Source organism: Budorcas taxicolor, chromosome 8 (genome assembly GCF_023091745.1).
Source record: "Budorcas taxicolor isolate Tak-1 chromosome 8, Takin1.1, whole genome shotgun sequence".
NCBI lineage: Eukaryota > Metazoa > Chordata > Mammalia > Artiodactyla > Bovidae > Budorcas > Budorcas taxicolor.
In genome coordinates, this window is record NC_068917.1 from 48,946,471 (window position 1) to 49,090,649 (window position 144,179).

The 144,179-nt window shown below is 39.3% G+C and overlaps 1 protein-coding gene across 1 annotated transcript; it reads left to right on the forward strand.

Annotated features, from left to right (window-relative positions):
- Positions 1–2,958: 2,958 nt before the first annotated feature.
- CFAP95 (cilia and flagella associated protein 95) lies at positions 2,959–91,968 on the forward strand. Its single transcript, XM_052645354.1, has 6 exons — positions 2,959–3,110; positions 30,122–30,230; positions 44,471–44,589; positions 45,153–45,221; positions 69,330–69,387; positions 91,783–91,968. The coding sequence occupies exons 1-6, from the start codon at positions 2,959–2,961 to the stop codon at positions 91,966–91,968; spliced, it is 693 nt and encodes a 230-aa protein (XP_052501314.1).
- Positions 91,969–144,179: the final 52,211 nt, after the last annotated feature.

The following is a 144,179-nucleotide window of genomic DNA, read 5'->3' on the forward strand; positions in this document are numbered from 1 at the left end:
CGGACACGACTGAGCAACTTCACTTTCACTTTTCACTTTCATGCATTGGAGAAGGAAACGGCAACCCACTCCAGTGTTGTTGCCTGGAGAATCCCAGGGACGGGGGAGCCTGGTGGGCTGCCGTCTATGGGGTCGCAAAGAGTCGGACACGACTGAAACGACTTCAGCAGCAGCAGCAGCATGAAGATAGTATAAACTAATGTTCTTATGTAATTAAAATTTTTTTCTCTCAAATAATTGCATGACACTTGGTAGAAGAATTTTAATGATAGGAGAGGATAAGTTGATCGTGACTTTGGAAGGTCCTGAGCAGGGGCTTTTCCAAGAATAGAGCAGACTGTTAAGAGAGGAAAGGAGATGGTAAGGAGGTTAACCACCATGGTTATTTACATCTGGCTGGATTACATCTGTTTTAGGTTTGCTGTCCTGATTGGGTCTCCTTGGGAACCTCTTTATTGATCTGATAAAGCTAATAAAGAAATACACTGGAGTAGGCTCAGATGAAGGGATTCCCACTTCGCAAGTTGGTCTGCCTGTACGTATCTTACAGAGAAGTACTGATTCAGCCACCTGAGCTGTAATTGTCTCACTCCAAGGATATTATGTTGAAAAGAGATTACTATATGAGAAGGCCTTCCATTAAGCCCTACACATCATTGGTTTGATGAAGACTGAGGAAAACAAGAATAACTCAAGTATGTTGAATATCAGTGATTTCATAGTTATAAAAAATAAAGCTTATTAATGATCTTGAAAAGATTCCATATGAACACAAACATATACATTGGTAACAATATATAAAAATATCTGCCAACATTCTTCTGACTCAGGCTATTAAATTTCATATTAAAATATGATAAAAAGATATTTATTAAATAGACCTTATAGACAAAGCTTGAAAAATGGTGAAGTATACTTAGGAAACTGTACACAAAGAACAAGCAGTTTAGAGTATTTTTTCTAAAATGATAAGAACAAAGTTAGTATGTAGTTATAACATTAGTAATTTGAAATTTAGTTGAGGACTGAGCATGTGTTAGGCACCATTCCTTCTGCTTTCAATATATTTACCATCTTATGTAATTCACACAAAACCCCTCTGCAATAAATACTGTTCTGTTACTGTAACTATTATTCTGTTTTGTAAGGATGGAATTACCAACAGAAAATTCTATGGAATGTACTGCTGTATACAAAGAGAATAGATTATGCCTGAACTTGAGGGTATCAGAGAGTTAATCTCATACATCTCAACTTGGGATATTGAAAAGTATTTAGTAGACACAAGACAATAAGGTTTATAAAGTTGGTATAAAGGGAAAGAGTATAACAAAAAAGCAAATTCTTAGGCTTCAAAATGCTGTCTGTTTGGCTTAAATAACTCTAAAATAATGAATTATATTTGTTTTGTTTGTTTTTGTAATATATTGCTAGTTGGTGTGTTAAAGAGCTTTTAAATCTCAGCAGCACAAGAAAAACGGCTTGGCTCTGGGCAGCTTCCATCTCTCAGTCGAATTGGCTAGAGAGACCTGACATCTTGGATATACTTATATTATGTTGCCACCACTTGAAACAAATACACTTTAAACATAAGTAAAATAAAATAAACCAAATGATAATATGAATAGTATTTTTGGAGCAACAGCAATGTGCTGTGCTTTGATTGGACAGAATTGAGCTTAGCATGGATCTTGTTTACACTTCTGATTTTCTTTTCATTCCTTCAAGAAGTAAAGAGCTAAAATACCAATCAATGCTCTACTAGCACTAGGCAGGTGACAGTGGGCTATTTATTTGGTTCTAAGAAATGTGGTTTAACTGTAACTGTCAGTAAAATAGGGGCCTACACATACCACAGGTGCCCACACTGGGCACTGCAGGCCACAGAAAAGCACTTAGTAGTTGTGTGTATTCAAATTTGTGAAATCTAATTCAGAACACTATTAGGCATACCATGATAAATCTTTTAAGAACTAGAGAATCTATTTGTAATGTGAAATATCTCTTGTGTTTTTAAGCCTGTGTAATGTGGTCTTACACAAGAAACTTCTGGAATGTATTGAAGCCTAAGGTTCTTTCTCAGAAAAGTTGTACGGAAAAGACATATTTTATGGTTTGAGGGGTGTTCTCTAGCTCCTTTTAGTCAAATTTATGTAACTTGTAAGCAGAAGGTGTGGTGGCAACAGATGATGAATGGTAAAGAGAAACTTCCCCAAGGACAGTCAGAACAGACCGGCCTGGGGCTCAGGTCCACTTAGGCCTTAACTGACCCAGCGCTCTTGCTTAACTCCGTGCACTCAAAGGCGTAGGCTGTTAGGCGGGTGAAACTACATATCCCAGGATGCAGTTGTCCCTCCCAAGCTGTGGGTAGCCTGCTCACTCCTCTCACTGCACTCTGGGGAGTGCAGTTTATTCCTAATCAGTAATTGCGTACACTGTCTAGGAAACCAGGGCTGTTAAGTTACAGGGATAGGCCTCTCGCGAAGAGTCGGACACGACTGAGCGACTTTCTTTTTGAGTGGAGAAGGCAATGGCACCCCACTCCAGTACTCTTGCCTGGAAAATCCCATGGACAGAGGAGCCTGGTGGGCTGCAGGCTGCAGTCCATGGGGTCGCGAAGAGTCGGACACGACTGAGCGACTTCACTTTCACTTTTCACTTTCACGCATTGGAGAAGGAAACGGCAACCCACTCCAGTGTTGTTGCCTGGAGAATCCCAGGGACGGGGGAGCCTGGTGGGCTGCCGTCTATGGGGTCGCACAGACTCGGACACGACTGACGCGACTTAGCAGCTGCAGCAGCCTCTCTATTGGCCCCGCCCTTCCATTGACCCCGCCCCTCCATTGACCCCGCTCCAGGTTGCTTAGGAGATGAGAGACGCGGAATCTTGGACTGTGTCAGCACAGGGAACAGGATAGGTACAGAGAGAAATCCTTCGAGGTCTGTATCAGGGCCGCCATGGATAGCTCTGACAGTTCCTGCCAGGAATGGTGCAGCCATGGACAATACTTGTTGGAACTCGGACCCACGGACTTAATGGAGCGCAAGGGCTCCCTAACCCTCCGCTCCCATCACAAGAAATACTCGAAGCCAGTATTGGTGCATTCCTGGTGAGCGAGCTCTCTTCGGGTTCCTAGGTGCTGGGAGATGGAGAAGAAGGGAAGGGATGGGGGACGGAGGAGGAAAGGAGAGTAAGAGACAGAGGACGAGGGTGAAGAGCATGAAATAAACAGAAAAGAATAAGAAAAGAGGAAAAGAAGAGCAGATAAAGAAAAACATCATTCAAGAGAGAGAAATCAGAAGAGAGAAAAGAAAGGGAAACAGATTTTCAAAGGAGAAATGGAGAGTGTAGGATTGAGAGTTTGGGCAGGGCAGACGAGAGGTAGAAGAGGCCTCCCAGAGCAGCTCCCTAGCACACACGGAGACCTGCTGCCACCAGACCCTGTCTGCCAGAGGTCACAGATCACCCACACAGAGAGTGGAGGTGGAGGATATCTGCAGAGGCCAGGGAATCATGACAGAGTCTGTTAGGAGACCAAGACACAGGAGGAGATGTCTGTTCAGAGGATGGCCTCAGGACTGCCATTTCTTGGGGGCAGTGAAACACAATGAATGATTTGAAAGAGGTCCCTAAAATATTCCCTGTGTCCCCCACTGGGTAAACCAGCAAACATACTTTATTTGACATGCATTGTGTTTACATTTTTTCTTTTAAATTAATTCACCACATTTAAAACCAGAAGATTTCACATGGAAATAGAGGATTGTGTCTTCTTTTGAAAAGATGAAAGCCTAGGCAACAAAGAATTTTTTTCTTTCTGGCAACTATGAATGTACTGGGGAGTTGAACACTGGCTACTGTTTAAGATGAGTCTACTCCTTTCTTTGGTAATTTTGACTTCTTGCCTGACCTCAGGAAACATTTACTTCCCTGCATTAAGTTTTGGGCTTGGAATTCACTTAGAGATTCTGCTGTTTATTAACTATGACAGTGCCCAGTAGAAAAACATGACACATATAATTGGAAGGAAAAAATGAGGCCTTTTAGAGCATTTAGAATTCTGTCCTTTGGGTCAATTTTCCTGGCTGTATTGTTGAGAATTATTGTTTCTGGATTATTTGGAATATTCTGGTAAAGAGGAAGATCTGAAGTGAAATTTCATATCTTGTCCTCTTTATACTTTCACTTTTGAAAGAAAATAATTTTGACTCTAGCCCAGGGCTAAACTTTCCTTGATCCCTTCATTCATGTAATGTATGTGACTCCTGTTGTTTCTGTTTTGCAAATTTTTATAGCCTACTCCCTTTCCCATGAGCTTTCTCCCTTACTTTTACTTCTTATCCCTAAAACCAACTGTTTGAACTCACTATGACAGGTTATATTAATTTGAAATCAAAACCTACACTGGGAAGTAGAAAAATCCTCTTTAGCCTCATAGAAGTGTTACACCACAGGCCTCAGGCAAAACACTTAACTCTTCCATGATTTTGTTACTCCATAAGGATTTAGGTCATAAAGTAAATCACTGCCAGAAATTGTTGTTAAGGAGAAAGGCATTTTTCAAGTGGACAGTGCTTCTGCTCCCTTCTGTATCTCTTTTGCTTTGAAGATTTTGCTTGTGGTCATCACAGACATCAGTAACAAAACACAGAAAAATATGTATGAGAAAGAGGATGAGGATCTTGGTGGGAGAAAAGGGTGGTGTAACTGAAAGTCATTCTGATCACTGCTGGAACTGTAGAGAGTTCTCATGTTGTTGGTTTTAGAAAGAAGGTTTGGGAGCAGGAAGAAATAAATTCAACCCAACAAATATTTTTATGTCATGGACTTTGCTATGTGTTGGAGATACAGAGATGGATAAAGTGGTTCAATGAGATAATTTATATAAAGCATTTAATACCATGCCTGTGCATATAAGGAGTCAATCATACATAGTAACTAATATTTATTTAGCATAATATAATGATTAAAAGCTTGGATTTTAGGTTTCAATACCAGTTCTGCACCTTGTGATATGGTAAGTGACATGACTGTTCCAGGCCTCTGTAAAATGGGGTTGATAGTATTATTACAAGATTAAACAAGGTATTATATGTGAAGCATCTTTTGACAGATAGCCTAGCAGGTAAACACAGTAAAGATTATATACATGTATTAGGACATGATCATTGACCTCAATGAATTTCATTGGCCAATAAAGTAGAATGTCAATAAATTCAGTATAATTAGATTTGTGCAAAATAGAGATGAGTGTAAGAGGCAAATGTAATAGGAGGGGGTGGTTAGTGTGCATATGGTTTTCTGAGCAAGGTTTAGAAGGAAGAATAGGGGTTCTATAGGTACACAAAAGAGAATAGACTAGCGCAATGTAATAGGAAGAAGCAGTGTCAGAGGGAAATAGAAGAGGTTCTCTCTAGTTGGTAAATACAGTTGATCTCATTCCTTGTAGATTCTGTATTTGCAAATTCCTTGCAAAAATTTATATGTAACCCCAGTCATTACTTGCAGTGCTTTCATGGTCATTTATGGACATGTGCTGAGAGGCAAAAAATTTGAATCATCCCACACACATAGTCTCAGTTGATGTCAGATACTCTGCCTTCTTGTTTTAGCTCCTCTTCCTGTAAACAAGTATTTTTTTCACAGTCTACTTAGTGCCATGTTTTTTGCATTTTTGTAAATTTTGTTGGTGATATTATTGTTCAGGTGGCCCCCAAACATAGTGCTGAAGTGCTGTCTAATGTTCCTAAGTGCAAGAAGGCCGTTATGTGCCTCATGAAGAAAGTATGTGTGTTATATAAACTTCATTCGGACTTGAGTTACAATGCTATTGGCTGTAATTTCAATGTTAGTGAGTCAACAATATATATTAAACAAGATGTGTTTAAACCAGGGACACACATAAAACTGGGTCATGTATTGATTAGTTGATGAAAATGTGACCTGAGGCTCATGGGAACCTAATCCTCTATTTCCCCTAGGAACAATGATTCAGTATATTCTAATTGTTTGTGACTCTTTAGAACATAACAGCCTCAAATAATGAGAATCAGTTGTCAAATCTGAGAAACATTCGCATTTCTCTGAGCTGGCTGTGCTGCTGGCATCCTTGTTTTCCTTCCATATCCATTCACCAAGATCTTTCCTAAAAAAAAACTATATAAAGTTCAAATTGTATAAATTTCTAGATGAATAAGTGTCATTGACCATTTTGTTTTTGTGTATTCTGGTCATCACTGTTTGCTTTCTTTTGACTTATTTTGTTATATATTAAAACTTTTATTGAATTTTTAAAAGACTTTTATTGAATTTTAACCTTATGTTAGTGATTAATTGATGAACAGCTACTATCTAAAATATACCATTTGAGGGTACGTCAATAGTGGTTCAGTGGTTAAGACTCCATGCTTCCACTGCAGGGGCCACAGGTTTAATCCCTGGTCAGGGAACTAAGATTCTGCATGTTTCATGGTGTGGCATAAAATAAAACATAAAATAAAATAATCATTTGGTGGCCTCTCAGTTGAGTAGTTGATCAACTAAGGGACTGTGCCTATAGGTTTGCAAAATATAATCCAACTGGGAGAAATTCTGAGGTACCTCTCAATAAACATTTAAGTGATTCCTGTGTTCCTTTTTATGCAGAATGTAATGCAAGTCTGTTTGACTTCACTACACATTAAAAACAGTTGTGTATAATAGACATGATAAGCTGAAATACCCAGAATGGTTGTTAAAAGTGTTTCTGGTCCATTACTGGATAAGAAATTGTATAGGAGCCTTGTCTTCTTGCAGTTGGAGTGGTGAATAGAGAGGCATATCACTTGCATTATACCTTGATGCTTCTGAAGAGAAAGATTTTTTCTAGAAATTATCTTTCTCTATTCATTCCTGTAACATTTATGGACCTATATCATCAGATGTTTCCATTGGAAATTATGAGTTGAGGGGAAGTTTCCTCTTGGGATATCTTCCCACTCATTGGAATAATTAAATACTAAGAACCAGGACAATTAGATTTGCCCTTAATAAATTCTCTAGTGTGAGGCTATTTCTTATTTATTTATTTATTATACTTATCTCTTTTTCCTTGGCCAAATTGACATATGGTAATAAGTGATGGGAGAAGGCAATGGCAACCCACTCCAGTACTCTTGCCTGGGGAATCCCATGGCCAGAGGAGCCTGGTGGGCTACATTCCATGGGGTCCTGAAGAGTCAGTCGTGACTGAGTGACTTCGCTTTCACTTTTCACTTTCATGCATTGGAGAAGGAAATGGCAACCCACTCCAGTGTTCTTGCCTGGAGAATCCCGGGGACGGAGGAGCCTGGTGGGCTGCCATCTATGGGGTCGCATGGAGTTGGACAGGACTGACGCAATTTAGCAGCAGCAGCAGCAGTAAGTGATGAGCCAAAAAAATTCACTCAAGTCTCCATGGAGACAGTTCATGCTCTGGTCTCCATGGTGACATTTAAAGAGTTTTAAGGACTCACTCAGGTTAATTTTATATATTTGTAATTTCAATTACTTCTCTCTCCTGCCTGAGTCCTAAATTAAAGGGTATTTTACTCTCCTGCCCCACCACCCCCATTATAGGAAGAAAACAGAAAGAGAAAGGGGAGAAAGGAAGAAAAATTAAAATGTGGTGATAATTGTAGGGTAGGGAATTTTATAGTTTTAAAATTTTTTACAGAAAATCATTTGGGCAGGGGAAAGAAATTAAAGAACTTTCTATGATGCTCTTCAGACTTATATTCTATTGTGCTGTTTGAACAAGGAGTTCATATGAATTCAAGGTACTTCACATTGAGAGGAGAATCCAGTTTCAAGGCACTAGGATATCATTAGTATGATAATTAGAAAATAGAGATAAATTTTCTAATGTGCTGTATGTTCTTCTTACATTTAATCAGCAGTTTTCTCGTGGACTAACTTGGAAGTCTTTAGAGTCCTTTGCACTGCTAAGGACCAAGCTAGAGTTAAACAGATCTTCTCTATCCATCAATCCCATCTTCTCACATCTCTGGTACACACTCAGGATAAAAAGGCAAAGAAAATAAAGAAAGTTCTTTAGTAACCACATATTGCAGCCTGCCTCTGTTGAAATCCATAAATGCTTCCTCTTCCAGCAAGCCTCCGTTCTTTTACTTTAACAACTTAGACCCTCAGTCAAAAGCTTTTAACTCTTCTTTTGTGCATTTTAAATGTTTGGTTATATGGAGAGGAAAGAGAAGTGAATTTAAAGAGCTTTTTTGGTCAGTAATGAGAAGTGAGAAGAGCAAGCCTCAGGGTAAATTATAAGAACACAGTTGGTGCTCAAATAATGTTTATCAAAGAAGTGAACAAATGAGCAGATAGAAAGGACACACACACAAACACAAAAGGCATTGCAGGCTGGGGGCCTCTATTTTATATTTTAAAAAGGCCCTAAGGTAAAGGACCATAGGAAAATGCAAATCCATAATAAATCCAGAGCTGATTTTCACAGTCCTGACCCTTAAAATTTTTTTTAATTAAATTATACATAGTTGATTTACAATATTGTGTTAATTTCTGCTGTACAGAAAAGTGACTCAGTTTTACATATATATTTTTTTCAAATTCTTTTCCATTATGATTTATTACATGATATTGAATATAGTTCCCTGTGCTATACAGTAGGACCTTGTTGGTTGTCTATCTTGTATATAATAGTTTGTATTTAGCTAATCCCAAATTCCCAATCCTTCTTTCCCCCCAGCGCCCTCCCCCTTGGCAACCACAAGTCTGTACTCTGTGAATCTGTTTCATAGAAATGTTCATTTGTGTCCTATTTTAGATTCCATATATAAGTGATAGTATGTGGTTTTAATCTTTGTCTTCCTGACTTAATTGGTTTGGCATAATAAATCTCTAAGTCCATCTGTGTTTCTGCACGTGCACAGCCGTGATCCTGATACAGCAGGATGACATTGAAGCGTGTTTGGTCACTTCCGTAGAGGTAAGATTAGAGGATTATAAAACATTAGGCTTTCATTAGAATGGTAAAGAATTTAAAAATGGGAGCTAAACATGTACTCTTCCTAGATGTAGTACACGAATTACCAGGAGTGTACTGTTAATGACAGGTACATGAATAATGGGTACTTAGGAAATTTTTAGTTAGTATAGGGACAAATGATAATCACATTTTAAAGAGGCATTCTAATTTCTTAACTCATACTTAAAAAAAAAATTTGACTGCGCTGGGTCTTCATTGCAGGGTGCAGGCCTTCTCTTGTGGTGGTGCAAGGACATCTCTAGTTGCAATACATGGGCTTCTCTTGTAGGGCACAGATTCTAGAGTGCACAAGCTCAGTAGTTGTGCCTTAACTCGGGCTTTAAAAAACATTTCAAGTTATAATAGTGTGTGACTGTTTAAGATGATGTGATAGTATAGATGGGGAAACAGTGGAAACAGTGTCAGACTTTATTTTGGGGGGCTCCAAAATCACTGCAGATGGTGACTGCAGCCATGAAATTAAAAGACACTTACTCCTTGGAAGGAAAGTTATGACCAACCTAGATAGCATATTCAAAAGCAGAGATATTACTTTGCCAACAAAGGTCCAGCTAGTCAAGGCTACGGTTTTTCCTGTGGTCACGTATGGATGTGAGAGTTGGACTGTGAAGAAAGCCGAGCGCCGAAGAATTGATGCTTTTGAACTGTGGTGTTGGAGGAGCCTCTTGAGAGTCCCTTGGACTGCAAGGAGAGCCAACCAGTCCATTCTTAAGGAGACCAGTCCTGGGTGTTCTTTGGAAGGAATGATGCTAAAGCTGAAACTCCAATACTCTGGCCAACTCATGCAAAGAGTTAACTCATTGGAAAAGACTGATGCTGGGAGGGATTGGGGGCAGGAGGAGAAGGGGATGACAGAGGATGAGATGGCTGGATGGCATCACTGACTCGATGGACGTGAGTCTGGGTGAACTCCGGGAGTTGGTGATGGACAGGGAGGCCTGGCATGCTGCGATTCATGGTGTCGCAAAGAGTCGGACACGACTGAACGACTGAACTGAACTGAACTGATAGTAGATCAATGACGTGGAAATATATTTACTATCTAGTTGGTAGCAGAATTAGAAATTTTCATGTAAACAGATACATATATAAAATTTGTTTTCTTAAACTGATCCTCAAGGTTTTTCAACTGTTGGTTACTAGAGAAAAATTCAAACATGCCAATTAAAGGATTTCTCTATCTCTGAGTTTAAACAAACAGTTTGTTTTAGATTAAAATAGTCTCTTTCAGAACAGTGCCCAATCTTCTGAGTCCTACCTCCTCCACCCTCTCCTTTTCCTGGTGTGATCTGTGTGTGCATGAGGGACTGAAGTTATATGGTATTTTGGTGATGGGGTAGTGAGTCTCCCAGATCTACATGTGGGTCCTTGTTCTTGCTCACTTCATCCTTTATCCAACTTCTGTCCTAGCTATTGGTGAATTTTTGACTAATCCACTCGGTTCGTTGAAGACCTGAAGGGTCTGCTTACAGACTCATTTCCATTTTGGCTCTCCTTAGCACTATAGATCCCCATGTCAGCTCATCCTCCCCTGTCCCCTGACTTAGGTTGGCAGTAGCACTGTGGTAGGGGTACCTCATCCCAGAACATAGTGGTCCTGTAGCTGGCCCACTGACTTTCAAAGTTTAAGAAATTTAGCCCTTTTATTTCTTAACAGCTCCTCACTTTCAATAAAACCATCTGACCCAGGACTAAAGAGGGCTTCCCAGGTGGCTCAGTGGTAAAGAATCTGCCTGCCAAACAGGAGATGCAGGTTCGATCCCTGGGTTTGGAAAATCCTCTGGAGAAGGGAATGGCAACCCACTCCAGTGTTCTTGCCTGGGAAAACCCATGTACAGAGGAGCCTGGCGGGCTATAGTCCATGGAATCAAAAAGAGCTGGACACAATTTTGCGACTAAACAGCAGCAGCAGCAGGACTAAAGGAATTTATTGTTATTCAGAAGTTAATCATCAACACTTTATTTTTCTTAATATCCGGAACAGTCGTAGATCTTCCCAGTGCAAATGTGGATGCCTCTGATTTACTAGAATGAAGACTAAAGAGTTAAGCAAAGAAAAATGTAAAGGGTAATATTTGAAAATATAATCTCATTTCAAGTAAAAAAAAGAAACAGCATGTAATAAATTCTTTTGTTAAAAATATATGTCTATATGCATTGGAAAGAGGCTGAAAGATATTTATTATGCAACACAAGATATTTTATTACTGGATGGTGGATTTATGGATTATTTGTCCTTTTCTTTTTTCCTATTTGCCACTTTTACATTTTCCATAATGAATGTGTATTATTTTCATAGTAAGAATAAAGTAAAAGTTTTGATATCGCTTTCTACAGCTTTTCCCTTGGAGCAAACATTCTCTAAATGATCAGAATTTAAACACAATACTTCATCTCTTTCATAGTCTGAGTCATTCTTCATGGTTTATTATGGATCTTTTTAAAATATCTTTTTAATTGCCAGTTTATGTTGGATAAAAAGGATGATGCTATTCACATTCATTTAGTTTAACCACCCTTTCATTCTTCTCTGTGTTCTATAATGGTCGGTCCTACACGATGGTTATTTTTAATCTTAGTGCTACATTCTTATTCCTCAACATACGCACATGCCCACAAATGCTTTTGAATGTAGTAGTTCTGGGGAGGGAAACATCTTATTTTCTATTTTTCAGAATGATGCAGGACATTGTGCATCTTTTTGTCCTGACTGTATTTTTCTTTCAGTGCTATTCTCTCTTTGTGAAATCCCAACCAAATTTATTTTCTGAAAACCAGTGGTTATAAAATTGTACCTTGACCTTTGTGTGAGGTTTTGCTTAATTTATCTGATGGCCAAAATAAAACAGTTTTACTTGCAAGATGAACCCTTGACCTGTAGGGCAGATATTATAGGACAGGCATTTCCTCATATGGGTGTACTTGGATTAGAAAAGATCATTGCTGTATACAAGTACCTCTGCCAGAGCCAACTCCCTCCTGTTCTTGGGACCATCTCTCTCCTGGGCTACAGGAGTCACCAGAGCCTTGTCATAATGCTACTGCACTCTTCCTCACAGAGAGTCACATGTGCTTTTTCACCAGCTTTCTTTCCCTTAATGATGGTCCTTTTCTAGGTAAGGATGTATAGGGTGTGAAGGAGGAGGTAAGAAGAAGGTGGGGCTTAGTGATATTTTGATAAGGAGAGGTTCAATCTTATGGACCCCAAGATACCCAGGCTCAGGGCTCAAGGTTTTCAATAGGACTAGAATGAGCACTGTTTGATAAACTTCTCTAAGTTGGCCTGAGAAGCCACCTCATCAGTACTATTTTCCGTGTGTACTGATCAGACTGCAGTTCACAAATACTCAGCTTGCACTAGCATAAGGAAGGAAAGAAATGAATTAGGTCATGATATTCATAGAATGATTGATCACTAGATAAGAAGAAGTGCAGGGATGCAGCTCAACCTCAGGAAAAACAGGTGTAAGGGATGCTACTGCCTCCAGGTCTTGCTTCACTTCTCCTCTCTCCTCCTCTTTGTTTACCCTCATTTTATCACTGAAGACTATGGGAAACATGGCCGCTATGGTTCTGTAACTTATAACTTAGATATTCAACCAACGAAAAAGTTGGTTTTAAGATAGTTTAAGCTCTGAATTTTAAAATTTCAGGTCAGATGTCCATTACTGGGCCAAGTATCTGTTTGGGGTCATCTGACTGGTCAAGGTTAGGTAGAAAATGGCAGCTCACCAATAGCCATAGGGCACAATGGACATTCCCAGGAGAAAGAAGGAGTGCTAGGCTGACCCCATGGACTGTGGCCTACCAAGCTCCTCCGTCCCTGGTTTTCTCCAGAGAAAAATACTGTAGTAGGTAGCCATTCCCCTCTCCAGAGGATCTTCCCCCACAGATCTGAGTCAAACCTGAGTCTCCTGCATTGCAAGCAGATTCTCTACTATCTGAGCCACCAGGGAAGCCCAATAATCCCATAGATATCTGCTGTGTCCCATCCTATTTTGTAGATATTTATATGATATAATACTATATCCTATAGAAAGTTACTGCAGTGGAGAATGAATTCTAAATCCCAAATACCCAAATTTATAACACAAGTTTAAAATATAATCCATTAATATATTGATGTTAATGGAAGTGATGGGATTTCAGTTGAGCTATTTCAAATCCTAAAAAATGATGCTGTGGAAGTGCTGCACTCAATATGCCAACAACTTTGGAAAACTCAGCAGTGGCCACAGGACTGAAAAAGGTCAGTTTTCATTCAAATCCCAAAGAAAGGCAATGCCAAAGAATGCTCAAACTACCACACAGTTGCACTCATCTCACACTCTAGCAAAGAAACGCTCAAAAATTCTCCAAGCCAGGCTTCAACAGTACATGAATCATGAACTTCCAGATGTTCAAGCTGGATTTAGAGATGGCAGAGGAACCAGAGATCAAATTGCCAACATCCACTGGATCATCAAAATAGCAAGAAAGTCCCAGAACAGCATCTACTTCTGCTTTATTGACTATGCCAAAGCCTTTGACTGTGTGGATCACAACAAACTCTGGAAAATTCTTCAAGAGATGGGAATGTCAGACCACCTGACCTTCCTCCTGAGAAATCTGTATGCAGGTCAAGAAGCATCAGTTAGAACTGGACATGGAACAACGGACTGGTTCCAAATTGGGAAAGGAATACAACAAGGCTGTATATTGTCACCCTGCTTATTTAACTTACATGCAGAATACATCATGTGAAATGCTGGGCTGGATGAAGCACAAGCTGGAATCAAGATTGCCGGGAGAAATATCAATAACCTCAAATACACAGATGACACCACCCTTATGGCATAAAGTGAAGAGGAACTAAAGAGCCTCTTGATGCAAGTGAAAGAGGAGAGTGAAAAAGTTGGCTGAAAGCTCAGCATTCAGAAAACTAAGAGCATGGCATCTGGTCCTGTCACTTCGTGGCAAATAGATGGAGAAACAATGGAAACAGTGACAGACTGTTTTCAGGGGCTGCAAAATCACTGCTGATGGTGACTGCAGCCATGAAATTAAAAGTGATTAATTAGTCAAAGCTATAGTTTTTCCAGTAGTCATGTATGGATGTGAGAGTTGGACAATAAAGCTGAGCGCTGAAGAATTGATGCTTTTGAACTATGGTGTTGGAGAAGACTCTTGAGAGCCTCTTGAAATACAAGGAGATCCAACCAGTCCATCCTAAAGGAAATCAGTCCTGAACATTCATTGGAAGGACTGATGCTGAAGCTGAAACTCCAATACTTTGGCCACGTGATCCGAAGAACTGACTCATTTGAAAAGACCCTGATGCTGGAAAATATTGAAGGCAGGAGGAGAAGGGGATGACAGAGAACGAGATGGTTGGCTGGCATCACCGACTCAGTGGACATGAGTGAGCAAGCTCTGAGTGTCGGTAATGGACAGGGAAGCCTGGCGTGCTGCAGTCTATGGGGTCGCAGAGTTGGACACAACTGAGCAACTGAAATTAACTGATATACAAATGTACACATATTTTCAAACACTGTAGGGGAAGGACAAGTAATTCCTTCACTTTGAAAACTAAAACTAATGGGCTATCTTTAGTTATCCATGTGAATCCTAGGAGTTAGGACAACCTGCTCTAGAAAACTTTCCCTGGTCCAATAGGCCTAAGTGCTCCTCTTAGATGTCTCCAGATCACTCTGCTTACTCCAGTCCTAGCAAGTATTACAGTACGTAGTAATTGCCCAGCAAGACTGCTCTGAGGGTAATGTGATTTATTATAAGTCTTATTACTGTCTCACAGTAATCTTGACCTCCTAAGGGCAGGGAGAATGTCTTATTCACTGTCAGATCTGAAACCCAGTTGATGCCATTCATAAGAGATCTCTTTATTTGCTGCTAAGTCACTTAAATTGTGTCTGACTCTGTGCGACCCCCTAGACGGCAGCCCACCAGGCTCCCCGGTCCCTGGGATTCTCCAGGCAAGAACACTGGAGTGGGTTGCCATTTCCTTCTCCAATGCACGAAAGTGAAAAGTGAAAGTGAAGTCGCTCAGTCGTGTCCGACCCTCAGCGACCCCATGGAGCCCATCAGGCTCCTCCATCCATCGGATTTTCCAGGCAAGAGTACTGGAGTGGGGTGCCATTGCTTTATTTAGAAAAAAACTTTTTTTTTTGAGGGGGTAAGGGTTATTTGGTATTTTGCTTTTTGTTTTCAAAAGCTCATTTCATGCTTCTGGGTCCTGGCTGAACAGCTCAGTGTTTTCCTAAGTGTTCTAAAAATTGTGACAAATGATTCATAAATTTTAAATTCAAAATATTGTTCCTACCACTTTCTATAAAAGGAAGATAAATTCTTTGCAATAAATAAATGAAATTATATTAATTCTTCCATTTGGTTGAACCTGGAACTATCTGATTGAGGATTTAACGTCTCAACAAATAAACATAATTTTTCTATGAATAATTACCTTTGTTAATGCATCAAAACTTAGTGTGATCAAAATAAAATACTTAGTGTGACTAATATCACTTAAAATGTAATTGTATTTCAAAATTAAATATTATAAACAGTAATAGAAGATGTGTCTATTAAAAGCAGCAATACCCAAATTTATTCAGAAATTTTTCAAAACACCACAAAATCTTTTGTTCACCAAATCTCTACACAAGATTTTTATCTTCTGTCTGTGATACCTAAGGTCAATTTTTTTAAAATTATTTTTTAAAGATTCAGTTTTTAAAAAATTTATCTTTGGCTCTGCTGGGTCTTTATTGCTTTATTGCTATGTGCAGGCTTACTCTAGTTGTGAGGAGCAGGGGCTACTCTTTGTTGAGATTCTCAAGCTTCTCATTGTACTGGTTCCTCTTGTTGTGAAGCATGGGCTTTAGGCACATGGGCTTCAGTAGTTGCAGCTCCTGGGCTCTAGTGAGATGGCTCAGTAGTAGTGGCACACTGGCTTAGTTGCTTCACAGTGTGTGTGATCTTCCTGGACTACGGATCAAACCCATGTCACTTGCATCGGCAGGCAGATTCTTAACCACTGGACCACCAGGGAAGTCCCTAAGGTTAATTTTTGAAAACTGCATGTGTGGGTGCCAGTTGGGTGGGTGAGTGGGGAAGTTTAAAGTCAAAATAATAGCTAATGTAGGAAATCATCAATATATTCAGTTCTCTTCAGTTGCTCAGTCATGTCAGACTCTTTGCGACCCCATGGACTGCAGCACGCCAGGCCTCCCTGTCCATCACCAACTCCCGAGGCTTCCCCAAACTCATGTGGATTGAGTCGGTGATGCCATCCAACCATCTCATCCTCTCTCATTCCCTTCTCCTCCTACCCTCAATCTTTCCCAGCATCAGGGTCTTTTCAAATGAGTCAGCCGTTCACATCAGGTGGGTAAAGTACTGGAGTTTCAGCTTCAGCATCAGTCCTTCCAATGAATGTTCAGGACTGATTTCCTTTAGGATGGACTGGTTGGATCTCCTTGTATTTCAAGAGGCTCTCAAGAGTCTTCTCCAACACCATAGTTCAAAAGCATCAATTCTTCAGCGCTCAGCTTTATTGTCCAACTCTCACATCCATACATGACTACTGGAAAAACCATAGCTTTGACTAATTAATCACTTTTAATTTCATGGCTGCAGTCACCATCAGCAGTGATTTTGCAGCCCCTGAAAACAGTCTGTCACTGTTTCCATTGTTTCTCCATCTATTTGCCATGAAGAGACAGGACCAGATGCCATGCTCTTAGTTTTCTGAATGCTGAGCTTTCAGCCAACTTTTTCACTCTCCTCTTTCACTTGCATCAAGAGGCTCTTTAGTTCCTCTTCACTTTATGCCATAAGGGTGGTATCATCTGTGTATTTGAGGTTATTGATATTTCTCCCGGCAATCTTGATTCCAGCTTGTGCTTCATCCAGCCCAGCATTTCACATGATGTATTCTGCATATAAGTTAAATAAGCAGGGTGACAATATACAGCCTTGTTGTATTCCTTTCCCAATTTGGAACCAGTCTGTTGTTCCATGTCCAGTTCTAACTGATGCTTCTTGACCTGCATACAGATTTCTCAGGAGGAAGGTCAGGTGGTCTGACATTCCCATCTCTTGAAGAATTTTCCAGAGTTTGTTGTGATCCACACAGTCAAAGGCTTTGGCATAGTCAATAAAGCAGAAGTAGATGCTGTTCTGGGACTCTCTTGCTTTTTTGATGATCCAGTGGATGTTGGCAATTTGATCTCTGGTTCCTCTGCCATCTCTAAATCCAGCTTGAACATCTGGAAGTTCATGATTCATGTACTGTTGAAGCCTGGCTTGGAGAATTTTTGAGCGTTTCTTTGCTAGAGTGTGAGATGAGTGCAACTGTATGGTAGTTTGAGCATTCTTTGGCATTGCCTTTCTTTGTGATTTGAATGAAAACTGACCTTTTTCAGTCCTGTGGCCACTGCTGAGTTTTCCAAAGTTGTTGGCATATTGACTGCAACACTTTAACATCATTATCTTTCAGGATTTGAAGCAGTTTAATTGGAATTCCATCATCTCCACTAGCTGTGTTTGTAGCGATGCATCCTCAGGCCTGCTTGGCTTTGCATTCCAGCATGTGTGGATCTAGATGAGTGACCACACCTTCATGGTTATCTGGGTCATGAAGATCTTTTTTGTACAGTTCTTCTGTGTATTCTTGCCACCTCTTCTTAATATCTTCTGCTTCTGTTAGGTCCATACCATTTCTGTCCTTTATTGAGCCCATCTTTGCATGAAATGTTCCCTTGGTATCTCTAATTTTCTTGAAGAGATCTCTAGTCTTTCCCATTCTGTTGTTTTCCTCTGTTTCTTTGCATTGGTCACCGAGGAAGGCTTTCTTATTTCTCCTTGCTATTCTTTGGACCTCTTCATTCAAATGGGTATATCTTTCCTTTTCTCCTTTGCTTTTCATGTCCCTTCTTTTCACAGCTATTTGTAAGGCCTCCTCAGACAGCTATTTTGCCTTTTGCATTTCTTTTTCTTGGGGATGGTCTTAATCCCTGCCTCCTGTAAAATGTCAGGAACCTCTGTCCATAGTTCTTCAGGCACTCTATCAAATCTAATCCTTTAAATCTATTTGTCACTTCCACTATATAATCATAAGGGATTTGATTTAGGTCATATGTGAATGGTCTAGTGATTTTATCTACTTTCTTCATTTTAAGTCTGAACTTGACAACAAGGAGTTCATGATCTGCACCACAGTCAGCTCCCGGTCTTGTTTTTGCTGACTGTATAGAGCTTCTCCATCTTTGGCTGCAAAGAATATAATCAGTCTGATTTCAGCATTGACCATCTGGTGATGTCCATGGCTAGAGTCTTCTCTTGTGTTGTTGGAAGAGGGTGTTTGCTATGACCAGTGTGTTCTCTTGGCAAATCTCTTTTAGCCTTTGCCCTGCTTCATTCTGTACTCCAAGTCCAAATTTGCCTGTTACTCCAGGTGTTTCTTGACTTCCTAGTTTTGCATTCCAGTGATAACATACAGCTCCTAAAATCTCAGTGGTTTGACACATAAAGGTGTATTTCCTACTCACACAAAAGTTTCTTTAGGTTTCTGGCGTAGTTTCGGCATTCCTCCACAGAGATCCTCTGGGATTCAGGCTGATTGAGGTGCCATCATCTAGAAAGTCTTTTGCTTTGGCAGGGAAAAAAAGATTTGACAATTCTATGGGAGAAATTAAATGTATCATTTCTGCTCTTTTTTTTTATTGGCCAGAGCTAGTCAAATGAACCTCACTAACTGCAAAGGAGCTGGGAATTTTAATCGCTTATACTTACAGTAAAAAGGAGAAATTGTATTGGCAGGCATAATATCTGTCACATATGGAAGACTTCCTTGTAAAACTCCCATCCTAGATGGGCTCCAGGGCTAGACTTTAGTACCTCCAGCCCTGAAGCCATTGCCCCTGTGCATATTAGCAAATGTCCCAAGGGCATCAGCAGGTTTGGTGTTTTAAAATTCTATTTATCCCTTTGGTTACAGGCTTTCATCCAAAAATTGGCCTTTAAATTCCCCACTGGATTATCAGCTCTTACATACTTTCAATGTGTTGGAATTTAAAATACACACACACACACACATACACACACACACACATATGTGTATATATATATTGATCTAGCATTTTCCATTGTTTTTGGTGAAAGAGTTTATCTGCAAAACTATGAGAATGTAGTCTGGCTGGTGATCTGAGAGTTCTTGCTTCTCTGCAGTCTCTCTACTGAGATTATCAGCTCTATCTCTGCTTCTTCCACTTGTCTTCAACTGGATCTTGGCTGCTTAAAGTAGCCCTTATACATGATGTAATCTAGGGATTATAACTTTGCCATAAATTAGTTTTCTTTTAAGTTTTCCATTTCCTTTGCTGCTTTTGAATGATTTTTAGGAAGAAATGGAAAAAATGTTCATTTGTGTAGCTAATGATGCTGTGAAAGTGCTGCAGTCAATATGTCAGCAATTCTGGAAAACTCATCAGTGGCCACAGGACGGGAAAATGTCAGTTTTCATTCCAATCCCTAAGAAAGGCAATGCCAAAGAATGCTCAAACTACCGCACAATTGCACTCATCTCACATGCTAGTAAAGTAATGCTCAAAATTCTCCAAGCCAGGCTTCAGCAATACGTGAACTGTGAACTTCCAGATGTTCCAGCTTGTTTTAGAAAAGGCAGAAGAATCAGAGATCAAATTGCCAACATTTGCTGGACCATTGAAAATGCAAGAGTTCCAGAAAAACATCTACTTCTGCTTTATTGACTATGCCAAAGCCTTTGACTGTGTGGATCATAATAAACTGTGGAAAATTCTTCAAGAGATGGGAATACCAGACCACCTGACCTGCCTCTTGAGTAACCTGTATACAGGTCAAGAAGCAACAGTTAGAACTGGACATGGAACAACAGACTGGTTCCAAAATAGAAAAAGGATTACGTCAAGACTGTATATTGTCACCCTGCTTATTTAACTTCTATGCAGAGTACATCATGAGAAACGCTGGGCTGGAGGAAGCACAAGCTGGAATCAGGATTGCAGGGAGAAAGATCAATAACCTCAGATATGCAGATGACACCACCCTTATGGCAGAAAGTGAAGAAGAACTAAAGAGCCTCTTGATGCAAGTGAAAGAGGAGAGTGAAAAAGTTGGCTGAAAGCTCAACATTCAGAAAACTAAGATCATGGCATCCGGTCCCATCATTTCATGGCAAATAGATGGGGAAACAGTGGAAACAGTGGCTGACTTTATTTTTCTGGGCTCCAAAATCACTGCAGATGGTGATTGCAGCCATGAAATTAATAGACGCTTACTTCTTGGAAGGAAAGTCATGATCAACCTAGACAGCATATTAAAAAGCAGAAACATTACTTTGCCAACAAAGGTCTGTCTAGTCAAAGCTATGGTTTTTCCAGTAGTCATGTATGAATGTGAGAATTGGGCTATAAAGAAAGCTGAGTGCCAAAGAATTGATGCTTTTGAACTGTGGTGTTGGAGAAGACTCTTGAGAGTCCCTTGGACTGCAAGGAGATCCAACCAGTCCATTCTAAATAAGATCAGTCCTGGTGTTCATTGGAGGGACTGATGTTGAAGCTGAAACTCCAATACTTTGGCCACCTGATGCAGAGAGCTGACTCATTTGAAAAGACCTTGATGCTGGGAAAGATTGAGGGTAGGAGGAGAAGGGGACGACAGAAGATGACATGGTTGGATGGCATCATCGACTCAATGGACATGGGTTTGAGTGGACTCCAGGAGTTGTTGATGGACAGGGAGGCCTGGAGTGCTGCGGTTCATGGTGTTGCAAAGAGTTGGACACGACTAAGTGACTGAACTGAACTGAACTGTGTAGCTATGTTCATAATGAAAGACTGTTTTAGCTGCAGATACTGTTTATGAAGAAAGGCTTTTTCATTTGTTTAAATATTAATAGAATGAACTGCTTTGAAATGAAAGAACCTTGTATTATCTACTCAATATACTTTGCTCATGGATTCGTAGAAATGTGCATTAAAATGGTCCTTAAGCTCACATAATATAATCATTTCATGTTGCATGTTCATGCTCAGTCACTTCAGTTGTGTCAGACTCTGTGACCTTATGGACTGTAGCCCGCCAGTCTCCTCTATCCAAGGGATTCTCCCTGCCAGAATTATGGAGAGGGTTTCACGCTTGCCTCCATGGGCTCTTCCAAACCCAGATATTGAGCCGTGTCTCTTGTGTCTCCTGCACTGGCGGGCAGATTCTTTACCATCAGCGTCATCTGGGAAACTCCATTTTATGCTACTATACAGTAATTAATTCAAGTTATCTAAGCCAGTAATATTAAGACTGTAGGGATAGGAGTTTATGCAGGTAATCAAGCATTTGTTTCTAGTTTGCAGGGGCCAAATTAGTCTTCATGCCATTCATGCCAGTATACTATCAAAGTGTTCTTTGGATAACAGTAATTACCAATATATAACACACCTTAAAGACTCCGTCTCTTTTTAGTCTTACTATTCTACCACCCTAAGTGTCTTTGGCCAGACAACATAAGCTGTTTCTGGAGGGGAGATCAAAGGAACCGTAAGAAGTATCTTTGAATCTGAAGATAATTGAGATTCAGTAGTCAAAAAACATTGGTTAACAAAATGTCCCAATCCTAATTGACCAGGACAATGCTGGTTTTCACCACTCTCAGTGTACTTAGTACCTGATTTCCCTCTAACAGTGTCCCAGGTGGGATAATCAATTATAGTGTCACTCCATTTAATCCATGTTCCTCCAGCTCTTTTCAAAGTCATATTGAAGGAGGAAACAGAACAAGCTCCATCTTGAAAGCAGGACTCCATCTTGGGCTGGACTGTGGACTTTGAGCTATATGCTCAGGATCCATGGAAACAACATACCTACTGGAAAACCAGACCCCCTGAATGGAGGAGCTCTAGGGCTTGTACCTAGACTCTCCCTCGCCTAAAAGAATACCCTAATTATCTGTGTAACTGAATAGAATCATGAATTCTATTATGCTTGTTGGGGTATGACCACAGGCCTATTGATAATTGTCCACTGTTAACTACCTAGGCTTAAGACATATGAATCACAGGTTTAAGGCATACGAATCATAAGTTAACTTTGATTGTATCTTTCTTTTCCTTTGTTTAGACTAGTTTCAGAGAATTTGGGGAGGTGATTTTGAGCACGTACACTTAGGGTATATAAGGTTTTCACAAAAACTGTTTGGGATCCTTGGCTAAGTGGAGACTCTGTCTTGGGCCTGTCAGTGTAATAAACTTCACTCCACTATCTGCATTGTCCTTCTGAGTGAGTTTGTTTCCCAGAACGCGTGGCTACAACAATATGTTTGGCAGTTAATTATACTGACAACATTTAACATTTCAACTGTTAAGATAGACAGTCTCCCATGCTGTATTCCTTTTGTTTACTTCCTATATTCTCCATGGGGCTTCCTGTTTCTAAAATTTCTTATTAAAAATTTCACAATAATGATGGGTCTTATTTACATGCCATTCAATATATGCTGAGTGAGGAAAATGACCTCACTTATCTGTCTCCATCAAATATTTTTCTTTTTAGTGCAGTTTTTAGGTTTCAAATTCTGTGGCTTCATAGTTATAAATACACAAATCACACAGAGTATGAGACACATTGAAAAACAAAGTCTCTCTTCATAAGTCCTAAATGTCACCATTTCTCCCAAGGACATAAAATTTTCTTTATGACTCTTGCAAATATGTCTAAAAGTCTTCATTTGTCAGTTTGAGAAATGTGTCACAAAATAGCACTACCTTGGCATATAAATCACTTGCCTCTGAAATCTTTGAAGAGGATTGGCAAACATTTCTTTGTAGTCTGTGATTCTACTAGTTTTAATGCTTCTAATGTGCCAGGAAATATAGCTGAGTCTCTAGGGTAATTTTCTTGTAAAGTCCTAGATAGCAGTTGATTATAAAACCTAATAGAAAAGCTTGGCTCAGATTTACATCAGAAATACAATAGCTGACAGAGTAGTTGTGAACTACATTAATAGTTCTAAAATGTAAAATTAATATATTCTCCCATCTGGAGTCAACATTTTTAACATCTTTGAAATTCACGAAGAAAATGTGTTTCTTGTCAAGTAACCAGAAACCAGAATTCAGCTCGGATTTTCATTGTCAGATATTGTTCAGGTTCACACGCCCTTTGCAATCAGTGTTATGCATATGTATGCTGAGACTTTTCCCATTCAGCATGCAGATTTATAATTCCTCTGGAGACAAGTTTTTGTTGACAAGAACTAGCATCTCTATATGCATAATCACTCCTTTTTTATGTGCATTTTTGTTGAGTGAGCTGGGATGCTCTTTATTTTTATGGACATGTTTGAAAGCCTTTGCATTCAGCGTTTATATTAAGGTGACAGGAACAAAATGTAAGAAATTCAATTAATCAATCATTTAAGATTTAATGAGCATTTACAACATGTAAGTCTTTAGGCACTGAGATCACAAAAATGAGTAAAAAAAAAAAAAGATCCCTGTGTCTAAGATGTTCTTAGTCTAATGAAAAGGAAGATTCATTAATGGATAATTGTTTCAAAACGTGAAAGGTGGAGAAGTGATAAAGATAATGGTCTGTTTGAAAAACCCCATTGCACTTCCTCAGTTAGTCTTGAGACCACAGAAAGAAACCTTAGGGAGTAACTTGGTCTCCTCTCCTGCAAGAAGAATCCTGTGATCTAACCCAACCTTGTCCTTTTGTGACAGCTGGACTACTATGGCTTAGGGCAGCCTGAGAGAATCTTCAGATCCTTGCCCCAAGTATGTTCTGGAGTTGAGTTTGTTTAGTCCTGTAACTCAGTTGGGAATTTATATGTGTTCAGTCGACTGGGGCTTACAGATTTGATTTGATGTGAAATCATCCAGCTCTTATGGTAGGAAATCCAAGCTCCCAAAGGACCCCAGAAACAAATCCAGAAAGTGTTTTTCTCGAAGTTTTACTTGGGACTATGTTAGACTGGAGGAGACAGGAAATACAGGATCTAGAGCATTCAGGTAATTGCAGAAGTGGTAGTGGAATATTTTCTACAATGGAACCTACTTGTGCTATCTTTGCCTTACTAGATTCAATTGACCTTAATCCTCTCTGAATCAGTCCAAGTGGCATTTTTGACATTAAGGTCATCATTCCAAGCAAGCTCCTTTTTATACAGTTGGCAGCTCTGATCCTGTCTTGTCAGCCCTTTCCTCATTTGTGATTCTGTTCATATTCATACTGTTTCTCCCACAGTAGGGTAGAGAAAGCAAATTTCCTTTTCGGTAAATAAGGATGTCTTACATAAAGATTTCTCATATAAAAAAATAGCCACAGCTTAGCTTTGGGCTTGACAGAGCAGAAGCAAGGCTGACTGTCAAAGAATATTCTGGCCCTGCTGGCAGGAGGTCAGGAGGTCCTAGAAGTGCTCCTCCCAGCAAGAATGTTAGTTTGTATCTGCACACCTGACATCAAAAACGCAGCTCTTCCTTCAGTGAACAACACAGAATACCTGTATCAAGCTGCTTTAGTCTTGAACTGACTTCTGCTGTCAAATTCATGTCTGGAGAAAACTAACATCTGCAGATCCAGTCTGTAGACTATACCAGGGCTGGTCAATAATGACCTTTATACTAATCCAAGGTGATGTGCAAACTATAAAGACAATGTAGCAAGTTTTTCACATAGCTAAATTTATTCAATTTAAAGGATTTTAAGATTGATTTTATTTATCTTTGCTGTTGGAAGCCTTCTTATTAAAGGTGATGGATAGTTATTTTATTTTTAATGTTCCTGTTAAGAGAAAGTGTTGGCAATTTTTTGTTGGTTTTACAAATTTGGGGGTAAAGTTTTTCTGCTCCATGAAATGCTGAGGTTTGGGGACCACTGACCTTATGGCAGAAAGTGAAGAAGAACTAAAGAGCCTCTTGACTTAAAACTCAACATTCAGAAAACTAAGATCATGGCATCTGGTCCCATCACTTCATGGCAAATAGATGGGGAAACAGTGGAAACAGTGACAGACTTTATTTTGGGAAGAGGGGGGCTCCAAAATCACTGCAGTTAGTGACTGCAGCCATGAAATTAAAAGATGCTTGCTCCTTGGAAGAAAAGCTATGACCAACATAGACAGCATATTAAAAAGCAGAGACATTACTTTGCCCACAAAGGTCTGTCTAGTCAAGGCTATGGTTTTTCCAGTAGTCATGTATGGATGTAAGAGTTGGATTATAAAGAAGGCTGTGTACCAGAGAATTGTTGCTTTTGAACTGTGGTGTTAGAAAAGACTCTTGAGAGTCCCTTGGACTGCAAGGAGATCCAACCAGTCCATCCTGAAGGAGATCAGTCCTGGGTGTTCATTGGAAGGACTGATGTTGAAGCTGAAACTCCAATTAGCCACCTGATGTGAAGAGCTGACTCATTTGAAAAGATCCTAATGCTGGGAAAGATTGAGGGCAGGAGGAGAAGGGGATGACAGAGGATGAAATGGTTGGATGGCATCACCAACTCAATGGACATGAGTTTGAGTAAACTCTAGGAGTTGACTCCAGATAGGGAGACCTGGCATTCTGCAGTCCATGGGGTTGCAAAGAGTTGGACATGACTGAGCAACTGAACTGACTGACCTAAGAATCTGGTATACAGTCATTCTCTAGTTCTTTCTCAACCTTGGTACTTTTGACACTTTGGATCAGATAGTACTTTATTGTGTGTGCTGTCCTCTGCACCATAGGATATTTAGCGGAGCATTGCTAGCCTCTTTCCACTAAATGCCAATAGCAAACCACTCCACCCAGATGCAACAATTAAAAATGTCTCAGGTAGGTTTTAATGGTATAGGTGGGGACTATGATCAAAAAGTTTGAAAGTAACTGCTCTACAGACATTGTAAATTTTATTTCACTATATTCATTATTTTCTCATAAAGAATTTTTATTGCAATAAATGAGAAGTCATGGCAACCATAAATAAATTCAGGTAGCGGGTGAAATAAGGCTATATAAAATACATGTATATGTATAGACATATATATGTCTATGTATTTAATACTTTGATTATGCATATTTATATATATTACAAAGATGCTAAAAAGCTTAATTGATATTGACAAAGTATTTAAAAATCCCCAACAAAGCATATTGTAGATAGATATAATATTATTACCCATAATAACATTTGCATTTTTATGTCACTTTTCACTTGAGACTCTCATTCAATTGATTTGTGTCCTTAATGTATGATTCCCAGTTCATCTTGGGGAAACTGAGGTGCAAGTCAATGTTCAACTGACATGATAAAATCAGGAATAATTAGGCCTCCCTTATCCTTCATAATACCCTAATCATTTTTACTGTTATTATATGTGGCAAATAAGCCCCAAGTATACATTTAGTATTATCATAAATTTATTTTTATTGTTAATTTTACATTTTGTGTATTTTATATTTTACATTTTTGAACACATATGTTTATTTTTGCTGGGTTGGCAGCATCTAGGAAATAGGGGCAGGTCTTCAGCTGTGCATCTCTCAGAACCTGCTGGCTCTGGGCACATCATTTGTGGACAGCCAGAAGACTTTATGGAATGCCAATTGCATTTGCTTAGTTCTCCAAAGTTTCACTATAGATTGATGTTTTAATGCTGGGCTTTTGATTGTTGTCTGAGATTGTGGTAAGAAAAGGAGTGTTTCTGTATTTTTGGTAATAATCAAGTTATAGTACAACTTAAAATACATGGTGGGATAATCAAGGCTGCATTCTGACTTTCATGGACACTATCTTTGCCTTCATGGGTCCCTTCCTCCATTAAAAAAGTTTTAAATGATAATTTATGATTGCTTTGGTATAAAGATGTATATTGTTCAAGCTTGATTATAATCTTTTTTTACTGATTTAAAAGTGATTAAAACACTTTCCTCGGCCCCTAAAAGTTTCCCAGGCCCTGGACACTGGCCTGTGTGTGTGTGCTCAGTCACTCATTCATGTCCAACTCTCTGCAGCCCCATGGATTGTAGCCTGCCAGGCTTCTCTTTCTGTGGGGTTTTCCAGGCAAGAATACTGGAGTGGGTGGCCATACCATACTCCAGAGGATCTTCCCAACCCAGGGATCCAATATTGCCTAAGATAGAGATGGACCCTGGAAATAATACATTGAAATATTACTTGGTGTTTTGGCCTTTCATTCCTGTGTTCCTAGGGAGGTATTCTGGTTTTATTGCCTCAGGGAAGAATGACCCAACAGGCAACAAAAGAGCCAAATTCTTGGCTTTGAGGTTCAAAACCTTAGGTCTTGGGATGGCACTGTAGATTTGGAAGAATAAATGAAGAGCTGGGCTATTCTGTCCCTTAGTAGATGAAGAGTTCATGCACCGAAGATGAAACAGGCCAGAGAAATTGAGAATATGTGGATTTGTCTGGGATCCCAAACTTGGATTAAAACTTTGGAAATCCTAGAGTAGATGGGACCTATCACTACCTAATATTTTACTCCCAGAGTAATGTTTCCAGAGCTGTTGATGTGTGGGGCTCTGATGTGTCTCCCAAGCCCATTGTGGTGGAGACATTAAACAAGCGCCTTCTTGGTGGGCCAGGCAAACAACTCAGGGATGGCATCTGGGTTTCTAGGAACCCTAGTTGGAGAAGGACACAAAAAGGTTTTTGGTGGTTTGGATAGTGGCAGGCTTCCCTGGTGGCTCAGATGGGAAACGTCTGCTTGCAATGCAGGAGACCAGAGTTCGATCCGTGGGTTGGGAAGATCCCCTGGAGTAGGAAATGGCAACCCACTCCAGTACTCTTGCCTGGAAAATCCCATGTACAGAGGAGCCTGGTAGGCTACATTCCATGGGGTCGCAAAGGGTTGGACACGACTGAGCTACTTCACTTTGACCCTTCTGGCAAAGTGCCAGTCTGTGTAGACTGTGTGGCAGGATGAGGTAGGCAGAGTAGAGCTCTGCATGGATCCATAATGGAAGAACACTGGAGAATGAGGATGTTTCCATGGGTTCCAACGATGCCAACAAAGATGGATTCTTGGTATTGTGGTACCACACGAACTCTTTAGAGTTGGACGAGAACCAGAATTGACTGAGATTAGGTTTTTTTCACCTGAAATTATGAGCACTTGGAAAAGAAATTAAGTACAATAATGGAAAAATTAAGTTACAAATTTTGTACCTTAAAATGTTTTGAAGCCAGATTAGTATTCACTATATGTAGGTTTATATGGGTTCTTTACATTATTTGCAGGACCTTCCACCTTTATTTTTTTTCCTTTTAACTCTTCTAAAAATCTTAAAATGTATTGGTATAATTTCTGTCCTCATATTACACATAGGAAAAAAGGGCACGGAAAAGTTACGTGACTTCCCCAAAGTCACACAGCTAGCATTTTGCTGAGCAGTGACTCAAGCCCATGATCCCATTCACTCTACCATTCCTGTTTTGTGGGGTTTTTTTTGGGAGGGGGGATTAATTATTTTTGTCTATGCTGGGTCTTCACTGCTGTGTGCGGACTTTCTCTAGTTGCTAGGACTACTCTCCAACTGTGGTGCACAAGCTTCTCATTACATGGGCTTCTCTTGTGCAGCATGAGCTCTAGAGTGCTCGGGCTTCAATAGTTACGGTGCACAGGCTCAGCTGCCCTGCAGCATGTGGTATCCTAGTTCCTAGACCTGGGATCGAACCCATGTCCCCTGTATTGGCAGGCAGATTCTTAACCACTGGACCACCAGGGAAGCCCCCTACTCCTGGTTCCTAATGTCCGAAATTCACCTAAAGAACTTCAGTGAGAGCTTTCTCTCAGGCTCTCAAAAAATGGTATTGGTACCAAAATGCTGTTAGTGTTTTGCAGTTAATGCTGAGATGTGAGGAGGGCTGAGGGCTCATCTGCTGGAGCTCTGCTAACATGCCCTGGGCTCCCTCTCTGCTGTGTTCTGTGCAGAGCTCTGCTTCCATGAGTGGTGGTGGGGAGGTAAGGGTACAATCTGAATACAGTACAGGGCCCCAGCACCAATGCAGTGGGATGAGATGGGGTGGTCAGGTCCTAGGCTGGGTGCCCCACCCAGGTTAGTCAATGCTGTTCTGCTTCTACAGTCCTGTGCTCACACTAAACAACATTGTAGATTTTTTCTTGTTTAATTGCCCACCCCCTTCCAGACTATGAGCAACTGAAGGCAGTAATTACACCACATTTTCTCCCCATTTGTATCTCCTGCACCTAACAGAATGCCTGGCATGTAATAGGTATTTAAAATATTTGCTGAATGAATGAGCAGATTAGGTGGACGGATGGATAATAAGTTCCTGGGTACCTCAGTGTCCCTCACATAGTCCTAGTTCCATATCTCTCGATAAAAAACCAAGCCTCTTTTGATGGGTGTTTGGGTTCAGTTTCCTTTATCTCACTTGAGAAAGCTTTGTGAAAACAGCTCCTTCTGTTGTGGGCCACTTCACTTCCTCTTTCCTTCCTTATTCCCAAACCTTTCCTTTATTATTATTTTCCACACTGTTTTAGTCAAAATGTTCAGAATACTTTTCCTCTTTCATCTACATGTTTTAAGAACTGTTATGTTTAACTGTTAACTTCCTTTAAACCCTCTTTAGAAGCAGAGACCACATGTTATAAATCCAGATGAGTAAATATTTTACTGTCTCTTGTTTTGAGAAGAATTGTAATTAAATTTCATGGTAGAACAATTTCTAAAGTGGTAAGCTGCCTTTCTAAGATATTACCTTGTCTTGTTTTAATTCTTACTTTCAGTAACTAATTTACATTATTAAATAAGATTCACTTCACTGGAGTCACTGAATAATCACTGTGTTGGATAAGTGTTGTTTTATGACATTAGTTTTATCACATATGCTAAATTGTTTTTAGGAAGTAGTCTCAGTATTACCTGAAAAGAGATGGGCAATATATGTCCCAAGTCCAGTAAATTTATCATTAGAACAATATCACAAATATAGTAAACTTTCACTGCATTATTTTTAAAATATTTAATTGCAATACATGATAAATAAGCTTTGTCCTTTAACAGATTCTATTTTTTTTTCTTAAGGCACCGTGACAGAGAAACTTATCCCAAAGATTATGATATAGAGGGTCCTGAAGAAGTGAAAAAACTATGTAATTCAACATATCGTCGACTTGGAACCAGTGAACCCCTAGTAAGTAGTAACCACTAATTTCTCTAAGTCCAAATCTTCCTCCTAGTGAAACATGAAAAAGTAGAGGGAGGAACACTTTCTCAGGGCTCCTCTTAGTTGTGTTAGTTACTTAGGCATGTGGCTTAGCCACTGTTTGCCTCAGTGACCTTACCTATAAGATGGGAACTCTTCATAAGTCTCCTGGGTAAATAAAGCAAATAAAGTGCTTAACTCAGTGCCTGGCACATAGCAAGTGCTCAAGAAATTATTACTGCTATTGTGATACCTTGCTAGATGTCTCTTCTAACCTTCATCATCACCCTATGAAGTAGGTATTATTATCTCTATTTTATAAATGCAGAGAAACTCCTAGACATTAAATGACTTACTCAAAGTCACCCAGCCAGGGACTGAAAGAGTGAGTTTGAACCCATTTCTTTGATTTTATATCTTTTGTAATTAAGATGACAGAGTTGTAAGTAATTTAAACATGCTATTATTTCTTATAACATCTGTACGATCAAGTTACTAACGGAGGATTCATTGCATAAGTACTTCCTGTTTGAATTGTGGATGGATTACTCCATTGTTATTTAGGTGTTTTTTTTTTGTTTGTTTCTTTCTTTAAAAGATAATTTTGTTTATTTATTTATTAGCTGTATTGGGTATTTTTTTCCTATTTTATTTTATTTTTAATTTATTTTTTTATTGAAGGTTAATTGCTTTATAGAATTTTGCTGTTTTCTGTTAAACCTCAACATGAATCAGCCATAGGTATACATATATCCCCTCACTTTTGAGCCTCCCTCCCACCTGGCTCCCCATCCCATCCCTCTAGGTTGATACAGAGCCCTGTTTGAGTTTCCTGAGCCATACAGCAAATTTCCGTTGGCTATTTATTTTACATGTGGTAATGTAAGTTTTCATGTTACTCTTTCCATACATCTCACCCTCTCTTCCCCTCTCCCCATGTCCATAAGTCTATTCTCTATGTCTGTTTCTCCATTCCTGCCCTGTAAATAAATTCTTCAGAATCACTTTTCTAGATTCCATAAATGTGTGTTAGAATATGATATTTATCTTTCTTTTTCTGACTCAGTTCTCTCTGTATAATAGGTTCTAGGTTCATCGACCTCATCAGAACTGACTCAAATGAGTTCCTTTTTATGGCTGAGTAATATTCCATTGTGTATATGTACAACAATTTTTTTATCCATTCATCTGTTGATGGGCATCTAGGTTGCTTCCAAGGTCTAGCTATTGTAAATAGTGCTGCAATGAACAGTGGCATACATGTGTCTTTTACAACCCTGGTTTCCTCAAGTATATGCCTAGGAGTGGGATTGCTAGGTCATATGATGGTTTTATTCCTAGTTTTTTAAGGAATCACCATACTGTCTTCCATAGTGGCTGTATCAATTTACATTCCCACCAACAAACAGTGCAAGAGCATTCCCTTTTCTCCACCCCCTCTCCAGCATTTATTGTTTGTAGACTTTTTGATGATGGCCATTCTGACTGGTGTGAGGTAATATCTCATTGTGGTCTTGATTTGCATTTCTCTAGTAATGAGTGATGTTGAGCATCTTTTCATGTGTTTGTTAGCCATCTGTATGTCTTCTTTGGAGAAATGTCTGTTTAGGTCTTTTTCCCACTTTTTGACTGGATTGTTTGTTTTTCTGGTATTGAGTTGTATGAGCTGCTGTGTATTTTGGAAATTAATCCTTTGTCAGTTTTTTCATTTGCCATTATTTTCTCCCATTCCAAGGGTTGTCTTTTCACCTTGATTATAGTTTCCTCTGCTGTGCAAAAGCTTTTAAGTTTAATCAGGTCTCACTGTTTACTTTTGTTTTTATTTACATTATTCTAAGAAGTGGGTCATAGAGGATCTTGCTTTGATTTATGTCATTGAGTGTTCTGCCTATGTTTTCCTCTTAGAGTTTTATAGTTTCTGGTCTTACATTTAGGTCCTTAATCTATTTTGAGTTTATCTTTGTGTATGGTGTTAGGAAGTGTTCTAATTTCATTCTTTTACATGTAGCTGTCCAGTTTCCCCAGCACCATTTATTAAAGAGGCTGTCTTTGCCCCATTGTATATTTGTGCCTCCTTTGTCAAAAATAAGGTACCCATAAGTGCATGGGTTTATTTCTGGGCTTTCTATTTTATTCCATTGGTCTATATTTCTGTTTTTGTGCCAGTACCATTCTGTCTTGATGACTGTAGCTTTGCAGTATAATCTGAAGTGAGGAAGTTTGATTCCTCCAGCTCCATTCTTCTTTCTCAAACTATTTAGGTGTTTGCTCAATCAGTGTGAGGCAGAAGCCTCCCAAATCCTGTCCTACAGTGTCAAGAGATTTGGGACTAGCTGACGGCTCAGTTCAACTTCTTAGTTTGGCCTTGGGGCCTGAAGAGTTGGTAATTTCACAGACAGATATGAATGTGCTTAGAAATCTGGGTTTGGATCACATTCTTCCCCTCAAAGGCTGGGCTACTTTAAAAAAGGGTAAGCCTAGAAAGATCCATAATTCTACCATTGGGAATGGCTCTAGAAAATTCTCTGTTCTGCAAGATGATGGGAATAAATTAGCTTAGCAGAACCTATGCTGTTCCCCATTCCTTTTATAGTTATCATAGGCAGAGAATAATAAACATACCCTGAAAATAGGAATTTATTATAAAGATGCAGCTGCCTGCATATGGAACAAGGACACTTACTGGAACCAAGACAGCTCTAAAGTAAGTCATCTCTCTCTCTCCCTCTCTCTTCCTCTCCCCCTCTCTGTTTTCTCTCTATCTGATACACACACACTCTCAGTGTCTCTATTTCTCTCTGCTTTGTCCTCCTTTAGTCCCACAGCTTAAATCTCAGGGGCATTCTGTCAGTTTCCCCAGTTTCTACCCTGCCCTCTTGCCTTTGCATAAGGCTGCCTAATTGGTCGTTACCCAGCACATGGATGGATCTCTTGAGTATAATGCCCAACTCAGAAAATAACCATCCCTTCCCACTTCTCCAAACCCAGGTTACCCTAGCTTTCTTAAGCATGGTGAGGATGAAAGCCAGGTGGACAATGCAGGCATTGTCTGGCATGCACTTAGAATCTTTGACCCTTAAAAGCATTTATTTTTGATTCCTAAATGAAAATGCTCTTGGTCTTATATTGTGGGAGGAAGTGAGATGAAGTGAAATATAAGGAGTAGGAACCTCAAACATTCATTCCTTATATTCCATGCATTGTAGCAGTTAAATCTCAGGTTTAATAGCGAATGTATAAATGAAATAATATTTACCCTCTTTATGACTTTCATTCATAGTCATTGAAACCTTGTCCTACCAGGTTTCCAGTGTGTGTTAGATAGGAATGTTACTAATGAACTTGGATCCACTTCCCAACCTGCAGCAAAGCCAAAATTCAGTTTAAAAATAGAGACAGGATTTTGTAAAAGGTGTGCTATAAGTCTCATCTGCAAAACTAAGTTACAGATGTGAGGCTCTGGTAATCTATCTAAAGTAGCAGAGCAGCAAGAAGGGAATTAGCTACATATTCATCAGTGGTGGGACAAAGATAAGTGAGTAATCACGCCCAGATTTGGCTTTGGGAGATGAGATATGGGCCATGTAGAAGAGAAAGATGACAGAGAGCCATTTTAGTGCCTGCCCAAGAGCACCTCATGTAGGAATGGGAGAGGGATTGACTGTATTCCCATGAGCTGAGCCAGGAGATCGAAGTGCAGAGATTGGCATCTTCTATCATGAAACACACCACTGAATGTTCCCAGAAGGGTTCTCAGCTTCTATTAGAACACCTCAAGAAAGTCAGTTTTGAACATCCTTCAGTGCCAGAGAGGGTCAGACACAGGCAAACCCAGAGAAAGCCAAAACAAGAGTGCATGTCCACTTTTCCTGCGCTTGCTTCTCCTTCCTCATGTCTTCTCACACTCAAATCCTCAAGGAGCCAGAAGGAGTTGGGGTGTAGGGAAGAATTCCAAGGGGGACAATTGGGAAGAAGCCAGCTGAAGTAGACCAGACTGACACACATGCCTCTTGAGAACCTTTCATTTTAAGTGAAATTTTGGCTGGTGCATGGGACTGGGCGTTTTACTCACTCAGTAAACCTGTTCTTGGGACAGAAGTAGCCAAAAGGTTTTTATAATATCTGAGTGACTAGAAAAGTCTGGAAACATGTCCTATATTTCAACTAAGAGCATAAAAAGGAATTATCCCTTCCAAGTAACTATGGATGGACAGCAATGAAAGAAGAATAGATTTGTTTTCTGATTGTACCTACTTACAAGACCTACTTGTTCAATGAGCCAGTTGCCCATTTGTATATAAAATAGAAGTCTATTCACATCATCCCTCTCCATCCCCTTCCCTTACTTTAATTTTCTTCATGGCGCTTCAATGACTGGACATATTTAAGACTTGTTAGCTATTAATTGTCTGTCTCTCCCTACTAGAATACAAGCTTTATGGGAGAACAGATGTTGGTCTTTTTTGTTCTCTGCTATATCTCCATTTCCTCTAATGGTGTCTGGCACAGTGTGTGTGTGTGTGTATGTGTGTGTGTGTGTGTGTGTGTGTGTGTGTTAGTCACTCAGTCATGTCTGAATCTTTGTGACCCATAGACTGTAGCCTGCCAGGCCATGGGATTCTCCAGGCAAGAATACTGGAGTGGGTTGCCATTCCCTTCTCCAGGGCTGGCACATAGTAGGTACACAATAAATATTTATGGAAGGAGGAAAGAAAGGAAGACTGTATTCCACAAACATGTATTAAGTTCCTATTATTTTGTTAAGTGCTAGGATAAGAAATGTGCCAAGTTATCATGAAGAGTGCTAGGGTAAGAAACATAATTCAAAGCAAGGTCACTGTACATTAGGAACTCACAGGCTTTTGGCGGGTAATGGGTGCATGCAACCACAGTGGTGGTATGTATGATGGATAATATGACAGGAAGAAGGTCAGGATGCTGTGCAGGACACTTGAACTGAGATAAGTTGAGGAGAGGGTCAAGGATGGCTTCCTAGGGAATTCCCTAGTGGTCCGGTGGTCAGGACTCAGTGCTTTCACTGCCGAGAAACCTGGGTTCACTCCCTGATTGGACACTAAGATCTTGCAAGCTGTGTGGTGGTGTGGCCAAAGAAAAGTATGGCTTCCCAGTAGAGGTGACCACCTGAAGCTCCTGGGCTGAATGTTTAAAGGAACTATCTGTTGGTGGAATCTGGAAAAATACTACCCAAGTTTCAGTGGTAGCATAGTTGAATTCCTACCCCAGTGACCCCTCTGGCTTCAGGAAGCTGAGTGGAGCCATGGATTCATAGGGGAGCAGTCATTCAAACCACTGGAATTTCTGGTTGTGTTAATAGTAGTCTAAGTGATTATGGGAAGTAGTATTTTATTTTAATTATAATAGTTTGTGTTATTTTATTTGGACTTCATTGAGGTATTACTTAGCTATAACAGAGTGAGTTCCATGCAAAGTAAATGATCAAGAGTACATCTATCATTGTTTCTTCATTTGTTAAATCCCTCACCCAAGGACTTCATGGCAGATTATGACCCCCTGTCATAATCACTTATGTAAGACCACTTCTAAGGAACTCACAGGAAGTTGCACATTGAATCCCATAAACTCAGAGGGATTAAATACAGAGTAAATTTGATGTTGTGTCACAGAAGATAAGAAATGTCAGATAGAAAGGAACAAAGAGAAACTTGAGTAATTTTATTAAGCAGATTTTTCTTATACAGCTAATGGATCAATGCCAAGGCATTTTTGGAACAGGATAAAACTGATGAGCAAATTAGGCTAATATTAGATTAGTATTAACAACATCACAGTCATTTTGGGCTTAAAATGGCAAATAAATGAATAGGACAAAAGTGTGCTAACATTCATTTTATGAACAGATGAATACTAAGTAGGTCTCAAATACGAGCTGTTTTGGTGGATGAAAATACAACATTTAAAAATTAAAGACTCTAAAAGGGATATAATTATAATGGATTTGAGAAATTAAATTGTCATTTACTTATTGGTTCAGGTATTTTCTTTTTCTTTGATTGACACAGTAGAATAGTATTTTGAGCACTACAATCTGACAGATGCTTCCTGCATTCAGATCTAAGTACTACCTGAAAAACGCATATGGATCAAAACTTTTATAAATGGAATAATTTTAAATGTCAGTGAAAGAGATCCACTTAAACCAGGGAGAAGGAAGATGTTTGGAAGATAGTGGACTGTTTAGTCAGGGCCCTCTCTTACTTTCTATCTCCATCATCTCTGAATTTGAAGTTGATGCCACAGGTTCCAGCATGCTCTCCTGGATTTTGGCTTTTCCTATGTCAGTACAATTGCATCTGACTTTCCTGTTTCAGGAATTCTGTATAAGTTTTGGCCACCTCGACCGTACTTTCCTTGTCTTATGCTTCAGCTATGGGCTTGGGAATTCTGTCAAGTATCATTTCTTGGCACTTGGAATGTGAATGAAAGGAGGTATCTCCCATTTTGATCCTGTTACTCTCCTTTGTGACTCTTTTTCTGTGTCAATAGTCATGTCACATAGCTTCCCAGGTGGCTCAGAGGTAAAGAATCTGCCTGCCAGTGCAGGGAGCCCAAGAGATGCGGGTTTGATCCTTGGATAGGGAAGATCCCCTGGAGTAGGAAATGGCAACCCGCTCCAGTATTCTTACCTAAAAAATTCCATGGACAGAGGAGCCTTGTGGACTGCAGCCTGTGGGGCCTGCAAAGAGTCAGACATGACTGAGCGACTGAGCACAGTCATGCCCTAATTTAACTTCTAGAGAAACTAGCTTTTAATATTTCATATGTGTCAATTTGCTTGCGTGCATGTGTGTGTTCTAAGTTGATTCAGTCCTTCAGTATGAGTTAGAGGAGCATGCTTTCAGGGAACCCTATAAGGAACCCAAAAAGAAATGCCTGTTGGGCATCATTTAAAATGAATCTTGCTGAGAGAGATTCTTCCAGGGGGTAAGTCTTCCTCAGCACAAATAGGCTGGTTACACTCAAATGTGAAACTTGAGGGGAAGTCCTAAGTGACCTACTCATTTCCTGAAGCCATTGCCCAGATTATACACCTACTGGCTTTTCTTAAATGTAGCCATACTGGAAGAGTTCATTTTGGAAGATTAGAAATAGAGACTTAAAAAGTTGATACTCAGGAAAATGGGGAATAATAATGATATTATGACATGTACTTCCTGTATACATATTAGATATTTTTTATATTACTATTTTACTCAAGCTAGATTTTATTATGCAAATTAAATGGAAATTTTAATGATTATCCTGTAAGCTTATGCTATGATAACTGCACATATCAAATTGCCGATCTCCAGTTTGTGATACATATATATAAAGCCCAAAAGACTTTTAAACATATGAAGTGTTTTTATAAATTATCCACCCTTATGTCAGGTTATGAACATTTCTAGACCACAGTGATTTTTCAGATTAAGTTGGTGTAGGATTAGGTTTGCCTACACACAACAGAAACCAAAAATCAACAGTGGCTGTTCACATAAAGTTTTATTCTTTTATATAAAAGGTCTATGGCACCAAGCAGCCCCCGGTGTTGAGCCGTGGGTGTAAGGGCTTGGGGTTGGGTGTGCTGTGCCCCACCTTCAGTACAGAGGAGAGATGGCAGGTGTTTCTGTGGGGTCACGTTGGTGGGCGGCAGAGGAACTTAAATATCTGGCCTTGGTTCAGAAACCTAATAGATTGCCAGACAAAAGGAAACACTTGAAGTAAGAAACTTCCTGTAAAGCTTCATAGGTAGAGTTTATATTTATAGCACCAATGTACATTTTGAAACCTTCTTTCGGGGTGGGAGTAAAAGGGGAAGAAAGGGGTGGGGGTGGGTGAAGAGGTAGATGAAAGCTTTAATTTAAAAAGAAAGTTCAATGAAAGGAAATTCTTTTGATTAAATATATTTTATTTAGGTGTTTTTGGACCATATTATTAAATTAATTGTTAAGCTGCAGTCAAGTTGTGGAAGTGAGAGTTTTGATAAGCCTTGTATGGACCACATTGTGAATCACTTGCCAGTTGTATTTTATGGAGCTTATTTTATGATTTAAAAGACTGTACTATATATAGGAGGTATGTTACCTTCTCCTTATTTGTATGTTTACCATATACTTTGATATTTGAAATGTTCTGTACTGGAAAGGCCACTTATATTTCTAGAAAAGATAGGATTTTATGCAACCTTTTTTCTTTGAATTAACAGCAATAAAAAAATGAAAAATGAAAAAAAAAAAGTCTAGAGGATAACAGGCCAGGAGTGATATGAAAGTTCGATAAATTGTCAGCCACCTACTTCTTCTTGCTTTCTGCTCTGCCATCCCTTACAAAAGGCCCAATATGACTGCTGGAAATCTGCCATTATGTCCACATTCCATGCCATAAAAAGAGAAATAGAAGCTGGAGATTGTATATATTAATTCCATTATGCCCTATTGTCCAGAACCAGTCACTGGTCATTTCTAAGTATAAGGGAGGCTAGAAATGTAGTCTGAAACCTCATGGGCCCAACTAAAATTTGAGGGTTTTATTATTGATGAATAACAGAATGGGAAGTCTAATATTGGAGGATACTATTTACCTCTGATATGGGAGACACAGAGGGTAAGTGTGGGCTCTGCTGACAGATTGCTTCTCATTGATTCTTGGCTCCACCACCTACTAGGTTGTAACTTTGGTCAAGAGTTTACAATTTTCTGTTTCTTTATTTCCTTGGGTAAAAAGTGGGAATAGAGTTTTCATGAGCATTTAATGTGAAGACATTTAGAATGGTGTCTGGTCAATGTGATATTGTTATTGCCATTATTCCATGGTTTATTGCAACTCACTAAGCTACATCCATGAATCCAGGCAAATTGCAAGTGGTCAAACAAGAGATGGCAAGAGTGAACGTCGACATTCTAGGAATCAGTGAACTAAAATGGATGGGAATGGGTGAATTTAACTCAGATGACCATTATATCTACTACTGTGGGCAGGAATCCCTCAGAAGAAATGGAGTAGCCATCATGGTCAACAAAAGAGGCCAAAATGCAGTACTTGGATGCAATCTCAAAAACGACAGAATGATCTCTGTTTGTCTCCAAGGCAAACCATTCAATATCACAGTAATCCAAGTCTATGTCCCAACCAGTAATGCTGAAGAAGCTGAAGTTGAACGGTTCTATGAAGACCTACAAGACCTTTTAGAACTAACACCCAAAAGAGATGTCCTTTTCATCATAGGGGACTGGAATGCAAAAGTAGGAAGTCAAGAAACACCTGGAGTAACAGGCAAATTTGGCCTTGGAATGCAGAATGAAGCAGGGCAAAGACTAATAGAGTTTTGCCAAGAAAATACACTGGTCATAGCAAACACCCTCTTCCAACAACACAAGAGAAGACTCTACACATGGACATCACCAGATAGTCAACACTGAAATCAGATTGATTATATTCTTTGCAGCCAAAGATGGAGAAGCTCTATACAGTCAACAAAAACAAGACCAGGAGCTGACTGTGGCTCAGATCATGAATTCCTTATTGCCAAATTCAGACTTAATTGAAGAAAGTAGGGAAAACCGCGAGGCCATTCAGGTATGACCTAAATCAAATCCCTTATGATTATACAGTGGAAGTGATAAATAGATTTAAGGGCCTAGATCTGATAGATAGAGTGCCTGATGAACTATGGAATGAGGTTCGTGACATTGTACAGGAGACAGGCATCAAGACCATCCCCATGGAAAAGAAATCCAAAAGAGCAAAATGGTTGTCTGGGGAGGCCTTAAAAATAGCTATGAAAAGAAGAGAAGTGAAAAGCAAAGGAGAAAAGGAAAGATTTAAGCATCTGAATGCAGAGCTCCAAAGAATAGGAAGAAGAGATAAGAAAGCCTTCCTCAGTGATCAATGCAAAGAAATAGAGGAAAAGAACAGAATGGGAAAGACTAGAGATCTCTTCAAGAAAATTAGAGATACCAAGGGAACATTTCATGCAAAGATGGGCTCGATAAAGGACAGAAATGGTATGGACCTAACAGAAGCAGAAGATATTAAGAAGAGGTGGCAAGAATACACAGAAGAACTATACAAAAAAGATCTTCAAGACCAAGATAATCATGATGGTGTGATCACTCATCTAGAGCCAGACATCCTGGAATGTGAAGTCAAGTGGGCCTTAGAAAGCATCACTACGAACAAAGCTAGTGGAGGTGATGGAATTCCAGTTGAACTATTTCAAATCCTGAAAGATGATGCTGTGAAAGTGCTGCACTCAATATGCCAGCAAATTTGGAAAACTCAGCAGTGGCCACAGGACTGGAAAAGGTCAGTTTTCATTCCAATCTCTAAGAAAGGCAATGCCAAAGAATGCTCAAACTACCACACAATTGCACTCATCTCACATTCAAGTAAAGTAATGCTCAAAATTCTCCAAGTCAGGCTTCAGCAATACGTGAACCGTGAAGTTCCAGGTGTTTTTAGAAAAGGCAGAGGAACCAGAGATCAAATTGCCAACAGCCGCTGGATCATGGGAAAAGCAAGAGAGTTCCAGAAAAACATCTGTTTCTGCTTTATTGACTATGCCAAAGCCTTTGACTGTGTGGATCACAATAAACTGTGGAAAATTCTGAAAGAGATGGGAATACCAGACCACCTGATCTGTGTCTTGAGAAATCTGTATGCAGGTCAGAAAGCAACAATTAGAACTGGACATGGAACAACAGACTGGTTCCAAACAGGAAAAGGAGTACGTCAAGGCTGTATATTGTCACCCTGCTTATTTAACTTATATGCAGAGTACATCATGGGGAATGCTGGGTTGGAAGAAGCACAAGCTGGAATCAAGATTGCTGGGAGAAATATCAATAACCTCAAATATGCAGATGACAACACCCTTATGGCAGAAAGTGAAGAGAAACTAAAAAGCCTCTTGATGAAAGTGAAAGAGGAGAGTGAAAAAGTTGGCTTAAGCTCAACATTCAGAAAACTAAGATTATGGCATCTGGTCCCATCACTTCATGGCAAATAGATGGGAAACAGTGGAAACAATGTCAGACTTTATTTTTGGGGGTTCCAAAATCACTGCTGATGGTGACTGCAGCCATGAAATTAAAAGACGCTTACTCCTTGGAAGAAAAGTTATGACTAACCTAGATAGCATATTCAAAAGCAGAGACATTACTTTGCCAGCAAAGGTCCGTCTAGTCAAAGCTATGGTTTTTCCAGTGGTCATGTATGGATGTGAGAGTTGGACTGTGAAGAAAGCTGAGCACCTCAGAATTGATGCTTTGAACTGTGGTGTTGGAGAAGACTCTTGAGAGTCCCTTGGACAGCAAGGAGATCCAACCAGTCCATTCTGAAGGAGATCAACCCTGGGATTTCTTTGGAAGGAATGATGCTAAAGCTGAAACTCCATTACTTTGGCCACCTCATGCGATGAGTTGACTCATTGGAAAAGACTCTGATGCTGGGAGGGATTGGGGGCAGGAGAAGGGGACGACAGAGGATGAGATGGCTGGATGGCATCACTGACTCGATGGACGTGAGTCTGAGTAAACTCTGAGAGTTGGTGGTGGACAGGGAGGCCTGGCGTGCTGCGATTCATGGGGTCGTAAAGAGTCGGACACGACTGAGCGGCTGAACTCAACTGAACTGAAGCTACAGCCAGTATAGTGTCTGGGTTCACTTTCACTTTCACTTTCATGCATTGGAGAAGGAAATGGCAACCCACTCCCGTGTTCTTGCCTGGAGAATCCCAGGGACCTCGGAGCCTGGTGGGCTGCTGTCTATGGGGTCGCACAGAGTCGGACACAACTGAAGTGACTTAGCTTATAGCTCTAGAACTTAGTAGGATTCCTGGCATTTCACAGATATGGATGGATGGATGAATGACTGAATGAGTCAGACTGCTTGTTTTATATTGTGGAACTTCTTTTCTCTCTGGTTTATCTGAGCATTAGTTAATCCCTTTCAACCTCAGTTTTCCCCTCCTTAAAATGAAGATTAAAATAAGCCAAGAGTCCTTCCTTTCTCCCTCCAGATCTGCTCCCCACCCTTCTCAACCCTGCTGTGTGTACCAAGGAGGCTGACCTTTATGGATTATGTCAGTGAGATCTTTTGCCCTCTGGCTTTCTGTGAATTGCCAGGAACTGTCCTGTGGAAGGCACTGACAGGTGATCAGCAATGCGAGGAGAGCTGGATTGGACATTTCTTAGCTTTCCTTCTGAGAGGCCATTTTGGCAGTGGCTGTCTTCTATGGATTAAATGATTGTGTCCCTCTCAAACTCAGATGTTGAAATTCTAACTCCTAGTGTGATGCAATTAAGAGATGGGGCATATGGGAGGTGTTTAGTTCATGAAAGTGGAGTCCTCATGAATGAGATTAATACCCTTATAATAGAGACACCAAAGAGCTCTTCCCCACTTCTGCCATTGTGAAGACATTGTGAAAAGACGGCTGTCTGTCAGCTAGAAAGTAGACTCTCATCAGTCACTGCTGGTGCCTGGATCTTGGCCTTCTAAGCCTTCAGAATTCTAAGAAATAATTTCCTATTGTGTATAAGTCACTCAGTCTATGATATTTGTAACAACAGCCTGAGCAGACTAAAACACTGTTTCTGTTCTGAAAGCCACAACTACCAAGTGACCCTCTCTTTACAGCTGTAGATCTGGGTTCCATAACTGCCCTACCCTGTGACTCACCAGTATTGCTGTCGTCAGGGTGCTTCATCATTGTTTGCTAGTTTTCTGAATTCTGGCCACACTTTTATAAGTAGATTCTCTATTAAACTTTCTTCATTTCCCCCATATGATTTTTCTTTTCCTTCTGCCACCATAATTAATACATAACACTCAGTGTTGCTTTAAGTATTTAGAGAGATAATGTATATAAAATGCTTAATATGGTGCCTAATACAGAATAAGGAGTCAATAAACTTAAGAGCCACTAATGCTATTATCTGTTTCCTTTTACTATTCATTATTTCAATTTGGCAGTACCTTTGTTTTATATAAGTTTCAATGGTGTTGATTGATTTATTGAAATATTTACTGTCAAAAATGATTAGAGCATATCTAAGGTTAACTGTTGGGCCAATTTACACCTTAAAAACAAAATTATACCTAGTAATTTTTTCCCTAAAAGATAATGCTTTATTTTTCATTAGAGTGTAAAATATGGAGCCCAGTACAGAGTCCTCTGCTGTTGATTTGTGAAACTTGGAATCTCTGAGGAAGAGTAGTTGAGTTACCAGTATAAGAGTCAGAGCTGGGAAATTAGGCTGGGAGGCTGATGATTCAGGAGGTTGAGGTCTTAGGGGACAGAAATCATAGAAGCCATGGAGTAGACCAAGGAACCAGGATCAGAGACTATAGTTAAAATTGCTTTGAATAGGATGGGTTCTTAGTTTTACAGAGCCTCTTTATTCTTCACAAAAATGGACCAAAGGAATTTGACTCTAGCTATTGGATACTCTTGCAGTTAAGGTCTTCAGTTTCTAAACAGTATTTTATCTCTCTCTCTCTTTTTTTTTTTTGAACAAAATCTAGTGGAATTGATGTGATCTGGGGCTTTGTTGGATATCTTAGGGAAACTTGTCTTCAGGTTTGTAGCAAGTAATTGATTTCTCTTGGTGGTAGTGAGTTCTGAATCTCTGCTGTGAACCTCCATATTTGTGATCTTCTAGAGTTTCGTATGGGAAAAATATTGAATCCTCAGCATACATTTTTATTCCTAAGATCCTCTAGACATTACCCATGATGCTTCTGCAATTGACTTGAGTATACACTATAATTATCAGGTTTTTCTCGTAGTAATAATTGTTTGATAATTCATTGAATTATCTTCTGTGATAGAGAATGGATAACAATGATAATGATGGTATCTAAAGTCGTGTGTGATTTACAAAGTGATTGTTACATTTTCTTACTTAGGGAAGTTAAAATATACTACCTTGAGAAAGAAATAGAAAGCAAACAAGAGTTAGTATTTAGTTGAATGAAGTACTTTCCATTTCACGGAAACAACCAATCTGATTTTTGTTCCAACAAAACACTGTAAGAAATTGCCATTTTCACATATTTATGATGAAATCATTGACTGCTATGGGACATTTTTTTTTATATGAATAGAGTCAACAATTAAATCAGAATGTACTTCAGCAGAGATATATTTTAGTAAGTGAGAATTTTTAACTTTATTTTCTTTATATGTGATTTTTTATTTTTTCCAGACTTGGATATCAGAAACATGTGAAAAAATGGCACAAGTTTGTTTAAATACAAAACTGGCCAAAATAAAGAGTAAGGCTTTATTGAATGAGGAAACGATGAACTCTGGAATTATTGAAAGGTATGCTTAATATAGCCCTTTGCTTAGAACGGGCATCTATAGGAAAGGGCTAATAAATAAGCAGTAAAGGAGGTAGGTTGGCCCCAGCTACACATTATTGGACTACAGCAAGCACGGACACTGCATCTCAAGCTGCCATGCTTTCTGTTCATGCTGCTCCCTCTGTCTGGAATTCTCTTTCCCTTGGTTGTTTGCCAGTCAGCTCTGCGCATTATAGGTCCAATTAAAGTGTCTTTTTCCCTTTACGTGTTTTTTTCTGGTCATCGTTCTGACAACCTAGGTTTGAACCCCATCTCTACAATTTATTGCTAAAAGTTAGTGCGTTTCTCTGGAAATGCATGACATAGACTTCCTCTTGTAGTTATTGGACAGAATGCTGAAATTTTCCATTTACTTATTGAGACATTTTATTAATATTTTGCAAAGTGCATTAAACTTGCAAACATGGAAATCCTTTAAAAATTTATAATAAAAATTCAGCTCCCAAATTAGTTTTATATGGCTTTGAAAGTTTGTAAATGTCAGTTTGACATGTTTTCTAAAAATTGTTGTCTTGTTTCCAGGGACACTGGATTGCCTGCCACAGGTTTTGGAGCTCTCTTTACTAGACACCCACCAGATTGGCGCAAAATGTTCGTAGCCCCTAAACTGCTGCAGATTGCAAAAAATGTTTCTTAATAGTTCAGAAGGTTTGATTGCAGGGGTGAAGGAATTAGTGGTGGACCAAAGTCAACAAACTGCCCTTTATGTGGTATCTTACAGGTTACCTTCCTTTCTTAAAAAAATGGTGTTTGTTTTTTTCCAATTTATAAACACCATCAGACTGTTAGAAGAAAAGTAGATTATCATTTAAAAAATATGAACAGTGATATATGTGTTTGTATGTATGTGTATACACAAAAATTAGCACGAGACTTCTTTCCTTTAACAAGCTTTTCCCATCAATATGCAAGCAATAATAATAATAATACAGTAGTTAATACTCAATATTTGTAGATTCTATATTTGTAAATTCTCTTACTGCTAAAACTGATTTGTAACCCCCAAATCAATACTAAGGGTGCTGTTGCAGACAATAATGGATATGCATAACGACATTAATGGTGGCAAGATATTTGAGCCACCCAAAGCACACATTCCCAGCTGAGGTGGAACAAAGTGAGACTACCTTCTTATTTCAGTTTTCAGAGTGTATGCAAGTGTCCTTTTCACAATCATGTATTTTTTGCATTTTTTTGGTGATTTTTTAGTGATTTTGCTGTTTGAAATGGTTTCTAAGTGTAGTGCTGAAATGTTATTTAGTGTTCCTAGGGCAAGAAGGCTGTGATATGATTTATGCAGAAAATAGATAAACTTCCTTCAGGTATGAGTTACAGTTCTGCTGGCCATACTCAAAGTTAATGCATAAACTATATATTGAATAGAATGTCCTTAAACAGAAACACACATGAAACCAAAATATGTATTGATTTGCTGATGAAAATGTTGTAACCAGAGCTTGAAGGAACCTACCCCTGTATTTCTTCTAATACATTCAAGATTTTCTAATTCAGTGTTCACAATGACTTTGCAGAACATTACTGTGACTATTGAGAACTGACTGTATAGGAAGAAACTACTGTTTTTTTTAACTAATAAAAGAAATTACTTTTGGAGACAACATGGTTTGTCACTATAGAAAAAATATTTCTTTTCTACTCATCTTTGTAAAGAAGACAAACTTTCATAATTGCTATAATGATGTGTACATATATATATATATATATATATATATATGTATGTGATGAAATATAGGTAATTATAAGCATGAAATGGAGAAGGCAGTGGCACCCCACTCCAGTACTCTTGCCTGGAAAATCCCATGGATGGAGGAGCCTGATATGCTGCGGTCCATGGGGTCGCTAAGAGTCAGACACGACTGAACGACTTCACTTTGACTTTTCACTTTCATGCACTGGAGAAGGAAATGGCAACTCACTCCAGTGTTCTTGCCTGGAGAATCCCAGCGACGGGGGAGCCTGGTGGGCTTCCGTCTACAAGGTCGCACAGAGTTGGACATGACTGAAGTGACTTAGCAGCAGCAGCATAAGCATGAAAAAATTCGAAGTGTTGGATCGTGTACTATGCAGATATGAGTATATGTATCATCACTGGCAATTTAGTTGTTTTTGCTTCCTTTGAGAACTGTCTGGCTTTAAAGCTAACCTATTTTGCAGAGTGTGTGTAGGATGGTAGTGGAAAGTGCTGTAAGCTGACCCTGAGTTGTCTCCTACAACTTCAAGTAGAGAAAATATTCTCGGATATAGAGGACCTGGGCAGTATGTCTTGAGGAGAAAGAAATGCCAGGGAAAATAAGTGCAGTTAAGCCCAGAGAAGTACAGCAGAGGCACTCAACTCATATCTCTTATACTCACAGTGAAGACACCAGCTGAGCCTCCCTTTTCAGTGGACCATTTATAGAATCATCAAAAGCAGAGGCAACTGATCGTCTTATTAATAATGCAGCTGAATTCCTGGTCTTAAAAATATCATGACACATCTAAAGAACAAAAGCATCATGAAGAATGAAAAGACTTAGATAACTTCTAACAGATGAAATAGACCTGATGGAACAAATGTAACAGGAATTCGAAACCAATGGAACAAAAATAGAAAGCTTAATTACTTAGGGAAATAAAGAAAATGGTTGCAAATATAAGGCAAAATAATAAAAATCAGGTTGACATTAGTTTCCCAACAGCAACATTGGATGCAAGAGCATAATATTAAAGTATTGAAGGAAAAGAATTTTGAATCCGTAATTATTTAAATGTGCAAGTCAAATAAAGATACTTTTAGGTATACAAGGACTAGTTTCAGACTTACTGTCCTGACACGGATAATGATAGAACTGCATAAAATGTTATGCAACTGTTGTCAAGGATTGAATAGCAACCAGTGGGGTTCTGTGCTCCTGAAGGTGAGAACTGAGGATCACTTACTCACTGAGGTCACTTTTCCTGGCTACAGGGCAGGGAGGTGAGCCCAAGAGCAGAGCAGTGTTATTGTTGAGCTGGGGGTGGGGAATAGGAATTTAGAGCTTCTGATATAATTGGAATTTGTAGGACAGACTATTGCACAGAAGGATGTTGTGTTTGGAGGTAGGAACAGAAGTCTGCATGCAATTTCCCTCAGGTTGTTAGTCAATTGCTTGGCTCTGCATACACTATCAAAATAGTACATACTCCTGCTTTTAAAAAATCAAATGAAACTGTCTATAGTGTTTTCTGAAATTTCACAGTGCTGCCCCTTCCTGCATGGTAGTATTGTGTAGTGAACTTCAGGGCTACATTACCTACTTTCAAATCCTGGCTCTGACACTTACTAGCTATGTGAACTTGGGCTATTAATAGTTGCTTAACCATTTTGTACCTTGGTTTCTTCATCTGTAAAATGAGGATTGAGTTATAGAGTTGGGATGACTAAGTAAGTTAATACATGTGAAACAGAACAGTAATTCGTGCATATATGTTAAATGCTAAGCAGATCTGCTGGTCCAGCCACTTGGCAAACACTTTTGGTTAAGAAACTCCTATCTTTCAGTTCAGGAAAATATTCTTCATTTATTTCACTGATTGATGATTTATACCTTCCATTTTCTCTGTTCTCAATTTTAGAAATACTTTATTTAAATGTTGGTTTGCCTGGCCTGGTCTTCTAATTTTCTTGTCTTCTCTCTCATATTTATCTTACTGTCTACTTTACTGTCTGTGTCTTCAACGCTACTATTGAGTTCTCTTTTTGTTTTCTGAATCCTTTGGTTTTTATAGAATTCTTTGTTTGTTTCATGAAACAAACAAATATCTATTTGAGGATGTTAGTAATAGTTAGTTTTACTAAATTTTTATCCATGCATAGTATCTATTTCCTCCAAGATGCTTTTTATTAGTTTGCCTTTTGTTTGTTTGGTGTCTATCTTCGATACTAGAAGCTTTCCTTAGATGTTTGGTAATTACTTCTTGGTTCTCTGCTCATGGGCTTCCCCGGTGGTTCACCTGGTAAAGAATGCACCTGCAATGTGGGAGACCTGGGTTTGATTCCTGAGTTGGGAAGATCCCCTGGAGGAGAACATGGTAACCCACTCCAGTATTCTTGCCTGGAGAATCCCCATGGACAGAGGAGCCTGGTGGGCTACAGTCCATGGTGTTGCAAAGAGTTGGACATGACTGAGCAACTAAGCATTCCTGCTCATAATTAAGAGATGAGGCTCAGAGCCTGTGTGTGAGGCTTAGTTATTTGGAGCTTCACTGGAGGGATCTAAGCATGTGTTTTGTTTTTTTTTTTTTTTTGCAGAAGCCCTGGTATCAGTATTTTAGTCTTTCCTTTTGGGCTGGTCACATTCCCCAGAGGAAGTTCCCCAAATTGCCCATCTGCTCTAGTACCTGTGGTATTGGAGTAAACAGGGCATTTGGCTTGGACATCCATGTTGATCCTTCACTGTGTATGGTCGCTGAACTATGTTGTTGGTCAAGGACTTTCTCTTTTATCATTTCAAGTGAAAAAATTTCTAGCTTCCTCCTGAAGTAAGGGAGTAAGGGAGGGGCGGTTATTCAGTAATGGGGTGTGGAGGAAGATCATGCCTGGAGTTTATGTGCTTCACAAAAAGCTCTGCCCCAATCTTCCTTTGCTGCTTTAGGATTTGGTCAGCTTTCTGTTAAGTCAGAGACCACTTGTCCATCTTCTCTTGAGCTTTGAATGTTCATTTCTCATGTTCCTTTTTCTGTTCTCCTTGTTCTTGTGGGTTTATTTTTATTTTTTTAATCTCTTTAATTTGATTTTAGTGAAGCTTTTTGAGGAAGCAAGATTCAGTGTGTACATTCAATCTTAACCTTGAAGTCATTCAGTCTCATCTGAAATTTCACCTCTTCTGAAGGACCTTCCCTTTCTACTGCCACTCCCAGCCCTCATGGTAGGTCTCTTGTGGGTGTTCATAGTACCATGTACTTCTTTTATCCCTATCCAGTTAGGTTGCTGTTACTTACATTCTTATTTGTCTTTCTTACTGAAATCAATGCTCTGAAGCAAAGGCTGTTGCAGCTCTCCCCAGTCCTAATGAAGAGCCTGACCTACTGTGGATATAATTAATTTCTCAAACAAACTATTTCTGATGTTGAACAGCAAATTATACTGGAAAAGGTGTATAACTAATTCCTATTTTGCTTGATTTTACAACTTTAAGTCCTGAAGAACTAAAGTTCTCAATGTTAGTTTGGTAAATATATTAAAACACAAGGTCTCTTAGAAAATCAGCTCTTATTAGTTTGAATTACTAGAATTACTTGTTTTATTTGATTCACAAGTATTAGCAAGGAAATGAATACATGAGTACCTTCAACCATCCCCCACTAATTCCATATGTAATTCTTTCTTTCAGTTAATGTACACTAATTATAGGGCATTGTATACAATAGAATGCTCTTGTGGTGTAGAATCTGCTCTCTTGAATATTAAATATTCTTTTGCTTCTTGCCAACTGTACAGCTGTAGAAGTTAAATGTCAACTCTAAAGGCAATGAATAAAAATGAGTTTGCTCAATGGACCAAAATAATGTGCCTTTAACTTATAAAATAAAAGCTATAATCATAATGTAAATTTAAACTTCAGGTTACCTTGATGGAAAAAAATCAGAATACAGATATAGCTTTGTTATTTAGGAGACATTAGTTAGATGCATTTGTCTTAATTTAGATAACATTCATTATGTTGTGATAGCATTTGACAGTCTGTTTCTTTTCTTGCAACTCAAAAGCAGTAGCCCACCTACTTTATTTTAAGCCAATGTGAAGAAGACACAACACCTCTCTTCCTTAAACTGGCAGCAAACATCTCAGTGGAACATTTTGAAAATCAGAACAACCAGAATGTTTGACATCACTGGATTTATCAGTCCTGACCTTAACTAGAGAAAAGGGCTTGGTGAATAATTCCTTCTACACATCCAGATGGAGATATGTTTTTGACAACTGCAATATATAGAGTGGTCAGGTTGAGACCAAAAGTGATATTGATAATTTACACTTTAAAAATGAGATTGATATGCCTTGAGGCTGGAGTGAGCTTGTACAGAACTAGAGTTCTTGCTTCTCTTGAGAGTTGATTGCATTTCCATCAGTGAATAACCAAGGAATTGGCATTAGCCAGTGATGGAAGGGGTGAGAGTCAAGAAGGCTCAAAGATGTCAACAGTGCTCTTATGGTCTCAAATGGATACAGTTGCATGTTTAGGGGTCTCTAACATACATTGCTTTTACTACATGGATAGAAAGACTAAAGGTCTAGAAAAATAATGAGGCACATTTCTTTTAAGGCATATAGGAAAAGTGGATAGAAACATGAAGCTGTAATAAGTTAAAGGCCTTTCTTTGCCCTTCTACCTGATTCTTAAGACTCCTCAAGGAGCTTTCACTTAATTTGAAAGTACTTTTTGTGAGGGATGAAAAACTCACTGTCAGAAGGCTCCTGGATATCTATTATCTAATACAAAATCATTTTACGATTTGTCCATAGCACCAGACAGTTGTAGCTGATTTGTTCTAAGAAGTAAGGTTCTTCATGTACAATATAATGTCTTGACTGTGTCTATGACCATTAAACAAACAAAAAAGCAGAAACCAAACTAACAGAACAAACAACCACAAAAACTGTATAAAGCAAATCCAATTTTGAGAGATGTGGTATAAATATAATTTTAAGATCTTATTTCTCAGAAGCCCTTATTTAAACATATGTACATAACCATATATGGTCCTGGAATAATGGTTCACAGGAGAAGTTTTTCTTTTTTTAATAGGAAAAAGCCAATTCTAATATAACATTTGCTGGGTGAAAAGCAGATCCATGGGCTTCTGGGCCAGTTTGAGGGCAGCTGAGAGGTATTAATCACCTACTAGAGGGTGGAGAAAAAGCAAGGTAGATCTCTTACAAGGTCAGCTCTAACTAATGTGTCCTGTCATTTTTGCCAAATTTCATTGCCTTCTTGTGGTAGTGATTAGTGTTTATTGTTGAAATGTTATGATAAATGTGTCTTGTTTCCAGAATTGTCCAAACATTTATGTGATCCACCTGACTGGAGAAGAAAGAAATCAGTAGTGTTTTAGATCACTGGATAGCTTTTTGGCCATAGTGTGGTTTTTAAGAAAGGGGATGGTATAGGAAAATAGGAGACATGGATTCTACTTTCAGACATGTGTTAAACCTACTATGTGACCTTGTGCTGGCTAATAACCCTCTCTGGGCTCCAGTTGTTTCCATCTGGAAAATGAAAGGATTGAACCAAACGATCTGTAAAGTCCTTTCCTGCTCTAAAATTTTATGCTTCTAAAGGAGAAAGGCATCTGTAGCTGCATAAATGGACAAGTTAAATGAGGCCAAAAAGTAGTTCAGACAGTTAAGCTTTCATTGTTGGCACAGAGCACTTATCCATATATGTGTGCAATGATCACCTCACAGTCGCAGTAGCAAGCTTAGGGCACGGTTTAAACTTCCAATTCACTCTTCTCCCTGGAGCATATAACATCTGTAAAACCTTTGGCACTCTTCAGAGGAAAGGGACTGAATATGAAGAGCAGGAGGGTCTTTTCTCCCCCTCAGTGTGTAAGGCATTTACTGTCTTTTCCTACTCGGGGACTTGGATTGTGGCTTGTTTCTTGGTAAAATAACACCAAGTTGTTGAACATTTTTCTACAAGAAAGAAGTTTAAAATTGCCTGATGGTGATGGCGATGAGGATAACAACAAAGAAAATGTGGAGAGGAGAGTTGTTTGGTGAAATGATTATGGAATGAGAGGGAGACAGATCTGAACTGAATTCTTTTATTTTTTAAATAAAAAAAATATTTTAAATTGGAGGATAATTGCTTACAGTGTTCTGTTGCTTTCTGCCATACAATAATGTGAATCAGCCATAAGTATATATATGTACCCTCCCTTCTGAACCTTCCTCTCACCTTCCACCCCATCCCAGCACTCTGTGTTGTCACAGAGCACAGAGTTGAGCTCCCTATGTTATACAGCAACTTCCCATTAGCTGTCTACTTTGTATATGGCAATGTATATGTTTCAATGTTACTCTCTCAATTTGTCCCACCCTCTCCTTACCTTTGTCCATAGTTCATCAGGCACTCTATCAGATATAGTCCCTTAAATCTATTTCTCACTGCCACTGTATAATCGTAAGGGATTTGATTTAGGTCAAATCTGAATTTAGGTCAAATACCTTAATAGTCTAGTGGCTTTTCCTACTTTCTTCAATTTAAGTCTGAATTTGGCAATAAGGAGTTCATGATCTGAGCCACAGTCAGCTCCTGGTCTTGTTTTTGCTGACTGTATAGAGCATCTCCATCTTTGGCTACAAAGAATATAATCAATCTGATTTTGGTGTTGACCATCTGATGATGTCCATGTGTAGAGTCTTCTCTTGTGTTGTTGGAAGAGGGTGTTTGCTATGGGCAGTGCATTCTCTTGGCAAAACTCTATTAGCCTTTGCCCTGCTTCATTCTGTACTCCAAGGCCAAATTTGCCTGTTACTCCAGGTGTTTCTTGACTTCCTACTTTTGCATTCCAGTGATAACAAACAGTAGTATTCTGTGTCTTGATGGTCTGGATAACCACAGTGGTGTGGTCACTCACATAGAGACAGATATCCTGGAGGGTGAAGTCAAGTGACCTCAGAAAGCCTTACTACCAATGATGCTAATGGAGGTGATGGAATTCCAGCTGAACTATTTAAAATACTAAAAGATGATGGTGTTAAAGTGTTGCATTCAATATGTCAGCAAGTTTGAAAAACCCAGCAGTGGCCACAGGACTGGAAAATGTCAATGTTTTCATCCCAGTTCCAAAGAAGGGAAGTGCTAAAGAATGTTCAAACTATTGGACAATAGCACCCACTTCCTATGCTAGTGAAGTTATGCTCAGAATCCTTCAAGCTAGGCTTCAGCAGTACATAAACCAAGAACTTCCAGATGTACAAGCTGGGTTTAGAAAATGCAGAGTAACTAGAGAGCAAATTGCCAACATTCACTGGATCTTAGAGAAAGCAAGCGAATTACAGAAAAAAAACATCTACACCTGTTTCATTCACTACATGAGAGCCTTTGACTGTGTGGATCACAACAAACTGGAAAATTCTGAAAGAGATGGAAATACTAGACGATCTTGCCTGTCTCCTAAGAAACCTGTATACTGGTCAGGGAGCAAGTTAGAACCTCACATGGAACAACTGACTGATTCAAAATTGGGAAAGGAGTACAACAAGGTTGTATATTGTCACCCTGTTTGTTTAACATATATGCAGAGTACATTATGTGAAATGCTGGGATAGATGAGTTATAAGCTGGAATCAAGATTGCTGGGAGAAATATATATATATATATGATACCACTCTAATGGCAGAAAACAAAGAGGAACTAAAGAGCCTCTTGATGAGAGTGAAGGAGGAGAGCAAAAAAGTTGGCCTAAAACTCAACATTCAAAACGCTAAGATCATGGCATCTGGTCACATCACTTCACTTCATGGCAAATAGAAGAGGAAAAACTGGAAACAGTCATAGATTTTCACTTCCTGGTCTCCAAAATCACTGCGGATTGCCTGCAGCCATGAAATTCGAAGACTCTTACTTCTTGGAAGGAAGGCTATGACAAACCTAGACAGAGTATTAAAAAGCAGAGACCACTTTGCTGACAAAGGTCCATATAGTCAGAGCTATGCTTTTTCGAGTAGTCATGTACAGATGTGAGAGTTAGACCACAAAGAAGGCTGAACGCCAAAGAATTGATGCTTTTGAGCTGTGGGGAAGACTCTTGAGAGCCCCTTGGACAGCAAGGAGATCAAACAAGTCAATCCTAAGGGAAATCAACCCTGATTACTCATTGGAAGGAGTGTTGCTGAAGATGAAGCTCTAATACTTTGGCCACCTGATGTGAAGAGCCCAGAAAAGACTCATTAGAAAAGACCCTGATGCTGGAAAAGGTTGAAGGCAAAAGGAGAAAAAGATGGCAGAGTTGAGATGGTTGGATAGCATCACCAATTCAGTGGACATGAACTTGGGTGAACTCCAGCAGATGATGAGGGACAGGAAGGCCTGGCATGCTTCAGGCTATGGGGTTGCAAAGAATTGGACACAACTTAATGACTGAACAAAAACAACAAATATTCCATTTATATATATCTCATTTCTTGAGGTAGGCTTATATTGTTATAAACTTCCCTCTTAGAACTGCTTTTGCTGTATCCCATAGGTTTTTGGAAGATCAGTGATATATATTGAAAACTTTTGGAGAACTTTACATAGAAGTCATCTACAAAAAGATATGGGTTTCCTCAGTGGTGCAGGTTCAATTCTTGCATTGAGAAGATTCCCTGGAGGAGGAAATGGCAAGCCACTCTAGTATCCTTGCCTGGAGAATCCCATGGACAGAGGAGCTTGGCAAGCTACAGCCCGTAGGGTCACAAAGAATCAGACATGACTGAAGGGACCTGGCATGCACACATGGGTTTTGGGTCATTGTGTTTTCATTGTCTTTTGTTTCTAGGTATTTTTAACTTTCTTTTTTTGATATTTTCAATGACATCTCGGTTATTTAGAAGTGTGCTGTTCAGCCTCCATGTGTTTGGTTTTTTTTTAACTGATTTTTTTCCTGTAATTGATATCTAGTCTCATTCCCCAATGACTCAGAAAGGAGACACAGGTTTGATCCCTAGGTCAGAAAGATCCCCAGGAGAAGGAAAATGGCACACCACTCTAGTATTCTTCCCTGAAAAATCCCATAGACAGAGGAGCCTGGTGTGCTACAGTCCAAAGAGTTGCAAATAGTCAAGATACAACCGAGGGACTAACTACAGCGGCAAGCACACAGAGTTGTGGTTAGAAAGTGTGCTTGATATGATTTTAATTTTCTTAAGTTTACTGAGGTTTGATTTGTGACCCAGGTAAAGAGCCTCTTGATGAAGGTGAAAGAGGAGAGTGAAAAAGCTGGCTTAAAACTCAACATTCAAAAAATGAAGATCATGGCATCTGGTCACATCACTTCATGGCAAATAGATGGAGAAAAAATGGAAACAGTTATAGACTTTTTTTTCTTGGGCTCCAAATCACTGTGGACAGTGACTTCAGCCCTGAAATTAAAAGCCTCTTGTTCCTTGGAAGGAAATCTATGACAAACTTAGATAGTGTATTAAAAAGCAGAGATATCATTTTGCCAACAAAGGTCTGTATAGTCAAAATGATGGGTTTTCCATTAGTCATGTACGGATGTGAGAGTTGGATCATAAAGAAGGCTGAGGACCAAAGAATTGATGCCTTCCAATTGTGGTGTTCGAGAAGACTCTTGAGAGTCTCTTGGACAGCAAGGAGCTCAAACCAGTCAATCCTAAAGGAAATCAACCCTGAATATTCATTGGAAGAACTGTTGCTGAAATTGAAGCTCCAATACTTTGGCCACCTGATGTGAGGAGCCGAAATTGGAAAAGACCTCGATGATGGGAAAGACTGAGGGCAGGAGGAGAAGAGGGCAATAGAGAATGAGATGATTGGATGGCATCATTAACTCAATGGACATGAGTTTGGGCAAACTCCAGAAGATGGTAAGGGGCAGGGAAGCCTTGTGTGCTGTAGTTCATGGGGTCACAAAGAGTCAGACATGCTGAGTGACTGAACAACAACTAATGTGATTTGGAGAATGTCTCATGTGCACCTGAGAAAAAAGTGTATGCTGATGTTTTGGAATGAAATATCCTGAAGATATCAATTAAGCCATCTGCTTTAAGGCTTGTGTTTCCTTATTAATTTCCTGTGTGGATGATCTATTCACTGGCAAAAGTGGGGTGTTAAAGTCCCCTGCTATTATTATGTTACTGTTGATTTCCCCTTTTATGTTTGTTAGCATCTGAATTCAATTATGACTTCCTTTCTTTTGTTAACAAATTATTTTACCAAAATATAGTTACCTTACAATGTTGTGTTAATTTTTACAGTAGAGCAAAGTGATTCAGATATATATATATTCAGATGTATATGTGTGTATTTATGTACACACATATGTTCTTTCTCATATTCTTTTTTGTTATTGAATATAGTTCCCTGTGCTATATTACATTAAGATTTTGTCATTTAATCCATTCTGTACATAACAGTCTGCATCTGCTAATCCCAAACTCCAAATCCATCCTTCTCTCTTAGCAAACCACAAATCTGTTTCTCTCTGTCTGTGAGTCTGTTTCTGTTTTGTAAATAGAAAGTTCACTGTGTGATATTTTAGACCCCAAGTGTAAGTGATGTATAGTATTGAGTTGGCCAAAAAGTTTGTTCTGGTTTTTCCATACCATCTTGTGGAAAAATCCAACAAACCTTTTGGCCAACGTGGTATTTGTCTCTTTCTGAGTTACTTCACTTAGTATGATAATCTCTGTGTCCATTCATGTTGCTGCAAATGGCATTTTTTTCTTTATTTTTTATGGCTGAGTAATGTTCCATTGTATACATGTACCACATCTTCTTGATGGACATTTAGGTTGTTGTGAATAGTGCTGCTATGAATGTGCAGGTATATATCTTTTTTTGATTCTTCTTATTTGTTGTAGGACCTTTTGTTTCTGTGTCCAATTTTCTTCTTTTGGATAACATTCTCTCTCCCATTCAGTGCAATCCAATTAGACTGTGTGATGAATGGGATGATTCTCTTCTCCACTCTCACCTCCTCACAAACCCACAAACACCTGGGCATATGACCCAGGCCAGGCCAATCAGAATGCACTCTAGTATAGTAATCAGAGTTTTGGGCAAAGTGCCCTCTGGTGTTCCAGGTAACAAGTTATAGAGGGCATCTTGCTGCTAGTGGAGCATGTCTGTGAATGAAACTGAACAGAGGTGTGGGAAAAGAGTTTGATTACATTCTTTTTACCTGTGCTGGTATTTTTCTTTTTTTCCTCTTCATGGAGTTTAAATAATTTATAACTTAAGAGTAGCACTACTAATAGCAAATATTTATATGATGTTTATTACGTACCAGGCACCATTTTAAGGGTTTTATATATACCGACTCATTTACTCACTATGAGTTGATTCCGTCATCATCCACATTCTATGAAGGGAAAAAATAAGAGGTATAGAGAAGTTGAGTAACATGTTCAAGCTGGTAAGTAATAATGAGCCAGAATTTGAACTGAGAAGTTCTTACATCAAAGTTCATGGTCTTAGCTACTCTACTAAGCTGCTTCTCTGAATGATAGATCAACTAGGTGATATCTGAATATCACTTTCTTTTGCTAACTCAGAGATGATAATTGCTACATTTAGCCTTGAGCACTAAGCTCTTGAAGGAAGTACTGGTGAAAGTGTGGTCACTAGTCTCCAGAGATGGCTGCCAGCAGTTCCTTCTCTCTCTGTATATGCATGCTCCCATCAAGAGGCAGAGGTTATCTCTCTTGTCTGGCCTTATGACTAGCTTTGATCAGTAGAATGTAGCAAAACTGATGTCCTAAGACTTCTGAGTGCAGACTTTAAAGGGACTGGTAGTTGCTGCTTTCTGATTCTTGGACTCTAGCTGACATGCTGTAAGTAACCAAGACACATGGAAGAGAACAAAGGCACTGTATTTGACAGCTCCAGCTGAGCTTCCCAGACAACAGACAAAACCAGCTGCCAGCCGTGTGAGTGAACTATTCAGTGTAGTCAGATACCTAATGACTTTAGCTCTCACTGACATCACATGGGGCAGAAAAACCACCCAGTGGAGCGCATCATCCCACATAATAATCAGAGATAATAGCATGATTGTTATTTTAAGCCAGGAACATTTAAGCCACAGCAATAGGTAATTGAAAACAACCTTCATGTCTCTAACTACCATGATTATATGGCTACTTCTACCATTATTTGGCCTATAGGTATAGTTTTGTCATAGCTAATCCATAAGGCATGCAAGCAGTTCAAACTTTTGAGACTGATGAGCTAATAAAACAAATGAGTGGTAAAGATGTTCAAAATGTCAATATTGTGCAATTTGTACTTAATCCTGTTTCCTTCCCATGCCCATTAATGATGAGCCTGTATTAGTCTTTATAATATTGGAAGTTTATGTAATTGTCATAAAATTATCATTATTTATAATTACTTAAAGTAAGTCTTCAGCAGGTCCCAGTGGATAGTACAATACTATGCATCTTTGAGCCACAGAGGTGATTTCACAAGAATATGAACTTTCCAGAATTACAGAAATCTTTGCTACTATCCATATTTAATTTGGTCCCATATTTACTGCTCACATAGTTAACTTATTACCCTAACACGTAAGAACAATATATTGCTTTCAAATAGCTTCCAAAAATTATTAGGCCTAAACAAATTTTATTTGTTCCATATATCTGAGTTTATTCTTTCAACATAAACAACAGAAAAATAACTAGTCATTTCTTGTGTATTAGTAGGAGATATACTTTGCTGAAAGTGATAGAAAACCTAACTAGAAGCAACTTAAATAATTAAGGAAGTTGGTCATTTGGCATGAAATATAAGGAAGCTCAAGACTGATGTGGCACCTAAACAATGCCATCAAGGATACAGGGTCTTTTTGTCTTTCTTCTCTACCAGTTTTGCTAATTAGCTTTCATCCTCTTAGTCTCAAGATGGTTACTATGTCTCCCAACAGCAATCTGTTCTAGAAAGGAGGATGTTGGAAAATGAAGAGGATCTTCATTTTATATCTATTGGATAAATTATGACATGGCCACCCTTGGCTACAAGAGTCTTCAAAGCAGAGAAAGACAAGGGAAGTTGGAATAGAGGTTGAGCCAATCTATTGGACATGAAACAATAGACTGGTTCAAAATTGGGAAAGGAATACATCAAGGCTGTATATTGTCCCCCTGCTTATTTAACTTATATGCAGAGTACATCATGTGAAATGCTGGGCTGGATGAAGCACAAGCTAGAATGAAGATTGCCAGGAGAAATATATCAGTAACCTCAGATATACAGGCGACACCACTCTTATGTCAAAAAGCGAAGAGGATTTGAAGAGCCTCTTGATGAAAGTGAAAGAGGAGAGTGAAAAAGCTGGCTTTAAACTCAAAATTCAAAAAATGAAGATCATGGCATCTGGTCCCATCATTTCGTGGCAATTAGGTGGGGAAACAATAGAAACAGTGATAGACTATGTTTTCCTGGGCTCCAAAATCACTGCAGATGGTGACTGCAGCCATGAAATTAAAATACACTTGCCCCTTGGAAGAAAAGCTGTGACCAACCTAGACAGCATATTAAAAAGCAGAGACATTACTTTGCTGACCAAGTCTGTATAGTCTATGGATTTTCCCAGTAGTCATGTATGGATGTGAGAGTTGGACTATAAAGAAAGCTGAGCACCAAAGAATTGATGCTTTTGAGCTGTGGTGTTGGAGAAGACTCTTGAGAGTCCCTTGGACAGCAAGGAGATCCAACCAGTCAGTCCTAAAGGAAATCAACCCTGAATATTCATCGGAAGGACTGATGCTGAAGCTGAAGCTCCAATACTCTGGCTACCTAATGCGAAGAATTGACTCATTGGTAAAGACCTTGATGCTGGGAAAGATTGAAGGCAGGAGGAGAAAGGGATGGCAGAGATGGAGATGGTTGGATAGCATCACTGACTCAATGGGCATGAGGTTGAGCAAACTCTGGGAGTTGGTGATGGACAGGGAAGCCTGGCATGCTGCAATCCATGGGTTTTCAAAGAGTTGGAAACAACTGAGTGACTGAACTGAACTAAAGCCACGCTATACCCTACAACATGCTAGGGTGAACATAGTGAAACCTGAGTTGAATCATGAAATAGGAGTTGGAATTAGCTAGACCAACAGGAGCACTCATCTCACACGCTAGTAAAGTAACGCTCAAAATTCTCCAAGCCAGGCTTCAGCAATACGTGGACCATGAACTTCCAGATGTTCAAGCTGGTTTTAGAAAAGGCAGAGGAACCAGAGATCAAATTGCCAATATCCACTGGATCATCGAAAAAGCAAGAAAGTTTCAGAAAAACAACTATTTCTGCTTTATTGATTATGCCAAAACCTTTGACTGTGTGGATCACAATAAACCACGGAAAATACTGAAGGAGATTGGAATCCCAGACCACCTGACCTGCCTCTTGAGAAACCTGTATGCAGGTCAGGAAGCAACAGTTAGAAAAGGACATGGAACAACAGACTGGTTCCAAATAGGAAAAGGAGTACGTCAAGGATGTATATCGTCACCCTGCTTATTTAACTTCTATGCAGAGTACATCATGAGAAATGCTGGGCTGGAGGAAGCACAAGCTGGAATCAAGATTGCTGGGAGAAATATCAATAACCTCAGATATGCAGATGACACTATCCTTATGGCAGAAAGTGAAGAACTAAAGAGCCTCTTGATGAAAGTGAAAGAGGAGAGTGAAAAAGTTGTCTTAAAGCTCAACATTCAGAAAACTAAGATCATGGCATCTGGTCCCATCACTTCATGGGAAATAGATGGAGAAACAGTGGAAACAGTGGCTGACTATTTTGGGGGCTCCAAAATCACTGCACATGGTAATTGCGGCCATGAAATTAAAAGACACTCCTTGGAAGGAGAGTTATGACCAACCTAGACAGCATATTAAAAAGCAGAGGTATTACTTTGTCCACAAAGGTCCCTCTAGTCAAGGCTATGGTTTTCCCAGGGGTCATGTATGGATGTGACAGTTGGACTGTGAAGAAAGCTGAGCACCGAAGAATTGATGCTTTTGAACTGTGGTGTTGGAGAAGACTCTTGAGAGTCCCTTGGACAGCAAGAAGATCCAACCAGTCCATCCTAAAGGAGATCAGTCCTGGGTGTTCACTGGAAGGACTGATGTTGAAGCTGAAACTCCAATACTTTGACCACGATACTGTAACTCCAATGCTTTGATGCAAAGAGCTGACTCACTTGAAAAGACCCTCATGCTGGGAAAGATTGGGGTCAGGAGGAGAAGGGGACGACAGAGGATGAGGTGGTTGGATGGCATCACCGACTCAATGGACATGAGTTTGGGTAGACTCTGGCAGTTGGTGATGGACAAGGAGGACTGGCGTGCTGCAGTTCATGGGGTCACAGAGTTGGATACAACTGAGCGACTGAACTGAACTGAGATCAACAGGAGAGAAGGGCAGCGGAGGCAGAGAATATTGGCCATACAGACATGGGACCTATGATGAACATGCCTGGCTCAGAGTACACATTTGCCCTGGTGATAGCTAAAGTTGGAGAGAGATGCTGGGGACAAAGCAAGGCCTGAAAGCTATATTAAGGAATATGGTCTTTATCATGCAGGCAGGAATGAAAAGTTTTCACCTGAGGGGTAGGAAAGATCAGATTTGTGTTCAGAAAGCAGAAAACAGATTGGTAGGTACCTGAGACTACAGTCAAAAGACTGCTGAACTAATCAAGGCAAGCTACAATAAAGGCCTGAGCTTTTCCAGTAGTCATGGAGGGAAAGAAGGGCTCAGATTTTAGACATCTTAAAAAGAGAGTCATAAACATTTACTTGATGATTGGTTAGTTATGAAGGTAGAGAAGATTCAAAGTTGAATACCAGGCTTCTGGCTTAGGCAGCAAGGGCTTAATGGGGCCATTCATTGAGGCAGTGAAGACGGGAGGCAAAGTAAATGTTAGATAGCAAGTGGATATTTTAGACTGGAGGATGAGAAGAGTCAGTGACCCAGACCCTGTTGCTAAAACAAATATCTTAACTAGTTCCTCTGCTTACAGTCTTGTCCCTTTCAGTTTGTTCTCCATTAAGCAGCTTGAATAATACAATTAAAATGAAAAGTAAATCATGTTCTTCTGTTTACTTAGTATCATTACAGTATTTTTATTTTTCATTTAGTGTTAATGAGCACATACTCTGGCACTGAGCTAAGGGCTTTCATACCTTATTTCATTTAATCCTCATTCTTTGAGATGGATGTTGCTTCTATCTCCATTACAAAGGGGCTCAGAGAAGTAAAGTAACTTTCCAGGGTTTCCTCTGGTCCTTACTTAATAAGCACCAGGGCTGGGTTTTAACTTTGTGTCTGGTCTATCTGACTGCAGGGTCTGTTCTTAACCCTTCTAGTACATTGTCTTTCATGCTTAAATGGATAAGAGCACTCCATATCCTTCAAAGTATGCATGATCCTCTATCATTTTCCTCCTCACATCATTACAAGGCCATTTGGATAGACATTTTATTAATTGTATAGATGAATAAATCAAAGCACAGAGGTAATAAAGGACTCCATTCTATAAATACATATGGGTCAGATACTAATAGAGGAAATTAAGATGCAGAAGGCTTAAGTTACTTGCCGAAAGTCCCATGACCACTTGCTTGTAAAAGCAGAGATTAGAGTTTTGGGGTTCAGTTCTGTGTTCCTCATGAGAGGGGAATACTGCTTCTAAGCTGCTATGGAACTAAACCACGGCTTGGGTTGGATCAGGAGTAAAAGCAGATTCAAATTATCCTCCACTTTTTCTTTCTTCCTCACCTCTTGCTCACTAGTTTTTTCAGGGTTGGTCTCTGAAAAATAGTCTTGGCATTCATTCAGCAGTTGTGGAAGAACTCTCAGATTTGTCTTCACAGGTTCCTCAGTAAATAGGAGGAGGAAATGACAGGGATATCCATTTTAGCTTGATAGGATATTTTTTAAAATGATGGTTGCTTGTTGAGGGTGAGACAGATTTCCCAGAGTGGCTATAAGATCTCCCCTCCCTTGTATCACATAGCGTCAAGTAGAATTCAAGGCCCTCTGTGGCTATACTCGTTCTAAAAATGGATGCTGCTTCTACTGCTGTCAGTGATTGGATTGGTTCCAAATTAATTCATTAATTGAGTTGGTAACTTAGATTCAGGTTCTTAGGTGGGACCATCTGATTAGTTGAATAGATGTCACATGTCACTTTTCTGGCTGTTGGGAAGTGGGGTGAGAAAAAATCTGCCCCTCTTCTTGACAAAAAAGAAAAGAAGTAGTTAACCTTTAAAAATTTTTCAGATTTAAGAAGCTGTGATTCCATGGTACATCATCTTATCCTAGATTTTGGTGCATGACTTATAGAGTCATACATGTTATCACTGATGTTACTGGGTGTTGGTATTTTAAATAATACACAGCTTTAACAATAACTGCCATAACAGACTCCTTTTCCTTTCTCATCTTGCAAAACACTTTTAGTTGTTCTCTACGTTTCAACTGTTAAAGGTTGAAGAGGGCATGAGTGGCAAACTGTGGGTGGTGCTGGATTAAAGCCAGCTGGTGAACGTCCAAGTGTCCTTTCAGCATGGCATGTCTTGGTGAATTTACCAGCATCTGGTCTTCAGTTTTACATTTCCAGAAAGACAATTTTATCTATGCTTCAGAATTTATCTGACTCATGGAAATTGAGTTGTACACAATAAACTTACAAGAAAAGCCAGAATTCTAATTAGTTAATTTATAATGGGAAATAAAATCTTCAAGCATACCAGTCATGTCAGCCTAATAAAAGCATTCTCTCTCATTAAAAAAAAAAAAAAAAACTGTATAAAAAGCCAAACTCTAATCAGAAGGTTGCCAATCTGTTTGGAATCAGAGTGAAGGGGATTAGCTATATGATTACAGTGATCAGTGGCCTCAGACTTTGAATGCCTGATTGTAATAGGACTCTTTTGGCTGTATGTAAGAGAAGGCACAATTAAAATTACCTTGGGCCCAAAAGGGAGTTCATTGAAAACATCACTCAAGTACCTCATGGAACTCTGGGAAAGTGCACTGAAGAGTTGAACTTCAGAGACTGCTGAAATTAGGACTAGAAAACCTCCAGGATTCTCTTCCTGTTGGCTTCATTTGCTCCCTCTTAGGATAGGGACATTATAGCCCATGATTCTCATCACAGGAGAGTGACCCTTTCCCATTAGTGTTTCTTAAGATATTTCAGGGGAAAGCTCTGACAGACATGGGCTGGAGGCTGATGTTTGGCCCTCTCGGCTATGGATGGTGATGGAGTGGTAGAGGAGGCATAGCATAGGCTTGCTCCTGTGACTCCAGACGTGAATTAAAGTATCAGTTGTCTGCCATAAGTTGGATTGGAGCCCTGACATTGATATGTTCCAGCTCTGTTCTATTCATGAGCCAGAATACCCCTTCCCCAGGATATGCCAAGAACCAGTGCTTCCTTTATGTCTCTCACCTTTTGCTTTCCTGAGTTTCTCTGAAGGCCATTTCTCTTCTATGGACTTTTTCTTTCCTTCCTTATATTTTTTATTTGGGTACAGCTTTAAGCTGATATCTGAGAGGAAGATTCATGTTGGTCTTTCATATTTTTATCTTCAAACAATAATTCGATTAAATACATCACTTAAAGATTGTTACTCTCTTCTTCAGATTTATAGAAAAGAAAAGGAGAATCACTAAGAGTTTATAAGTAGCCATAACTGACTAAAAGTCATTATTCAGTACTGTAAAAGTTTCCATGTTGTCTAGCTATATCATTGCCTTTTCAGTTAATCTTCTACCTCTGTTTACTTTGAATTCTCATTGAATTGAATTCTCTATATTTCTTTATGTTTTAATTTATTTTATTGCTTTATTCATTTAGTAAATACTTTCCAGTGTCTACCTTGTATCAGACTCTATGCCTGGAGGTGATAAAAAAGGGAAAAGGGCCTGATCTTCATGACCCAGATAACCACAATGGTGTGATTACTCACCTAGAGCCAGACATCCTGGAATACGAAGTCAAATGGACCTTAGAAAGCATCACTACAAACAAAGCTAGTGGAGGTAATGGAATTCCAGTTGAGCTATTTCAAATCCTAAAATATGATGCTGTGAAAGTGCTGCACTCAAAATGCTAGCAAGTTTGGAAAACTCAGCAGTGGCCATGGGACTGGAAAAGGTCAGTTTTCATTCCAATCCCAAAGAAAGGCAATTCAAAAGAATGCTCAAACTACTGCCCAATCGCACTCATCTCACACGCTAGTAAAGTAATGCTCAAAATTCTCCAAGCCAGGCTTCAGCAATACATGAACCATGAACTTCCAGAATGTCAAGCTGGTTTTAGAAAAGGCAGAGGAACCAGAGATCAAATAGCCAACATCCGCTGGATCATGGAAAAAGCAAGAGAATTCCAGAAAAATATCTGTTTCTGCTTTATTGACTATGCCAAAGCCTTTGACCGTGTGGATCACAATAAACTGTGGAAAATTCTGAAAGAGATAGGAATACCAGACCACCTGAACTGCCTCTTGAGAAACCTGTATGCAGGTCAGGAAGCAACAGTTAGAACTGGACATGGAACAACAGACTGGTTCGAAATAGGAAAAGGAGAACGTCAAGGCTGTATATTGTCACCCTGCTTACTTAACTTCTATGCAGAGTACATCATGAGAAATGCTGGGCTGGAGGAAGCATTAGCTGGAATCAAGATTGCCAGGAGAAATATCAATAACCTCAGATATGCAGATGACACCACCCTTATGGCACAAAGTGAAGAGGAACTAAAGAGCCTCTTGATGAAAGTGAAAGAGGAGAGTGAAAAATTTGGCTTAAAGCTCAACATTCAGAAAACTAAGATCATGGCATCTGGTCCCATCACTTCATGGGAAATAGATGGAGAAACAGTGGAAACAGTGGCTATTTTGGGGGACTCCAAAATCACTGCAGATGGTGATTGCAGCCGTGAAATTAAAAGACGCTTTCTCCTTGGAAGGATAGTTATGACCAACCTAGACAGCATATTAAAAAGCAGAGACATTACTATGCCAACAAAGGTCCGTCTAGTCAAGGCTATGGTTTTTCCAGTAATCATGTTTGGATGTGAAATTTGGACTATAAGAAAGCTGAGAACCAAAGAATTGATGCTTTTGAACTGTAGTGTTCTCAAGACTCTTGAGAGTCCCTTGGACAGCAAGAAGATCCAACCAGTCCATCCTAAAGGAGATCAGTCCTGGGTGTTCATTGTAAGGACTGATGCTGAAGCTGAAACTCCAATACTTTGACCACGTGATGCGAAGAGCTGACTCATTCGAAAAGACCCTGATGCTGGGAGGGATTGAGGACAGGAGGAGAAGGGGACAACAGAGGATGAGACGGTTGGATGGCATCACCGACTCGAGGGACATGGTTTTGGGTAGATTCTGGGAGTTGGTGATATACAGGGAGGCCTGTTGTGCTGCAGTTCATTGGGTTGCAGAGTCAGACATGACTGAGTGACTGAACTGAACTGAACTGACTGAATCAAAACAAAAATGAGATATCACCTTACACCTATCAGAACAGGTATCCTTAAAAAACAACACAAATAACAAACATGGGTGAGAATGTGGAAAAAATGGAACCCCTGCACACTCTTGGGAATGTAAATTGGTACAGACTCTGTGGAAAACAGTATGAAGTTTTCTCAAAAAACTAAAAATAAAACTACCTTATGATCCAGTAATTACACTCATGAGTTTATTTCCAGAAAAAACAGGAACCTTAATTTGAAAAGATACATATACTGTAATGTTCAGAGCAGCACTGTTTACACTTGCTAGGATATGGAAGCAACCAAAATGTCTGTTAACACATGAATAAAGATATGGTGTATATATACAATGGTATGTTTTACTCAGCCATAAAAGAATGTCATCCTGCCATTTGCAGCATCATGGGTGGACCTAGAGAATATTAGGCTTAGTGAGAAAAGTCAGACAGAAAAAGACATACTGTATGTTATCACTTATATGTGTAATGTAAAAAAATAAACAAATGTATATAGCAAAACAGAAACAGACCCATAGGAAACAAGCTAGTGGGTTACCAGTGGGGAGAAGGAAAAGAGGAGGAGGAAGATAGGAGTATGATATACAAAACCTCTATGTATAAAATAAACAAGCAACAAGTACAGACTGTACAACACAGGGAATTATAGCCATTATTTTGTTAAAACTGTTAATGAAGTATAATCTATAAGAATACTGAATCACTATGCTGTACCTAAAACTAATATAATATTATAGATAACTATACTTGAAAACCAAAAACCAAAACCAAAACAAAAAAACCCCCCATAGAGTTGGGCTATATAATACAACTTGATTTTCAATTTAAGTCTGAGAAAATATTTTCACTGATGGGTTTAATTCCTTTACTTTCTCTGTGATTACCAAGGTGTTAATTTTTTATGATTTTAATTTGTCTTCTGAGCAGAAAAATTTTTGACTTTTTTTTTATCCTTTCCTGCTTTCTATTAGACTGTTCTTTAAAAATATTAAAGAATATCCTATTTGTTGGTTTGAAAGTTACACTTCTAATTTTTGTTCTTTTCATTGCCAATATTCATATATCTAGAATCACCTAGAGCAGGGGTCCCCAACATCCAGGATCTAATGCCTGATGGTCTCCAGTGGAGCTGATGTAATAATAATCAAAATGAAATGCATGATAAATGTAATGTGCTTGAATCATCCCCAAACCATGTCCCCCCATTCTCAGTCTAGTAGGTCCCTATTACCAAAAAGGTTGGGGACCACTGACCTAAAGGGCTTGTTAAAGCAAAATCGTGGGGCCTACTCCTAGAATTTCTAATTCAGTGGACTTGGTGTGACATCCAAGTATTTGCATTTCTTACAAGTCCCCAGATAATGCTAATGTTGTGCCTCTGGTAATCACATCTTGAAAGTCTGACAGTAATTAGTTGGTGGTTACCACCAGATAAATATTAGCATCTGTACCCAGTAACCATTCTTAGTTGACATCCTAGTTATTTTTGAATTCTTCTACTTGTTCTCTACCCTCCCATCAGCTCAGTCATATGTTAAAATGTTTAAATGTCCTTTTTCCTGGTATTTTTAGGTTTGCAATTCTCAGATGAATTTCTTTGACCATCTAATCCCATAATATTTCCAGAAGCAGAATCAGGACAGTAATTTCTCATAGGAGAAAAAAATTTTCCCCTATTCTGAGTACCAGATGAGAGAAACTTCCTTGCATGTTTCCCTAGTCTGATGGCTAGAGTTTCTTCAGTCTCTTTTATATGTAGGTACAACATTTATAGACTCTTGACTGGAAGCAGTAGTTTAGCTCTGGTGGGATACAGTCTATAGGGTCACAAAGAGTTGGACACTTAGCACGCACACATAGGGAGGTACAGCCTTTACAGACTCCTTTGTATAAGTAGCAATTTAGCTCTGTACCTTCTGTGAACCCAAGGTCATGTCTCCTGCCCTTGATAGGCAGTTCAAACTCTAGCTTTGAGTCTTAGGCTGTGTTTGTAGACTTGAGGGAGAAGGATGTATCTCACTCAGCATTTCTATGTATTTCATGGAGTGGAGGTTGGGGAAACTATGTAATCTCAGACTACCTGGTTGTGTATTATTTTTCAGTTGCCATCTAGCAGAGAACATGGGGTATAGGGTCAAAAAGTTTGAAAAGTAGAAAGTGAGTGGAAAAGAGAATCCTTGTCTGGAATGCACCTGAGCTTTGGGACTTGATAGCATATCATTAGTACAGAAGAATAGTAGGTGGTATTGGAAGTAATTGAAGGAAGGTACCTTGCTGGTGATAGTTAACACTATAAATGAGGCCTGGGAATTTAAAAAAATTAAAAATTATTATTAGGGCTAATCTTCCTTGAAATATTTTTATTTTGTTTAAAGCACATACTACTAAAAAATTAAGATATTTTTCTTTTGGAGTAATTCTTTTCTCAGATATTGACTTATCTTTCTTAGGTGTACATTGACAACATATGCTGAAGAATATGCTCCACCATATGAATATCAGCCACTTGTGAGTATAAGAGAGCTGAAAACCCATATTCTAATATTTCTGTGCTTAATATGATTCTTTACATCTAGTGTAAATAGTCAAGCTTGAGAAGAAGGGACAAATTGTTGAGATTTATGATGTTTTATATTTATCTAGAGATATTAGCTGTCTGTGGGAGTTAATGGAATATTTTATGGTTATGATTTATTTTGGGAACAAGTTTATAGATTTCAGGGAGAAAATATTGCAGTATCTCAAATATATTAGTTACTTCCTTCTTCATCTTTGTTTTATTGTCCTACTCCATAAATTCAATTTATCTAGAATAAGAAGCTACCTTTCTCTTCATTTGTATTATATTAGCATATGAAAATAAGTGGTTTAATTTAGCCCTGGGAAATATGTATGCTGATAAAATATGTCCAGTTCACAACTTCAGTATACTTGCACTTAAAACATTACACAACAAAAGCAAAACAAGGCTGCTTCCTACTAGTCTTGTTCTAGAAGTCCTAACTGGTGCTATAGATAAGAGACTTAGCTACTGAAAAAGAGGAGAAAAAAATCTTTATTTTCAGATAGTATGATTTCTTCTCAGGAGAACCAGGATGTTAAAATAATAAGTAATTAGAATCAGTTTAGACCACTTAGTAAGGTGATTGAATATAAAATAAATATGTCAAAGATAATATCTTTCTTTCATATTGGCAATAACTGCTTAGGAAGCAAGCCATAAAAGAAAAAAACATACAAATTGCTATAGCAACACAAATTTTAAGTACTTTTATGAAGAAAATTCTCAGATAAAGATCAATAAAGAAAATGTGGAAGTGCCTCTCCAAAGATGGTAGACCGGCTACTTACCCACCAAGAGTTAAACGTTCCTCCATCTTTTGCATCACGGTTGTCAGGTGACAGATTTGATCAACAGAACATGACAAAAGTAACCCTATGCCAAATCTAGGCTAGCTTTAATAAGACTGCTTCCAATTCCTGGAGCCCTGAGCCACCAAGGCTAGGAAATCTAGGCTACTCTGCTGAAGGGAAAGGCCATGAGGAGGGATAATGATGAGCTTAACTAATGAACAATGAAACCATCTTGGACATCCAGCCTAGTGGGCATAGACTGAAGCTTCAGTTGTCATCTGACTACACACCACAAGAGATTGCAAGAAAATAATAATAAATTGTTATTTGAAGGCATTACGTTTTGGGTGTTTTGTTTTTTTTTTTAAATAAATATACACCAAAGGTAACTGAAACAGAAATCTCAAGTACAAGGGAATAACTACTGTTTAGGGGACTGGAAAACTAAATTAATTATAAGTTAAATTTATAAATTTAATATAATTACATTAAAAAATCCCAATGGACTTTGTTTACTATCTGAGAACTCTAAGATTCTGAAAGTTATTTGAGAGTATAAACAGATGAGAATAATCAAAAGTTTTTTGAAACAGTGGCATAGCCATTGATGGAAATAAAAGATTCCTGATACTACTAATGTTATAATGTTATTTATTTTTGCTTATTAAAAATAGAAATTAAGCTGTTAGAAAAGCAAATATGGCTTATGGATTAATATGCTTAATACATAAAGAATTCAGATTTATTGGCAGGAAAACTGTTAAAACCATAGGGAAATGAACCAAGGGCATATAAAGACAATTCACAAATTAGGAAATAATTATTATTAGTTAACTGACAAATACAGGGCAAATCCCAGTCTACAAATAACAGAATGTGTGAATTAAAACAGTACATTTTTCTGCTAGTAAAATTGGTGTTTTTTTATTTTTTTACTTTACAATATTGTATTGGTTTTGCCATACATCAACATGAATCTGCCACGGGTGTACACGTGTTCCCAATTCTGAACCCCCCCCTACCTCCCTCCCCATACCATCTCTCTGGGTCATCCCAGTGCACCAGCCCTAAGCATCCTGTATCCTACATCAACCCTAGACTGGCGATTCGTTGCTTATACGATATTATACATGTTTCAATGATATTTTTAAAAATAATAATACTCTGTTGAATGACACTGGGGTGAGATGGCTACTTTTTTTTCTATTACCAGACATATTGTAAATTGCTTGTCTTTCTGGAAAGGAATTTTGCAATATTAATTGATATACTATTTGATCTAATACTTCTAAGGATTTCCCCAAGAAAAATAATTCAATCCAGGGATAAAGTTTATATCCAATGATATTCATCACTGAATTATTTATTATGGCAAACTTGGAAATTACCTAATGTTTTAGAATTGGGTACAGTACTCTAGGGATTCAGAATGAGTCTCCAAAAAATGTATCACTCCTGCATGAGGATTTTTTTGAGCCAAAGACCCTGTGGGTTAAGATAACCTACTCTCCTCCTTTAACTACCTAGAAGAGTTAAAATTGGGAATTTTTCTCAGGGGAAAAAAAAGTTATTACTGGAGATAAATTTTAGCTAAGTAGCTGCATCTATATTGCAGGGCAAATGTCTAATTGCCAAACATCTGCTCTTATTGTCTTGAAATAAGACAATTCCTATTCTTGGAAGCCCCAGGCCTCTATCCCATTCCTTAGCTCAGGATGACATGTATACCTCATTTTATCTTTCTGTCTTTGAACCTTCTCGTGTATGTCAGGTTCCTGTATGTATGAAATTAAATTAGACTTTTTCTGGCTAATCTGTCTTATGTCAGTTTAATTCTTAGACTAATCAGAAGAATCTATAAGTGTAAAGGAAAGTTTTGTTTTCCTTTCTGACAGTACTAATTAAATAGGTTGTAATCATATAATGAGATATTTTATGTACTTATATATTCCACACTTTAGAAAGTCCATGGATAGTTCTTAGTGTCTTGATAAATCTTCTTATTTAAGGACAAGAAAAATCATTAAGATACAAAATTGTATGCATATTTTTCTTTTATCTAAAAGTATGGAGGAAAAAAGCCTGAAGAAACTGTTAAATGCTAGAAAAGCTGGCTAGTGAATGGTGAAATTCTAGGTGATTTCCTTCATCATTATACTTTTCAGTATTTTTCAGTGTAGCAAGCATGGTGGTTTATAATCAGAACCACAAGGAAACATATATTATTTAAAAATGAATTTCAGGCTCATTTCCTTATTTGCATGGGATTTGGCCCCATCTCTAAAAAAAGGAAGTTGCAAGACACATAATTAAAAACTCACAAAATTCAAAGGACTAATTTTCCCATAAGCATAAATACAAAGAATGTGGGATGTATTTTTTGGGTGGATAACTCTTTAGCAGCCACTGTGTTATGTATTTGTGCTTTTAATTTTTTCAGCATTATGTCTAGTATTTCTCATGTTGCTTGTTTCCACGTTAACAGCACAGCTTGCAGCATGTGATGGCAGTTGTTTGGCTTTATTTAGAGTTTTGTTCATTTACTTCTAAGTCTCTTGTCAAAGTAATTGACTTTGAGGCATGTTTTCAGTACTGCTTCTAGCACTCCCATTTAATAATGCTTGCATTACATTGTTATAGAATATAAAAACTATTTTAAATTGTAATGACAGTGAATGGTTAAGTAATAGCAGAATAGTGACTGAACTCAGAAGATACCATTCACATAAAAAAAAGTATGATTCATAAAATACTGACAAAATAAAGGGAATATTTTTTACTTGCTAGAGACCTTACCATGTGGCCTTTGCATAAATACAACTCACCATTCACTCAGCCTATCACTTTTGCAATAATGCAGTTTCTGAAGAAATCTTAAAATATTTTTATTTGTGTTATCTCAAATTTTGTGCATGAATTGAGGCTTTATAAATTTTTATATTGCAGTCTCTTACATTTGTTTAATTCATATTTGCATAAAGTAGGATAGAATTATAAGAAGTCTTAGGGGAATGCAAATTATTTCCCCATATGAATGAATAAATCCAAAATATTAGGAAGCTATGAAATTATTTCTAAGGAGGGAAATGAAAGAGAATTGCAAGTTACTTCTTCAGAATTCCACTTCCTAAACGGGGTTTTTAATTTCAATGAAAGATACCTTCTCTTAAAATCTTCCCTATCCTTCTCCCAAAGAACCAAAATAAAGGAAAAGTCACAGAGATATTATATCAGAAGATTGGTCTAAGACTGGATGTTTGTAGGGTACATGAATCTTTTAGACAAAGGACAAGTGAGGAGAGGGTAATGGTGGAGAGTCAACTGAACACACTCAGGATTAGTAAGTAAAATAATTATTTCAGGCATGGACTAGCAAACTCAGGAAGTTGAGGAGTCTGGGGAATTGAAAAAAGAACAAGCATGGCAATAGTGAAGGAGTGAGAGAGCTAAAAGAATTAGAGGTAGTGAGTGAAGGGGATGTACTGAAATTTATTGATATTTCTGATTTAGAACAATTTGAGGGAATGATAGATCCCAAGATGTGGTCATGGGAATGAGGTGTTATAATGGAATCTAAGCCATTGACTTGAGAAGGTGAAAAAATGGTAAGTGAGAGTGTTGGCTAGATTCTAAATATGAGTGTTGATGTCAGCCTACAAGATAGTAGGAAAGAAAGGTAGGACCAAAGACTGAGTCAAATGACCAGTCCTTCGGTGGGAGCATTTTGGAGATTCATGGCTCCTCCCAGCCTTGCAGCTGCCATTTGAGTACATCTGATTGGACGGGGGAGCCTGGTGGGCTGCCATCTATGGGGTCACAGAGTCGGACAAAACTGAAGCGACTTAGAAGAAGATTGGTCTTTACTGTGTGAATTACCATCCTTTTTCCTAAATAGAGCTGTCTATTGAATTATCTTTCCAGGCATATGTGTAGCTTTAAGCCAGAAAATGTTGCATATCTCAGTTCTTTCAGAGATAAAAAACTGAGGAACCTTTTAGAGAGTTATGTATTAAAGCTGGCATGCATTCCAAATTGATTACAAGGAACCTAAGCAGTGTTGGCCAGTAGGTAAGAAAGAGGCTGTATCTGTTTAAAATATTCCCAACAATGGTAGGATTGACCTATCCTGTCACTGGGATTCTATGCCCTGGTACAGATACAGCATTGTTAAAATATTGATATTTCTGTGCTGTTTAAAAATTTGCTGTGGCCTTGTGTTCTGGGGAAACAGTGGAAACAGTGTCAGACTTTATTTTTGGGGGCTCCAAAATCACTGCAGATGGTGACTGCAGCCATGAAATTAAAAGACGCTTACTCCTTGGAAGAAAAGTTATGACCAACCTAGATAGTATATTCAAAAGCAGAGACATTACTTTGTTGACTAAGGTCCATCTAGTTAAGGCTATGGTTTTTCCTGTGGTCATGTATGGATGTGAGAATTGGACTGTGAAGAAGGCTGAGCGCCGAAGAATTGATGCTTTTGAACTGTGGTGTTGGAGAAGACTCTTGAGAGTCCCTTGGACTGCAAGGAGATCCAACCAGTCCATCCTGAAGGAGATCAACCCTGGGATTTCTTTGGAAGGAATGATGCTAAAGCTGAAGCTTCAGTACTTTGGCCACCTCATGCGAAGACTTGACTCATTGGAAAAGACTCTGATGCTGGGAGGGATTAGGGGCAGGAGGAGAAGGGGACGACCGAGGATGAGATGGCTGGATGGCATCACGGACTCGAGGGATGTGAGTCTGAGTGAACTCCAGGAGTTGGTGATGGACAGGGAGGCCTGGCGTGCTGGGATTGATGGGGTCACAAAGAGTCGGACACGACTGAGCGACTGAACTGAACTGAACTGTGTTCTCCAGAACCCTGCTGTCTCAGTAGCCCAGGATTCTGGACTCCCAGGACCCAGGGGTGCATTATGACTTACCTGGGCCCTAAGGACTTTCATGGGCTCCTTCTTCCACTGAAAGAAAAAAAATTAATTTATTTTACAACTGTATTGCCGTAAAGGCAAATATAATCCAGGTTGGATTATATTCATTTTTGTTAATTTAAAGGCTTATTGAAGAGATGTATTTTTAGACTGCATTTCTCATTGGTATTTTGTAAAGATTACCTATCTTTTTCTTTTATATTTTTATACTGTTTTGCCTGTTTGCCTATTTTTGACTATTTGTGATTATATTATTGTTTTTTATAGCCATGTTATGTGATCATGTTATTTTTAACCCTCCTGAAATTGTCAGTATACTATGGGTGTTATTTTTGTCGTTGTTTAGACGCTAAGTCATATCCAACTCTTTTGTGATCCCATGGACTGTAGTCTGCCAGGCTTCTCTGGCCATGGGATTTCTCAGGAAGAATACTGGAGTGAATTGCCATTTCCTTCTCTAGGGGATCTTCCTGACCCAGGAACTGAACCTGCATCTCCTGCATTGCAGGCAGATTCTCTACTGCTGAGCCACTAGGGAAGTCCAGTGGGTGTTATTACATAAAACTAAATCATACAACACTCATTTTTTCCTGAGAAATACTTTTGCACTTTGGTACTCTATTTTAAGCAAAATTTTCAGTATAATAGCTGCCATTGCCTATTGCCTTGAGATGTTTATGGGTATTAAATTACTGGCATCATTTCCTGGCTTCAATATGAGTTTCTATCATTTAATAGAGTTAGTTTTTCGAAATGGCATTTGCATTTTTCATTATGGTAAAATATATATAGAATATAAAAGTATCATTTTAACCTTTTTTTTAGTTTACTATTTAGTGGCACCAAGTACATTCACATTATTGTTATAGTCACTTTGAAAATTCTGATTTTAAAATAAATTAAAACACTTTTGTGGGAACTTTAAAATACTATGGGCCTTAGACACTGGGCTTTCTGTGCCTCATGGCTGAGTTGGCCGAGCCTGGACTTTCTTTCTGGTATCTTAACACCTGCCTGATAGGGGCATCTAAAACTTGCCCATACTGCTTGGTGTGTATTGATTTATAAACACTTTGAATATCATCCCAAACCAAGATTCACCTCAGCTAGGAATCACCTTGAGCACCATCAAGAGCCTTTTATTGTTCAATTAGGCTCAGAAACATGAAATAAACTCCTTAAAGGCTGGAATTACCCTTAGTTTCCTGCTTCCCAGGAAGGGATGTCTAACAGGGGCTTTAAAAAGAAGATAAGGTAAAGAGTGACTTGCCAAAAACCACCAATAGCTGGGTCAGAAAGTGAATCTAGAGCAGGTTGGGGTTTCTGTAGGAAACATTACCTGTCTGAACTAAATTAGCTTTCATTACCACTTCTGTTTAAGTCCTTCTCTTTGTATCTTTGCTCCATTCTGTCTCCCTGTGATCTTCCATAATTCCAGTGTAGATAGGCTTTTTATTTTTTTCTTGTTCTTTTGTTGTTATTATTATTGTTTTAAAAACGTAATAGCACGAAAAGTTGTTCATTGTAAATCTGGTCACACTGAATAATCATGTGTAAGCCTTGTAGTCTAGAACAGACTGTAGTTTTGCCAAGCTTTCATCCAAAAAATTAAGGTTGAACTTTAATTAGGTAATGTTTCAGAGTCCATAATGTGTCTTCATGATCTTTATTTTAGTACTACTTCACTTTATACTGCATCTTAATACATCCACTATTTAATTTTCTCTTTTTTCTTCTGTTAAGGTTCTGACTCACTGTCTACTAAGAGAATAATCATGGCCATTTGCTGAATACTCTTGTTTATCTTATTATGTACTGTTGACTGAAATGAAATGAGAGAGAAGTTTACATTCTGCAAAAGAGGTGTAGTGGTGAGGGAGTGGAATTGGAGAAGAAGGAAGAGAGGTCACATGATTGTACTAGTTTTTTTTTTGATTGACATCAAGGTGTTTCAAAATCCTGCTTCTAGTTAACCGCAGAAACAGCCTTCTCCTACTTGGGTTCTGAAGGAGAGGGTGGCTTTCCTTGATGTATATTCATACCTGAAAGATCTCAGTGTGTGTTGCACATATGTGTGCTGACCTGAAACATGTACATATGGCCGTGATTTTGTAGCTTATGGGCAAATAACTCTGGATCTGAGTCTCATGGCATTCTCCCAGTTCTAAAAGACCACATTCCCTAAAATGGACAGGAATGGGTGAATTTAATTCAGATGACCATTGTATCTACTACTATGGGAAAGAGTCCTTTAGAAGAAATGGAGTAGCCCTCAAAGTCAACAAAAGAGTCTGAAGTGTAGTTCTTGGGTACAATCTAGAAAATGAGAGAATGCTCTCAGTTCATTTCCAAGACAAACCATTCAACATTGCAGTAATAGTCCAAGTCTATGCCCCAACTACAAATGCCACAGAAGGTAAAGTTGAATGGTTCTATGAAGAGCTACAAGATATTCTAGAACTAATGCCAAAAAGAGATGTCCTTTTCATCATAGGGAACTGGAATGCAAAAGTAGGAAGTCCAGATACCTGCAATAACAGGCAAGTTTGGTCTTAAGGTACAAAAGAAGCAGGACAAAGGCAAACAGAGTTTTGTCAAGAGACCACACTGGTCATAGCAAAAGCACCCTCTTCCAATGACACAAGAAATGACTCTACATATGGACATCACCAGATGGTCAACACTCAAATCAGATTGATTATATTCCTTGCAGTCAAAGATGGAGAAACTCTATAAATCAGCAAAAACAAAACTTGGAGCTGACTATGGTTCAGATCATGAGCTTCTTATTGCAAAATTCAGGCTTGAATTGAAGAAAGTAGGGAAAATCACTAGGCCATTTGGGTATGACCTAAATCAAGTCCCCTATGACTATACAGTAGAGGTGATGAATAGAGTCAAGGGATTAGATCTGGTAGACAGAGTGCCTGAAGAACTATGGACAGAGGTTTGTAACACTGTACAGGAGGCTGTGACCAAAACCATCCCAAAGAAAAAGAAATGCAAGAAGGTAAAGTGGTTGTCTGAGTAGGCTTTCTAAATAGCTGAGAAAAGAAGAGAGCTGAAAGGCAAGAAAGAAAGGAAAAGATATACGCAACTGAATGCAGAGTTCCATAGAGTAGCAAAGAGAGATAAGAAAGCCTTCTTAAGTGAACAATGCAAATAAATAGAGGAAAACAATAGAATGGGAAAGACCAGAGATCTCTTCAAGAAAATTAGATATATCAAAGGAACATTTCATGCAAAGATGGGCACAATAAAGGACAGAAATGGTATGGACTTAATAGAAGCAGAAGGTGGCAAGAATACACAGAGTGAAGTCGTTCAGTCGTGTCTGACTCTTTGAGACCCCATGGACTGTAGCCTACCATGCTCCTTGGTCCATGGGATTTTCCAGGCATGAATACTGGAGTGGGTTGCCATTGCCTTCTGAAGAACTATACAAAAAAGATCATGACCCAGATAACCATGAAGGTGTGGTCACTCATCTAGACACATACATCCTGGAATGCGAAGCCAAGTGGGCCTGAGGATGCATCGCTACGAAACACAGCTAGTGGAGGTGAAGGAATTCCAGTTGAACTCTTTCAAATCCTGAAAGATGATGCTGTGAAAGTGTTGCACTCAATATGCCAGTAAATTTGGAAACTCAGCAGTGACCACAGGACTGGAAAAGGTCAGTTTTCATTCCAATCCCAAAGAAGGGCAATGCCAAAGAATGTTCAAACTACCACACAATTGCACTCATTTCACACGGTAGCAAGGTAATGCTCAAAATCCTCCAAGCTAGGCTTCAATAGTACATGAACCGAGAACTTCCAGACGTACAAGCTGTATTTAGAAAAGGCAAAGGAACCAGAGATCAAATTTCCAACATTCATTGGCTCATAGAAAAAGCAAGAGAATTCCAGGAAAACATCTACTTTTGCTTCACTGACTATGCCATAAAGGCTTTGACAGTGTGGATCACACCAAACTGTGGAAAATTCTTAAAGAGATGGGAATACCAGATCACCTTACCTGTCTCCTGAGAAACCTGTATACAGGTTAAGAAGCAACAGTTAGAACCAGACAGGGAACAATGGACTGGTTCAAAATTGGGGAAGGAGTATATGAAGGCTGTGTATTTTGTAACCCTGCTTATTTAACTTCTATGCAGAGTACATCATGTGAAATGGCAAGCTGGATGAATCACAAGTTGGAATCACCATTGCTGGGAAAAACATCAATAACCTCAGGTATGCAGATGATACCACTCTAATGGCAGAAAGTGAAGAGGAACTAACAAGAGCTTCTTGATGAGGTTGAAAGAAGAGCGTGCAAAAGCTGGCTTAAAATTCAGCATTCAAAAAAACTAAGATCATGGCATCTGGCCCCATCACTTCATGGCAAATATGTGTGTGTTGAGTCATGTCCGACTCTGTAACCCCATGGACTGTAGCCCTCCAGGCTCCTCTGTCCATGGGATTTCCCAGGAAAGAATGCTGGACTGCTGTTTCCTACTCCAGGGGATCTTTCTGACCCAAGGATTGAACCCGTGTCTCTTACATACTCTGCATTGACAGGTGGATTCTTTACCAACTGGGCTACCTGGGAAGCCAAATAGATGGGGGGAAAGTGAAATATTTTATTTTCTTGGGTTCCAAAATCACTGTAGTGATTACTGCAGTCATGAAATTAAAGGACACTTACTCCTTGGAAGGAAAGTTTTGACAAAAATCTTCCCTTGTAGCTCAGTTGGTAAAGACTCTTCCTGCAATGCAGGAGACCTGGATTCAATTCCTGGGTCAGGAAGATCCCCTGGAGAAGGAAATGGCAACCCACTCCAGTACTGTTGCCTGTAGAATACCATGGACAGAGGAGCCTGGCAGGCTGCAGTCCATAGGGTTGCAGGAGTTGGACACGACTTAGTGACTAAACCACCACCACCAGACTACCTATTACAAAGCAGAGACATTACTTTGCTGACAAAAGTCCATATAGTCAAAGCTATTGTTTTTCCGTAGTCATGCATGGATGTGAGAGTTGGGCTATAAAGAAGTCTGAGGGCCTAAGAATTGATGCTTTCTAATTGGGGTGTTGGAGAACACTCTTGAGAGCCCCTTGGATTGCAAGGAGATCAAACCAGTCAACCAACCCTTAAGGAAATCAACCCTGAATTGGAAAGACTGATGCTGAAAAGTGAAGCTCCAATACTTTGGCCACCTGATGTGACAAGCTGACTAATTGGAAAAGACTCTGATGCCGGGAAAGATTGAAAGCAAAAGGAAAAGAGGGCTACAGAAGATGAGATGGTTAGATGGCATCACTGACCCAATGGACATGAGTTTGAGCAAACTCCAGGAAGTAGTCAAGGACAGGGAATACTGGCATGCTGTTGTCCATGTGGTCGAAAAGAGGTGGACACGATTGCGACTGAGCAACAACGATAAGCTTTAACCTAGGATCATTTGGCAGTTGCTCATGTAGGCTTCCCCAGCCTCTCTCATTGATCTTTATTTAGATATAGAGATGGATAGACACATAGATAAGATGGAGAGATAGATAAGATATATAGATAATCTATTTATCATATCTATCCTCTCTATCTCAACATTCAGAAAACTAAGATCATGGCATCTGGTCCCATCACTTCATGGCAAATAGATGTGGAAAAATTGGGGCTCCAAAATCACTGCAGATGGTGACTGCAGCCATAAAATTAAAAGAATCGATGGTTTTGAACTGTGATGTTGGAGAATACTCTTGAGAGTCCCTTGGATTGCAAGGAGATCCAACCATTCAATCCTAAAAGAAATCAGTCCTGAATATTCATTGGAAGAACTGATGCTGAAGCTGAAACTCCAATACTTTGGCCACCTGATGCCAAGAACTGACTCATTAGAAAAGACCCTGATGCTGGGAAGGATTGAAGGTGGGAGGAGAAGGGGATGACAGAGGATGAGATGGTTGGATGGCATCACCGACTCAATGGACATGAGTTTGGTTGAACTCCAGGAGTTGGTGATGGACAGGGAAGCCTGGCATGCTGCAGTCCATGGGGTCACAAAGAGTTGGACACGACTGAGTGACTGAACTGCACTGAAAAGTCTGGTTATTTTTTCATGTGACTATTCGTATAGACCTCCATATTTTTCTTTGGGATGACTCTAACCCTAACTCATTAATGATATAGATGTTTATACTTATATTCACAGTCTATACTTCCTTGAACTTCCCATGACTATTTTTCTTTAGTTAAATACCTTTATTTGTTACAAATGTTTCTCCTTTGTAAAATTTTACCAAATAAAAAGATATACTAAAGGTTTCTTAAATAGATAATAAAAATATTTCCAACTATTTGCATGTTCTTTACAGCTGCATTTGCCAGTTACTCTTATTCAATCATTGAGGAAAAAATATCCAATAGAAATGAAATCAATTTAAAAGTAATGTAGGGAAATGAACAAAGGAATCTGTCTAAAATGTCTATGCCCTGTGATTCCCAGAGTCAGTAAAGTAATTTTGGCCGTAGGGTAATTGTTCTTCTCTTCCCACATCACTCTGTGTGTATATTTAGAAGACAGCCTTATTAGGGGAAGACAGGTCTTCAGTCAAGTGCATGTAAGTAGGGAAGAATTTTATATGTGATATATACTGAAATTAAACAAAATATCAGCAATCTACTGTAATATCTCTTTTAATTCCATCCAGTGTGACATTTGGATAAATAAGCTTGTTGCCTCCATACATTTTAAAGAGTAAATGGAGTACACCAAAAGAGGATGCTTAAAGGCATGCTAGGGAAGAATGATCTTTGCTGTATAAATGCCAGGTGGCTAATAGCTATCTGTAATGGTGGACACAAGGTTAGTTCGCAGTGACTGATTTGGGCAGGAAACATAACCCATTATGTATTTTTATGGATGAGCTCTCTAGATGAAGGAACTGAGACTGCCCTCAAATTGTCTAGTGATATTAAATTAGGTAGAGTTATTGATATTCCGGAAGGCAGGCCTAAAACTGAAAATGACCTTGAGAAATAAAACTATGAAAAATAAAAAGTCCTAAAAAAACAGGATGAAATCAAATAAGAATAAGTGAAACCACAGAAATGGGTAAGGACTGGGTATATGGTTGACTAAGAAACAGCAATGTCATTTTATCCTGAGAAAATGGTTTGTAAGATAAATGATGCTTAGAGGTTATGGGAATCAGGTGGGAAAGGGATGGGACTCTAAGAATTGAATACCCATCACTTACTGATACATTTTACTGATGTAAGTGGTAAAACCATGTCTTATTTGTCTTTCACAATGAGGGAAGGTTGACTGGGCACTCAAGAGGACCCTTCTGTAATATCCTAACCTGTTTTTCTATTATCTGTTAAAAAGAAGAAAGAAGAAAAAGAGAAAGAAAGGAAAAAGAAAACTTTATTAGCCTTAATGCAGATTTTCTGTACAGTGATTCTCTTGCTGGGTCTTTAGTAGTTCCTGTTGCTACAGGGCCTGTTTGCCCTCTGTGTTCCTTTCTCTGACACTTTTTTCCCGTCTTCTGTCAGGATGTTTCAGTTTCCCCAACCATTCCCTGAAACAGCACACTCAAAGATGACAAGAGATTGATTCTTACAGTTGGTTGTGTTTTATCAGGTCGTGCCCTCTATGATGCCTCTTTGGAAGTGAGTAGTCATTGGCTCCTGCTCCATTCTTTGTGCCCTGCCTTTCCTCAGAATCTATGGCTTTGCAATGCTCTCTCCATGGCTTTCTGTCTCTGTCTTTCATGGCTTCTTTATGAAGCCAGCCTTAAGTATTCCCAAGAATTGGGTCCCAGAACCCTGCTCCTCTCATTTTACATAATCTCAGAAAATTAATCCACTCCCGCGGCTCTGTAACCATGACTTTTGAGGGGTAACTTATTTTTATATAATTTCAAACTTACAGGAAGTTTATAAGACCAGTGCAAGGAGCTCCCATATAGTCATTACCTAGAGTCACCAATTATTTACCATTTGAGAGTAGATTGGAAACTTTGTGCCTCTTTACCTATAAATAATTCAACGTGCATTTCTTAATAACAGACACATAGCCATGGTAAAGTTTTCAGCCCCTCAGAAAATTGATACAGGATAATTGTGAAAGCCAGAGTTCATATTCAAATATAATCCATGGTCCTAGTGATATTCTTTATCACTATTTTACCTAATCAATTAGCACTGCTGTGCATAGGGCACTGACTTCTCTCTAGGACATCTGTCCAACAGAATTACCTTTCAAATAAGCATTTTGTACTGATATCATCCCTAATTAAAAATGTCTGAGAAGTGACTCATCATTTGCCCCCTCAAACAAGTCCTCCTCATCTCCGTGTCTTTTTAATTCTTTTTAATGGTGTTAGAACTCTCCCAGTCATCCAGATTTGAAGGTACGAGCATCTTTGATTCTTTATCCCCAGTTAGGCTGGTACATCCTCTAAATTCTTCCTGTGAAATGTCTCCTCTAGTACAGCTCAGCTTAAGCTGCTGTGCTCTGTTGCCCACCCAATTCCACACTTCAGACGAATTCTGTTACCCTTATGTATCCAGAAGACTCAGACAATTCAGTGATAGTCCTATCTTAACAGTACTTTGTCAGAACTCAGGGTCTGTGTGGCGCCAGAATAGTGGGTCAGCCAATAATGTGAGATAATTCACAAATCTCTTTCTATATACAATTTCTAAACACTTCTTCCCAACCCACTTAATGGATGTTGAGTAATCCTTTAAATATTATGTTAGGGTGTTGAAACTCTATTTGTCTGCAGTTCACATACGCAGAGGAAGTATGTCTAACTGATCATTGGCCCTCTTCCTAAGCCCATCACCAGTGGGAAAATACAAATTCTTAATCAACATAAAACATAGTCTGATTCTATGATTTAAATAGCTCCTGTAAGAAAATTGAATCTTTCTTGAAAAAAACCTCACTTTCTCAGGGATCCTCTCCCACTTTCAATGTGTAGAAAAGAACTGAGATTGTTATCTGTTAAAAGGTTTGCTTACAAGGTTGGCCTTTGGTTGGCATGTGGAGAAAAGAATTCCCTAATAAAAGTAGCTCACAGTGTCTAAACTGTTGGCACAAACAATGTGCCTTATGTTCCTTCTAGGAGTCTGGAATTTTGGTATATGCTAGGCAGAGGGTGCTTATGTGACCAGCTCCTAAGAAAAATCCTGGCCTTGGAGTCTCTAATGAGCTTCCCCAGTAGATAGCATCTCATACCTCATGGCTGGAGGGAATCAAGTGCATCCCATGTGACTCACTGGGAGAAGGTTTTTGATCTCAGAATTTCATACCTGTTTTTTTTTTTGTTTGTTTGTTTGTTTTTTACTTTAGCCTTTGTGCCTTTTCCCTTTGCTCACTTTGCTTTGAATCAACTTGCTGTAATCAAGCACAGCCAAGCGCGTGCGTGCATTTGCTCAGTCATGTCCGACTCTGCAACCCACAGACTGTAACCTGCCAGGCTCCTCTGTCCATGGGATTTTCCAGGCAAGAACACTGGAGTGGGTTGCCATTTCCTACTGCAGGACATCTTCCCTGACCCAGGGATCGAACCCATGTCTCTTGTGTCTCCTTCATCTGCAGGGTGATTCTTTACAACTAGTGCTACCTGGGAAACCCTAATCATAGTCACAAGTACAATTGTATGTTGAGTTTCATGAGCCCTCTGAGCAGGTCACTGAATCTAGTGGTGGTCTTGGGAGTCCCAACACACCCTACTTTTCTCCCTGTGGCAAATTGCTATTTCCCCAAAATGCTTGCACATGTGCTGCCATGGCGTGTGCTCTTACAATGTGACTTTGACACTCTTCACTTTGAGAGGTAGAGTCCATGTTACCTCCCCCCAAATCTGGGTGAACTCTGACTGTGATGAAAGTGATGCTCTATGATTTCTGGAGTAGCTGTTTAAAAACAATGCGGCTTCCTCCTGTTCTCTTTGCGCCAACCTTATTCTTAGAACCCAGTCACCATGCTGTGAGGAAGCCCAGGCAGGCACAAAGAGTTGTGTAGCTGTTCCATCAACATCTAGTCTCTGGGATGATATCCCAAGTCTACCTGGCTGCTCTTTTTCTTACTGGGATAAGTGGCTATAGTCTGTGAGTCTTTCAGTCTTTTTCTATTTCCCACTCTTTTTCTCCGGGCTTGGTTGGAGCCCCCATGGCTTGTCTGAGATGACTCAACTTCATTTCCACTTCCATAGATACTGTTGACTCCACAGAAGCCTTCTGTGATTCCCATTCAATACCTAGCTTCAGTGCTAAGCTCTGCAGCTAACAGTTGAACCCTCTCTCCAGACTTGCAACTACTTTCAGGGTCTTGTTTGTGCCACAGAATACCAAACATGCCTCAGGACTGATAATTCTCAGGCCTCCCTCTGCCTGACCAGGCTGCTTCACTGGTTTGGGTTTGGCTGTGCCCCAGTCAAATGAAAGAACAGCGTGAGAGGTGGTCTGTTTAAAGATCTCATGAGAAATGAGGGCCAGGAGACCCCTATGCCTTTCTGCCATTATTCTCATGTATCTAATGTACTTCTCTCTGTCCATATCAATGAGACCCTATCTGGTTTAAATCTGTGCTGCAAGCTCAGTTGTGTCTGACTCCTTTGCGACCCCATAGACTATAGCCCACCAGGCTCTTCTGTCCATGGGATTTTCCAGGCAAGAATACTGGAGTGGGTTGCCATTTTCTCCTCCAAGGGATCTTGCTGACCCAGGGATCGAAGCCACGTCTCCTGCATCTCCTGCATTGGCAGGTGGATTCTTTACCACTGAGCCACTGGGGAAGCTTACAAAACTGTGTGAAAAGTGTTAGTTGCTCAGTCATGTCAAACTCTTTGTGATCCCATGGGCTGTAGCCTGCCAGGCTCCTCTGTCCATGGAATCCTCCAGGCAAGAATACTAGAGTGGGTTGCCATTTCTTTCTCCAGGGAATCTTCTCAACCCAGGGATTGAACCCGGGTCTCCTTCATTGCAGACAGATTCTTAACTGTCTGAGCCACTAGGGAAGCCCTGATTTAAGTCTAGGGATGGGAAAACTGGGAAATGCATCAACTATTTCTCCTGTCCTTCTTTGCTTTCCCCTTATTTTCATCTTTCTACAATGCCCCAAACTTCTGTATTTTCCTACTCTCTATTCCAATTCTTGTTTAAGGCTTCATGGCAAAGAATGTTTTCTCTCCATGCTTGGAGAAATCTATGATTTGAATATTCCAGGTATGGTCATTGATGGTCTAAAATCCTCAAGAGTGTGCATTGGATTGCAAGGCTGTTGTCTTTAGGAAAATCTGCATTTTGCATTAGAAGGTGATATTACTTTGCTCCTTGTCATTTTTTTCTAAAACAAATTTTGATCACCCGTTGGGAAAATGGGTGATTGCATACAATGAAAAGAGAAAACTACTAACAATTTTGAAATGATTACTCCCTCCCTATATATTTAGTTTCAGAGGTAGATCAAATTACTTGCTCGTCCAAAACTCCCAGCATCTCAATTTGGCCTTGGGTATGAGCTGCAGTCAATATAAAAGGTCCTTTGATGTAGGATCTTCTTGGTTGATGAAGCTGCTTTTTTCTATTCTATTTGGTGCCTTTTGTACTAAATTTTGAAAAACATACTTTATTCTTCTTCCTTATAGTAATTATACCCTCATGGTTCCTAATAGTTCGTTCTTATTTTTGAAAACCTTTTTTTCACCTGTTCCATGTTTGCATCGTTCTAATTCCTGAGTGTATGCTTAGGCAGAAATTTACTGCTTGCCTTTACTCCCACTTTTTTATATAATTCCATCTCTCTTGTTTTTGACCCATTTCCTTGCTCTACATCTCAGTACCTCAGTATTCCAATATTGCAGATTATTCAGGTATATATTAGATAGGATGCTTTTAGTAGGTTGTACAAAAACCAATTCAAACTAGATTAGGCAGTAAAAGTAATTTTTGGCCCATATATTTTTGAAAAGTCTGGCTTCAGGAAAGGATTGATACAGCAATGTCATCATACTTTTTACTGACTCTCATATCTGCCTTTTTATGGTATTGGTTTCATGCTATACTGATTGTAGACAGGCTGCCAACAGCAGCCTGAGCTAGATGCTTCCTTATTTATGTCCAGTAGTGAAAAAAGAATGTTTTCTTCCCCAAACCCTTGAACAGAAGTCTCAGGCTTTAAGCTGTTTGGACAAACTGAAGTCACATGTCTAACACTGAACTAATCACTGTCGTTGAGAGTGGAGTGAGATTATCCTGATTGTCTTAGGCCAGTTAGATTCTGTCGCTAGACCGAGAGGGGGCTTAATCTACACATCGCATGGCTGCTGCTTAATGGGAAATGAGAAACGTGGATTGAGGGTGAGCTGGAGTCACCTCTTAAAGTTTGGATGAAATGAGTATGTTCATGTCTTCCCAACTCAGTGTTCACTACTGACTTCACTTGAAATCAACCATGGTAGGAGTATAGACAATGAAGAAATTGTCAAATACTACAGATCAGTTGTGTGGGGATTTTTTGGGTGGGGAGGTTGGTTTACCATCTCTGATCATGGGAGGCATTCAGTTTTATGTGTGTTAACAGGCAGCAAACATTCTCTTAATTAGTTTTCCTAACTTCAGCATTGTTTACCCCTTCTTATCCACTTGTAAAAAATAATGGCCTTACTGAGATATAATTTACTGAGATTTAATTCACATGCCATAAGATTCACCCTTTTAAAATGTACAATTCAGTGATTTTTAAAAATATATTTCCAGTGTCATACAGTCATCACCTCAGTCAATTTCAGAACATTTTCATCATCCCCCAAAGAAACCACATACCCAGTGTACCAGTCAGGTTTCTTTACAGAAACAAACCAAAGCTGAAATCTTAGGAAAGCCAGTGCTTGAGAACCAGAAGCACCAAAGAGCAGGATAAGATCAACATCTCAGCTCGAGCAGTCAAGCGAAACGAGCCAATCCTTACTTTCTCTGCCTTTCTCTTCTATCCATGCCCTCAACAGATTGGATGATGCCTACCCACATTGGGGAAGGCAAACTACCTTACTGAGTCCATCGATTTAAATGCTACGTTTATCTGGATCGGAGAAGGCAATGGCACCCCACTCCAGTACTTTTGCCTGGAAAATCCCATGGACAGAGGAGCCTGGTGGGCTGCAGTCCATGGGGACAACCCACAAATAATGTTTAGCCACATATCTTGGTGCCTTTTGATCCAATCACACTCATTAACAGTCACTCCTCATTCCTTCCCCTCCACCATCCTCTGGCAAAGCAACTTTCTCTCTTTGTGGACTCGCCTATTTTGTCATTTCATATAAGGAATCATACAATCTGGCTTTGGCTTAGTTTCATGCAATTAGCATAATATTTCCAAAGATCATCTATGCTATAGAACTACCAGTATTTTATTCCTTTTTTGACCAAATAAATTATTTCATTGTGTGAATAGACCACATTTTGTTTATACATCTGTGAGTTAATGACATGTAAGTTGTTGAGATCCATTTCTAATCATAGCTTTGGGATCCAGTCTTTTTCATCTTCAGTCTTTAGCACCTTCTGCTGCCAGAATACTTCTCCTAAAACATCACATTTATTCTTATCATTCATCTCACCAAAACATATCATCCTCTGCCCAGGAGATGCTAAAGGAAGGTGTTGACTTACATGCGAAACTCTCCTCAGTTCCACTGCAACAGGGGTAGGAGTGAGGAGATCCTGCTTCCTACTTAGAGGGCAGTTTGGCGAGTGATGCTCTAATCTCATTTAAAGGATCTCTACCTGACCCAAAACAAACAAACAAACCTCAAAGAAATAGAACCCCAACAACACAAAGCAAAAGCCCCAAACTATATAGAAAGTGACATGGATATTATGTAGCTTTCAGATTTTATTGTTTATATATTTTATCTTTGAATTATTAAGAATTTCATGGAGGTGCTAGTGCACTAATGTGTCTTACAAGCAGACAGCTTGAAGCCCTGGCTGAATCACTGGCATTATTTAGATTCTCACCTGAGATTTTAAGCTACTGATATTTTCTTCATGTAAAGTGGGAGTAATAATTCCTACTTCAAAGCCAGTTGTGGATTAAAAGTTATACTCAACTACCATGTTCAGACCATAATAGGCACTCAGTAAATAAATAGACACCATAATTATTATGAGATTAGAATTTTCAATTGTTTTCAACAAAGCCTATCTGAGATTAGAACTATTTTGGTGTTCTTTCATTGTTTTATAGTTTTGGTGATTTAATTTCAATTTTGTCCTAGTGCTTTAAAATTAGTATCAATTTAAAGCAGAAATTAGGTAATCATTACAGGGGCTTTATGTTTCTTGTCTGCCATTATCCTTGATGTAATCTGAGTGAATCAGTATTTCCTTTGGGAAGTAGAAGTGATAGTGTCTTGTTTTATTACGATAGAGGTTTTTATGATGTACTCTAAGGATGCGTGTGTGCTTAGTCACTTCTGTTGTGTCTGACTCTTTGTGACCCTGTGAACTGTAGCCAGCCAGGTTCCTCAGTCCATGGGATTCTCCAGGGAAGCATACCAGGGTGGGTTGCCATGCTGTCCTCCAGGGGATATTCCCAACCCAGGGATCGAACCCGTGTCTCTTATGTCTCGTGCATTAGCAGGCAGGTCTTCTACCACTAGCACCACTGGGAAGCCCACTCTAAGGACAAATACCTTAAATATTATACTGGGTTATACTGAGCTAAATTTCTCATAGGATGAAACTTCCAGCTTGGCATTTACTTGCAAGTATGACCTGATAGCAGTTATTAAAAATATAACCCGCACAACAAAGGAAACTATAAGCAGGGTGAAAAGACAGCCTTCAGATGGGAGAAAATAATAGCAAATGAAGCAACTGACAATTAATCTCAGAAATATACAAGCAACTCCTGCAGCTCAATTCCAGAAAAATAAACGACCCAATCAAAAAGTGGGCCAAAGAACTAAATAGACATTTCTCCAAAGAAGACATACAGATGACTTACAAACACATGAAAAGATGCTCAACATCACTCAATATCAGAGAAATGCAAATCAGGACCACAATGAGATACCATTTCATGCCAGTCAGAATGGCTGCTATCCAAAAGTCTACAAGCAATAAATGCTGGAGAGGGTGTGGAGAAAAGGGAACCCTCTTACACTGTTAGTGGGAATGCAAACTAGTACAGCCACTATGGAGAACAGTGTGGAGATTCCTTAAAAAACTGGAAATAGAACTGCCATATGACCTAGCAATCCCACTGCTGGGCATACACACCAAGGAAACCAGAACTGAAAGAGACACATGTACCCCAATGTTCATCGCAGCACTGTTTATAATAGCCAGGATATGGAAGCAACCTAGATGCCCATCAGCAGATGAATGGATAAGAGAGCAGTGGTACATATACACAATGGAGTATTACTCAGCCATTAAAAAGAATCCATTTGAATCAGTTCTAATGAGGTGGATGAAACTGGAGCCTATTATACAGAGTGAAGTAAGCCAGAAAGAAAAACACCAATACAGTATGCTGCTGCTGCTAAGTCACTTCAGTCGTGTCCGACTCTGTGTGACCCCATAGACGGCAGCCCACCAGGCTCCCCCGTCCCTGGGGTTCTCCAGGCAAGAACACTGGAGTGGGTTGCCATTTCCTTCTCCAATGCATGAAAGTGAAAAGTGAAAGGGCAGTCACTCAGTCGTGTCCGACTCTTCGCGACCCCATGGACCGCACCCTACCAGGCTCCTCTGTCCATGGGATTTTCCAGGCAAGAGTACTGGAGTAGGGTGCCATTGCCTTCTCCACCAATACAGTATACTAACGCATATATATGGAATTTAGAAAGATGGTAATGGTAACTTTATATGCAAGACAGCAATAGAGACACAGATGTATAGAACAGTCTTTTGGACTCTGTGGGAGAGGGCAAGGGTGGGATGATTTGGGAGAATGGCATTTAAACATGTATATTATCATATGTGAAACGAATTGCCAGTCAAGTTTCGATGCATGAGACAGGGTGCTCGGGGCTGGTGCACTGGGATGACCCAGAGGGATGGGATGGGGTGGGAGGTGGGAGGAGGGTTCAGGATGGGGAACACATGTACAACTGTGGCAGATTCATGTCAATGTATGGCAAAATCACTACAATATTGTAAAGTAATTAGCTTCCAATTAAAATAAATAAATTTATATTAAAAAAGATTAAAAAATAAAAATATAATCCAAGATATTAGTTTTGGAAAAATTATATTAATATAAAAGGTGTTAAATGGTAGTTAAATTGTAATTGTTTTTGTCTTATGTAGAAATATTTCTTTATGCTGTATATTTATGGTTTAGAAATTTTTGCACATATAATAATTTATAATTTTATAATTAAGACAATCATTAATTAGACTTATCATTCATAATTAGAAATGCTTATAAGTACAATAGCCAAATACAAGAAGTGATTAGTAATTTGAGAGATTATATTAATCAATTGTTTGAAAATTAAACTTTGATCATAATAAGACTAACACATTAAAGATCAACTTTTGGAAATCATTCCTTTATACATATTTCAGTCATTTAATATTAAAATTATCTTTTCCCCCCCATAGGGTGATCCTTGTCAAGATGATGATTATTCAATTGTCCACAGAAAATGCCGTTCTCAGTTCACAGATCTAGATGGTTCCAAAAGATTTGGCATCAACACTTGGCATGACGAGAGTGGGATTTATGCCAATTCATATGTAAAACGAAAACTCTACCCATTAACAGGTGGCCCTATTGCTCCCTTTTGAAAACAATGTGTGGAGTCAGATTCTATAACTAATGAAAGGTAGTGGATGTAACAGTTGATGATTTTCTATCCTAATAAATACAGTGGAAACTTTACAATACATTCCTTTAACACAAAATCTTAAATTCTACACCAGTGTGTATATCCTTTTTTTTCATAAGCTACTCTGGTATTTCCAAAGTTTAGCATGTTTATCACTGAAGGTATGTAACAAATTCTAGATAGTACTTGGAGGAATTTTATTTAATTGTACTTTCTTTTATTGACAGCATTTATTTTATTGAATACATTTTATTAGGAAAAATACATAAAGCTAACATAGTCAAGCTCTTGATTGCTTAGGGTGTGTCTGATTTTAAAAAATGAGGTAACTTCCACTTTTAAGTGAATAAAACTTTAGGTGGTTCTCAAATTCCACACGAAACTCAAATTGCTGAAATTTGAGCAACACTGGCCCTATGATGGTATTGAATGTGTGTGTATGTGTATTGAGGGGGAGTGTGTCTGTTTATAGACTTTAACCTATCTGTGGTGGCTAGCTGCACTATAGATTATCATTTCAGCATGGTATTTTTCCTTATTTAATATTTAAGGATGTTTTTCCCTTATTTAATATTTAAGGAATATTTTCCTTATTTAATATAACACCTCTTGTAACAGTCATGCAGACCGAATCTTAGTGAAACTTTAAGGGTTTAATGGAAAATCCAATCATCTAGTGTTAGATTTAGAAGAAATCTTAGCAGTTGTTTTGACTTACACTTCCATTTTACAGATGAGCAGAGACGAAGTTTCAAATAGCTTTCTCAGGGTTACATAAATAGCAGATTCTAGTTGAACTTTGAGGTGCATTTGAACTTTCATTTTTTCTGAGGAAGGGTTTATTTATTTGGTCAGCCTAAACTAAATTTACTCTCATTATTTTTCTTTAAAAAAAGAAATTCATGAAATAGTATTTCATGATAAATGTTAATGTGATTAGCAAAATACAGGTGAGAACATAAGTCTTGTGAAAAGGGAAGTGAAAATAAAGAAAATGTGGAAATGGCAAGGAAGCATTCACCAGCAGCGTTTTACTATATTTTCTTGCTGCTTCAGTGTCTGTACGTATACACAAATATGTATGTATAGATATATATATTATATATGAATATGCAATATTAATTCTTTATGTAGTACCTATTCTAGTGGATTACCTTTCCTTCCATAAATTATAAATTCAAGTTTAATCACTCTGAACATTCATTAACATCTAGGATGGACAGCTGTTTGAAGTATGCAAATCTGTATGTTAAGCTACTTATAATTTGTTTTTCTTTTTGTAAGGGAAAAGTCTCAATGGCCATACTGACCTTTGAACTTGCCATTTACTTAGAATAAAAAATTCACCTTCTTTAGCAGGCATTCTATATTGTCACAATGATTAGCATTACATTTTACATAAATAACCTGGGTCTGTCATGAGGGATCAATTTAGAAATCAGTTTTTGTTCGATTAGGAGAATGAAATAAAGGGGGTTGTATTTAAACTAGTTGAATAAAATGATGCATTGGAAAAATTAAAGATTACTTAGATTTTTCAGGAGTAATTATTTTGTGTTGATTTGGATTTCTTTAGGTAACTGCTTTAATGGTTCACTCACCGGTATCAGAGACTGTTTCAAACAATAAAAGCTAAAACTCAGATATTGTTAGAGAATGTCTTCTTTATGAAATGACTGCACTATCTTCTAATGGTTCCACACATATACTTTGAAAGAGTCCACCTGAGACACCAAAAGAACATTATATTTTGTATGTTTTTATACAGTTAGCATTCATATTTGTTCAGTATTTTTCTTTTGGCCTTTATATGGTATTATGTCTGAATTGTTGGTGTGAGCTCACCATGGCAGAGAGCAGACTGCTGTGGTGGTCCTTGATTAAATCTGGCCCACAATAAATTTTATTTAATCTTCAGTGGTTTTTTCTTTCATTTTAAAAAATTGAGCCACATTTTATAGACTAGGACATTTTACTTTAAAATTTGAATTCTTATGTCCTTGGCACATTTACAGGTCTGGTAGCACTGGTCTGATTTTGATACAGCATCAGTCATCAGGGGTGTGATGGGAAGCCCTCTCTGGATGGGGTAAGTCCACCATTTTGCTGTGGTTCTCACCTGGTATGCTTATTTATGGAGGCACCATGACCCGTTACAAGGAGAGGTTGGACAAATATGAAATAAGTTGTAGAGGGAAAGAGGTGTTAGAAAAATGGCAAAATTGGCAGATTCTTGGTGTCTGAGATTAAGATGATAAAGGCAGAGGCCACATCCTCATAGTAGGGACAGCAAATCTGGTTGAGTTCAAGTAAGAATCAAGATCCTGGAGTATATGATGTAGAAAATAGAGATGGACAGTCTTATAACCACAAGGAACTGAATTCCTCCAACCCAAATGAGCAGGGAACAGATTCTCTCCAAGAGCCTCTGGAAAGGAGCGCAACCTCCTACCGCCTTAATTTTATTCCAGTGAGAGCTGTGCCAGACTTCTGACCCAAAAAGCTGTAAGATAATACATTTTTTTCAAGCCAAAAAAGAAAATAGAGATGGAGAGTGGGTGGATGGCTTCACCTTAGAAATACTGAATAGAGAAATCTCAGATCCACTGGTTTATACTGGGAATCCCTTTGTGCTGGGGCAGGAAGTGAGTATTTTTAAAAAATGTTTATTTGTCTATTTATGGCTGTGCTGGGTCTTCATTGCTGCATGGAATACTCTCTAGTTGCGGTGCACAAGCTTCTCATTGCAGTGGCTTCTCTTGTTGCTGAGCATGGGCTCTGGCACGCAGGCTCAGTAGTTGTGGCTCCTAGGTTTTGGAACACATGCTCAGCAGTTGGGGCATGCAAGCTTAGTTGCCCAACGGTATGTGGAATCTCTGATCAGGGATTAAACCCATGTTTCCTGCACTGGCAGGCGGATTCTTTACCACTGAACCACCACGGAAGCCCCTCACTGGTTTATTTACAGAGGAAAATCACTCCCTGGATTCCAGTGCTCATTTTTCTAAAGGCACAGAAAAACTCCAGATTTACCAAGACCCTAGGCAGAAATGGTAAAAGTCCTTTCTATGGGACATAGAGTACAGGTAGGTGGCAGGGTGGGTGAGCCCATAGATTTGCTGGTATTGCTACCATCAACAACAGAGAGGCAGAAAGATCCTTTCTTAAAGCTGTGCTGGCCCAAAGCTAACTTTATTTCAGAGTAAGCAGGAGGGCAGTTTGCCAATATCCAGTAGTCGTGTCTGACTCTATTGGCCCTCTAAATAGCTGTGGTGGAGTAAGCCTGAGGCAAATATTGTAAATAAAAGTGGAAAACCCAAACAAAACCCCACAGTTCAGTTCAGTTCAGTCGCTCAGTCGTGTCCGACTCTTTGTGACCCCATGAATCACAGCATGCCAGGCCTCCCTGTCCATCACCAAATACTGGAGTTCACTCAGACTCACGTCCATTGAGTCCGTGATGCCATCCAGCCATCTCATCCTCTGTCGTCCCCTTCTTCTCCTGCCCCCAATCCCTCCCAGCATCAAAGTCTTTTCCAGTGAGTCAACCCTTTGCATGAGGTGGCCAAAGTACTGGAGCTTCAGCTTTAGCATCATTCCTTCCAAAGAAATCCCAGGGTTGATCTCCTTCAGAATGGACTGGTTGGATCTCTTGCAGTCCAAAGGACTCTCAAGAGTCTTCTCTAACACCACAGTTCAAAAGCATCAATTCTTCGGCGCTCAGCCTTCTTCATAGTCCAACTCTCACATCCATACATGACTACTGAAAAAATCATAGCCTTGACTAGACGGATCTTAGTTGGCAAAGTAATGTCTCTGCTTTTGAATATGCTATCTAGGTTGCTCATAACTTTTCTTCCAAGGAGTAAGCGTCTTTTAATTTCATGGCTGCAGTCACCATCTGCAGTGATTTTGGAGCCCCCCCCAGAAAAGTCTGACACTGTTTCAACTGTTTCCCCCCTACACAGTGTTCCAAATATTGAGATCATAAGCTTTATCAAAATTTAATAGCTTTATTGATATAAGATTCACAAATTATAAAGTTCACTCTTAAAGTGTATAATTCAGTGATTTGGGGCATATACATAGAGATGTGCTGTTATCACCACAATCAATTTAGAATGTTCTCACCATCCCCAAAAGAAACTCCTTACCCATGAGCTGTCATTTCCCATTGCCTCTCCATCTCTTCGTTCTGAACAACCACTAATCTACTTTCTGTCTCTATGTGCACGTATGCGTGTGTGCATGCTTAGTCACTTCAGTCATGACAGACTTTTTGTGACCCTTTTGGACTGTAGCCCACCAGGCTCCTCTGTCCATGGGATTCTCCAGGCAAGAATACTGGAGTGGGCTGCCATGCCTTCCTCCAGGGTATCTTGCTGACCCAGGATCGAACCCATGTCTCATGCGTCTCCTGCGTGGTGGCACTGAGCCGCCTGGGAAGTCCTTTCTGTCTCTATAGATTTGCCTATTTGGAATATTTTATGTCAGTGGAATCATATGCCTGGTCTTTTGTGCCTCTCACTTACAACGTTTTGAAGGTTTCCTGTTGAATGAAACATCAGTCCAGCATTCCTCTTTGTCTGAATAATATTCCATTTTATAGCTATACTACACTTTATCCATTCATCAGTTGATGGACATTGGGATATTTCTGTCTTTTGACTATTAAAAAATGCTGCTACAAATATTTATGTATGAGTTTTTGTGTGGACATATGTTTTCATTTCTCTTGGGCATATAGGTAGCAGTGAAACTGCTGGGTCATATGTTAACTCTATGATTAACCTTTTGATGAACTGCCAAACTATTTTCTAGTGTGGTTTACATTTCCACCAGCAATGCTTGAGGATCGCAGTTTGTTCATATACTTGCCAACATCTGTTGTTTTCTATTGTTTTGCTTATAACCATCCTAGTGGGTGTGAAGTAGTGTCTTATTGTGGTTTTGATTTGTGTTTTCCTGATGGCTAGTAATGTTGAGCATCTTTCTATGTGGTTATTGACCATTTGTGTATCTTCCTTGGAGAAGCCTTTATTTAGATCCATTTCCCATTTTAAATTGGGTTATTTAGCTTTTAAGATCATAACCTATTTGTAATATAATTTTTGAGCAATTGAAACACATAAATCTGAAAAAAAAGTTTTGTTGGCTTGAGAAGTAGCTTGGGAGATTTCATTTATAAACAAATACTGGTATTTCTATTCCAACACAACAGAATATTTGAAAACGAATAGAACCTGGAAGATCTTGTAGGAAAGCACTGTCAAATGAAAATTTGTATTGCACACATGTGGTTTAACCAATATTTTTGATAATGATAGTGATGATACAGTGAGTCAATAAATAATACTGAAATTAGTCATAAAATTCTGTTCTTTAATTTTTCATCACTCAGTTCTGCTTTTCATTTATCAGGATAGTTACTAGGGCTTGTTTTCCAGGTTATATCCTGGAAATATCAGAAATATCCCAAACTCAGCTCATTCTCTAACATTCTTCCTTCATACTAGAATTTTCCTTTGAAATGTGGATCTCACCCTGCTATGCTCATGAACTCCTTTGACTGTCTGATGAAATCCAGACCTTTGCCCTGAAAAAGTTACAAATATTCCTGCTAAGAATATTGAGAAATATTCTAACATCACTAAGTAATGAAGTTTTCCTTTCCTTTGGAAGAAGATTAAATCAATTGTGAATATTAACAAGTTACTATTAAGGTCTGTGTGCCCATTTCCAGAAGATAAAGTATACATGCATATACGTATATATATATGTACACACTTACATACATATAATGTATTTATACTTGGCAACCATGAAAGAGAATGCATAATTTTATCAATTAGCTTTTGCTAACCACCTAAAAGCATATGACTTAAAAGAAAAAGTACTATTTCTTATTGTTCTATGCCCCCTGGGTGGTTTCTCTGTTTTGGGGCTGGATGGCTCTAGGATGGCCTCACCTAGTTGTCACTTGGTTCAAAGACAGCTGGGATGTAAGGGACATCCTGGCCATGAATGGTTCATCATGTGGCAGAACAGACTGGGCTTATTCATTTGGTAGTAGTGCAGGGATCACCAAAGAAGCAGATAGGGATACTTCTGTGCACAAGGGCTTGTCAGATATCTGCTTGTGTCATGCTTACTAAAGCCTGGCTGGAGAAAGTCAGGAGGCCAGCCTGGAGTCTGTGTGGGTGGGCTCTACCAAAGAGTGTGGGTAGAAGGAGGGCGTAATTTCTATTTTTGCAGTTGAGCACAGTCTGTGCTGTTGCATGCTTCTTATGCAAAGTCCTTTGTACAAAAATTATGCCTCTTCCTGCTCAGTACTTCTGCAAGAGAGTCAAGAGGGAACCTTTCCCATTTGTCATAAATTGGTAACATAATTTGGTGCTTTTTTGTCACTTGCGGCCCAAGTTGTTGGTGTTCATGGAACCTAGTTATGGGCTAGGATAACACTTTTGGATCCATTCCTAAGGCAAAGTGAATCCCTCCACTCAGGGGTCCTGGATAGCTAAGAATTATGAGAAGTTCTTCCTTTGTCACATATCTGGAATAGTGTAAACGAAGAAAAAAGGGATAAGAAAAAATAATACATTGACGTCTATCTCCTGATGTTCCAGAACTACTCCACTGCAGTTGAAGAATCAAAGCAGTTCCTAACTCAGGGAGGCAACTAGCCCTTAAGTTAAGCACATTGTAGGAAAAAATGGAAACAGTGATAAATTTTATTTTCTTCAGTTCAGTTCAGATGCTCAGTCATGTCCAACTCTTTGCAACCCCATGGACTATAGCACACCAGGCTTCCCTGTCCATCACCAACTCCTTTGCTCAAACTCATGTCCATTGAGTTGATTTATTTTGGGGGGCTCCAAAATCACTGCAGTTGGTGACTGCAGTCATGAAATTAAAGGACGCTTGCTCCTTGGAGGGAAAGCTTATGACAAAACCTAGACTGCATATTAAAAAGAAGAAACATCACTTTGCTGACAAAAGTCCATATAGTCCAAAAAACTATAAAGCTATGGTTTTTCCAGTAGTCATGTGTGGATGGAAGAATTGGACCATAAAGAAGGCTGAGTGCTGAAGAACTGATGCTTTCAAACTGTGGTGCTAGAGATGACTCTTGAGAATCCCTTGGACGGCAAGGAAGTCAAACTAATTAATCGTAAATGAAATCAACCCAGAATATTCATTGCAAGGACTGTTGCTGAAGCTGATGCAAAGAGCTGACAGAGGAGCCTGGCATGCTGCAGTCCATGGGATCACAAAGAGTCAGACACGACTTAGTGTCTGGAACGACAGGATAGTACCATCCATCCAGGGCTACCTACCATTTCAGGAGGTTTGCTGATACCCTGAACCCAAGTCATCCAGGCTTATAAGTTGTAGGAGGCAATAATTAACGCAGGTGAGAAAACTAAATTCAGTTTCTTAAAAGTGATCAGGGGATAAAGTACAGAGTGTACAGATTTAGAGTTGATAATTAGACGTGCCAGCACTTTTAGTATATTTACATTTCATCATCACAACAAAATCTGTGAATACTGTGTGTGTATATGTGTATGTGTGTGTGTGATTATCATTAGTACTTCTCTTTGGCACTTAAGCCTTAAATTGGTGAAGGGACTTGTTGGAATTCAAACCAAGATCATCTGAAAATAATCTCAGAACTCTTCACATCTTCACAGTTGAGCAAAGTATGATTCAACTCTTAGAGATTAAGGAGATACTATTCATTTAGCCTGTGACTTTCCAGTCCTGTGTTGTGGCCAGTTTGTCAACTGGGCACACAATCCATGGCCCACCTGATCTTCCTAATAGAAAGCTAGGTCTTGATTTCTTTAGCCTGACCACTTTCTGCCTGATGTTACCTGTATGTGAAATTCTTGTTTTTCCATGTATTAATGATTTATCAGCCATTATTTTTATGAACCAAAAGATAGAAGCTTGCTATGAACTTAGAGGCTCGAAACATAGAATTGTGACTGTTTCTGACTGTTTTAGAAACATTCCTCCCTCTGAACATTATCCCCAAATTCTCCTTAAGTCTGATATTAGTTGTTCCCCAGCAATTTGTGCTTTTTGTGTGTCTCTCTATTATGGCACTCACCTGCTTTTCTGATTACCATTTAACAGTTTTTGGAGACGAGGCATCATGTCTACTCATTGGGGGCCACTTGTGTCTAAAACACAGTGGGCACTCAGAAATGCTGAGGGAATTGATATGAAGACGTCTGTCATAATCATATACTGGTATGGTGAGTGTATGGATAACAATAATTGCAATCCATATGATCAGAATGGGGTTAGCTAAAAAGACTCAGTTAATTAACAGGTTTATATTACCAAGAGTTTCAGTTATAATCTTGGGAAAATGGGAGGACATAGCAAAATTGACCTAAGAAAATTTATGCCCTGGATGGTAAACAGTTTGCCAAAGCATCTATTAATCTGACTGAAATCCTACTTAAAGTAAAAAAAGAAAAAAAAAACGTTACTCACAAGCCAGAGCATCAGTTTGAATGAGTACTTCTCATGTCCCAAAAGTGGTGAAAGTTGAACAATGTAGCACAAAGGTGTGATGAAGGCAGCTAGTAAGACTGAAGGCTGAAAAGATGGCATGGACGAGGAATGGAGAGGAAAGCTGTTTTGAAGAAATGTTGCACTGAAAGAAAATCAGCATGCTCACTAGCTCTCTCAGGTTCACGGTCTGTGTACAGATTTGGTTATGTAAAGTGCAACTGCCCGTGGTAGCTACAAACTTGGAGAATGATGCTCCTGAATTGGATGTTTGAGGATAAATAGTTTGCCTTTTTTGTATTTGTCTCAAGCCTTCCTGCTTAAATTTCTTACTGTAGAAAATGAAATTGCTTCATAAGTACTCTGAAGGTCCCTGGTGATGGTTCATTTTATCTCTACTCAAGCCTTCTGTTTGTGTTATGGGCTTGAGAAATATTTAAAAAGTGACAGGATTTTGTCATCTTTTGGTTGTCTGAACACAAACTATCTTACTGATGTAAGTCACCTTTCTATCACATATTGGAAGTGAACAGTAGCTGTCCCAGTGAAGTAAAACAAAGAAATCAAAAAGCTGAAATAAGTAACCAAAATATCAAAATGAATAACATTCAAATTTGACTTCTCCATGGCATACCTATTTACGGCACCATAGATGACCAAGAATTAGCCATGGAAGTGAGTACTCTACAGAGCTTCAGTTAAAAGGAAAAAGTAAAAAAAAAAAAAAAAAAAAAAACAAAAAAAAAAACCACATACCAATTCCCAATTTCCAGATAAAACTATTATTTTAAAATTTATATTTTCTTTATGAAAGGTTAATTTATATTAACATTACCTAAATCTTAAAAATATAGAGACTGACCAAATAGTAAAATTTGTAACAAGAGAAGATTTTCTACAGTCTGCAGTCTTGGTATACAGCAATGCAAGGAAAAACCTGTAAAAGTTCAGTTCTGAGGATTCTTGAGAGAAAGTAGATTTATCTCTTCTCCTGAGTCGCTTAATACTAATGAGCAATCTGGTTAAAAGTTAAACATGAACTCTCGAAACTTTCGCCTATCCACAAATATAATTTTCTATGTCTTTATCCTTCAAGGTAAAGATAAAGAGTGTTTTCTAGAGAGCATCCAGGGCACCAACATAAATGACTTTTGGAGGAGAAGCATTAAAGGAGCCCCACAAATGGGGAGGTAAAGGGCTGTGGCCTCTCCAAATAGGCTTTTGAGAGGGCGTCCCTTCTGCACTTTGCTGCATCTATGCACTCCACCCCTTAATCCTGCTACTCTCTCAAACCACCGGTGGCATCCTCAAAAAGTGGATGATACTTGGTTGTCTGCACCTTTTGCCCCAGCCACTCCTTCCTGTCTGGCTTCTGCGATCATCTGTGCTTCCTATCAACTATTGCCCTTCAGATCCACTCCCCACACTTCCTCTTCCTGTTCTGGACCCTGAGAGGCTGTGCTTTAGAGACGCTTCGGTGGACTCCATTGCCCTCTGGCTTAGGGTTGAATGGTTTAGCAAATGAAAATATAGGACATCAGGCTAAATTAGAATTTCCAGTAAAAAGATAAGTTTTTAATGCAAGTATGTCCCATGTCATATGTAATATGAATACTTAGACTTACCAGAAATTCAAATTTAACTGGATGTGTTGTGTTTTATCTGGCAACCCCACTCTGGCTTAGTCATTGGTTTAGTCAGTGGGGGCATCAACAGGTAATCAAGAAAATCGAAGTGAAGTCAGAGCATTTCCCTGTCCTGTTCCCTCTTGACTAAGTTGATACAAGCTGATTTTATCCATTGACAGATGGTCCCATCTCTTGTTATGCAGTCCTTGGTTCCAGGAGCCTCACCTTTCCCAGGTTTCTTCTGACATAGAGAAGGTAAATACTTCTCCAGTGCTCACATTTCTTTGTTTGTCCTTAATAGTACCTGGGTACCTTGTCATTTCCCTGCTTCCTTCTAATATTTCCCACACCTTTCAATACTATATTAAATGCTTCTTAAATAAACCAAATCAAACAGCTATCTGTTTCCTGCCTGGATCCCTAAACAGATGCGCTCTTACAGACCTAGTCCCAACATTGTCTTCTGGACCCTGACACCCTCCCTTTCTCACAACAGTGACAATATTGACCCAGGAGATTTTTGTGAGTCATGGATGCACTACCCTGCCCCCTTCAACTCCTCTTTCACTGTCATGTCTTACTTTTCCTAGCTGCAATACCAGGTGTTTCCCTGGGCTGACTTTTACCCTGCTCTCTGCATACAGTGTCTTAGACTACTATTACCTTTATGAGGAATTCATTTTTTTCTTTTATTTGCTATGATGCCAATGACAGAAAATACTCACATGTATGATATAATGCCTTGAATATGCCCAAAGTTCAATGAGGTCCCAGGAAATTGGTTGGAAACTAAAAAAAAATAGTTGTGTTGGTTAATTTCATGTGTCAACTCGACTGAGCTACGGTGCCCAGATATTTCATCAAATATTGTTCTGGATATTTTCTGTGAGGGTGTTTTTGGATGAGATTTACAATTAAATTGGTAGACTGAGTAAAGCAGATTGCCTTTAAAATATGATGGGCCTCTTCCAGTCACTTGGAGGTCTGGATAGAACAAAAATGCTGACCTCCCTTGAACAAGAAGGAATACTGCAACAGACTTCCTTCAGACTTCCACATCAGCTCCTCCTAGTCCCCAGCCTGACAGCCTGAGAGCCCACCCTGCAGAATGTGGACTTTCCAGCCTCCATAAATCATATGAGTCAATTCCTTAAAATCTATCTATCTACACACACACACACACACACACACGCCTTGTTGGTTTTGTTTCTCTGGAGAATCCTGACTAATATAACAGTGCATAGAATGCATTCAGGTGGGAGAAGAGGGTGGGCGTAACAGTCAGTAAAGGATTTTATAAAGGTATGATATAGATTAGATTGGCTACAGATTAGGAAATATTTAGATCAAGCTGGGTTTAACTGTGCTGCTTTCTCTCTCACCTGGAAAAGCTTTTCAGAATGTAGGTCAGTGAGAGTGATATTATTATAGGTATTGGTAGTTCGCATACTTCTGCTTGCAAGAAACAAAATTCTTAGATTGGCTGAAACACTGAGTGCTTTTATGATCTCGTGTAACATGAAGTTCAAAGGTAGGACGGGCCCTTGGTCTGCTGTGCCTGGCTCCTGCGTTCTCTTGCCTCTGCCCTCCTCAGACTGGCTATATAATGGATGAAATTGTTTCAGCCCTCGTGTCCAGGCATGAAATGTTCAGAGGAAAGAGAATGACTTTCTCTTCTTTGGATGCATTTCTCAGAAGCTAGGAAAACTTCCCTGAGTCTCCTTCATGTATATCTCAGTGGCCAGAATGGGGTCACTTGCACATTCCTAAAAACATCTCTGATAAGGGAGATGCCATGACTGGCTTAGACAAGCCAGAATCTACTCCTAAACTACAAATGGGGTTGGCTTCCACTGGATTCTGTTATACGGCTACCTGATGTAAAGCAGGGTGTCAGGAAGAAAGAAGAGGGAAGCAGATGTTGAGCAGGTAGCCAACAGAATCCACCAAGTTGGCCACCTATTTCTGCCTGTCCCTTCTTTTCATGCATCTGAGTGTTGTCTTGATGCTCTGCCAAAAAAAAAACATTGCTTTCTTTAAAAAAAAAATCAAACCATACTCAGTATATGATTTTTTGAAAAGTTGCTTCAGTTACTGGGATGTGAGGGTAACTTATATCACATAGCACATGGCAGTTTAATTGAAAACCTCCACCAAGTGTCTCTGCTCTCACGTTTCTTCATCCCCCTCCTTCTCTTGCATCCCTCCATTCACCAAACCATTTCCTATTTTAAGACTTGAACTCATACCTTTTTCCTGGTCTCATGCAGGGAATCTGCCTACTACTATTGATGTGAGGCCCTGGAAGCCCAGTGCCACCCTCAGATTTATCAAAGTACCCATTCAGTCACTAGTTGCTGAGAAAGTAAATTTTCTTTGTATCATTCATTACATACAGAAAAGCCTATAATATTATTTTCTTCAAAAGTGTAAAGCTTTTGCAAATTTGGTACTTTAACCAATGTTAGTAAAAAGTTACTTGTGACCTATCTCACAAGCCACTGTAATGTATCAGAGTGCTAAGGCTATATAGTAGAAGACTTCTAATTAATAATAATCAATAACCTGACCTCTCTCCTGAGCTTGAGTCTCATATATGCTGCTCATCTCCACCAGACAGGAAAGGAACCTCATTATGTTCAAGATGAAATAATCTTCCATTGCAAATTTGTCTCTCCTATTTCCTATTGCTATTAATAGCATCACTATCTTCCCAATAGTCATTTTAATTTCTTTCTCCATTGCTCTCTCTATTAATCTCTCACTTCTAAAAATTTGGCCTGGAGATTTTAACAGGTGTTTCTTGAAGGAAGTGTTCTGTTGGCCAAATGTCATTGGGGAATAATATATGCCATATCTCTATCTTGGAGCATTACAACACACGTTCAAATATCAAAGACCCTGAGAAATTCTGTAGAATAGAAGGCAGTTTACTCCTATTTAGTCTAGTATTTCCTGGGCTTATTTCATCACAGAATCATTTTTGCTAGGAATATTTTTTCATATATTCTAGGATATTAGTATGTCATGGGAAATAGGGTAAACATCGCTCTAAGCATTTTCTAAATATGGATGGAGAACAAAATTAATATTTATTGTGTAGTAAAAACCATATTCATAGGTGAAGTAGACTTTTTCTTTACTTCTTTTTTTTTTAAAATTTCTATATGGTGGCCTGTCATCCACAAGTGCCATGCTGCTAGCCTTCTGTGGGTGGCCTGCCTTAGTGTGCCACAGATGTGTGTGGGCTGAGCCTCCCTCACAGGGCTTACAGGTCTCTGGGACTTAGCAAGGGAGGGTGGCTGGGGGGAGGACTTATGTAAAGAAGGTGGCAAATAATTTTTACATAATTTATGAAGTTGTGAAAAAGCCATTATCATGATTTTTACAGTGAATAGTGGAATATTGCAGAAATAATAAAGATATTTTTCTAATTTCCAAAAAAATTCCAGTACTACTAATAAGGAAAAAAACCCAAGTACTTCTTTTAGTAAACAGACTTAGACAGAAATCCAACTTCATGATGATGAAGTATCAGTTCAGTTCAGTCCAGTCGCTCAGTCGTGTCCGACTCTTTGCAACCCCATGAAACACAGCACGCCAGGCCTCCCTGTCCATCACCAACTCCTGGAGTTCACTCAGACTCACGTCCATCGAATCCGTGATGCCATCAGCCATCTCATCCTCTGTCATCCCCTTCTCCCGCCCCCAATCCCTCCCAGCGTCAAAGTCTTTTCCAATGAGTCAACTCTTCTCATGAGGTGGCCAAAGTACTGGAGTTTCAGCTTTAGCATCATTCCCTCCAAAGAACACCCAGGACTGATCTCCTTTAGAATGGACTGGTTGGATCTCCTTGCAGTCCAAGGGACTCTCAAGAGTCTTCTCCAACACACAGTTCAAAAGCATCATTCTTTGGTGCTCAGCTTTCTTCATAGTCCAACTCTCACATCCATACATGACCACAGGAAAAACCATAGCCTTGACTAGATGGACCTTAGTTGGCAAAGTAATGTCTCTGCTTTTCAATATGCTATCTAGGTTGGTTATAACTTTTCTTCCAAGGAGTAAGTGTCTTTTAATTTCATGGCTGCAATCACCATCTGCAGTGATTTTGGAGCCCCCAAAATAAAGTCTGACACTGTTTCCACTGTTTCCCCATCTATGTCCCATGAAGTGATGGGACCAGATAGATTCACCTTAAATGTTATGATAACTGGCATGTGTATGTTCGACTCTTCTCCCTTATCTTTCTAAATGAAGGGTAATGGCTAACTCTGCTTTACCTTCTAAAAATGATTTGTGTCACATTTCACTCTGAAATTTTCATTAAACACAACTAAAACTTGTGGCCTAGGGTTCAAATTATAATTTTAATATAGGCAGGATTAAATATTCATTGATTATAAATGTTTTATTCTGTATTGTACTACCAGACTAAGGATTAACAAGTCTTTTTTCCCTTAAAACTTAATGTGTTGAATTCATATAGGTGCATAATATATGTCCATTTATCTATTGAACATGAGAATGTTAGATTCTATAGGCTTTTGGCTTAATATTAAGAACTGTTAGAAAAAAATTGCATTAATAAAACTTAAGTCTATACAAATGGCTGGAGTTGCCAAAATAAGAAAACAAACTTGGAGATATTTGGGAGAGGATAAATTCAAGTTATAATTGGAAAGTGAGAAGAGATTTTAAAAATGGATTAATGATAGAGTATTTTTCAATATTGTACATGTTTGGTGTATTTAATTCATATTTTTATTAAATATGCATACAAACTCTGAGTAGGCTTATTTCAGATACTATACTGATAAGATAGCTGATATGACGCTGGCAATTAAAGAGTTGATTGGGCTTTTTTAAAAAAATGAGACCCCAGAATTGGCCACAAGAAAGTCGTTATTCATTACTTAAAAAACAAACTGCATAGTGTATATAGTGACTTTTTAAAAACTGAAGTACATCAAACAAAGAAATATTTCTAAAAGCCTCAAGCAAATGTAGGAATCTGAAAACACTTCTCTTTTCAAGCCAACTGAAGAAAAGAACATAGGGAAATGATAAAGTAAAGAGCATTTCTTTTCAGAATGCCTCTTTCTCATAAGTAGTTTAAAGTCCAATGGAGTATGTAAAAAGCTTTTTCATAAAGCAGGAAAATAGAAGAAAAGAGGCTGTTGGAATTTCTGATTTTATTGGATAATTGTAAGACAGTGGCAATGAAAAACAAGACTCAAGGAAATGGGTAATTGAGAGGCAGGATAAAATGATTTTAAAAAAGCAGATGAAGTAAGTGTGGAGGCAAATTTAATGCCTCTCACTTTAGAGAAATCAGGCAGAGAAAAGTATCTCAAGAGATTGCCAGACAGATGTTATGCTACAGAACCTTAGATTTCTCTGAAGAATGAGTCTGCCTCAGTTCAAGTCCTGGAGTAAGGGAAGGAGTTTTTCTGAGTAGAGGGTAAGCAGATCATTTCACCTTTCAATCACTGCTTTATATGACATGAGGGTGGAGATCATTCATGGGAAAATATCAGTGATGGAATTTTTAAATATTTCTAGATGTTTAGAGCTAAACAGCAAATAATTCTATATTTCTAGAATTTTAGTTCTAAACAGAAGAACGAAATAGCAGAACAGTAGGGCATGTGAGCATAACATACAATTTATTCAGTGTATGCAGCACATAGTGACTTTCTTCCAAATAGCATGGAAATAGGGAAAGAAGAGTAAGTTTGTAGTGAACACTCCTAGTAAACATTACCTCAATGCAGTGATCAAGGTCAAAATCAGCAATAATAAGTAGTATCTACCCTTGATAGGTGTCCCCAGTGACTCATCAGTGAAGAATCCACCTGCAATGCAGGAAATATAGAGATGTGAGTTTGATCTCTGGGTTGAGAAGATCCCCTGGAGTAGGAAATGGCAACCCATCCCAGTATTCTTGCCTGAAAAATTACATGGACAAATGAGCCTGGTGGGCTGCATCCATGGGGTCGCAAAGAGTTGGACACCACTGAGCAACTGAAAGCACGCACACACCCTTGATATTATATGAAGAAAATGGCACTTGACCTCTGTGGTCTTCCTCTAAAATCCCCTCACTCCAGCTGAATCGTGGGAAAACAGATAAATCCCAATTAAGGGACACTATGAAATATCTAACCAGTATTCATCAAAATTTTCAAGGTCATCAAAAACAGGGAAAGTCTGAGAAACTGTCATAGCCAAGAGGAGCCTAAGGACATATGATCACTAAATGTAATGTGACATCGTGCATGGGATCCTGGAACAGAAGAGCATTGTATAAAAACTACGGAGAACTGAATGAAGTAAGGACTTAGTAATAATGCATGAGCATTAGTTTTTTAACTGTGACATATGTATCATTCTAATGTTAATGATAGGGAAAACCAAGTGAGAGGTATATGAGAACTCTGTACAACTTTTGTGTAAGTCTAAAAATATTCTAAAATGAAAATCTCACTGAAACATTTAAAAAAGTGTTCATGATGAATGCTGTCACCTGAAGATGTTGACTGAGAAATTGTTACAAAGATGTAATATTTGAGAGCCAAGCCTTGTAATATGAAATTTGTATTTTCCATAAGCCAATTTGCTTGGATTAAATGCCTTATTTTTTAAATGGCTGAAACACTTCTACATGAATTCAGTAAAACCGGTTCCAAAAAAAGAAATCTGGTAGGCAAAAAAAGTAAAGAAAAGATAGTTGAGTTCACAGTTGTAAAAAAAAAGTACTCTGTAATTTTATTTATAAAAAGTTCAAAACATATAATTAAGAGAAAATTAACCTACAGTGTTAGAAGTTGAAATGGGGATTCTTTTGGGGGGTCATGATGTGACTAGGAAGGGCATTAGAGCTGCTTCAGGGAGCATAATGCTGTTTCTTGATCCAGCTGGTAGGTACCACACTGTATTCACTTTGTGAAAACTCACTGGGCTGTAAACTTTTGTATGCTTATTTTCAATATGTATGCTCTACTGTGCTAGTTGCTCAGTCATGGCCAACTCTTTGCAACCCCATGGACTGTAGGCTGCTAGGCTTCTCTGTACTTGGGGATTCTCCAGGCAAGAATACTGGAGTGGATTGCCATGCCCTCCTCCATGGGACCTTCCAAACCCAGGAATTGAACCCAGGTCTCCCACATTGCAGGCAGATTCTTTACCAGCTGACCTACCAGGGAAGCCCCTTCAATATGTATATTATACCTCAATTTGAAAGTTTATTAAAGAAAACCATTGAACTTGAGGAGTTGACTAAATTGCTTTCCAACATTAAAAAATATATGTACTATAAATGTTTTCTGAATAGTAAATCCATTTCAAAGCAGAAGATCTAGTATGCTGTGTTGTTAGAAGTGTATGTTGTCCATATATTTACTTACTCATTTCACAAATATTTATTAAGTAACTAGGACTAGCTTGTATCTAAAACCATAGATTATATGGGAAATAAACCTATAAATAGACAGTAATATGGTGATTTCTGGCTTCCCTGCTGGCTCAGATGGTAAAGCGTCTGCCTACAATGTGGGAGACCCGGGTTCGATCCCTGGGTTGGGAAGATCCTCTGGAGAAGGAAATGGCAACCCACTCCAGTACTCTTGACTGGAAAATCCCATGGATGGAGGAGCCTGGTAGGCTACAATCTATGGGGTCGCAAAGAGTCTGACACGACTGACTGACTTCACCTCACCTAACCTTATGGTGATTTCTATAATAGATATGTGTGCAAATGTAATGGAATTATAGAGATGTTCTTTGGTCTGTTGGGGGAAGTCAGAGAAGGCTACTCAATAAGTTGAAACAAGAGTTGAAACATGATGAAAGAGCACAAATTTGCCTAAAAGAAAGTGGTTATTTTTACATTGAGCCAAGTGAGAGGAGGAGAGAATTCTAGACAGAGGCAATAGCTAGAGAAAAGTCACAGAAGTAGGATGAATTTTAGAAAATTCCTTGATTGGGAGAGTGGCAGGAATGATGGAAGCTAAGTGTTATTGACTAAATGTCTATGTCCTCCAGGAAATTTGTAAGTTGAAGTTTTGACCTCCAGTGTGATGGTATTATGAGATAGGGTGTTAGGGAGGTAATTAGGTTTAGATGAGGTCATGAGGGTGGGGTCTTTATTTTGGAATGAATGAAGAGACCAGAGCTTGCTCCTACTACCTCCCACTTTCCCCACCATGTGAGGACACAGAGGATGTCTGTCTGCAAGCAGGAGGAGAGACTTCGTCAGACACCTAGTCATCCTGCATCTTAATCTTGGACTTCCCAGCCTCCAGAACTATGAGAAATAAATGTTCACTGTTTAAAGTATGCAGTCTATGTATTTTGTTTGTGGTGTTGGAGAAGACTCTTGAGAGTCCCTTGGACTGCAAGGAGATCCAACCAGTCCATTCTAAAGAAAATCAGTCCTGGGTGTTTTTTGGAAGGACTGGTGCTAAAGCTGAAACTCCAATACTTTGGCCACCTCATGCAAAGAGTTGACTCATTGGAAAAGACTCTGATGCTGGGAGGGATTGGGGGCAGGAGGAGACGGGGACGACAGAGGATGAGATGGCTGGATGGCATCACCGACTTGATGGAAATGAGTTTGGGTGAACTCCGGGAGTTGTGATGGACAGGGAGGCCTGGCGTTCTGTGATTCATGGGGTTGCAAAGAGTCGGACACGACTGAGTGACTGAACTGAACTGAACAAAAACTGACTAAGATACTGAGGCAGTAGAGGAAGACAGAAACCAGATCATAAAAAGCCAAGTATATCATGGAGAAGAAAAGACTTATCCAGGAAATTCTGAGTTTTAAGCAGTGAGTAATATGATAAGACCAGAGATCAAATTGCCAACATCTGCTGGATCATGGAAAAAGCAAGAGAGTTCCAGAAAAACATCTACTTCTGCTTTATTGACTATGCCAAAGCCTTTGACTGTGTGGATCACAATAAACTGTGGAAAATTCTGAAAGAGATGGGAATACCAGACCACCTAACCTGCCTCTTGAGAAATCTGTATACAGGTCAGGAAGTAACAGTTAGAACTGGACATGGAACAACAGACTGGTTCCAAATAGGAAAAGGAGTACGTCAAGGCTGTATATTGTCACCCTGCTTTTTTAACTTATATGCAGAGTACATCATGAGAAATGTTGGACTGGAAGAAACACAAGCTGGAATCAAGATTGCCAGGAGAAATATCAACAACATCAGATATGCAGATGACACCACCCTTATGGCAGAAAGTGAAGAGGAACTAAAAAGCCTCTTGATGAAAGTGAAAGAGGAAAGCGAAAAAGTGGCTTAAAGCTCAACATTCAGAAAACTAAGATCATGGCATCTGGTCCCATCACTTCATGGGAAATTGATGGGGAAACAGTGGAAACAGTGTCATTATTTTTTTGGGCTCCAAAATCACTGCAGATGGTGACTGCAGCCATGAAATTAAAAGATTCTTACTCCTTGGAAGAAAAGTTGTGACCAACCTAGATAGCATATTCAAAAGCAGAGACATTACTTTGCCGACTAAGGTCTGTCTAGTCAAGGCTATGGTTTTTCCTGTGGTCATGTATGGATGTGAGAGTTGGACTGTGAAGAAGCCTGAGCACCGAAGAATTGATGCTTTTGAACTATGGTGTTGGAGAAGACTCTTGAGAGTCCCTTGGACTGCAAGGAGATCCAACCAGTCCATTCTGAAGGAGATCAGCCCTGGGATTTCTTTGGAAGGAATGATGCTGAAGCTGAAACTCCAGTACTTTAGCCACCTCATGCAAAGAATTGACTCACTGGAAAAGACTCTGATGCTGGGAAGGATTGGGGGCAGGAGGAGAAGGGGACGACAGAGGATGAGATGGCTGGATGGCATCACTGACTCGATGAATGTGAATCTGAGTGAACTCTGGGAGATGGTGATGGACAGGGAGGCCTGGCGCACTGCGATTCATGGGGTCGCAAAGAGTCGGACACGACTGAGCGACTGAACTGACTGACTGACAGCAAATAAGGTAGGCACTATGGAGTTTCCTCAAAAAAATTAAGAATAGTACTATCATACGATCTAGCAATTCAACTTCTAAGTATTTATCCAAAGGAAATGAAATCACTATGTTGAAGAGATACCTGCACTACTCTGTTCATTATAGCATTACTTAACAATAATCAAAACAGGGAAACAAGCTGAGTGTCCATTGATGGATAAATGGATAAAATATATTATATATATATACATTGTACATATAGACATTTTATATAATATGTATATATATACACACACACAATGGACTATTATTTAGTCATAAAAAAGAAAGAAATCCTGCCATTTGTAACAAGATGGATGGATCTTAAGGGCATGATGCTAAATGAAATATCAGATAGAGAAAGACAAATACTATATGATCTCACCGATGTGTAGAATCTAAAACAAACAAAAAACACCAAACTCATAGATACAGAGGAAAGAGTGGTTGCCAGATGCAGAAGAGTGGGGTAAGGGGATGAAGGTGGTCAAAATGTACAAACTTCCAGTTATATGATGCATAAGTCCTGGGGAGGTAATGTACAACATTGGAAGTATAGTTAATAATACTCTATTGCATATTTCAAAGTTTCTAAGACACTAAATCTTAAAGTTCTCATCACAAGAAAAAAGTTGTAACTATACATACTGATGGATGTTAACCAACTTTATGTGGTAATGATTTCACAATATTATGTTCTATGTTGTATATTGTATATATTGTATTTTGTATGTCATTATGTTGTATGCCTAAAATAAATGCAATGTTATATGTCAATTATATCTCAGTAAAAAACCAAAAGACTTCTCTTTACCTGTTTATGAAAAAGTTCCCACTTAAAAAAAATACCAAGCTATAGTGACATCTTTACATATCTGTAAGTTTTACTTGAACTCAGAGACCCACAAGCTGAATAAATGATTGTAAATCTCCTACCACTTCTGATGAAACTGACTGAGAATGGTTAAAAAAGAAGTAACAATTACTAGGAAAAATCTTGCCTTTAGTGTTGGCCTCTATGATAACATTTTTTGCTGTATTATGTAAGATTCAGAAGTGAAGATTATGTATCAAAATGCTGATATCCTGTTTCTGAATCTGGCAAACAGTGCTAGAGAGTAAATTGTGATTTGGTTAACACTTAAAATCTGGCTCCCTCTACTGGAGGATGTGATACTTTTCCTCCTTTCCTTTTAACTGAGGTCCAAAAAGCACTGGCAGGATTGGGGTTCACAGTTCAGGTTCTTCTAGTCCTTGTGCATATGGAAACTGCCTGATTGATCAACTGGGCTTATATAATAAATTATGTGTGATGCGCATCAGTAACATTCTGTAGCAGTTACTGCATCAAATTAATATGTATTTCTTGATTGCCTCTGTAAGTCAGACTCAGGATATGCAAAGATGTATGAGATAGGATCTTTGCTCCTCAGAGAGCTTATAGTTAATTAAGTTATATGAATGATGATTCCAGAGTATACATAGCTCCCTGTCTGCAACTTCCAGTGGCCAAATTAAGTGACCTTTTTCACATTAAGAAGCACTGGTTCTTGACAGATGATTGATATTTTCTTTGCATAGCCACTTAATCTCCTTTATTTGGTATTGGTTCCCATATAGCTAGCTTTGAGGACTAGAACTAGAATTTAGTGATTTTAATGAGAGGGTGATAATGAAAGGGTGATAATTTGTGTTGGAGTGGGTTACAAAATTTTGGTTCTGTTATTACTGTAGAAAATGATTTTGGATTATCAGTGAATAATCTAAAGTTCTTTTTTAATGGAAATGTCAGACTCTTCATAAGTTAATTGATTTCTTAGAAAGCACATCTGCATATTTGGTTCTATTTATTGGTCCTGCTGTTTCAGCCTTAAGCTTATCTTGCAATCCTAAAATGCCTGTATAAATCTTTTGTAATCAGTTCAGTATGTGAGTTTTATCTGCCAGTTGGAACTTACAGTCCATTATAGTGACATCATTCCTACCTAACTGTGTATATACAGACCCTCACCTAATTGTGAACTACTACGCTGAGAGAACAGAGAGAAAGCCATTCTGACTTTGTTTGGACCACTCTACTGCTCATTTATTCTGATGCCTCAAGAAGCAACATTTATATAGAGGCAGTCCATTGTAGTGTTTGTCAGAGCTTCAAACCCCAGCTCTGCCTTTTGCCAGCTGTTTCACCTTGGGAGGGCTTCCCAGGTGGTGCTAGTGGTAAAGAACCCACCTGCCAATGCAGGAGACATAAGAGACACACACAGGTTCGATTCCTGGGTCAGAAAGATCCCCTGGAGGAGGAAACGGCAACCTGTTCCAGTGTTCTTGCTGGAATAATCCCATGGACGGAGGGACCTGCTGGGCTATAGTCCATGGGGTTGCAAGTTACTCTCATTATGCCTCACATTCCTTCTGAGATTGTTGTGATGAATAACAAATTAATGTACACAAAGCCATTAGAACAGATTCTGGTACATAGAAAGCACATATATGTATCACTTACATTATTATCATTCAATTTGTATGTGCAAGGAAAACTAATATGGTGTATAGAAATTCTAAGAAAGGATTCAAAAGTCAACTTACAAAATGAAACCCAACTGAATAAATACCATTTCTTGGTGGTTCTGGACACACAGATATGTGTGTTGGGGGAAGGGGGGCAGGCAAAGTTTATTTGCTGAAAGGGTGCCTTTTCAGTAATTGCAGGCATCAGGGCGAGAAACCTCAGTTCTGATCTAATAAACTAAATGTCAGTCCCCTGCTGCTCCCATATTTTCTGCTTAGAAGTTCTAAAAGCATTATGGAAATGATTTTTTAAAGTCCACTGCGGATCAAGAACCTCTAGAGTCAAAACAAATAATTACACTTGAGCACAACACATCTCTTCCTCCTGAAGTATCTTTAGAAAACATAGGCTCTTCTATTTCAATCATTGGTAATTCCTGGATGCTAGGTTTTAACATCAACGAAAAGGCACAACTGCAAACAAAAGGACTCTGTGTTCTTAATATTCACCGTGTCACATCAGGTGCTTCCTCAGCACCTCTCTTAAGACTTTGGACGATATGAAATGCCTTCCAGAGCTGAGAATGATTCTGAGATTTAGCACTACCTCATTTTCATCAATGTAGATGTAAACGTGATTGTTGCAAATGACTAGAGCTTTTCTAAGCATTTAGCTTTTAAAACTCACATGAGACTTAATCAACGTTTCATGTTTTATATCACCAACATTGCTTATTTTCAGCACAGAAATCAAGCTGAGTTTGAATTAAGGTCCTGTTTTCCAAGCTCTTTCTGAAAGGTGAAGAGACTAGTTGGTTCACAGCTTCTTCAAGGCAATACAACATGTTGAGTTTTAGAAGTTTAATCATTTGTGTTGCTGTATGTTGTCTGGGCTTCCCTGGTGGCTCAGAGGTGAAGAATCTGCCTACAATGCAGAAGACGTAAGAGATATGGATTCGGTTCCTGGGTGGATAAGTTCCCCTGGAGGAGGGCATGGAAACCCACTCCAGTATTCTTGTCTGGAGATTCCTGTGGACAGAGAAGCCTGGCGGGCTACAGTCGACGGGGTCCCAAAGAGTTGGACATGATTGAAGCAACTGAGCACACACGTGTGATGTCTATCTTGGTTCAGTTCAGTCACTAAGTCGTCTCCGACTCTTTGTGACCCCTGGACTGCAGCATGCCAGGCTTCCCTTGTCAAATTCGTGTTCATCACGTCGGTGATGCCATCAAACCATCTCATGCTTTGTTGTCCCCTTCTCCTCCCGCCTTCAGTCTTTCCCAGCATCAGGATCTTTTCCAATGAGTTGGTTCTTTGCATTAGGTGGCCAAAGTATTGGAGTTTCAGCTTTAGCGTCAGTCCTTCCAATGAATATTCAGGACTTATTTCCTTTAGGATGGACTGGTTGGATCTCCTTGCAGTTCAAGAGACTCTCAAGAGTCTTCTTCAACTCCATAGTTCAAAAGCATCAATTCTTCAGCACTAAGCCTTCTTTATAGTCCAACTCTCACATCCATACATGACTAACTGGAAAAACCATAGCTCTGACTAGATGGACTTTGTTGGTATAGTAATGTCTCTGCTTTCAAATATGCTGTCTAGGTTGGTCATAACTTTTCTACCAAGGAGCAATCATCTTTTAATTTCATGGCTGCAGACACCATCTGCAGTGATTTTGGAGCCCAAGAAAATAAACTCTGTCACTGTTTCCATTATTTCCCCATCTATTTGCCATGAAGTGAGGAGATTGGATGCCATGATCTTAGTTTTCTGAATGTTGAGCTTTAAGCCAACTTTTTCACTCTCCTCTTTCACTTGCATCAAGAGGCTCTTTAGTTCCTCTTTACTTCTGCCAAAAGGGTGTTGTCATCTGCATATCTGAGGTTATTGATATTTCTCCCAGCAATCTTGATTCCAGCTTGTGCTTCATCCAGCCCAACATTTCTCATGATGTACTCTGCATATAAGTTAAATAAGCAGGGTGACAATATACAGCCTCGAGGTACTGCTTTCCCAATTTGGAACCAGTCTGTTGTTCCATATCCAGTTCTAACTGTTGCTTCCTGACCTGCATACAGATTTCTCAAGAGGCAGGTCAGGTGGTCTGGTATTCCCATCTCTTGAAGAATTTTCCACAATTTGTTGTGATCCATACAGTCAAAGGCTTTGGCATAGTCAATAAAGCAGAAATAGATGTTTTTCTGGAACTCTCTTGCTTTTTTTGATGATCCAGCAGATATTGGCAACTTGATATCTGGTTCCTCTGCCTTTTCTAAAACCAGCTTGAACATCTGGAAGTTCATGGTTTACATACTGTTGAAGCCTGGCTTGGAGAATTTTGAGCATTACTATGCTAGCATGTGAGATGAGTGCCATTGTGTGGTAGTTTGAACGTTCTTTGGCATTGCCTTTCTTTGGGATTGGAATGAAAACTGACCTTTTCCAGTCCTGTGGCCACTGCTGAGTTTTCTCAATTCTGGCATATTGAGTGCAGCACTTTCACAGTATCATCTTTTAGGATTTGAAATAGCTCAACTGGAATTCCATCACCTCCACTAGCTTTGTTCATAATGATGCTTCCTAAGCCCCACTTGACTTCACATTCCAGGATGTCTGACTCTAGGTGAGTGATCACACCATTCTGGTTATCTCGGTCTTGAAGATCTTTTTTGTATAGTTCTTCTGTGTATTCTTGCCACCTCTTCTTCATATCTTTTGCTTCTGTTAGGTCCATACTATTTCTATCCTTTATTGTGCCCATATTTGCATGAAATGTTCCCTTGGTATGTCTAATTTTCTTGAAGAGATCTGTAGTCTTTCCCATTCTATTTTTTTCCTCTATTTCTTTGCACTGGTCACTGAGGAAGGCTTTCTTACTTCTTGCTATTCTTTGGAACTCTGCATTCAAATGGATATATCTTTTTTTTTTTCTCCTTTGCCTTTAGCTCCTCTTCTTTTCTCAGCTATTTGTAAGGCCTCCTCAGACAATTTTGCCTTTTTGCATTTCTTTTTCTTGGGGATGGTCTTGATCACTGCCTTCTGTACAATTCATGAACCTCCATCTATAGTTCTTGAGGCACTCTGTCTATCGGGTCTAATCCCTTGAATATATTTCTCATTTCCACTGTATAATCATAAGAGGTTTGATTTAGATCAAACCTGAATGGTCTAATGGTTTTTCCTACTTTCTTCAATTTAAGTCTGAATTTGGCAATAAGAAGTTCATTATCTGAGCTACAGTCAGCTCCCGGCCTTGTTTTTACTGACTGTATAGAGCTTCTCCATCTTTGGCTGCAAAGAATATAATCAATCTAATTTCAGTATTGACCATCTGGCGATGTCCATGTGTAGAGTCTTCTCTTGTGTTGTTGGAAGAGGGTGTTTGCTATGACCAGTGTGTTCTCTTGGCAAAACTTTTTTAGCCTTTTCTCTGCTTCATTTTGTACATCAAGGTCAAATTTACCTGTTACTCCATGTATCTCTTGACTTCCCACTTTTGCATTCCAGTCCCCTATAATAAAGAGGACTTATTTTTTTTTGGGGGGGGGGAGTATTAATTCTAAAAGGTCTTGTAGATCTTCATAGAACTGTTCAGCTTCTTCAGTATAGCTGGTCAGGGCTTAGACTTGGATTACCATGATATTGAATGGTATGCCTTGGAAACGAACAGAGATAATTCTGTTATTTTTGAGTCTGCATCCAAGTACTGAATTTCAGACTCTTTTGTTGACTATGATGGCTACTCCATTTCTTCTAAGGGATTCTTGTGATTCTTGCCCACAGTAATATATCTAATGGTCATCTGAGTTAAATTCACTCATTCCAATCCATTTTAGTTCACTGATTCCTAGAATGTTGATGTTCACTCTTGCCATCTCCTGTTTGACCATTTCCAATTTGCCTTGATTCATGGGCCTAACATTCCAGGTTCCTACACAATATTGCTCTTTACAGCATCTAACTTTACTTCCATCACCAGTCACATCCACAACTAGGTGTTGTTTTTGCTTTGGGTCCATCTCTTCATTCTTTCTGGAGTTATTTCTCCATTCTTCTCCAGTAGTGTATTGGGCACCTACTGACCTGGGGAGTTTATCTTTCAGTGTCATACCTTTTTGTCTTTTCATACTATTCATGGAGTTCTCAAGGCAAAAATACTGAAATGGTTTGCCATTCCCTTCTCCAGTGGACCATGTTTTTTCAGAACTCTCTGCCATGACCTGTCCATCTTGAGTGGCCCTACATGGCATGGCTTGGTTTCACTGAGCTAGACAAGGCTGTTGTCAATGTGATCAGTTTGGTTAGTTTTCTGTGATTGTGGCTTTCATTCTGTCTGCCCTCTGAGGGATAAAGATAAGAGGGTTATGGAAGCTTCCTGATGGGAGAGACTAATTGAAGAGGGAAACTGGGTCTTGTTCTGATGGTCGGGGCCGTGCTCATTAAATCTTTAATCCAATTTTCTGTTGAAGGGTGGGCTGTGTTCCCTTCATGTTGCTTGAGCTGAGGCCAAACTATGGTGGAGGTAATGAAGATAATGGCGACCTCCTTCAAAAGGTCCTACGTACACACTGTTGCACTCAATGCCTCCGACCCTGCAGCAGGCCACTGCTGACTCACACCTCCACTGGATACTCCTGGACACTCATGGGCATGTCTGGGTCAGTTTCTTGTGGGGTCACTGCGCCTTTCTCCTGGGTCCTGGTACGCACAAGGTTTTGTTTGTGCCATCCAAGAGTCTGCTTCCTCAGTCCTGTGTAAGTTCTGTTCATCCTATGGTGGGGTTAATGGCGACCTCCTCCAAGAGGGCTTATGCCATACCCAGGTCTGCTGCACCCAGAGCCCCTGCAGCAGGCCACTGCTGACCCGTACCTCCACAGGAGACACTCAGACACAGTTCTGGTTCAGTCTCGGTGGGTTGGGCATGCGTTTTGTGCCCTTCCCAGGTGTCTGTCTAATCACTCATAAAACCACACTTTCTATGAGCTGTTTTCTCTTACTGCCTATGATCTCACCAGGGTAAAGCACAGTTTCAACATATGCTTCTTGCTTCTGGTAATCGTTGATCTCACATCATGTTACTAGTTGATACAAACCTATTTGGAATTAATGAATGGACAGCGTATACTCCATAGCCATTCTGCTACAAGTGAGCAATGAATAAACTAATTAAAATGAAGGTTTGCTGGAATTCTTACATCAAAGGGTATCTGATGAGTTGCTTCACAGAGAAACTGTTGAAAATTATTTTTAAAAATATGAAAGCCTCTGGAAATGGTCCTAAGAATGAACAGCAAATGAAGAAACATCTGTTAAAGAAAATCAACAAAAATTTGGTAAGAAAGATGAACCAAGACCACACTCTCCTTCTCCTCTCCCAGCTCAGTGAGGCAGAGAGTTCATGCCAGACTGTTGCAGCCAGAAGACAGGGATCTCTCTCCTCTGATTTCCTAGCTGGAGGGCTTTCTTCCCAGGAGAAACAGGACTTTAGCATTTCTTTCTTTTAAAAAAAAATTTCCTTTATTCAAGTATAGTTGATTAACAATGTTTTATTAATATCTGCCATTCAGCAAAGTGATTCAGTTATTCATGTATATACATTATGTTTCAAATTCTTTTCCATTATGGTTTATCACAGGATATTGAATATAGTTCCCTGTGCTATACAATAGGACTTTGTTGTTTGTCCATTCTAGGTATAATAGCTTGCCTCTGCTGATCCCAAACTCCCAATCCATCCCTCAATCACTACCTCTTTTCCTTGGTAAATCTCAAGTCTGTCATTTATGTCTGTGAGTCTATTTCTATTTCATAGGTAAGATCATTTGTGTCATATTTTATCCACATATATGTGATATCATATGGCATTTGTCTTTCTCTTTCTGTCATTGCACTTAGTCTGCTAATATCTAGGTCCATCCATGTTGCTACAAATGGCATTATTTTATCCTTTTTGTGGCTGAATAATATTTCAGTGTATATATGCACCACATCTTCTTTATCCATTCATCTGTTGATGGACATTTAGGTTGCTTCCATGTATTGGCTATTAAGAGTGCTTGCAATGAACAGTGGGGTGCATGTATATTTGAATTATGGTTTTCTCCAGTGTATGCCCAAGAGTGGGATTGCTGGATCATATGGCAACTCAATCATTAGTTTTCTGGGGAATCTCCATACTGTTTCCATAGTGGCTGTATCAATTTACATTCCCACCAACAGTGTAGGGGATTTCCATTTTCTCCGTATCATCTCCAGCATTTGTTATTTGTAAAGTTTTAATGATGGCCATTCTGATTGGTGTGAGGTGATACCTCATTGTGCTTTGATGTGCATTTTTCTAATAATTAGCAGTGTGGACCATCTTTTCTGTGCCTGTTGGCCATATGTATATCTTCTTTGGAGAAATGTGTATTTAGGCCTTCTGCCCATTTTTTGATAGTGGTGTTTGCTTCTTTGATATTATTGAATTGTATGAGCCATTTGTATATTTTGAAAATTAAGCTCTTGTTGGTCACATCATTTGCAAATATTTTCTTCTAGTCCGTAGGTTGAGTTTTCATTTGTTTATGCTTTCCTTTTACTGTACAAAGGTTTGGAAGCTTGATTAGGTTCCATTTGTTTGTTTTTGCTTTTATTTCTGTTGCCTTGGGAGACTGACTTAAGAAAACATTGGTATGATTTATGTTAAACAATGTTTTGTCTATATTCTCTTCTAGGAGTTTTATAGTGTTAAGGCTTATATTTATATGTAAGCCATTTTGAGTTTATTTTTGTGGATGCTGTGAGAGTAAGTTCTAATTTCATTGACTTGCATGCGGCTGTCCAACCTTACCAACACCACTTGCTGAAGAGACCATTCTCTCCATTGTATATTCTTGCCTCCTTTGTTGAAGATTAATTGACCATAGGTGTGTGGGTTTATTTGGGGGGCTCGCTTTTCTGCTGCATTGATACATGTGTCTGTTTTGTGCCAATATCTGATTCTGAGCTGATTTCTTTATAGAAGTTGACCACTATAGAAACTGACTCATTCTAAAATTCATATGAAATAAAAGGGGCCAAAAATAGCGGAAACGAGAGTCCTGAAATGGAGAATTAGAGGACTCACACTTTCTGACTTCAAAGATTACTACAAAAAATGGCAACAAAGACAACCTAGTACTACTAGCCTGATAATAAACATATACAGTGGCCTCCCCTTATCCCTGTGTTCACTTTCTACAGTTTTAGTTAACCTGCAATCAACCACAGTCCAAAAATAATAAATGGAAAAATTCCATAAATAAACAATTCATCAGTTTAAATTCATGAGCCATTCTTAGTGGCATGACAAAATCTCACAACATTTTATTTCATCCCACCTGAGATATGAATCATCCCTTATTCCAGTTTATCCCACCTGTTAGTCACTTAGTCACTGTTGTGGTTATCAGACTGTTGTGGTATCAAAGTGCTTGTGTTCAGGAAACCCTTACTTTACTTCATAATGGCCTCAAAGAGCAAGAGTAGTGATGCTGGCAGTTTGGATATGCCCAAGATATGCTTCAACTGGAAAGGTGAAAGTTCTTAATTTAATAAGGAAAGAAAAAAATCATATGCTGAAGTCGCTAAGATATACAGTAAGAACAAATCTTCTGTCCATGAAATTATGAGGAAGAAAAAAGAAATCCATGCTAGTTTTGCTGCTGTGCCCCACACTGCAGAAGTTATGGCCATAGTGCATGATGTATATTTAGTTAAGATGAAAATGGCATTACATTTGCATAATAAAATATTTTGAGAGACCACATTCACATGGTATGACCAATAGAGTATATTGTTAAATATTCTTATTCTATTTTATTATTATAGTAGTGAAGTCGCTCAGTCGTGTCCAACTCTTTGCGACCCCATGGACTGGAGCCTACCAGGCTCCTCCCTCCATGGGATTCTCCAGGCAAGAATACTGGAGTGGGTTGCCATTTTATTATTATTGTTGTTAATCTCTTACTGTGCCTAATTTATCAATTAACCTTTACCATAGGTATGTAAGTATAGGGGAAAAAAAACATAGTATATATAGGATTTGGTACTATCCATGGTGGGCTACAGTTCGCAGGGTTGCAACGAGTCAGACACGGCTGAGCAGCTAAGCACAGCACAGTGCATGGTTTCAGGCATACATTGTGGGTCCTGGAACAAATGTATCCCTTGAAGATAAGGAGGGCTACCACAGATCAGTGTAGTAGAATTGAGAGTTCAGAAATAAATCAGTACCGCCATGATTAACTGATTAACACAGATGCCAATGATTACTCAATGGGGAAAGAATAGTCTTTTCAAAAAATGGTGCTAGGACAGTGGGATGACATACAAAGGAATGCAATTGGAACCTTAACTCACACCATATACAACAATCAGTTCAAAATGGAATTGCCAGTGGGAATGTAAAATGTGGCTGCTTTGGAAAACAGTTTCTTAACTGATTAAACATAGTTACCACATGCCCTAACAATTCTGCTCCTAGAATATATCCAAGAGAAAACAAAGCACATGTTCACACAAAACCTTGTATATGAGTGTGCATAGCAGCATTATCCTGGAGAAGGCAATGGCACCCCAATCCAGTACTCTTGCCTGGAAAATCCCTTGGGCAGAGGAGCCTGGTAAGCTGCAGTCCATGCGGTCGCTAAGAGTCAGACATGACTGAGCGACTTTACTTTCACTTTTCACTTTCATGCATTGGAGAAAGACATGGCAACTCACTCCAGTGTTCTTGCCTGGAGAATCCCAGGGATGGGAGAGCCTGGTGGGCTGCCGTCTATGGGGTCGCACAGAGTCGGACATGACTGAAGCGACTTAGCTGCAGCAGCAGCAGCAGCAGCAGCATTATCCATAGCCCAAAGGTGGAAACAACTTAAATATTCATCGACAGATGAATGGATAAACAAAAGGATGTATAGTCATACAATGAAATATTATTTGGCCAAAAAATATAAATAAAGCACTGAAACATGCTATAACTTGAATTAACTTTGATAATATCCTAACCTGAAGGGAGCCAGTCACAAAAGAGCACATATTTACACTTCTACTCAAAATTAAAATCCAGAAGAGGGAAATCTACGGAGACAAAAAGTAGATTAATGTTTAGTTAAGGCTGGGGAGGAAATTTTGTTTGTTTATTTGGCCACGCTGCACAGGCTTGTGGGATGTTACTTCCCCAACCAGGGATCAAATCCTTACGCCCTGCACTGGAAGCACAGAGTCCTAACCACTGGACCACCAGGGAATTCCTCAAAATGTTTAAAAGATAAAGAGCTGCTGCAGTAAAGCCCAAGATGGCTGCTTGCACCTGGTACCCATATGACCCCCAGGGGGAAGGTTCTGTTATCTCCTTGAAGGCTACATTTGGCCCTCCCTCCTGTGCTCCTGTGGTAAGCTGTTGTAGGGGAGAGATGAGAACAATGGCAGGGAACCTCTCTTGGGTGGCAGGCTGTAATCTATGGGACCAGTGCCTCTGCCCTGCAGAAGTTTCTCTCTGGGTGTTCCCAGATTGTTCCATGTAACGGTCATCCTCTTGCCCCCAAAGTGGCTGACCATTGGAAAGAGAAGAGGGCCATGCTTAGGGTATATGACAATGTTGGGATCCTGGGCAACTTTGAAAAGCACCCCAAAGAACTGATCAAGGGCCCCATATGGTTTTGAGGCTGGAAGGAGAATTGATTGCAGTGTTGTATCCAAAAGAAGAGAATGGTTAAAAATAGGATGTTCACTGATGAACTGCACAACCTTAACAGACTCATCAGCTATCTCTACAAATGCTTTAACTAACATGGAAAGCACTGGTAGAAGAGAAAACAGGGAACTGTGGAAGAGGCGTATCTATCACCCAAGAAAAGGGAGAGCTCGTTTCCTTCTGAACAAAAGAATTTGTATACCTTCAGTAAAAAGGTGGGACTTCTTTGTAATAAAAAAAGGAAAATATAAAGGGTTGCTGAAAGAAGAAAGACAAATATAGGGATAGAATAGAATATGTAAAATCTTGCAGATGTTAGCCAGTGTGGGGTTTTGAGCATCTGGCAGAATTCCTGGTGGTTGCATTAGCTGTATCATTTATTGACTTGCTGGAGTAATGCTAAAATTATTAAGTACACATTCAGATTTATCTCCTGGATACTTTAAAATAGAACACATTCAGAAACAGACTTTATTTTAGGGATGACAGTCTTCCCAGGATTCCAACGTGTTTTGACATCTTGCTTAAAACTTATAATGCCCTTTTAAATCTAATAGTAATTAAGAGTTATCTTTGCTGTTGGTTTGGGTCAGGAAGATCCCATGGATAGAAACTGGCAACCCGCTCCTGGAGAGTATTGCCTGGAGAATTCCATGGATAGAGGAGCCTACTGGGCTACAGTCCATGGTGTTGCAAACAGTCAGACAAGAGAGACCGACTAATACTTTCACTCTGCTGTATTTTAGAGAAATGGGGCATAGTACATTTATGATCTTGCCCTGCACATATTCCTAAGTATTATTTCATTTTAAAACCCTACACTGTCCCCCACTAAAAAGTAAATTCCATGAATCATTCATTCTACAAATGTTTATTGCCATGTTCCAATCATTGTTCTAAAGACAGTTTTTCTCAGGTAGCAAAATATAGAATTTTATGTCCTCATAGAATTTACATTCTGTTAAAAAGAGACAGCTTAATAAATAAGTAAATCACAGGTGTGTTTGAAGGTAGTCTATCCTATGCAGAAAATAGACCATGAGGGCAATGGTTTAATGCTTTTTATGTGAAAAGCACGATGCTCAGAAGAATGCCTGGCTCAAGGAGGCACAACGAATATTTGTTGAATAAATGAGTGAATAAATGAATAGGTGTAGTTCAGCCTGTATGTTTGGCTTCTAAGGGTTTTCAATTTGCACTTCATTATTATTATTATATTATTATTATTATTTTAATAAATGCAGCTGTAGAAATAATTTAACATGTGTCCTCCCTTTCTGTTCTGCTTTGCTCAAAAAGGTGGCATAGTATAGTGGTTAAGCACAAAAATCTCTGGAGGCAGGGTGCACAAATTCAAATCACAGCTTTATCACAAACTTCTGAAAACTTTAATTATACTTATAACAATTTTTAAACTGCATTCCTTTCATTAACTAAAACTTGAGGCTTTGCGTTTTGAAGATCTCCCACTTACAGATAATTTCAATATTGTTTGTTAGCATCATCCTGATCATACCTTTGAGTTCTTGTATTCAGTCAACAATTTTGTGTCAGTTGTTTGCAAGAAGCTGTCCTGGGTACTAAGGATATTGTATAGTGATGTGCTGATCATAGATGGATATTAGAGTGTCTCTTCTCCTCTTAATCAGAAATTTGATATATCTAGATTCTACACAAGATGTGAACTTCTTGTCAGCTGGGACTGCCTCATTCACATCTAACATCCTTAGAACTTTACACAGTGACTGGTGTATATATACATACAGCAAATATTTAATGAATGAAAAAAAATTATTCTGTAACAACAGTTAGTTATACATGTAAAAGGCTCACCTCTTTCAAGGGTTGGACATTCTGTTTAAAATATCTTTGGTCTGTCTCAGGTGGACCCGCTTAGGTCTAGACTCCCTTTCATATCAAGAGAGTCTGCATGGATGGAGGAGCAGGTGACCTATGGCTTGGCAGGATCCCAGAATATGCTTCTCTGCATTGGACATCAGCCAGCATGGGGCCAAGATCAGAGAATAACTTCTTCCATCCTTAGATGTGCTGTTCCAACTCTCCGTTGTGAGCTGATTTTTCATTTCTGTGTTTTGGTTACATTTTCTTATTTCTTTTTTTGGAAGGGGCCTTGTTTTGAAAGTATGGTTAGTTAAGATGTCTCAGTCAAATAATAATTTATTAGCTATGATATAATGATATCAGAAAATAGCAAGCTCTTTGGCTGTTTATTTCCCTTGTTGTGGATAGAGAAAGTAAGTATAGAGATGTCTCAGTTGCTATGGATACCAGTCTTTGAGATGATAAAATTCTTTTAACATAATCCAGTTCAGTTAGGTTGGCTTTTTTGTTAAATATTATGTCTACCAAGCATACTCTTTTTTAAATAAAAAATTATATCTTTTCCTCCCAATATCAAAAAATATATTTTAATTTTTTCTCTAATTTTGCCCTGAAATTTTTCATTATCTTACAGCTCCTCTTTTTTTTTTTTTACACTAGTAAAGATGATTTGAAGAAATAGATATCTCTGGTTTTAGTTCTATCTAAGCAAGAAAACTCATTTCATTGGTTCCACAGAAATACACACACATGTCACAGTATGATTGACCCAGTTGTAATGTTCAGAAGCATATTCTGGGATCCTGCCAAGCCACAGGTCACCTGCTCCTCCATCCATGCAGACTGTCTTGGTATGAAAAGGAGTCTAGACCTAGGCGGGTCCACCTCAGACAGACCAAAGATATTTTAAACAGAATGTCCAACCATTGACAGAGGTGAGCCTTTTACACATATAACTAACTGCTATTACAGAATAAATTTTTTTCATTCATTAAATATTTGCTGTATGTCTGTATATACCAGTCACTGTGTAAAGTGAACTCAGTATTTGAGAACCAGATTGATTATTAAAAGGTACATAACCATTTCATTGGTTTATTGAGTCAGAATTCTTTAAAATAGAATCCCTTTAGAATGAAGACTTTTGAACATTGCATTAAGTTAATTCATTGTTGCAGAGGGGAAAAAAAAAAATACACCAAATCTACAAAATTGTTGTTCAGCTGTTCAGTCATGTCTGACTCTTTGTGACTCCATGGACTGCAGCATGCCAGGCTTCCCTGTCCTTCACCATCTCCTGGAGCTTGCTCAAACTCATGTTTATTGAGTTTGTGATGTCATCCAACCATCTCATCCTCTGTCATCCCTTTCTCCTCCTGCCTTCAATCTTTCCCAGCATCAGGGTCTTTTTCTAATGAGTCAGCTCTTCACATCAGGTGACCAAAGTTTTGGAGCTTTAGCATCAGTCCTTCCAATGAATGTTCAGGGTTGATTTCCTTTAGGATTGATTGGTTTGATCTCCTTGCTGTCCAATAAAACTCTAAAATAGTTAATCATTCATCTACTTTTCAAAAGGAATCATTGGAGTGGATTTATCAAAAAATGCTTTTGAAATCCTACTTTGGTGCCTCATTCTTCATTTTAATGTGTATCTTTTTGGGGGCATTCATTATATAAATTTAAAATCTGTGCAGTAAACATTTTTCTGGACTGTTTTGCTAGAAGCTGCCATGTTGGAGATGAAAGGGCCAATTGATGAATCACAAGGCCTGGATGTCAGTCCCAACTCTGCCTCTAGTTGTGCGGCCTCAGATGAGTCATTTAGCCTCTCAGATCTTAATTTCCTCATCCAAAAATTAGAGGTCAGGCTACATAAGTTTCCAAAGCCCCCTTGACATCCTAAAGTATCTACATTGCTTTGAAATTTATCCAAATCTCCAACTGATATCCAGCATCAATGTTAGTAACTCTTTTAAATAGGCTTACTGAGTTCAAAATGAAATAGAAAAGAGAAAGCTTTAGAAGTACAAGCCTGCTAGCAAGATTTATTTTTTCCAGTCCTGTACCGCATTTAAAATTGTTTTAAATTTTCAGTGGAAAATAGGAATTAGACCACATTCAGGTGGATCATTTCAAACCCTTTATTGTTGGTGATACTTTCTCCAGATGGAAATTAAGTGTGTAAAAGTAATACTGGCTAATACTAACATTTATTGCTTTTACTAAATGTCAGACATTTTGCTAATTTCTTTATATTGACTCTTCTCATCAATCCTAACAGCAGCACTATGACACAGATATTATGATGTTTATTTTACAGATAAAAACGAACACAATAAGGTCTTAGATGGCTCAACTAATAAGCAGCAGGACCAGAATTTGAATTCATGCTGACTTTTAATGTCCAGAGGATATAAACTCTGTAATGCACAGACATTCAGATTTTATATGTGTGTGTGTGTTATACATTCTTCATGTGTCTCAAAATATGTCTTAGTCTACTGTGCAGTGGTCCTTCTATGCACGCCTGATCTCAGTGAAAAGCACTGCACTCATCAATAAACAACAAGATAGAAACTTGGGAACTAATTTCTCATTCTCTTATTTCCACTCCCTACAAATGCAGCCCATCACCAAGTCCATTCCATTTTTTTTATTAAATAGCTCTCACAGTGGATTTATGGGTCAGGGTCCCAAAGCAACCCTGGCAAACTTGTAGTGTTTTACCTAAGAGATTTTAATGAAGATACTATAGTGGCGTGAGAAAGCTCAAGGTAACCTACAAGCAGTGGTGGAGCACCTAGGGACTAGCAACAGTGGAATGCTGTTAGCATGTGTTATGAAATGAATTGTGTCCCCGCCCAAAAGATATTGGAGTCTAACCTCCAATGCTCACCCTCTTGCTTAAGACTTTAACTGGGTCCTCATTGCTCTTAAGGTAAAATACAAATTTAAAACTGAGCTGTAAGGCCATGTGGGGTCTGTCCCCTCACAAAAGACTTCTTTCTCACTCATGCTGTGTGTGTGTGTGTGTGTGTGTGTGTGTGTGTGTGTGTGTGTGTGTGTGTAGCCTCACTGACTTCCTCTCATTACCTCTAATGTGTTGTGCTCCCTCCCACCAGGGAAACTTGGTATGTGGATGCTTTTCCTTCAGCCTGGGTACAGTCCCCACCTTTGTTCCTATTGTGTTAGTCTAGATTTTTCTTCAGCAAACAGAACACTCCAGTCATCAGTCCTAATTTTTGAGTCATCTCAGGCTCCAGAGTATGAGTGACCAAATCTTCAGTTGGTTTCAGTCTCCAGCATCAAGTCAGAGAGTTTTCCTGAATAACCAACTGAGCTCAGAACACTGCAGAATAGGACAAGTCATCCTCATTATTCCCTATCTAGAGTTCCAACCTACAGGACCCCTGAGTTGGAAAAAAAAAAGATTTTTTTTCAGCCATAGAATTTTGAGATGACTTTTAAAACTCAGTGATGCATATATGCATAGAAAATGTTTGGGATATATATATTTTAAAATATTAAGGATGGGTTTGTTTGGGACTGTAATTGGGATAAGATACATAGCAGGAAAAGGGAGGAGATGTTTATATGTTCAAGGAAAATATTTGTTTACCATAACATGAAGTAGAAGAAGCTTTGCGTATCTGAATAAACCAGGGGTTCTAGAGAGAAACTGACATGGTGGAGGGAAGTGTTGGAGGTGGGGTAGGAGCAGTCCATGAGACCTCAGAGTAGGTTTTAGAGAGGAGATTCCACCCCCTCTCTCCATTCTATCACCTTTGATACTCTGGTTTGGGTCAACCAAATGTCACTCCTGAGGGTCAAGGGGAAGAAGCAAGCGAGCAGAGTCTTTTGTTTGGGAGCTCTCTACAAGATGACCCTCTTTATTACAGTCAATTTCTACAATAGCTGCTATAACCACAAACCAAAAATCAATACAATAGCTGTTGAAAATCTATGAATAGATTTCACGAGTGATATATCATCCTTGCTCTGTAAAAACTCACAATGATAAAATGAGTTCTAGTTGCTATTCCTCTGGCTTTTGTTTTCAGTTATACTACTGAGACTAAAACTTCCCAGAGACTAAAAGGACTCTGAGGTGAGAATAAGCCTGATATGTTCAAGTGGCTGAGGGAAGGTTAAAGAATCATAAATAAGAGGAACAGAAATGAAATCTGAAGGTTAAGTAGAGAGCAGAATACGTCAGGCCTTTTGCTGCTGCTAAGTCGCATCAGTCGTGTCTGACTCTCTGCGACCCCTTGGACTGTAGCCTACCAGGCCACTCCGTCCACAGGATTTCCCAGGCAAGCGTACTGGAGTGGGGTGCCATTGCCTTCTCTGGTAAGGCCTTTTCAGTTCAGTTCAGTTCATTTCAGTTCAGTCGCTCAGTCGTGTCCGACTCTTTGCAACCCCATGAATTGCAGCACGCCAGGCCTCCCAGTCCATCACCAACTCCTGGAGTTCACTCAGACTCACGTCCATCGAGTCCGTGATGCCATCCAGCCATCTCATCCTCTGTCGTCCCCTTCTCCTCCTGCCCCCAATTCCTCCCAGCATCAGAGTCTTTTCCAATGAGTCAACTCTTTGCATGAGGTGGCCAAAGTACTGGAGTTTCAGCTTTAGCATCATTCCTTCCAAAGAAATCCCAGGGCTGATCTCCTTCAGAATGGACTGGTTGGATCTCCTTGCAGTCAAAGGGACCCTCAAGTCTTCTCCAACACCACAGTTCAAACGCATCAGCTCTTCGGCGCTCAGCCCTCTCCACAGTCCAGCTCTCGCATCCACACGTGACCACAGAGGCTGAGGCCAATTTTGTATACCATCTTTGATGCAACAGACAACCATTTTAGGGTTAGGAACTGAGAGGTGATATGATCTGACTTACACTTCGTGCAGAACTCTCTGCAGTGCCATTTGGAGAATATGAGCAAAGGGTCACCACTCAGGAGGCTGTTTTAGCTGTCCTGGTGGAGGTGTATGATGCATAAACCCAGACTGGAGTCTGGGCAGGGAAAATGGAGATAAGTGGTTGGATAAAGGACATTCTTTTGGGGTCATGCTGTCGTTGAATAAAATGTGGGGACAGGAGTAGGGGAGAATCGAACGTGACATCCAGTTTCTGACTGGAAGGACTAGGTCAGTGGTGGTGCCCTTTATTGAGATGGGGCAGATTAAGGGAGGAGGATGTTTTGGAAAAATATGAAGACTTCTGTCTTGGCAATCTTAGATTTGAGATGCCTGGAGCCATCCAAGTAGAAGTGTTGTAATGACTTTAATGGGGCCCCGTGATTCCAGTCCTGGCTCCATTTCCCTGCCCTCCCCTAACTCCCCCATTCTGTTCTGCAAGTCACTGCTCTGTTAATCTTTCTAAAGCCTGGCTTGAATCAAACAAGATCCTTGCTGAAAAATATTCAGCATGCCCTTATTGCCCTCTGAATCATGCATAGATACCTCAGTCTGGTTTTCAACCCTTGATTTACATTCTGAGTGTTTTCTTTCAGCCTTATCTCTTGCTCTACTGTCTGATTTAGCCAAACTGAGTACTTTTCTATTCCTCAAACACCTTGCATATTCCTGTCTCCCAATCCTGTCTCAAGTTTTCCCCTTTACCTGCTGCTGCTGCGAAGTCACTTCAGTCGTGTCCGACTCTGTGCGACCCCATAGACAGCAGCCCACCAGGCTCCCTCGTCCCTGGGATTCTCCGGGCAAGAACCCTGGAGTGGGTTGCCATTTCCTTCTCCAATGCGTGAAAGTGAAAAGTGAAAGTAAAGTCGCTCAGTCGTGTCTGACTCTTTAGCGACCCCATGGACTGCAGCCGATCAGGCTCCTCCGTCCATGGGATTTTCCAGGCAAGAGTACTGGAGTGGGGTGCCATTGCCTTCTCCACCTCTTTACCTGGAATCTCCTCAAACTTGATAGTCATAATCACTCAGGATTCAATTAAATTTATAAACTGTAAGCATATGACTCTAGACCTTTAAGGATGTTGGTATAACACTGATTTATTGCTTTAGTTATTCTTCTTAAGTATGTCTACCATTTTCCTGGCATTTGAAATGCATTAATATAAAGTAACAGTTTTAAATGCTTATTATTAAACAGTGAAGAGGTCATGTGGCTCCAAATGAATAGAATGAGAGGTACACATTTTTGAAGTTTCATTCAGTTCAGTTCAGTCACTCAGCTTTCCGACTCTTTGTGACCCCGTGGACTGCAGCACGTCAGGCCTACCTGTCCATCACCAACTCCAGTTTACCCAAGCTCATGTCCATTGAGTCAGTGATGCCATCCAACCATCTCATCCTCTGTTGTCCCCTTCTCCTGCCCTCAATCTTTCCCAGCATCAGGGTCTTTTCAAATGAGTCAGTTCTTCGCATCAGGTGGCCAAAATATTGCAGTTTCAGCTTCAGCATCAGTCCTTCCAATGAACACCCAGGACTGATCTTCTTTAGGATGGACTCATTGGATCTCCTTGTGGTCCTAGAGGCTTTCAAGAGTCTTCTCCAACACCACAGTTCAAAAGCATCAGTTCTTCGGTGCTCAGCTTTCCTTACAGTCCAACTCTCACATCCATACATGACTACTGGAAAAATCATAGCCTTGACTAGATGTACCTTTGTTGGCAAAGTAATGTCTCTGCTTTTTAATATGCTGTCTAGGTTGGTCATAACTTCCCTTCCAAGGAGTAAGTGTCTTTCAATTTCATGGCAGCAATCACCATCTGCAGTGATTTTGGAGCCCCCAAAAATAAAGTCTGTCACTGTTTCCACTGTTTCCCCATCTATTTCCCATGAAGTGATGGGACCAGATGCCATGATCTTTGTTTTCTGAATGTTGAGCTTTAAGCCAACTTTTTCCCTCTTCTCTTTCACTTGCATCAAGAGGCTCTTTAGATCTTCTTAACTTTCTGCCTTAAGGGTGGTGTCATCTGCATATCCGAAGTTATTGATATTTCTCCCAGCAATCTGGATTCCAGCTTGTACTTCATCCAGCCCAGCGTTTCTCATGACATACTCTGCATATAAGTTAAATAAGCAGGGTGACAATATACAGCCTTGATGTACTCCTTTTCCGATTTGAAACCAGTCTGTTGTTCCATGTCCAGTTCTAACTGTTGCTTCCTGACCTGTATACAGATTTCTCAAGAGGTAGGTGAGGTGGTCTGGTATTCCCATCTCTTTCAGAATTTTCCACAGTTTTTTGTGATCCACACAGTCAAAGGCTTTGGCATAGTCAATAAGCAGAAATAGATGTTTTTCTGGAACTCTCTTGCTCTTTTGATGATCCAGCGGATGTTGGCAACTTGATCTCTGGTTCCTCTGCCTTTTCTAAAACCAGCTTGAACATCTGGAAGTTCACGGTTCATCTATTGCTAAAGCTTGGTTTGGAGAAGTGTGGTAGTTTGGGCATTCTTTGGCATTGCCTTTCTTTGGGACTGAAATGAAAACTGACCTTTTCCAGTCCCATGGCCACTTCTGAGTTTTCCAAATTTGCTGGCATATTGAGTGCAGCACTTCCACAGCATCATTTTTTAGGATTTGAAATAGCTCAACTGGAATTCCATCACCTCCACTAGCTTTGTTTGTAGTGATGCTTTCTAAGGCCCACTTGACTTCACATTCCAGGATGTCTGGCTCTAGGTGAGTGATCATACCGTCATGATTATCTGGGTCATGAAGATCTTTTTTGTACAGTTCTTCTGTGTATTCTTGCCACCTCTTCTTCATATCTTCTGCTTCTGTTAGGTTCAGACCATTTCTGTCCTTTATTGTTTCATTGGTCTTTATAAGAGCCATGAGAGCAAAACTCACCACTCAGAAGTTCAAAATAAGTTTTGAAAGATTAAAAGCCTAAGGGATGATTTATGAAACTATCCAGTGGAAAGTCTGTTTCATAAAATAAAAGAAGGACATCAATATGATTAAAAGAAAGCGGGGTGAGAGGAGGATTTTAGTGGTAACAGTACCCTTGAATAGCAACTTTAATGCTAGCAGCAACATTCTTTCTGTCATTGATGTGTTACTACTCATGCTTTAGTGAGAGGCTCTGTGTTGCCTTTTGAAAGAGTTTACAAAGCATTGGTACCTTTAACAGAGTTTTGTGCTCTGTGGGCTCACATCATTATATCCATCAGAAAACACAGCTAATAATGAGAAACAAGAAGTAACATGGTGGTTATGTACCATCCAGAATGTAAAAAAAAGTCACAGTGCTCACTGGAATTTGCCTATTTATATTTTGTTGGAAAAAACCATGTCACAAGTATAATAGCTGTAGGTTGTGGTTAGTAAATTTTGCCATCAACTATAAAATATTTTTAAATTCAGTGTTATGGAGGGTATTTATAGGCTCTACAAATGTATTTTTAAATGAAGTGTTTTTATCAGTTGCATCAAACATGACTGAAATAATGGTTATTGTTTTTGAGTCTGTGGCCAAGCTGACATAGAATAAATTGTATCTATTGATTATCAAATTGAATGTGATTAAGACTCATAGTTCAACACAGATTGAGCTGTATAGTGAGAACTGGGTCAGATCTTTTAGCCTGAGGTTCAGAATTCCAAGCCCAGGTGTTAAAAATTACCCTTTGAATATCTCTCCTATCCACTGCTGATGTTTTTTGAGACCTTAAATTTTCATTACCCCCTTGAACATGTTAATATAGTTTAGAACAGATGTGTGTGTCATCTGTGCACATATGTTTCCTGCAGAATTATTGGGAGTGGAGGATCAGTGTCCAACTTTGAAGCACATCTCTCTGATGAATTCCCTTGAAATCAGTATTTCTGGATCTGAGAATTATACTACCACCCTATCTCTAAATCTGTCAGTGTTTTCTGTGGCAGGCAGGCATGCAGTTTAATGAGGTGCCTTTTTCTTCCTCCCAGAGTTTTCCCCTAGCACAGTCCAGTTTTCCATCTGGGCTTGGGCTTGGGACTTGCTCATTTGTGGACCTGTAAGTCAGCCTGGCAGGCCAGGTCCCAGAGCTATGGCTTTCTCATAGAGCCAGCTTTGTGAGGGGGCTCCTTGACTATGGAGAAACCCATCGGAGCATGACTTTTTTTTCATCAGCTTTTGGGAGCTCTGACAAATGTTCTGAGCATTTTCTTCAGATATTCTGACTTCCCAAAGAGGTTTTTATGGCTCCATAGTCAACATATTCCAATACTGACTTTGGAGCTTAGGAGAGAGCTCCAAGACATAATGTCTATTTTATGTTCTTTTAAAAATCATTTCAGGAGTGATAGGAAGGCCAATTATATTTGAGAATGGCACTGAAGTGTCTTCTGCCAAGCCAGACATACACTCCTAGAGGGGAACCACTCACAGTCAGGGATTCATACTTACTTATGCAGATAGCCTGGAGGTGAGTGGTGCTCACCACACCAGAGTCTGAAGTCAAAGTACTCCGGCCATCTGTCAGATGACCATGGAAAAGTAGGTCTAGGAGGCCGGAATACGCCACCCCAAACTATAACTGTGGGAGCCCAGAATATGCCAGCTTAATGGACTCTTTGGCATAAGGATTTTCTTGAGACACAGCAGACAAAGGAAAAGCTCTGAAAACAAAGTAGAAGTTACCCTTTGGTGAGGGAAACTTACATTTATAAAGGAAACTACCATTTGTAGGGGTGTATCTTTCTGGGCACCAGGAAAAGAAAGGTTGACTAAAGACTCTAACTAATGGAGAAGGCATTTGCATCTGCATGACAAATCTTACCCTTGTTTACTGTACTTTTCTGATCATTTTCCCATAATTGGCCTCCCCTCTACCATTCTTACTTTGTTTTAGCTGAAGATGTATCTAAGCTCAAGTTCTAGCCACCTCTTTGAATTTACTCACCCCTGAGTTTCTCCCATGTAATATGAGAAAGATACATGTTAATAAGCTTGTTTGTTTTTGTCTTGTTAATCTGTCTTTGATAAGAGGGGTCCCAGTCAAAAAAGTAAAAGGGCAGAAGGAAAAATGTTTCCTCCTACTCCACAGGTATGTGACAAACCTAAGTCTATTGTCACCTGCAAACTGACCTTTTAGGGGTGCAGATTTTAAAGCACATAGATATTTTTCTACTTATCCTATCTGGGGAATCAATCAGTTTTTAAAAAAATCTCCCAAAGTGATTCTCTGAAAATCCCAGTCCGTAACCACTGTATCTGTCCTAAGTCTCTTCTGCCATGTCTATTATGAGCCTGTACAATTTATTGCAGGGCTAGGTCACCTTGGAAACATGGCCAATCATTGGGTTACAGTTCAAAACCCGTTAGTTTCCAGAGATAGTTCACCACTCATTTAAGCATAATTCAGATTTTTATAACAAACCTAGAAGTTATTATAATTATACATTATGAATAATTAAGAATTATGGAGCTCACTCCTTGTAGGAGACATGGACTAGGTATTCTGATTGCATTATCTTACCCTCATGAAATCTCTCTTTCACAGGTGCTCTGCTAGTTATGCCAGTTTTACAGAGGAAAATTGGGATTCAGAGAAGGTACCTTGCCCAACTAGTAACTGGTAAAATTAGATCCTAAACTGAAGGGTATCTAAGACCAAAATATGTGACTTCAGCTACCATGCTGTGTTTTCCTCAAATACAGGAAAACACAGTGTGTCTTCTGGTTTGTTTTTACTTTCCAGTCAAAATCTGAGCTAATGTTTTCCATTTCCCTGGCTTTTAGGAAAGCGCTCGGTCCCCCTGTTCTTCCCTATCTTTGGGTTTCAAGCAGTCATTGGGAAAACATAATTAAAAGCAAAATCTCTCAATCCAAAAAATCTTGCCACAAAGGTGTAAGAGAAGGAGACAATTTTAATGTTGAAAAAGCATGAAACCAGAATGAGATGAGCATCACAGGCAACCCACTGAAGGGATTGCAAAGGCAGAGGGCAGTCTCCCTCTTTTCTGTAACTGAGTGGCGATTACACTAGATAGGTTAGACCCATCTCCTCCCAGGACACTGGGGGATGAGCCTTATTTTTCTTAAGGATTACATTCCAAAGAAATGGCTGCTGAGTCTTTGATGAAATTTTTGAGTTGTGAGACTGGCATTTAGAGTCATTAAGAAGTATTACATTCCTCTGAGAAGGATAGAGAAAGAAATTGTGAAAGAAAGCAGAGGGGAGGGAGGAAAGTCTCTTCCCTGATGTTCACCAAGGGAGAATTAGGCCTCTTATTTTCAGTTTGCATTTGCCTCTTACACTACCTAAATCTTTACTCTTTAGGATTACCTTAAGCGTGACCCACCTTCTCCATACTCCTAGATTTGGGGTCAGCACCTCTTAACGGCCCCTGCTCCAAAAATTTCCTGAAGAGCTCTCGCTATGCCACTCCACCTAGGATTTCACTCCTCTGATCTCTCAGTTATCTCTAAAGCAGCTACCACTCTGAGACAAAAGTTTCCTTAGGAATAACATTAGAGTGATCCTTAGCTTCTCTTCAGCTGAATTCACATTTCACTCACTCTGGGGGCTGGACTGGGAAAACTCCCAAATACACATCCTGTGGAGGACTCAGCATTTAGTGACTCAGATTATAGTTTTTGGAAGATGTCAACCTTAAGGAAGAATGAGGAGAAAGATCAAAGTGGCCTGTCAGACAGAGATCTAGCTTCCAGTTAAGTGATCAGAAAATATGCTTAATTTACTGCCTGAGCTTTATATAAATTAAGCCTCAGTGAAATCCCAGGATTATGTAAGGGAGGAAAAAGTTTTCCTCCTCCTTCTTAAGTTTCCTGGCTGAGTCTGAATGTTAAATTGACAAAGATTAACAGAAACCAGAACAGAGGGAAAGCATACAAGTTTATTTATTATACTTTTTATGTGATTAGGAGCTTTCATTAAGGAAATTATCTGAAAGAACCATTAAACCTGAGTATTTTCATGCTAGGTTTGATGATGAGTGCACATTTTGAGAAGGAACGGGTACGTTAAGGACTATCAGATAAGTGTAGTAAGCTGAGGGAAACTTAGCAAGGCCTGTTCATTCAGATTCCTCTCCGTGCCCTGTCTTGGAGATCAGAATGCTTCCTTCCTCTGGTAGTAGAGAGGGCACCTCTCACATGATGGTCTTATGACCTGCTTTAGGGGAGAAGGGTAGGAAGTCATAGAGAACAACTTGCTTCTACTGTTTTCTCAACCTCCTTCAGTCAAGGTGCTATATTTCAGGGTTGAGTGTTCTGAAACCCATCATTTACCATGAATTGCATTGTCCAACATAGGAGTGTACCTTCCGAGTGTGCCTCCCCTCCAATTCTTTTGAGAGTTTGTATCCCCCTAGCATTTCTTTTACATACAGAACTTAAAAAAAACCAAACAGCTAATTTCATCTATCAATGAAGTGGTATGATGCTGAAGGGGATCAGGATATGCCATCTCAAAGTGTGTCACTTTAGCATAAGAGTTATTTTCAGCTGAATGCATTTGAGTTGCTGAAATCCCTTATCTGCCTCAAAGCAGTGCCTCAAATCTCATCACTCCTTTGGGCATTCACTTCCTTCTGTGATGTTCTATGTGCAAGTAAATTTAAAAACTAATAAATTTATATGCCTTCTCTCCTGTCTATCTGCCTTTTGTCTTTTAAGTTTAACTTACAGGCTTCCCCGACACTGAACCTAAGATGGCAGAAGAAAAGTATTTCTTCTCCTATGTCTAGGATGTGCCAAAATAATGTGGAAGGAGAGAATGGGTGGGAAGGAACTGGCAATGGGTTGAGATTGGTGGAACTGGTGATGCCTAATTTTGTATATATTTTACATTCTCCATACTTTTTAGTTAAAAAAAAAAGTTCTAGGTTGAGTTTAGGTTAAAAATTTAGTTCAGTTTTTTTGTTTCCAAGTATTTGCTGATTTGGTTTCCTGTTTTTGGTTATGATTTTGATTATTTGGACAACAACAAAGAAGAATTTATGGTTGAAAATTCACCATAAGATTTTTACAGGAGATAGCTAGTTGCCTACATGTAGAGTAAGTATCCCCTACATGTAAACCCATAACTATTGTGCATTGAAGGCCTGCAATATGTCAGACAGCATGTGTGGTGTTTCATAAACACTATTTTGAACCTTCACAAAATCCTGTCAGGTAGGTCTTATTTATCTCCATCTTCCAAGTGTGGAAGCTGAGACTCTGAAAATTAAGTTTGCTGGGGTTGTGTTTGTATGTGTGTGTTAGTTGTTCAGTCGTGTCTGACTCTTTGTGATCCTGTGAACTGTACCCCACCAGGCTCCTCTGTCCATGGAATTCTTCAGTCAAGAGTGGATTGCCATTCCCTTCTCCAAGGGATCTTCCCAACCCAGGGATTGAACCCAGGTCTTCTGCATTGCAGGTAGATTCTTTACCATCTGGGCCACCAGGTGGGATGGTGGGACCATCCCTTAGCTGGGGGTAAACCCTTAGCTGGGATTGCCCAGTCAGCAAATGACAGAAATTGTATTCAAACCCCAGTTTGTTTCCCTCCACTCTCTGTTCCTTCATTTATCTATTTGACAAAAGTTTATTAAATGCTTGTCATCTTCCAAGCATTATTCATAGCCATGAACTTAGAAAATGCCATCTCTGGCCAAATCAGCAGAACCTGCAATCCTCTCTTTTTACCCTGAACCACTTCCAACTCAGGGATTTTATTTGACTCTGGGCATGAAAGCAGATTCTGACACTAATCTTCTCCCAGCTATATGGAAAGCCAAGGTACAGCAAAGTTATTGTCAGAGAAACTTATCCAAGACTTGGAAATATGCAAAAAAGATTATTGAATGTCCTTTCAGTGGGGTGCTAGGCACTGTATAGTTGATGTTTTGGGGATTAGCTGGTTACATAGAAGGAATACTTTTGGTTATCTTTTGATTGATGGATATTGTACAATTTGATAAGGATAGATGTTCTTTTGTAGAAAACTGGTTGCAATGTAAATGATTCTGGCAGATAGCAAGAATGTAGAGACAACTGATTTTTGCACTGCAAAAAAAAAATCGTCCTAAACACTATACTTTATTACTTGATATAATGTTAACCAGACTTCATCCTATTAGCAAAATTATGTCAGCCTTCTTGATTGCCAGTGACTGGCTAGTTTGAAGAAGTCAGGGGCCAAATCATGGTAGGTTCTGCACATTGCGAGAAGGAGTCAGGATTTTACTGAAAGTGTGATGTGAAACCATTGAAAAGATTCAAGCAGAGGAATGACATAATATAAATTATCCTTGCTAAGAACACTGAGGCTGCACAGCATTCTGAAGTCAGATAGATACAGGGCTTTGGGAAAGTCATTCCATCCCTCTTGATCACAGATCCCTCACCCAGAGAGAAAGTAAAATGATAGCTGCTTGCAAGATTGAAGTGAAGATTATACAGGGCTGGAGACATGCACACCTACCCCTCCCAAGATAAATCATGAGTCACTTACACGAGTGTGTCTGCACTAAGCCAGGCTGGGCTGACTTAACCACTAGAAGCATCCAGGTGACATCTTCTGAATGATCCTTACCTTCTCTCTAAGGGAGAAGGGGTCATGGAAGTAATTAGCCTGGGCGGAGGACAGGGGTGAAGGTGAGAATAAGAATTTATTTAAGCTCATGCTTTATGAGCCTTGTCAAGTCTGCAAATCTAGATTGAATAAGGAACAGCTGAACAGGGTTTTTGTTTTGTTTTAGTAGACAAATGTGAAATATTCCTTATTCTAATTCTTTTCAAAGCCAGAAGGAAGAAGAGAGGAAAGAAGGAAGAGAAAGAAGAAAAGGGAAAGGAAGGAGAGAAAATGGAAAGATGCTCTACATTGTAGATAGGTTTGAGTTGAAATTTTCTCATGCATAGGTTTCTTGATCTTCTTTTTTGAAGATTCCTGAGTACTGACTTTCTATTTCTTGCTTGGGGCAGTTCTTTAGGCCTAATTATGGGAAAGGAAAACCTGGCCTAGAAAAACCCTGAAAAGAGAGAAGAAAAACTCTTTGGTTCCCAAGAATGCCTAAGGATTCTCCTTGTCCTTTACTGGCAGGGCATCACCAGGGCTATCTTGTACCTATAGAGTGCCTGATGCAGCAACACTGCCGTGAGGCTAATATTATCTCTCTAATCAAGAGGATGTGGAAACTGAGGTCCAGAGAGCTTGAATAGTGCATAGCTGGTCAGTAGTATGGCAAGTACACAAAACAAATTCTACCTGACTCCAAATCTGACACTCTAAACCTCATGTTAGGTGTGTAACAGCATTTTCGTATGGTTTGTTTTCTATGTGAGACATTGCCAGAAACCAGCAGTTAATAAGGCACATCTTGGCTTTGCTCTATATTAGCTCAGGTCAGATTTTGTATCATTATATCTGACAGCTATTTCTCTGCTACATGATCATTTCTGTGATCTTAGGAGAGTCTGTCATACTACCCATGAACTGACAGAGTGGGATATGAGGCATTAAGACTGAGGAAGGGGTGTGTGTGTGTGTGTGTGTGTGTGCTTATGAGAGAGAGAGAAGCTCTGTGTGTTTTGGGAACAGGGAGAATATGCATATTTTAATTTTCAGAGTTGTTGTTGTTCAGTTGTTCAGTAGTGTCCGACTCTTTGCAACGCCATGGACTGCAGCACCCCAGGCTTCCCTGTCCTTCACTATCTCCCCGAGCTTGCTCAAACTCATGTCCATTGAGTTGGTGATTCCATCCAACCATCTCCACCTCTTGTCAATCCCTTCTCCTCCTGCCTTCAGTCTTTCGCACCTTCAGGCTCCTTTCTAATGAGTTGGCTCTTCTCATCAGGTGGCCAAAGTATTGGAACTTCAGCTTCAGCATCAGCCCTTCCAATGAATATTCAGGATTGATTTCCTTTAGGATTGACTGATTTGATCTTGCAGTCCAAGGGGCTCTCAAGAGTCTTCTTCAACACCACAGTTCAAAAGCATCAGTTTTTCAGGGCTCAGCCTTCTTTATGGTCCAACTCTCACATCCATACATGACTACTGGAAAAACCATAGCTTTGACTAGATGGGTCTTTGTAGGCAAAATAGTATCTCTGCTTTTTAATATGCTGTATGGGTTGGTCATAACTTTTCTTCTAAGGAACAATTGTCTTTTAATTTTGTGACTGCACAATCACCATCTGCAGTGATTTTGAAGAAATAAAGTCTGAAAATAAAGTCAAGAAAATAAAGTCTGACACTGTTTCCATATCTATTTGCCATGAAGTGATGGGACTGGATGCCATGATCTTTGTTTTTTGAATGTTGAGTTTGAAGCTAGCTTTTTCACTCTCTTCTTTCACCTTCATTAAGAGGTTCTTTAGTTCTTCACTTTCTGCCACAAGGGTGATGTCATCTGCATAACTGAGGTTATTGATTCTTCTCCCGGCAATCTTGATTCCAGCTTGTGTTTCATCCAACCTGGCATTTCTCATGATGTACTCTGCATATAGGAAGAAGGAAATGGCAACTCACTCCAGTATTCTTGCCTAGGTAATCCTGTGGACAGAGGAGCCTGGTGGGCTGCTGTCCATAGGGTCACACAGAGTCAGACACTACTGAAGCGATTTAGCAGGCATGCATGCATTGGAGAAGGAAATGGCAACCCACTCCAGTATTCTTGCCTGGAGAATCCTGTGAACAGAGGAGCCTGGTGGGCTGCCATCTATGGGGTCGCACAGAGTCGGACACAACTTAAGTGACTTAGCAGCAGCAGCAGCAACTCTGCATATAAGTTAAATAAGTAGGGTGACCCTACATGGCATGGCTCATAGGAAGGGGATGACAGAGGATGAGATGGTTGGATAGCATCACCAACTTGATTGACATGAGCTTGAGTAAGCTTCAGGAGTTGATGATAGACAGGGAAGCCTGGCATGCTGCAGTCCACAGGGTTGCAAAGAGTCGGACCTGACTGAGCAACTGAAGTGAAGTAGGATGGCAATATACAGCCTTGTAGTACTCCTTTCCCAATTTTGAACCAGTCCATTGTTCCATGTCTTGTTCTAACTGTTGCTTCTTGACCTGCATACAGATTTCTCAGGAGGCAGGTAATGTGGTCTGGTATTCCCATCTCTTTAAGAATTTTCTACAGTTTGCTGTAATACACAGAGTCAAAGGCTTAAGCACAGTAAATGAAGTAGAAGTAGATGTTTTTTCAGAAACAGTGCAGTAATTTATCACCACATGAATTCTGGTCTGAGTTAGCCCTTTGTATTATTTAGCTTACTAGTAAGTTTCTACTTTCATTTGTTCCAATCATAGCCATTTTTGTAAATGACTAAAGCAATTGGCTCCTTAGTTAATTTCTCCTCTTGAGATGTATGTAGGAGAAAGTAGAGTAAAACAGAGTTATTTTTGAAATGAGTAAGGGAATCTCTTACCTTTCTCCTTACATCTTTAAAAGAGGCATTTTACCAGATGTGTAGAGCAGACTTTTGGACTCTGAGGAAGAGGGAGAGGGTGGGATGATTTAGGAGAATGGCATTGAAACATGTATACTATCATGTAAGAAACGAATCGCCAGTCTATGTTCGATGCAGGATGCAGGATGCTTGGGGCTGGTGCCCAGGGATGATCCAGAGAGATGATATGGGGTGGGAGGTGGTAGGGGGGTTCATGTTTGGGAACTCATGTACACCCGTGGGGGATTCATGTCAATGTATGGCAAAACCAATACAGTATTGTAAAGTAAAATAAAGTAAAATAAATAAATAAATAAATAAAGCAGCCTTCTTCTCTGGTTAGTTTTTGCATATTTGCCTACAGAAGTGAGGCACTAATGGTGGTGGTAAGACAGCCAAGGCTGTATTCCACCCAAAAGCCATATCATTACAACTCAAACTTCATTCCTCAGTACTGGGCCTTGTTCGTCATGAGTCATTGGTTGTATATGGACAAACCCCATTCAAACCAACTAAAACAAAAGAATTTATTGAAAGGGCAAGGAGATGTTTTAGA

Coding starts and splice junctions, on each gene's coding strand:
- CFAP95 (XM_052645354.1), top strand. CDS start 2,959: ATGGATAGCTCTGACAGTTCCTGCCAGGAATGGTGCAGCCATGGACAA. Junction 44,590..45,152: donor AACTCTGGAATTATTGAAAG/GTATGCTTAATA, acceptor TCTTGTTTCCAG/GGACACTGGATTGCCTGCCA. Junction 45,222..69,329: donor CCACCAGATTGGCGCAAAAT/GTTCGTAGCCCC, acceptor TATCTTTCTTAG/GTGTACATTGACAACATATG.